Source organism: Dermacentor andersoni, chromosome 2 (assembly GCF_023375885.2).
Source record: "Dermacentor andersoni chromosome 2, qqDerAnde1_hic_scaffold, whole genome shotgun sequence".
Taxonomy (NCBI): Eukaryota; Metazoa; Arthropoda; class Arachnida; order Ixodida; family Ixodidae; genus Dermacentor; species Dermacentor andersoni.
The window spans coordinates 64,434,354-64,578,532 of NC_092815.1; the positions used below are offsets into that span (position 1 = coordinate 64,434,354).

The 144,179-nt window shown below is 46.1% G+C and overlaps 2 protein-coding genes across 3 annotated transcripts; one reads left to right on the forward strand and one right to left on the reverse strand.

Moving 5' to 3' along the window:
- Positions 1-18,373: 18,373 nt before the first annotated feature.
- Positions 18,374-49,530, reverse strand: LOC126542204 (beta-glucuronidase). Its single transcript, XM_050189160.3, has 9 exons — positions 49,274-49,530; positions 38,790-39,044; positions 37,210-37,325; positions 35,981-36,126; positions 33,836-34,026; positions 32,990-33,130; positions 28,466-28,638; positions 23,549-23,777; positions 18,374-19,601 (listed from the first exon to the last, which is right to left on the reverse strand). Exons 1-9 carry the CDS (start codon positions 49,472-49,474, stop codon positions 19,131-19,133), a joined length of 1,923 nt encoding a protein of 640 aa, XP_050045117.2. The 5' UTR covers positions 49,475-49,530; the 3' UTR covers positions 18,374-19,130.
- Positions 49,531-51,769: 2,239 nt separating this feature from the next.
- LOC126542208 (transmembrane ascorbate-dependent reductase CYB561) lies at positions 51,770-103,957 on the forward strand. Of its 2 annotated transcripts, none has more exons than XM_050189166.3 (5): positions 51,770-51,941; positions 53,529-53,752; positions 59,791-59,999; positions 74,913-75,067; positions 94,643-103,957. In XM_050189166.3, the coding sequence occupies exons 2-5, from the start codon at positions 53,533-53,535 to the stop codon at positions 94,815-94,817; spliced, it is 759 nt and encodes a 252-aa protein (XP_050045123.2). In that variant the 5' UTR covers positions 51,770-51,941; positions 53,529-53,532; the 3' UTR covers positions 94,818-103,957. The 2 variants fall into 2 exon arrangements, with proteins under 2 accessions (XP_050045123.2, XP_050045122.2); XM_050189165.3 differs by lacking the exon at positions 51,770-51,941 and adding an exon at positions 51,965-52,352.
- Positions 103,958-144,179: the final 40,222 nt, after the last annotated feature.

Consider the following 144,179-nt stretch of genomic DNA (forward strand, 5'->3'; position numbering starts at 1 on the left):
CTTTTACTTCAGGACTTTGATGGTAAAGTAAAACGATCCAACAAAACAATCCAACAGATGTTGTGCACCTTCAGATACGATATATACCTGTTGCAAAATCTACAAATCCACGAGCCTAAGTCAGGCTAGCAATTGCCTAGCATTGAACGCTTACCCTAAGAGATGACACTTTATGCTGCATGGCACTAACACTAATAATTTACCAACTTTCACTAAATAACTTTTTAATTATTGTCCTTGGGGGTAATTCTACAAATGCAAAATTGAAGTCATCCAGTACTCAGAGCGTCCCCTTTTGCTAGAAACTTTGTGCATAGAACCAGTTTCATGAAATGCGCACTGGAGGTGTCAAATGCGCTGCTGTTCAAGCTAAGAGTTTTACACACAGAGTGTTGTATAGTGCAGAAACATGTCTGAAACAGCAATGCATTCCGCTGTAAATATTGAGTACACTTTACCAGGGCAGATTCTATCGCAGCTAAATACCGCCACAGATACTCCGTAATGTAAATCTAAACAACAAAAGCAGGCACTAAGCACAGAGCAATATCACCCAGCGCGCATTTATCAGTCCCCACTGTTGGACATTCTCCGTACACAAACGCGAAAAGTTTACATTGCTCCGGGGGGGGGCATCGAAAGAGTGCGCGCGCAGCTATCTTTCGCGGCAGAAGCTTGCTTCGGACCAATGCCAAATTAAAGTGATGGTTTTATTTTGACAGCGAAGCTGTTAGGGATATACTTTTCCCACTATCCTGTCCGCGTTTAGAAAAAAAAAAATCTAAATAGTGCAATGCCGGGCCGACCCGCGGCGGAGGTGAGGCACGCGTTACGCACTCTCCATACGTAGGCCGATCGATGCCGAAGAATGTAGGGCAATGCCGGGCCGACCCGTGGTGGAGATGCAGTTCGCCATTAAAGGGGCCCACATTTATAGCTTAGCTGGTCATCTTTTTTCACAGAGTGGAAGTGCACTGAGCTTTTCTCATTAGAATGTATACGCGCGGTACAAACAGGTTCGTCGCAAAAAATAAATGCGAAATAAACGGACCGAGAAGCGACTCACTTGAAGAGAAAAGGCAAAAAAAAAAAAAAAAGAAGAACAACAACGACGCGTTCAAGCAAGTAAATGTACCACTTTTAAATGAGCCGAATTAGCAGTTAAGACGTCTCCACACACACACGCGCACACGAAAAGTCTACACAGAATCTTCTCTGGGATTTATCTGAATGATGCGTAAGCATTTCGTAGTACAGATGTGTTGTTTCGTGGTATGCTGGTGTGTTTCGTATAATTGCGAGAACGACCGCGAAAGAACCGTGAAACAGAGAAGCGTGGTTGCAACACCGAACTGTTAAGTGAGACCTGCACGTGGCGATCATGTAGAAAACGCGAGTAGAACCTATGTTCACATGGTATAGCCCGCAGCGAATGTGGACGTGAGATGAAATGACCAGGGAGAGCATATGAAGAAAATATATGCAAAATTTATTAGGTACACCGAACCATTATGAACTGGGATCAGTCTTGCTCCGTAGGCGGCTAAGACTGGCGCGGCCCTTATCTTGAAAGCGATCTGCGAAGGCGTCAGAGTGCGGCATGTAGTGAGAGCTCCGTGAGCGCTGTGTTCTCGCCGCTTCGCTGGCGTTGAAGCGAGAGGCAGCACGCAGGTGACTTCGCTCGCTACTGCGGGCGCTATGTTGAAAGCGATCGTCTTACGGCACGAACGGAGGGATGGTTTTTCCGTTGGGTAAGGATAAAAATGCTTACGCTTTGAAAACCATCAGATTTCAGTGCGCCCTTATCATCTATGAATACGCAACCGCCGTTGAACACTAGCTGCTCCCTAGAGGACGTGTTCGGATAGGTCTTCTTCTGCAGCTACGCAGTACTAAGTTCGCTTTATCAAATCTTCTGTGGCTTTTTTGATGACCGACGCTGGAATTCTATAGCAGACATCCGTTATCCTGCCTTGAGCTCATCTGACGTCCATCTTGATCAAGTAAACACGATCTTTCACCTAACCCCAAAGAAAGAAATCGAGTGGAGAGAGGTCAGGTGACCTAACCGGTGAATTTGCAGGCCTGTGCCTGCCAATCTATACTGCGGATATGAAAAGTCACATCCAGCCAGTTTCATGCTCGGCTGCTGCTGTCTGCTGGCACCCCATCTTGCTGATACCACAGAAGTGAAAGACGCGTGACAGCGGGACTTCGCTGAACAACTCATCCACCACTCTTTCAGGTATTTCGTCCACGTAACGCTCTCCAGCAAGTGTGTGATCAAGGAAGATGGGACCGATTATAGCACCGGCGTAAATTCCGCACCACACATTGAACGACCACTGGCACTGGTACCCAGTGTGGATTGGAGTCGCTCCAGTAGTGTGCATTATGCAAATTTACCTGGCTGTTCTGCAGAAATTGGCTTCCTCTGTGCACATGATGTTGCGCATAAAGTCCGGTGACTCACCGGCTTCTGTGAGGACCCAGTTCGAGAAATATGGACGATTCTGCAGGTCCCTATCTTCCAAGCATTGGTGCAGGATAAGGTGGTACGAGTGAAAGGCCGAATCATTTAGAATCCTCCAAACTGATGACTTGGAAATTGGTACCTGGGAGGCCACGTCTTGCACGCTATAACACGAGGGTTTGAGGCCATAAATACTAGAACATCCGTGCGTATACGTTAGTACTCAAAGATGGAGTCCTCCGCCTCTGTTTCTGGAAGCTGCCGGTTTGTCTCAAGTTTTCACAATTTCGGATGATAGTCGATGCGTTTGGTCTACTGCCCCACTTCCATGACTGACATATATTTGAGGCCTTCCTCTTGTTTCCATTTCCAGCTCCCAAGGCAAGAATCTTGTTTTCCTTCTGCTCAGTAGAGAAAGACATGGCGACTGGGGCGAAACAAAACGCACCTTTAAACATTTGCACTGACGTTGTCAATTCGCTTTTGTGGTGATTTATTTATTTATCACCTTATTTATCACTTTATACGCACAGCGCCATGAATGGCATTACAGTGGGGGGGGGATATAGTACTATGAAGGGGAAAGAATACAGGTGAATTGTCATGTGCATGAAACGTTGCGATAACACACACACACACATGAAAAGAAACACTGCAAGAATAAACCATAGGAATAGAAAGCAATAATTTTAGCATAAACATAAGCATACGTCACAGGGCCTAGTAATTACGTAGAAATTACAGTGCCTAGAATACATTCTTTGTATTCGATAGAATTCACTTTCGCTATAATTGCGTTGCCCACGTAAACGCCCTACTGGAGCAACAAGGACAAGTTATCATTCCCGGTGGTGGTGGCCACATCTCATGGTTGTTGGTTCCAATTCGAAATTGTCCGGGGGGAAAATGACATTAAATCTTACAGTTTTGCACCTTATTCTTTTAATTTTGTTGACATGGTCTCGTCGTAAAGAAACATAATCAGGGGGAAGTAAGTACGTTTCACACCGTGTACCTGTTCGAGAATGAAAAATGTTGTGCAGAAATTTCAGTCTTAGCATTTTTCTACGTTTAGCTAATCAAATCCAGCCAAGGTTCTCCTTAGCACGCGTTACACTGAAGTGTCTTGTGTAATTTCCGAAAACGTATCGAAATCCTAAATTTCGCACGCTTTCTATTCGCTGACTGTCATTTTTGAGCCAGGAATCCCACGCGGTACAGGCGTATTCAAGTGTGGACATAATATATGATGTGAACAATAGCTGTTTAATTTCGGAAGGAAAATAATCTTTAGGATTTTGTGGCAAAAAAAAGAAAGAAGAAATACACCCTCCGTGCACTTTTTCTGCGTTAAGACAACAGCTATCACAGCTTGTTTCCAGCTAACACCAAATGCGACGTGTTACTTCAGCCGGGGCGCGGCAGATAAGGAACTAGCTCGATCACGATGTTTTTTTTTTTATTTCCTTGATTTCGTTCTGGCTAACTCCGAGGGAGCTTGTCCGAGGGCGCTGCTTTATGATGCGAGCGGTAGCGTAGTTACGTGGTATTTTTCATATTTCGCGGGGTTTATTTATCAGTCAGAAAAATTAGTACGCAATTAGTACGTCGCTGAAAATACTGCAATGAGTCTGCAAAATACTGCAATTGGCTGTGCCTACAAATGCCTCATTGACAGTTTGATAATGAGGATAGTAAGTCTCGAGCTAGATAATTATTACAATTACCTAATTAAATATCAGTATGGAAAATAATATTACTGGCAGCTACAACACTGTACCGGAAACAAAGTGCACTAGGTTTTCTTCGAGTAACGCAATTGCCCTTTTTTTTAAAAATCTGGGTGCATGATAGTTAATTTGGACACCTGTATATATTTATGACCTCTGCGTGCAAGTGACGATGTTTCCATCCCTAATAAGTGTTGTAAATTATTAGAAAAGTATTTTCTTTTTCATGAGTCAATAGCACTGCTTACTGGAAAGAGAATCGATAGTGAGACACATATTATTCACCTTAATTTCACACGCCGCTCATAAAAGACTCTGCTGAAGGGGTCACCGAAGTGTGCAAGTTTTTTTCAGGGTCAAAAAAGCAGGCAAAGCAATTTGAAGCGGGGTGATCACCCCGCTTCAATGTATGTTCGAACATACAGCAACGTATTCATTCTCTAAGCATGGGCTACCCATACCTTTAGAAATAATTTTTATATGCTACCTCCTTCTCTTTCAAAACATATAATAAACTTTGTCCTATGTGTATATTTAAATGTACTGTGTATGTGCATGGTGTTTACAGTGAAAATATAAAACAATGCATGTTGAAGTGAGAAAATACGGATGAGGCAGCCGCCGCTAGTGCTTCTAAAGCGCTTGTTTTCCTATCGTCAGGAGTTGCAGAAATAAAGCGAAAGGATCAATTAAAAGCCGTGCAGGTCCGTGCCAATATTGATACAGTAAGCTATTAACCACAATAAAATTTTAACTGAAAAGGTCGAGGCAAGTCAAAAGAAACCTCAACTTATGCGGGTGACAAAATCTGGTAATGACATTTTAGGTACGCGCGCGTGTTCGTGCGTGCGCGCGCGTGTGGGTATGTGTGTGTGCTTGTTTGTGCGTGTGTGTGCGTGCGTGTGTGTCGGGCTCCGAAGTTTCTTATCCAAGTCGCTCTCCGATGCGCGTTGTCTGCTTGTTTCGCGAAAAGATGAAATCTTACATTGCTGTCTTTCCACCGCGATGACACGCATAATGGTACACAACGAGTGTTTCGACATCCGTATTTGTTTTTCTTTTTCGGGCTTGTGCGCAGCGGCATCACAACGATTTGAGAATTATATACGATGCATTCAGCGCATGTCATGATAGAAGGCCCTCTTTCGCTTCAAACTTGAACCTGGATAACCTGTTTCTCGACGCAGTCACTAGGGGGCGATCATTTAGTCGCCATTTATACAGCGAAGCTATTCATGGCATGCTTCCGTGCATATTTCATGTGCGTGTGCAAAAACTGTGGGCCGATCTCGAAGATGGCGCTTGGGATCTAAGCACAATGGCACATACCCCTGTGGACTCCGAGTAGTGGGCTCCGGGACTCGTAACGCGCCCTTGAACTACCCGTGTCACACTTGAGGCCCAAAGAAGTCCCAAGCACAAGGGTAAGAACAGAGGTTGTTGATTTAAAAAAATGTTTCTTACAAAATTTTCAAAAAGGACTGTTGTTTACATAAAGACATAAGACAAAGCACTAGAGTTTTAGTGTTCGTTTTGGGGCAAGCGTGAAGGTGTGGGTTCGTTTAGCGTTTGTTGAGTTTTGTTGGAACTATGTGGGCTGGCACAGAAGTGTGTGTCAGTGTAGTGTATGTCTGCCTAGTGAGTTTTATTTACTTGGCGGCGATGTGTGGCACATAGACATCGCGCGAGGCTGCGATCGTCTCGCTGACTGCAAGCTTTTTTGAACAGTCACAGGTACGATCGGATCTTAGCCCAAAAGGATGACTTGCGTCGGCCATGTCTACGTCCACACCGCCCTCTCTTTGTCGGCGTTCCAAGCGCTTGGGTGTCTAGTTTCCTTTCCTTCCGCTCTCCCGTGGTGGCGGTCCCGTCGAAACGTCAGACGTATCTAGTTATTGTGTTAGGTATTAATGTTAGTGTTGTTAGTAGTGTTAGTTATTGCGGAGTCTGACACTCCTACGATATCTAGCAGGACTGACATGAGCAGTCAAATGACAATACCGGAGATTCGGGCCGGTTATTGGTGCCTGCAATTTCCTTTATAAATAGTCCTTTATGGCCAGGCACCCAAATTAAACCCGCACACGTCTCAATTATCCAGGTACCAATGAACTAAACGTCCTATTTACACGAGAGTCGCGAGAAACACTTAGGGATGAGCACATGATAAGGAATCACGGCTGATGTAATTGATCGACTTGATTTGCGTAGAGCGAGCACCACTAATATGACTTCGGGCAGAAATATGGGCATAAAATATGGCAGCCTAAGAGAAAACATCAAATCAAGAATTGGGAAAAATATTCCTACACCTTACTGTTCTTCCCATTTCGGAGCATCTGTCGCAATTACGATATTTGTTTGAAGGCTTTGCAGATGATCTTGTAATAGACGGTGTATAATACTGTGGCGAGGCGGAGACAAGCACGAATGTTGTTTATGCAAGGCGAATGCTGAAGGCACCAGCTGACATTAGAACATGGCGGCCGAAGCGCCCCCGCAACAACAACACTTCGTCGTCATCGTCTCTTGTCTGCACGTCCTGTTCCGCATCGCGACTCTACGCCGCTGGGGTTGGAGCGCTGACCCGGCGCAAGCGATTATGGCCCGGCAAAGGCACGCACGTATACGGTTTCAGGCGGGAGACATGAACAACATCGGTTCTTGGCTGTACGGACGACAGGCCTGGCTCTTCGCGAGCCTTCTTATCAACAGTGATCTGCCAATAGACCGAGCCGAGGTCAGTCGATGAAAAATATTTCGCCCCATGTTGACAGTCAAGTGCATCAATACGATGTGGAGGTAGTTTTCTGTTATTAGGAGAAATGTAATCGAATTTAATATCGATGGTTACAGATCTGTCGGCAATCAGAAGTAGATTGCAGATGCGCACGCCCAAAGGGTCAAGTAATTGTTGCATGAATGTAATTCGCGGAGTATGTAATCGCGGCCAGTTGACACCAAGAAACAACGCAGGCTGCGAAATAAATATTGTTTGAAAACGTCGAAACGATGATTCATAAATTCTCAAGAACGTACGCGCTTTCAAAAGACGGAACCTGCAAGAAAAAAGGAGGAACTCAGGATTCTAGGTAAAGAACATTATTAGATTGCTTTTTTTTTCCGACACACTGAAATTTTACTTTTTAAGCTCCAACGTTCAAATTGTTAACTCCCTTTTTACACACCAAACTGAACCACCAGATTCATGGCAAATCCTTCACTGTGGGTATGCGCCACAGCAACTCGGGACAACAACAACAGAATTTGCAAAAAATTTAAGAAACCCTAGACGCAAGCTTAATGTTTCTCTTTCTAAGAGAATCAGAGACGGGAGTTGTAGGCTGGAGCTTCAGAGAAGAGCACGCAAGCCTATTCTAATAGAGGACGAACGTACATACGATATATCATTTGGTGTGTATCTATTCTCAATACTATTCGAAGATTGCTCAGCCTACGGAACTGTACGGGTCACATGATCTATGTGTGGGTGCCAGTTTAGAGAGGCGTAATAAATCATCCAAAGGTATTTAACAGACTCTACCTGTGGTATATCTTGAAGGTGGTAAGACAATGAGATGTGCACTGTGTCATGTATCGGGAAAACGAAAATGGCACACTTCCTGGCATTGAGTGAAAACTGATTAACGTTTACTCACTTCTCCAGGTTGCAAATTTAATTTTATAGTCGTCAATAGAGCGTATGAATGTCGGCTGCAGATGGCGAAAACGCAATATCGTCTGCATGAACACAAAGCTACTTCGTGACGGGGAATTGTGCTCATAAAAATATTACAAAGCACCGGGAAAAGGACTGAGCCTTGCGGTACTCCTCTCGTTTGTTTATGCCTAGAAGAAGAAAAGATGATTTTATAGCACTAGAATTCTCTTTCACCTAGAAACGAATGAATCCATGCTATTGTATACCCACGAACACCAAAGGATGTTAACCAATTTATCAAAACAGTGTGCTCTACGGTATCGTATGCTTTAGCGATATTGAGCGTCACTAAAGCAGCGTACGTATTTCTCATGACGTATCCCCGTCAGACCTGAAATTAAGCAACAGACAAGCAGTCGCGTGGAGACGACTGCAAACATATATGTATCCACACCCGGTGTGGCGAACCACATGTTCCCCGAGGCCAGAAGCGATAGGTGTAATCTTTGTGGGGCGAGAGGGACCCTCAACCACATAATATGGGAATGCCCGTACTCTCCCGGGGGGCGGGGGGGGACGCACAATATTGGTAGTAGAGACAGCTGGGAGACCCTGCTGCGCAGCTCGGACTCTGATCTTGTGGGGATGCGCGACTCTCACGCGTCCCCTGATATGTTGTTTTCCCGCATGGCTCGCGTGGCCTGGCGCCTGCGGCGGTCGGAATGGTTGAGGCGCAGTACGAGAGAGGGCGCGAGTATTGCGCTGCTAACGCCGCCGGCAGGCGGGGGGGTTACTTGGGCGCCGAAAGAGAAGGCACTTCCTCTTGGGTTCGAGACAGCAAGCAGTGCGGACGTGCCATGCCGCGCGTGCGCCGATCCATGCTTCTGTGAGGCCGTCTCACGTGGCCGCCTTTGAACGCGCCACCGTTCGCGTGACCGTACACGCGAATGACCAGGCGTTGGGATCCAGCATGGGGCGAACATATTCGCTCGTTATCCGGTCGCGGTGAGTCGGACTTCTAGATTTGTCGCGCGCCCATCGGCATGTTTTGTGGATAGCAACTCGGCTAGCTGGCATTGATCTATGAAAGGTGCAATAAATGCCCTTGTGATTGTTTGCACTACTGTGTTGTCGTTCCTTTGTCCCAAGAGCACGGGAGGAGAACACCACAATCTCCAGCTCCGGCTCGCCCAACTGGCTGAACAGGCTGCTGGGACTCAAGACCTCCCAGCTTGCACCTGAGGCGACGGCACCCGCCCCTGACCAGCGTGTCGGGGAGTGGGTAGATCACCTTATCCGTTGTACAATAAAGTTTATTCTATCTATCTTATGAGGTCGAGCGATTTGAATTATATGCGGCTTTCTGAATCGACGTGGGCATGCCAGATGGAGGAGTCGGCCCTTAAACCACTCTGACAGGTACTAAGAATTGAATTATCAACAACAAATTTCATGAAACGAAGGTGAGGAAGTTTCTCAATTAATTCAACTACGTTGGACGTAAGCGAACTCGGCCTAATGTTCTCCAAAGTATACCCTCGCTTTTGTTTCTTAATCACCATTGTCACTTTGGAAAGCTTCCATTGCAATGGAATCCACTAATGTTTAATTGCATAATTTGCCAGGTCTAACAGAACATTAGACGATTCCTGTAACAATATGTTTAACATTACACTTGTGACTCCGTCAGGACCAAAGGCTGTATTCAGAAAGCATAATGCAGTCTGATCTAGCTCAGACAGTGAAATTGACATGAAGCCATCCGAAGAGTTTATTGCAATATGAGTAGCCGGAAGACGGGCTGCAAATCAATTTTCTAAATCTCTGACAATCTCTTCTAGGGAGGCGCTCATTTCTTGCGCGGTCAAAACGATCGAGTCTAACGCTAAGGGCGTTGGTAGCACCTTCCTAGCACGAATTGCGAACAGAGCACGCTTGTTTTTAGAACGCAGCTCTGCGCCCGTGCTTGCGAACCTAGAGTGCAGCGGCAGACGAAAGACGGCGATAGCGAAGAGAGTGCGAGGAGGAAAGCGGAGGAGGAGGGTATAGCGAAAGCGTGAGAAGAAAAGCCCAGTGCCGCGCAAGGAGGGCTTTGCGGCGACGTTGGCTACGAGATGGCGCCGCGTCGTCTGTATGGAAACAAAGAGCTGCATGAGCGGAGGTCTGTCTGCGGCGGCTGCTGTGAATTGCGTCCACGCGACACCCACGCGCCGCCCCTCGCGATCTGCCGATTAGCGAGCCAGTCGCGCCACACATGGCTCCGAATGCAACGTGCCGCACGAGACAGCGTGTGCGCCCCAGACATTAGAGAGGTTTAGCTTGTCCCGTATTCCGGTAAAACGCATTAATGTTATTCTTCTTCGCTGCTGGTGTAAATTTTAGGCACTGGCGTAATCGTTTTGCTGCCAAAAATTTACACCCGCACCAAAGTAAAATACACTTGGTTACTGCAATATTAGCTGTTTCTGTCTGTTTGAGCACTGCGCCCCGGGTGGCTGCACCATGCAGACCACTCACGTTTACGCCTCCGCCTCAACTCCCATCCCCGTGCGTTTTACCGGAATACCGGACAAGCTAAACCTCCCTATTATACGCGAAACGAAAGCACTTTTACAGCTGCGCTCATATTTCGCATAGGGGAGTATCGTAATCGTCGGCGAATTTTTTTATTTTGACAGATAATCGTAATGCCTAACATAGTGAACATCATAGGCTCGGTTAACAGTACGCTTAAATACACCAGCACGAAACTGATAATTTTTCCAATTTGTCTGGCATTGATTACGGGAAAGCATTTTCCAAACGGCTTTTTTTTCGATAATGTTTCAGTTGAGCGTGTTTACGCTCAGCTAAGCAGCTAAGCGGAGCGGAAGCGCGAATGCGCAGGCGCATCAGAAAGGATTGGATTAGATGGAAAAATCAAGCGCGCTGGCTATCACGTGGCATTCCCCAAGACGGCACTTTATTTTCCATTGGATAAAATGGACCGGTAATGCATTACAAGCGCACGTCTAGATGCTTCATGGAGAAATAAGTTATATATATACATATATACGTTTTACTGCATAAGAGTGATCAATAGGTGTATTTATTTTCTTTCATTACCCTGAATTACGCTCCGCTACGCTAAACGTATAACTAAAACGTGAAAATCGCCCGCCGCTCCGCTGTGGCTTAGCGGGGCAGCTCAGAGCGGAGCGTACCGTAAAGACGCTCAACTAATAGACCACCAACGACAAGCGGTGCTTTTAGCCGGAGGGATGACAAATTCAGCGTGCTTTCGGGAACTCTGTAGGACCGAGTAACTCGTTGAATCGATTTCGTTGCCTTTGGTATCGACGAGTTTCGAAACGACTGAACGCAAGAAATCCTTCAATTTATGGTGGTTTACAAAGGTACACGCTTGGCATTCCGAAGATGATTTTTCACAAATGATTTCGAATGACACATGAGGATGATCATTCTTGGTTGCTGAGTCAACCGCTAACTACGACGAAACATTGAAGTCAGCGCTTCAAAATAATAAACCTAAGACCAAATGAAATGTACCTCTAGCAAGTTTTCCATGTCCTGTGTTCTGCCATGAAATGTGACTATCAATAGTTCACTCCTATAGTCGCTTACCACACAGTTCTGTTTTTAGGCCCCACGACAAGTGATGCGAAATGAAGTTTCCTGCAAGTAAAGTTTCCTTTCTGCAAGAAGCCACAGCACGATCAAGTTGGCTTGTACTTTGCACAACAGTGGCGAAATAAGCACCAACGATGATCTGCATTGTTTTCGTGATCTTCGTGTCCTCTTTAAATTTGAAATTCGATATATATGTCGAATTACTGCTGGAGAGTTGGGGAGGAAGCTAGCTATAATTACATGTGCGTTTCGTTCCCCGAACTGCAGCTAGTGAGATGTATAATCACTATTTTAGTTACAGTGTCGAGTTTTAGGGGCACTTTCTCTTTGCGCTGCCATCATGTTGATTCTGTAGCGTTTGTATCAAGTACAAAAGTAAGATGAATGTTCTCTAAACAAATATGTTGCTGCTCTACTTCGAATTTAAGACTTTGAACTGGTCTTCTTGGCATAAATGTGTTAGCATGTTTTTGTTGAGCGCACTAGTCTTCAAATCAACGGGAATGATTTGATTAATGTTATTTTGTCACTGTTTAATTCTACAAGCGGTAGCGATGTTTCCATGCTTCCTTTCGTCTTCAAAATTTAGACTGATGTTCTCCTTTGTACGACTAACTTTTCGCGTCATTATTATGCCTTACAGAAAATGTACGATAATGATTACTTTAATTAAATTGCATGAACTTCATTTATTGTGAAAAGATAAGTCATCTTCATAAGTGCAGCACTCTGTCTGTTTGTAATAGTTTCGCACTCCATACAGCGCATTTATCAGTTTAATATCGCATCTCTTAAGGCAACAAGATGAGTGCACATGTACTCAGTCGTTCTAACAATGGCATTGTGTTCTTCCCCTATAATACATCGAGAACCACCCTTTGTGATTTAAGGACTCAGCGCAGTAAATTATGGATGTATCTGAAGCGTGGTCGCCGTTACAGTTTTAATTCCCAGTATTCCTTACGAGCGGAAGAACCGACCAGAACAAATGAGTGGGATGCTCGACTGTTAACAAAATACCAGTATTTATGTTATGGTGGAAGTTTTGTGATAACAGTAATGCCATAAGACAAAAAAGAGACGAGCCCCCCCCCCCCCCCCCCCCACTTCTTGAGTGGTTGGATGCGCCACTGCGCCGAGGTGCAGTCGACGAGGACAGCGGTAATTTCGCGCAAGGCGCAGTTAAAGCAAAATTTGCGGTTCCACGCCTTTTCTCTATTAATTTATCTGTCCGCGAAACTTGGGACGAGGAAGACGTTTGGTTCAGCCTCGCGCCGTTTCGGTCGGGACAGAAGAAGAAGAAGACATGCAGTCATGGATGGCTGCACGGCGTGGGCGCTGCTCTGCCGAAGGTACAGCGTCGTGCTGGTGCAGCTCTGTGAGTCGTTGGGCCTGCTGGGAATCCTTCACGCTCCTGTGCATCGACTTTTCGCTTCTCTGGGCACGGACGGCTGCTGCGATATTGAGGCGCCAGTTCAAAAGTTGTACCTTCACTTGCCAAAGTACAGTTTTGCCACGAAAGGCGCGGCCGTATCCAAGGTGAACCGCGATCTAGTAGAAAGTTCGCGTGGACCAGGCACGTTGGGGGCTGACTTGCCGGATTTTCGAGGTGACATGCGTGCCTGGATGAGACGCAACAAGCGCGAGAAGCCACTTCGCACTCAAACCACTGCAGCCAGCGATGTGCGCCAAGGAGGTCCTGACGAAGACAGCGCAGGCTCGCGTTGCAGCGGCGTCGAGAAGGAAGCAACTTCAGCGGTCGACGAGCCGGTCGTCAGAACGTTCGTTAGTGACGAAGCAGCGAGAAGCCGCAGCCGACCATCCAGTCAGGATAGCAGTGATCCGCTCGGCAGCTTCCAGGTGCCTTCAACACGGAACGAACCGCCGGCCGCGGGAGCTGCGAGGAGCGAACCTTTAAGCGAACCTCGTGGCTCGGCATGTACGGAACACGAAGCATGCGTCATGTGGCCGAGTCCATTACTGCAAAGCACAGCGGAGTCGCCCGAGACGTCAGCGTCCGGCAGTGTTGACTTCCTCCCCTTCTTCGGTGTCCGCAACATACTGAACTTCAACAAGAAAGACAGCATGAAAAAACTGTTTCGCCCGAGAAGCAATGAAGATGTTTCGGAAAGTGAAACTGAAGCCATCGAGTTAGACGTTCTGAAATGGGAGACGTACGAATCGTCTCATGAAGCGCAAACATATAAAGGCCGCATCTCGATGCCCGGTGGTTCCCCCCAAAGGCCGCTTGGCGACGTTGACCAAACGGGGAAGACCTGCACCGCGTGTGACGTCACCACATATGAACCACCGGTTGATAGCTTCGCAGTAGAGATGGAGCTGGTGCGGCTGACAAATGAACTTTCGCCGCACTCGCTTGCGGATGACGAGGGAGACGAACACTCGGACGAAGACGAGGGCGTCAGAGACCGCGGCCTTTGGTCGACGCTGTTTGATGGCCGAACGCGAAGGTCATCCCTCGACGTAATGTCAGCAGACGAAATAGAGATAGATGAGAAGGTGGCTGCGTGGGACCCTTCGCAAGAGAACAGCTATGCTTTGCAATCTCCCGGTGAGCTAGAATTGTTCGACCTGGAAATCGCGGATCCCCGTGACAGCCAAGCATCGCAAAGGCCTGCCGAATTTCGAGCATGCATCGAGCATGCAGTGGATGATACGGTATCGCAAGCGTTCAAGAAGGCTTTGCCTGCAGCGACTGCGGGTCACGGGCTGTACGACGATCTGAATTGGATGACTGAGGAATCAGACAAGAGCGAAGACCAACCTACTCGGGGGATATTAGCAGAACGTCTCTGTAAAAGAGGTCCTAAGCAGAGGTTTGGCAGAATGTCGCCAAAAAGAATATCGCAAGTCGCGGCTGCTGTGACAGCAGTATCTTCCGTTGATCTGAAACCGCAGTCGAAATCGTGCGAGCGCCTTGAAACTCGCCACGTTAACTTTCTGCCGACTTTATGCGCGCCGAGCACCAGTAAAATGTGGTTTATTTGCGAAAAGCCAGACGACAGCCACTCACTGCAGGAAACCACGGAAGAGTTTTCTATTGGCTCCTGTTCACCCCCGTACTGCCCGAACGAAGAAAAGCAGCTCGAGCTCGTTGAATGCCCAGATGAGGCCGGAGCACTAGAAGTTCGGAGCTTAGACGCGCACAGCAAAGCCGAGTGTTTAGACGACGCCCCTGCTTCCGAGGCGTTGGTGGCTGTTTCGAGAAGCGGCGGCAGTGTTATTCCTCGAGCTAGTGGTTTTGTTCCCGACGTAGAAGGCGTAGCGAAAACTGAAGACGAGGTTTTGCTAGACCAGGCAGCTTTACGTGCGCCAAGCAAGAGACGAAAAAAGCGTCGCAAGCACTGCAAAAGGAAGAGTCGCCAAAAGAGGAGGCTGGCAAAGATAAAGAAGAAAGAACGGGAGGCGGCCGCCACACGGAAGGAGACGCACGTAGAGACCAAGGGCGAGAGCCCCGGGACCACAGCTGAGACCAGTGTGGTCTGCCAGCTGCTCCCTCGCACGCTCACCGAGCTTCCTTTAGAGTGGGGTCTGAGCTGTTCCTTGAGCGGCGTTGGGACCGGTCTGCGTGCCAGTGAGTTTCAGGACGATGAGGTGCACATTCAGGACACCGGCGATGTCACTATCTGCATTCGCACCTCAACGCGAACGAAGGCTGCCATGGTGTGGCCTTTCGGACCTCCTGCCGATTGACGGTCTCGTCGGACCAGGCGTCGGACAACTGTTCGTAGCACCTGACTGTGCTCTACACAGACGCATCTGCAGTTAGGCTGGACAATTCACACCTGTTGCGTGACCTTATTTGCTGACAGTAAAATGCTGCGAAAATTTGTCGAGACTACGGCGCAGCTATAAACTTTCGAGCTATTGTTCATTAGTACACTTGTCGAAGGACAATTTAGTTGCGCTTGTATAAATGTCTAGGGATATGCGCTGGATTTAGTTTTTAGCCTGCAAGGTATTTGTGAAAATTAACTGGTGACATTCTTCATCAAGCACACGTTTAACATGGTTTCTTGGCGTATATGGACTATTTTTAATTTTGGACGTTTGCGCGGTGGTATGACCTTCAGCCTAATCTGTACTAGACAAGAAAAGGTTGCTTTAGTAAAGCGTACCTTCACGCCACAAAAGTCGGCCTGTATTACCGAAAATGTTCTTATAAAACTGTGCTTATACATTCTAGTCAATCACTGTGTCGGACGCGGCAGACCAATGGCTAGCTGCACCTACGAATGAAAAAAAAAAGAGTGACTTCGGCCCTATAGTTGACATCAAGTAAAAAATTTATAGGCGACCCTAACCTTTGACTTAGGTGTCTCTTAATGGCACTCGCACCTCGGCGTTTGTGTTCTTTAGGTTAACTTCAGGCAAACGCAATGCACAAACCGAACTCGGAGGCAACTGTTTTTCATTAATTAGCCGGTTAAATATCCCGCCAACTTCTTGTGTGGGACATCATTAGTGACGCCATTACTTCCGCTTTCTACTTCCGGGTTTCCAGGAATATTGCCCAAGTCGTGCTCACGTGGCGGTTCTCTGAAGTCTACGATTCTGTGCTTTGGTGCGCGGTAACCAGCGATTTTTAATTCTAATCCAGACACTTCAGTAACATAACTTGTAAATAAACTTGTGGTCTATGCTCTGATATCATATCTATAATGAAGCTCATAAATTGTGTACTGTACTATATCTCTTTCTTTTTTTCTGATTTATTTTGAATTTTGTCCCCGGTCGTCTCAGTGACCTCTAATTTCAATGATTTCAGACACTTCAGTAACTCGGCTTGTAACTAAACATGCTCTGGTATAGCTATAATGAAACTCATCAATTTTGTACTCTACTACTGTTTTTCAATTTTTTTCTGATTTATCTTGAATTTCATCTCCGGTCTTCTCAGGAGGTGAACCGGAAGTGCTGCGCAAGAAACAAGAGTGTCACTCGATGCTCATGCTACTAAAAATCGTCAAGAAAGAACGCTCTTGCGATATACCTTGTGGGAATCAATCCTCTTGTCCATTCCCGCGCTTTTTCGCATAGGGAAATGCACGCGACATAACACACGGTTCCTAATACGCACGAAACGTCATACGAACTCTAGCAACAGGAGCCGCCACCACTGGTATCCAGGTGTCTGTCCGTCGCCACGCTTACGTAGACAGACAGAGAGAGTGAAAGCAAACCAGAAGTCGTAGATAGGTGACGTAGATGGGAAAGGAATGCGGCGGTTTTCTTTGGGGAATGTGATTGTGGCCAGGAAAAGACGCTACTTCGACAGCACTTGTAGGGAGCTCAGGCAACACCCTGCTCAGGCATGCCAGACTGGAAGACCACACCCTCCCCCGCTTGCTCTTGACCTGGGGAGGGGGCGAGATGAGGGAAGTCCGGCAGGTGTTGTTGTACGTCCTTTTATGCTAGTGTTCCTGTATATGCTCCCGCAGGGAGCAGAGTTGCGCATAACTTTTCCGGCGCCGCTCGCACCGCTATTGGCCGAGCGCGAAAAATGACGTCAAATGATCCGCGCCGCTGCGAAGCCAACTTTACGGGCGCATCGCCGACTCATGCGAACTCGTCGTTTCCGTCAGTACCATCGCCATTGCAATCAGTGGACCGTCGATCGTGCGTTCAGAGGAGCAGCTAGAAGCTCTTGCATCTTGAATCCTTTTCTACTTGCAGATTTGCTGCTACTAAATAGTAAGCACTACTAAATAGTCAGTACTACTAAATAGTAATAGTAAATAAAAGTAAGCTTTGCTTAAAATGTGCGCATGTCAACATTTGAAATGCGCTTAAATCTGTGTCTGCACCGCGTGTATCGAAAACGTGCAGCTGTCGTGAACGATGGTTAGTGATAAATGGCGCTCTGTTAACGGTCACTGACATAACTGCAGGCACGATAGCTCTCTTGGCGACGGTCATTAATCGGCTGGTTTCGGCAGCCCAAATGCGCTAAGTGTCCACCTTACGTGTGTGAAGTTCTAAACACTCTTTAAAACATTTCTTGCTTTCTGACCATGATAAGACAACTTCATATGCATGCTGAAAATCATTGCACCGCTTTTTGTGGCAACGTACTGCGCGTTTGCGAGCGAAAGTTGGAGCTGTTCGAGCCACGGGAGTATTTTATTTTGGGGAATCGAAGGCTGTCCTACCCCCTATTTGTACGTTCGTGTGTGTGTTTGTATATGCGTGTTTACATAGGTACATACAAAGTTTCGGTTGGTTGGAAGCCCACCCCCTCCGGCTGCACGAATGACTCGTTCGAGCGTAGCCTGTATTAAGAAGTGCCCTTTGCTAAGCGCCTGCGAACAATTGGCGCTTGTAGTTCGCGACCACTATAGAAAAAGGCGGAACACCGCACGGCATTTGGCTCCTGCGCGCGCGAGGAGTGGCTTCGCTGCAGAGCTGGATCACGGCGGCGGACCTATGCGCAACTCTGCTCCCTGCGGGAGCATATACAGGAACACTAAAGTCGGCTAGAGTCACTGGAAAAAATTCTAAAGTCGGCCGCAGGCGCCTATGGGAGTGTCCGCTCTTGTCGTATACTATGTATGTACTACATCAAACGGATGTTCCGTGGTCGCCTGTAGGCCGGTTCTACACGCGTACTGTTCTGCACCGTGCGCTGGCTATCGCAAAACTTTGGTTCCGTGATGCTTCACTTACCGTGGTAATTAAGAAGGCACCTCAGGCCGCAGTCAATGAATCAAAACGTGGTGTCAGAAATGACATTCTGGCTCCTCGCCGGCGCGCTGTCGTAGTGATGCGCTGCCGCCCGAAGTTTGTTCAATAAAGCACGACGATTCCTCAAGTGTGAATGTGTTTGTGCTCATAGACACCAAATGGATCGCAAATGGGTCGGTGTGTCGTACCTTTATCCAGTGCAGTGAGAATGCGTACATCTTTTTCGTATCGCCAGACGTCTAGCTCGCAAGACCATCTGAGAGCCCCAGGAAGCCAAACAGAGAAAAGCAAGTAGAAGGCAGCGATAAAGGTGACCTTTTTTTTAAAGAAAACGCAAGAACTGGGCAGCGGCCGGTACCTGGGGTTGATGAGAACAGTTCAGTTGGCTGGCCTTATAAGGCATGTTTATTTACATTAAAGCCGGTAAAAGCAGCCGATTCAACCTCACGGCCCAATTTGCGAAGTTCATTATGAACTTCCTTTAACGTGTCTTCGGCAAAGGTAATGCAATGAGACATCGCGATTGTTGGTATTGCTGCGGAGTGCGCGCATCAGAGCAACCCGGTCGCGGGCAGCGCGGCGTGGTTTCGCGAGAAATGTAAAACAAGAGAGGAGAGCTGGCCCGATAGGCGGAGCAACGCCGTGAGCAACGCCAATTTCCGGCTTCACTTTAGCTTCACAAAGAGTGACGTCAGGGCCTCTCCTTAGTTTCCTTCCTCCATGCTCCCAACGATCTCCAATTATCCCTATCTTTCGTTAGCTGATTCCAGCTTGCGCCTGGAAATTTTCTAATTTCATCACCGCACCTAATATTCTGCCCTCCTCGACTGCGCTTCCCTTCCCTCGGTGTTTGTACAGCCTAAAGAGTGCACACTTACAAACAACCCATGCCCGCGCATTGGTCGTTCCCACATAAACATATCCACATAATTTACGGTCGTCCGTCCGGAATACAGTAGGCATCCGAATCTGGTAGCGCCCTCTTGGCCAGTTTGTAATAGCGGCAGCGGATCACTTTTGCCGCAGCTTTAGGCTGGCGTTCCCTCGTCAGGATGCCCTTGCGGTTCCCGTAAACTCGGTTGTCCTTCTGCGTGGTCATGAAGTCGGCGAAGTTCCACACGTGCTCGCCGAAAAAGAAGCCGCTCTCGCGCAGCTGGTCGAATGCCCGGTGGAAGCAGCCGAGGGCCTCCGTCTGGAAGTCCTCGGTGAAGACGAACGACGGGTCGGCGTGGAGGCCGACGACAGAGCCTGCTCCGTACTCGCTTATCATGATGGGCTTGCGGTACCGCTCCCACATGTGTTTGTACTCGTCCAAGATCTGCGGCACGATGACCTCGGTCGAGCCGGTGTCACTGTACCAGGCCGGATAATTGTTGTGCATGATGACGTCCAAGTGGTCGCCCTGCAGCGCGTGGGAAGATTAATGGGTTTGTCCTTGAGTCTCGAACCAAAAACCTTGTCCTTGAACCAAAAAAAGACTACCTCTGTTTTTGGTGTTGCATGTGTAATGGTAAGTTACTAAATCAGCTGACTTCTTTTTTTTTGGTATTGTTTCTAAATAATAAAGAAAAACATCGTGATCCCTTATCTGCCGCGCTCCGGCTGAAGTAAGACGTTGCGTTTGTTAGTTGGAAATTAGCTGTGATATCTGTTTCTTAGCGTAGATAATGTACATGAGTGGTTACTTATTCCCCCAAAACCTATCACCACAAAAGCGAATTGACAACGTCAGTGCAAAGGTTTAAAGATGCGTTTTGTTTCGCCCCAGTCGCCATGTCTTTTCCTAATGAGCAGAAGGAAAACTTGATCCTTGCCTTGGGAGCTGCAAATGGAAACAAGAGGAAGGCCTCAAATACATGTCAGTCATGGAAGTGTGATGGTAGACCAAACGCATCGACTATCATCCAAAATTGTGAAAACTTGAGACAAGCCGGCAGCTTCTAGAAACAGCGGCGGAGGACTCCATCTTAGCCTAGCCTAGTCCTAGCCTACGCACGGATTCTCTAGCGTTTATGGCCTCAAACCCTCATGCTAGCGTGCGGGACGTGGATGCCCAGGTACCAATTTCCTAGTCATCAGTTTGAAGGATTCTAAATGACTCGGCCTTTCACCCGTATCACCTTAACCTGCACCAATTCTTGGAAGACAGGGACCTGCAGAATCGTCTATATTTCTCGAATGGGGTCCTCACAAAAGCCGGTGAGCCACCGGACTTTTTGAGCAGCGTCATGTGCACAGATGAAGCCAATTTTTGCAGAAACAGCCAGGTAAATTTGCATAATACACACTATTGGAGTGACTCCAATCCACGCTGGGCGCCACTGCCAGTGGTCATTCAAGTGTGGCGCGGAATTTACGCCGATGCTATAATCGGTCCCATCTTCTTCGATCACACACTTACTGGACAGCGTTACGTGGACGAAATACTTGGAGGAGTGGTGGATGAGTTTCTCAGCGAAGTCCCACTGTCACGTCTTTCACTTCTGTGGTATCAGCCAGCACACAGCAACAGCCGAGTACGAAACTGGCTGGATGCGACAATTCATATTCAATTACTGTAGTCAATTTACAGGCATGGGCCTGTAAATTGACCGGTTAGGTCACCTGACCTCTCTCCACTCGAGTTCTTTCTTTGAGGTTAGGTGAAAGATCGTGTTTACTTGATCAAGATGGTCGTCAGATGAGCTCAAGGCAAGGATAAAGGATGTCTGCCGTAGAATTCCAGCGTCGGTCATCAAGAAAGTCACAGAAGACGCGATAAAGCGGACTCACTACTGCGTAGCTGCAGAAGGAGACCTATTCGAACACGTCCTCTAGGCAGCAGCTGGTGTTTAACGGTGCTTACGAATTCATAGATAATAAGAGAACATTGAAATGTGATGTTTCTTTTTTTGTGCACACGTCCCGATTGGTAATTCAGCTCGTTTAGAAGTGGTACATTTACTTTCTTGAACGCATCGGTTTTGCGTTTTCTCTACACGTGGGTCGCTTCCCGGTCTGTTTTAGCTTCTTCTGGTTGCATTTTTTTGCCACGAGCCTGTCTTTTGCAGCAAGTACACAATCTCATGAAAATAAAACCGTCCTTTTAATTTGGCATTCTTCCGAAGCAAGCTTCTGACGTGGGATATATAGCTGCGCGCACACTCTTTCGATGGGGTGCGAGCACAGCCGGGATTTTGAAACATTATTCATATTACATTGCTTTTCGCGCTTCGGTCGCGTTATCAAGGAGATTTTGTTATCAATGTGATCAGTCTGCCTTGAGAGACGGATAATAAATGTGTCGTAGAAATGAGAGGAAGGAATAGCTGCGAAGCCACGAAATCTGCTGTTGGTGCTCTTTCTTTACCATTATCAAGGTGATGCGCTGCCACTTAGGCTTTTCGACAGGGAAAGCAGTTGCTTTCAGTCAGCCTATTTTGAGGGCACTGCTTTATGATGCGAGTGGGAGTGCAGTCACGTGGTATTTTTCATATTTCGTGGGGTTTCTTTACCAGCCGGAAAACATTGTAGACGGTTAGTACGCCGCTGAAAACACCGCACTTAGATGTCATTTAGGCGGGTCTACAAATGCCTAGTTGACACTGTGATAATCAGGACAATACTTTTTGAGTTAGATAATTCATTGCAATTACCTAATCAAATCTATGTAATTGGAGAATTACTGGCGGCTACTGCGCTGTACTGGGAACAATATGCATTAGATTTTCTTTGAGTAACGCAATTGCTCTTTCCTTAAGTCTTCGTGCGTGATAGTTAAGACACCCTGTATAATTCACTCAGTAACCGAAGTGAGGCTAGCCGGATTCTCGCGAAATCAGTATCAACAGCAGTCATGCGCAGCAGCACTTATTATACTCGGACTCGCAGTAAAGAAAGAGAGAGAGAGGCTGCAGTTTCTCCGGAAAGGCCAAGCAGTAATAGTGATAGCAAAGTATAAGACAATTACACAAAAGAAGATTACACCACCGAGAGACACCAGATTCGTGATCTAGCGAGACAACTCAGGCTGTGAAATTGAACTGTCTCTTACTATGAGGTCTTGTAAATACTCATATAAGGCCGTCACGTTCATTGAACACTTATTCGAGGTGACACGAAGTTTCTTCAAGCGCAATTGTTATTAAAGGTTATATATATATATATATATATATATATATATATATATATATATATATATATATATATATATATATATATATATATATATATATATAGGGTTCGGAAAGCTGGTCCACTCCCCTTCCGGAAAAATGAAAACTTTCCGTTTGTGCTCGGTTGAATTTTTTTATAGTATTGGCTGTCAGCTAAGTTGAGGAAGCAGCCCTTACATGGATGCGGCCCTTGCACGGATATCTACGGTGAGAATTTGCCTTCGTGTAATTACTTCGCTATCACTAATACTGCTTCGCCTTTCCGGCGACACTGCAGCCCCCTCTCTCTCTTTCTCTCTCGTTTTTTTTTCTTTTTCTGCGAGTCCGAGTATAAGCGCTGCTGCGCATGACTGGTATCGAACGTGATTTTGAGTGAGTCCGGCTTGCCCTCATTTCGGTTACTGAGTAAATTATATATGACATATGCATCCAAGTGGTGATGCCTCCATCCCTAATAAATGTTATAAATCATTAGAAGTGTTTTTCTTTCGTGTCGTTAGCATTGCGCACTGGAAAGAAGCAATACTGAGGCACATACAATGGACGTGTATTTCCCATGACGTTGATAAAAGAGCCTGCCGAAGGGGTCAGTAAAATATGCAAGTTTTTTTTAGGGTCAAAAAGCACGCAAAGCAATTTGAAGCGAGGTTAACATGCAGCAACATATTCATTCTCTAGGCATAGACTATCCGAATCATTAAATATAATTTTTTATTGGCTACCTCCTTCTCTTGAAAAAATATATAATAAATTTTTTACTATGTATATATTTAAATATATTGTGTTTGTGCATGGTGTTCACGGTGCAAATAAAAAAAAAATGTTGAAGTTAGAAAATATGGAAGAAGTAGCCGCCGCTAGTGCCTCTAATGCGCTTGTCCTCTTATTGCCAGGATTTTCAGAAGTAAAGCGAAATTATGATTAAAAGCTGTGCACTTACGCATTGACAATGATGCAGTAAGCTATTAGCCACGATAAAATTCAAAGTGAGAAGGTGGAGATAGCTCAAAAGAAACCTCAAATCATGTGGGTAACAGGACTCTGGTAATAACACTTCAGGGGGGTTGGAGGGGTAGGCTTCGGCATCGCCCCCACTTCCCTCCCTTCGGAAAACTTCAAAAAGGGCTCGGGCCACGGAGCCCCGCGTAGTCGGCGCTTATGGTGCCGACGGACGTCGTGCAAACTGTGTCCTCACCGCAAGGTCTTGATCGTAGTTCTTGTTGAGGGCCGCAGTAATGGGTCGCGTGGCATCCAGCTTGCGGACGTAGTCGGCGAGAATGGCGAAGTAGCGACCGGCCGGATGCACGTTGGAGCGCGGCTCGTTGGCCACTGACCAGAGGATGACCGAAGGTCGGTTCTTGTCGCGCTGCACCAGCTCCCTCATGCGCTCTTTGTGCTGCTCCAGCATGGCGTCGTCGAACGAGCTGTGCCAGAATAAATGAATGAGCGATTGATTGATTGATTTGTTGATCGATCGATCGATTGATCGATCGATTTATCTATTGATTGATTGATTGACTGACTGACTGACTGACTGACTGACTGACTGACTGACTGACTGACTGACTGACTGACTGACTGACTGACTGACTGACTGACTGACTGACTGAGTTTTGCTTGTGGCTGGAGCCCTCGCTGGGAAGGGAGGTAATGTCTGGTGAACCGCATCAACCGTATACCGGGTGTTTTATTTTAACGTTAACACAATGTTTAAAGATTGCCTGTCGCATTTATCACAAATCTAGTTATTGAGCTAGAACATCCGAAGAGGTATAGACTACTTACACTGGAAATCAATACGCATAGTTGGATAATTAGGAAAATTTCACTAATTAACTTTTCAAGTAGTTACATTAGCGCACATATTGCAAGACATGAATTAGAACCAGTGGTTTCAAAAGCACATCCATTTGTAACGAATTTTGAAACTAGCGCCAATTCTGAGATAAGCGCAACCAAGCTTGCCGTAAAAGATGAACTGTTGTTCCACTTACTTTTTTTAACAATACGTACGCCTTTTTATGCATTTTTACTGTTACTCGGAAAAAAGTTACAGAAACACTAATCCATTTCGTAGCAACCTTTCGGAACGCATATCTCGAAGCTGGTGTCATCCTCAGAATTCGTTCCAAGTGGATATGACTTTAGCTGTCACCGGCTACAATTCTTGAATTGCAACACGGGGCGTTAACTTAATTAGCTTAAAGTTAATTAGCACACCTTTGTTAATTAGTCAGCGATTTGCTTTCATCTCTTGTGCAAATAATCTGTGCCTCTGAGAGTATTGAAGTAGGTAAAGGCAAGGCGCAGAAGACCAGGACTTAGGAAGGAGAACACAAACGACAAGACGGGCGCCGTTTGTGTTCTCCTTCCTAAGTCCTGGTCTTCTGCGCCTTGCCTTTACCTACTTCAAGCATGAACCAACTAGCCCAAGCAAGAGTTTTACTCTGAGAGTAATCTAGCTTAAGAAGCAGAATTGTGCTACATGTCACGGGCGGCTTAAAAAAAAAGGCGCAGTATCGATTGCGATAGCAAATTAGTAGACATCTATACGAAGTAACAATAGTAGTTTTATCGGCCATATATTTACGCTTGTAAACATGGGCATACTAACTAAATTAGCAAGCATGGTGTCACGCTCGCACAAGCAAACATGAAGACTTCTCACTCGATGACTGCGAAAACTCGCTGTCAAAACAATGGAGCGAGGAAGCGCGGCAGCAGCAGTGAGTGAATTAACCTTCGTGCTGCGTCTCGCATCAACGCGAACTAAGCTGCGGAAACAGTGCGCGGCGAACTGTGTCCCTGTCGCGGATGGCTTTCAAGATACAGCGGCCCGGGTCGCCCGGACTATAACGCGCCTCCCTCTCCTTCCACTCCCAGAGTCTCGCGCGACGGAAGACGGCGCGCTTCCTCCCCGCTTCCCTCCCTTGCGTGCGTGAGATTGAACTGCGATGGCCAACTCATCCTCACACGCTTCCACTCGCACATAGAACATACGGCGTGCGGCGATAATTATATAGTATTTATATGGTATATATATAACAAATCAGTTACTCTTAATAAGCAACAAAGCTAAGATGCATATTGTATTATACAACCCAAAAGATCACATTACATTTCAAAAGTAAGCACCACAGACAACATGTCTAGGAATTATGTCTAGGAACTATTATGATACGTTTGATTATGAAAATACTGAGTGCGAACGGATACTACATACAATAAACAATGTGAAATGTAAATTGCGTTTCTCTTTATTGTGTATTCAGTCAAGTTTACAAAAATACGCTCTAATTCGTTTTCGAGTCAACGTACTTGCGATAACATTTTCTTTCCCAAATCTGTCTAACAATGAAGGCAGCGTGTGTCTTAGTGACTGCATCAGATAATTTGTGCGCCTGTATGGTACTAACCACCTGCCATTGCTGCGGGTACGCGCGTCACTTCTTTCGCATTCAAGTCGTGACGAATGTTTTAAAAAGGATCTACAATTTTCGGAGCCGAAGGAAAAAGATTACAGAAGCCGGTATTCATAAATGTTAGTTACTCGTATCATGTTATATTTATCCAAAAGTTGAGGAGTAGATTGGAAATAAGGTACATTCGCTACATGTCGAAGTGCTCGTTTTTGAAGTTTAAGTGCATGAAAATTACGTTTCGCGGCGGTAGACCACACAAGCGCACAATAATTCAGATGCGATTCAAACACGGCATAATATATCTGCAACTTTACTTTCTCCGGAAAAAAATGACGGCAACGGGATAATACACCGGCAGCAGACGACAATGATTTTATAAATATTTCCATGTAGTATGTCCAGTTCATATCTTCCGGAAACGTAACGCCCAATACTTTGTATTTCGTCAAGGGTTCAATGTACGCACCATCCAAGATAATTCTTGATTAAAATATGACAGCCTGCCTCTTGCCTTGAATAATATGGCCTTTGATTTCATCATCATCATCATCACCATCATCATCATCATCATCATCATCAGCCTGGTTACGCCCACTGCAGGGCAAAGGCCTCTCCCATGCTTCTCCAACTACCCCGGTCATGTACTAATTGTGGCCATGTTGTCCCTGCAAACTTCTTAATCTCATCCGCCCACCTAACTTTCTGCCGCCCTCTGCTACGCTTCCCTTCCCTTGTAATCCATTCCGTAACTCTCAATGACCATCGGTTATCTTCCCTCCTCATTACGTGTCCTGCCCATGCCCATTTATTTTTCTTGATTTCAACTAAGATATTATTAACTCGCGTTTGTTCCCTCACCCAATAAGCTCTTTTCTTATGCCTTAACGTTACACCTATCATTCTTCTTTCCATAGCTAGTTGCGTCGTCCTCAATTTAAGTAGAACCCTTTTCGTAAGCTTCCAGGTTTCTGCCCCGTACGTGAGTACTGGTAAGACACAGCTGTTATAAACTTTTCTCTTGAGGGATAATGGCAACCTGCTGTTCATGATCTGAGAATGCCTGCCAAACGCACCCCAGCCCATTCTTATTCCTCTGATTATTTCAGTCTCATTATCCGGATCCGCAGTCACTACCTGTCCTAAGTAGATGTATTCCCTTACCATTTCCAGTGCCTCACTACCTATCGTAAACTGCTGTTCTCTTCCGAGACTGTTAAACATTACTTTAGTTTTCTGCAGATTAATTTTTAGACCCACCCTTCGGCTTTGCCTCTCCAGGTCAGTGAGCATGCATTGCAGTTGGTCCCCTGAGTTACTAAGCAAGGCAATATCATCAGCGAATCTCAAGTTACTAAGGTATTCTCCATTAACTCTTATCCCCAATTCTTCCCAATCCAGGTCTCTGAATAGCTCCTGTAAACACGCTGTGAATAGCACTGGAGAGATCGTATCTCCCGTCCTGACGCCTTTCTTTATTGGGATTTTGTTGCTTTCTTTATGGAGGACTACGGTGGCTGTGGAGCCGCTATAGATATCTTTCAGTATTTTTGCATACGGCTCGTCTACACCCTGATTCCGCAATGCCTCCATGACTGCTGAGGTTTCGACCGAATCAAACGCTTTCTCGTAATCAATGAAAGCTATATATAAAGGTTGGTTATATTCCGCACATTTTTCTAAACGTGCGGAATACCCTTTGATTTGGAACTATTAATTGTTAGAGCGTTATTACGAGACCAACTAGACAAATTGCAAAGGATACCGCGAAATCTTTGTAACAGATCATGAAGATTATTGCCAGAGACAAACAGGCTCGTACCGTCAGCGTGTAGTACAATAGATGCGTCACTTACTAGTTGATCAATATAGTTTACATATATATTAAACAAAATCGGGCCCGAAACGCTACCCTGGGGCACCCTTGATCTAATTTCCCTATAGGAAGAGCGGCATTTTTTTGAAGCAACGCACTGCGTCCGCCCAGACAGATAAGATTGAAACAACTGACTTGCCCCGCCACGGGTACCAAATCCTTCTAGTTTACATATTAAAATTTTATGACTTAGACGATCAAGTGCTTTGCTAAAATCAATAAAAATACCCAACGTTAGCTTTCCCGCATCAATGTTATTAATTATTAGCTCTTTTCGACGTAAAAAGCTGTTTCGGTTGACCTGCCGGGGCGGAATCCGGGTTGACAATCAGAAAGAATGTCATTCTTCGCAAGAAATTTGTTAATACGTGCAAAAATGAACTTTTCTAACCCCTTACGAAATGCTGATAAAATGGAAATGGGCCTATAGTTCCCTAGGTCATTTCGGTTGCCACCTTTGATGGAGTGTATTTGGATGTATTGATTGTAATACATGGACGTATTAGCCGTTTTATCTCTAATCATTAGAGTAGGCACCACTGTCGTCAAGGGGAGCGCGGGCTTTTGCAAAATGTTCCGTCCCGGCTTCGTGTGAACGCTTGCTTACACTAAAAACACGGCCGCTCAACCACGACGCGCTTGCGTGTTTCGATCGAACGGTCGTGCTCAAAGTTTCCTCATCTGTTAAGGGGTCACATAGTTTGAAAAAAAAAGCGGTTATTATTGACCAAAATTAAATATAGGATGAAAGGATGTAGAGATCGATTATCACAAGGTTGTCAAGAGCCCAGAAAGAGGGCACGTAAAGCTCACGTACGAAAGTACCACAGCAGGCGCCTCGTCGATGACGGCGATGCCCTGGGCGTCCGCCTGGTCCATAATCTCCTCGGCGTACGGGTAGTGAGACGTGCGGAACGAGTTGGCGCCCAGCCAGTGGATCAAGTTGAAGTCTTTCACCACCAGCGCCATGTCGAGACCCTTGCCACGGATCTGCAGTGAACGCCGCAACTAATGGTATGTCACCTGCCCGCGGAGACCATGCCAATTTGCTCATGAATGTCATGTTTTCAAATAGCGTTGAAGCAAATGACGCATTCGGTAGGAGCGAAATATCGGTGAAATGGGGACTATTTCGTCTAGCAAACTGTTTCGATACTAAGAACGCATGCTTAACGTCTTAGTACGCTGGTTATTCAGCCACGTATTTAGATAATGTGTGTGTCTGTTCTTATGCTGTTATACGAAGGTCTGCTTCTAAGGGCAATGCGAAAGCGATGGTGCTGGCCCGTGAATTAAAGGCCAACTGCAACGAAATTTCACTTTGGCTTAACTTGGCAGCAAATGAATGGTATGCAGTACTGAAGCAATCTTGACAAATATGTATTGTGTAACTGCATAATGTTCTTCTTAGCAGAATTTAAATGGCACCTAAGAAGACGACATGTGCAGCTGGTGGTTAGTGGTTATGTCGCCGCCGAGATTTTTCAGCGCGCCACGGGTTGCAGCGGCCGGCGCCAAATCTCGGAGGCCATGCCGAGGAGTGGCGAATACATGGTCTACCTGGGCGACTTCACACGGTTTTGGAGTACGTGGGACCTGGGTATCTATCTGGCCTCTTGGTCAAAAAGAAATCGTCAACCAAGTGTCGACGCTAAAAGATGAGATCGACGTACGTTTTGGTTCAGATGATTCCGTGATTAACTGTTGATTATATATCTCCATTCTATCCTTGTCTGCCTGTCTTTAATGTTAATTATTCACTCATTTCCTTTCTCATTCATATTGTGTTTCACGCGCAATTAAGTCTGCCTTGTCTTGTTTAGCGTTGAAGCTTGGATGACCCTTTCTTAATAATAATAATATATGGGGTTTTACGTGCCAAAACCACTTTTTGATTATGAGGCACGCCGTAGTGGAGGGCTCCGGAAATTTCGACCACCTGGGGTTCTTTAACGTGCACCTAAATCTAAGTACACGGGTGTTTTCGCATTTCGCCCCCATCGAAATGCGGCCGCCGTGGCCGGGATTCGATCCCGCGACCTCGTGCTCAGCAGCCCAACACCATAGCCACTGAGCAACCACGGCGGGTGACCCTTTCTTGACCAAGAGGCTAGTTGGGCCAATCTCGAAGATAGTGGCCTATGCTTCAATATGGCTAATTTGCAACTATACAGCAAAATTAGGCCCGTAGCGTTAATTTTACCTACTGTGCGACTAATTATCGCTTCTTGTGGGCACCGGCGAAGGCGTCTTCCCGACAATTACCTCGCCCAAGCACTGCTTATCAGGGTGTCGATCCAAAACGTTTTTGGGTTCGGTTCGGGTTTAGGCTCGGGCTTCTGCATACTTTCCGGTTCGGTTCAGGTTCAGCTCCGGATGAAAACCTAACGGTTCCAACCGGTTCATACTGGTTCGAAATGGTTCTAAATTAAGGAAAATGAAATGTTTCAGAAAACAACGTTTTTCAGCCTCAACCGCGAATTTATTTGATTGAGAGATAATTTAGTTCTACGCTAACGTGGCACGGACCGATGTATCTTCGATGTTTTTAATATTGCAAAAGAAATTGCATATGCTGTGATTCCAGATGCGCTGGCGTACTGTGCTTTGTATTCGAAGGCCACAATGCTCTAGGCTAGAGCTGCACGAAAAGTGGGACGTAGACGTAGGGTGCCTCAATGGATGTGACCCTGGCGCTCGCGCTTAGGCACCCTAGTTGGAGAAGCGTTCCAATATTTTTTAACATCATTCGAGCTACGCAGTTCAAGAAACCAACCGGAGATAATAGTGTACCGTTTTGTCGTGGAGAAGTGAGGGTGCGCGGAAAATCGGCTTTTCGACTGCACAGAATATAAGCATACAGATTTATCGCTACCGTCTGAAGGCCAGAACAGCAGGGCAGATATGTGGATGAACAACAATCATAAAAACATGCTTTACTGGGGCTTTTTCTGTTACTGTGCTCTTAGGCATAATCAATGACTCTTCTACCTAAAAAAAATGATTCGCTCTATCCCGTGACCATGGAAGGAATGGGACACATAAGATGAATGGAGGAGTGGTACACCTGCCCCACATCTCCCTAATTTCGATAAGTGCCTTGGTCCTTTTTTTAACCGCAGGTTTACTCTCTATAATTAGTTGGCTACTTATTCTGGCATATATTAAAGCTTTTCTAAATCTTATTTTTATAACTCTATTACTACATGTAAGTACATACGTATACTACGGGATAAGCGAACTGACCCTGGAATAGCAGCAAAAAAGAGCGTGACAATTAAGGGAACATAGACGTTCAAGAGGCAGCCAGCACATCGAACGACAAGTCCTTTTTCTTGACATCAAATGAAACCAAGCTGGAGAGTGACCTAACTCTCCCTGACAGTGAGCCACAGTGACCGACTTTACAGAGTTCTCGCGGCAGGTTAAAAACATTGCTTTTGTAAGGTTGTGCTTGTACGGCTTTAGCAGGAAAATATCCATCAACATTTTTAAGGGCAAGAACAAGAGCACTGATAGCATAACTATAGTTAGGAAGGTCATGAAAGAAGGGTAGACACACTCTGTTTCTCTGCCCGTCCGGACGTATAGTCCAGCTTCAAGCAATGGCATTGTTACAAAACTGCCAGAGAAACAAATGGCAGAGGGAGCCAAACAACTGAGGTCCTTGTTTGTGTCCAATATTGACTTGCTTACGTGATGCCCCACTCCCTACCAACAAAAATTGTACAGCAGGACACATTTTATTGTTTGTAACTGCCGTTTCTGCAAACCACCCAGAACTGCCTAGAAGAAATAATTTTTTTCTTGTAGCCGAATGTCTGGTTTAATTTGAGATCAGTCCAATGTGCATTTATGTTGTAAATAGACAAAGCAAAACATTCAAACGTAAATACTGTCCTGTTCATTTCGCCTCTCCCATAAGGGCAGCCTTGGTTGCGCAAAAATTAACATAATAAGCATCAGAACTGTGTCAAGGTTATATGAAGTTATTTTAGTCTTCCTGTAGAGCGGGAACCGTTTGCCGACAACGGAAGTCTTTGAGCCATGGCAAACGTTTTCCCTCTGTCGTGCCCATTCAGCAGGACGACACGGCGTTCTAAAGCGTTTGTCGAACCTGTCCGGTGTGGTTCCTTCAGTAAGTTCCAGTTCGGGTTCGGTTCCAAGATGGCGAAAAAATAACGTATTGGCTCGGTTCGGGTTGAGCTGAAAATAACTGTTCAGCTCCGGTTTTATTTCACTTCCTCCTCGTTTCGACACCCTGCTTCTTAGTTCAAGCGAATTCGCTCAATTTCCCAAAAGTGTGCCATACGGCGGCTTTGCCTCAACATGTCTGTATTTACGGCGGTGCACCCTTTACAGGAATAGGATGCAATGTGGTTAGTTTTTGATTATTATTGTGCTGATTGAGCCCGTACCGTAAGTTTAACTTACTCTGCCACCAATTATCACTTTTTTTCTCTCCTTGAGACCTACGTTTCGATACCTTTAGCGACTTGCTACGATGCTCTGGAGGCGCGAAAAGGTCGTTTCTTTTTCTGGAAGTGGTTACAAGATACACAGATGCCAGATACGTCAAACCCGTGTCAAGTTAGTTAAAAAGACAGTGTCTTCAAAAACGGCCTTTGCACGCCTAAAGAGCTTCGTAGCGTTTCGGAAAAGGTATGAAAATGTTGATCTTAACGAGATTAGGTGCGAGAATTAATCGCAGAGCAGGTAAACTTAACGGCGTGGGCGTAATTAGCACCAATATAGTCGAAAATTAACCTATTGGACCATAGGCTGCACTATATCTGGAATCAGCCCACCAGGCCTTCTGGTCAAAAATAAAAATAAAAACGCATCACCCAAAGTCGAAGCGAAAAAAGGCAACATCGACGTACATGCGCGCAAGGAAAAGCGAATAAAGATACTTTACAAAAAACTAGATAAAGTAAGTTGAGAGTATGAAAAAAAATGTAAGGTCTGATAATGGAAAGGAGAAAACAATGCAAATAATGCAAAAATATCATGCGATTATGCAACACTGCATCAGCTTAATGCCCCGGCCAATTTCAGTGCGTCGATTTTGTTTGATGGGCCAGTTGTTTAACACGGCCACTCGTTTTCATCGAGTGGCCGTCCCTTTGGTATCCTTTCACGACACATCCACTCTTATTCCGAACGTAAAATTTTGTACTGAGGCTACTTTGTATGCCTACATTGTCTTAAACTATAGGGTCTTTAGGCAAGCCGAGGTTTCGTTTCGGTTACTTTAGTTACTTTAGCGCGCAACCATACTGTTGACTGCGCTGATGCTCGTTTTCTGAACATGACACCATGCACCGCTCCGGCTGCTCACATTCGAGTCCTCGTGCTTGCCGAAACCCATCAGGTAGAAGGGCCGCTCGTTGATGAGCAAACTTTCGTTGGTGACCCGCACGGTGCGGATGCCCACTTTCTGGTAGTAGACGTCGGTCGTGTCGCCCACCGTGGCTTCCACCTGCGCGGAAGAAATGACCCGATGTGAGTATGGTCGAGCTCACAATAGTGCGCGGTGACGAGCATAAAGTGTGGCGCTGGTGGAGACGAGGCGATGATGTATTGGCGGCTCTCGAGCGAAAACATGCTTTCAGAAATACTTATTTCAGGTATGATTTTCGACGGGGTTCGTTGGTGACAGCGGCCCAATTAACTGGCACCGAAGGGACTTCCAGTTTTCCGTCTGGATCGCTGTCCCAGTGGGTCGTAGTTAAGTTTCAGCTGAAGTTGTGCTCGCTTTGTGCTCGCTGAGGGGGATGACAATGATCTCAGGAAAATTATGATGACGACCAAGATTAGGAGGAGGGCCAGGTCGATGGCAACGACAGGCAAAATCGCGTGAAAGACGTTCAATTAACTAATTTCTTCACTGCATTAAAAAGTCATAAAATTCATCACTGCTAAGCCAAATCGGGTGCTATTGAACAGTGAAACAGCCTTTCCGATTTCTCCACTTTTATTCCACCGCGCCAGACGAGAGTAGCGCCTACAAAAATGGAGTTTGGGGAGCATGCTTCTTCATTAGATATGAAGGAATGCCAACCTACATAGACTATTCAATGGATTCCAAAATGAAAATAGGGTCTATTTTCTATTGTCGGGCCATCATGGCGAACCAGCTCACGTCGTGTACACGAGAAGGCGTGTCCTAAGCACGCTGTCTTACCCTGGCCGTGTAGAGGTATCCCGGCTCGCTGTGCATGCCCACGGGCCACCACAGCTTGGCGTCGCTCAGGGACAGCTGACCTGCGCAGCCTGCGGACGAAGCGGCAACATCGTTCCGATCGTCCAGCAGGGCCACGCGGCAGATGGACGTTCCGTTCTCGGTCTTCACGTCAACGCTGAAGTCCACCACAGCTGGAGTTGCGCAGTACGGGAAGATCAGTGTTTGCATAGTGTTGTTACACAGTCATCACGTCGTACTGTGGAGGAGGTTGTACAATGCTGTGAATCTATTATTATTATTATTATTGTTATTGCCATTATCATCATCATCATCATCATCATCATTAGTAGTAGTAGTAGTAGTAGTAGTAGTAGTAGTAGTTAACAAGTGTAGCAGTTTGGGTGGCTGTTCTGAAATCAGCGCGTGCAGCACATGCACGGCGCTGTATGCGTGTACTCGTATCAGAGTTTCCTTTCTTCGTCCCTGTCTAGTGCGAGTTACTCATAAAGGTTCTTCACTCAGAGAGTAAAGTGTGCATTAACTGACTCAGAAGCGGGCCATATCAGCCGCACCATTGCGGGGGATGAACAGCAGACATATGGACTCCTGAGAGAGAAAATATCAATGGCAGGTAAAAACATCGATCGCCCGAAAGGTCCCGCTACCTGCTGCTTGAGTGCTGCCAAATATTGCTTTTATTGTTCTACTTTGGTCTTTAGATTTGTCCTGTTGCTCTCCTTTCCTCTTTCCTTTTTCCTCCCCTCCTTCCTATCTTCCATTTCTGTGTTGCTGTCACCTCCCTTCAGAAGAGTAGGCAGGCGTTGTGCCCCTTCCGGTGGCAGTTGCCAGCCTGCTCCTCGCTTTCCCTTTCCTGATACCTGTGTATATGTGTATGTGTTCAAAACAAATAATAATAATAATAATAATAATAATTGATTTTATTGCGACAGAAATTATATGCACACTCCAAGCGCATTTCTGCCGTCACCGTGATGTCCGTATAAAGCACAAACGATAACATTGTCGCCGCGCTCCGTACGCTGTATGTGCGAGGGAAAACATCCGAGGGTCAGCCTACGATTGCTGCTCAATCTCGCGCTTGCGAGGGAGGATGGCGGAGCGGAAGCGCGCCGTCTTCTGCCGCACGCGAGGCACGAGGGATGCGAGGGAGTGGGGGGGGGGGGGGGGGGGGTGTTCTACTCCAGCGGTTGTAAAGGGGCTTTAGGCGGCTGCTGCTTAGGGCGCGCCCACGCGGACCTCCTCTTCAAAGCGATCTGCGATGTAGACAAAGTACGCGGAGTGCCGGTAGCTTCATATGCGCTGTGCTTTCGACGTTTAGTTCGTGTTGCAGCGAGAGACAGCACCAAGGCCAATTCGATCGCTGCTGCTGCCGCGTTTACTCACTCCAGTGTGTTGACAGTGAGTTTCCGTGGTCATCGAGCGAGATGTGCTCACGTTTACCTGTGCACACGTGACACCGTGCTTGTTAATTTAGTTAGTAAGGGAATGTTTGCAAAATGGTACGGCCGATTAAACTAATATGCTTACTTCTTATAGCTGTCTACTAATTTGATATCGCAATCGATGATTCGCCTTTCAGGCGAAACTTAGACTTTTTCTTTCTTTCTTTCACCCGCCGTGGTTGATCAGTGGCTATGGTGTTAGGCTGCTGAGCACGAGGTCGCGGGATCGAATCACGGCCACGGCGGCCGCATTTCGATGGGGGCGAAATGCGAAAACACCCGTGTACTTAGATTTGGGTGCACGTTAAAGAACCCCAGGTGGTCGAAATTTCAGGAGTCCTCCACTACGGCGCGCCTCATAGTCAGAAAGTGGTTGTGGCACGTAAAACCCCATAATTTTTTTTTTCTTTCCTTGCTTTTAGTTCACCTCTAAATTCCTCATATATGGGCAGCGTGCGTACCTGCAACATTGGCGCGCCCTTTCTTCGTCAAAAGCATACGGAAGACGCACAAATTTAACACTCTTTTGTCGCCGCGAGTGACAGCGAGAGAGCTTAGCATCAGCAGACAAGGAGAACACTGTCTGCCATGCACCACCTGCATAGTAAGAAGCGACACCTCTTACTATGATCTAGACATTAACAACGGCAACTGCACAACGCGTATGCAGGCATTCACTCACCGAGTTCATTCGTGGCCTTCTTGGTCACGAAGTGGACGTCATCTATGAAGTTACTCGGAGTGGTGTACAAAGCGACGCTCCTGTGGATGCCCGCGTAGTTGAAGAAGTCAAAAGGCACATCCAAGCGATAGTAGCCTTCGGGATACCTGGTAGTATATTGGCGATGTCGGTAGTAATTTCAGAGGCAACGCCAAGTGCAGTGCACCGATACAGGTGCCAAATTCACAAAGCTGTCAGCACATAAAGGGCATTCGTGATCTCTTGACACACACACACACACACACACACACACGCACGCACGCACGCACGCACGCACGCACGCACGCACACACATATACACACACGCACGCACGCACGCACCAGCTGCCCAGCCTATGGCAGATAGCACAATTCTAACCCTTGATGAGGCGCCATTACTTCTACGAGAAATCAAAATGCTCAATTGAATCATTAACGTAATTACTACAAATAACTTTTTAATTTTTTACGCCGCATATTTCAATCAACACGTTATAGCCGCTGAGTTTGCACGGCGTATCCATATGGAACGAATTCCCTGGACAGCACCAGTTCCGAGATATTAATTTTCAAAGTGTCCATGTCAATGTCAAAGCATCGGTGTTCTAGTTGCTTTTGTCTGCAATTCTTTCTTCAATTTTCTGCCTATAAAAATCACATACTTTTTAAAAAACGTGGGAAATACGAAGATTTCATGCATGCATGCGGCGCTCCTGCCAGTGCTAAAGTTAGTCAGGAACGTTGGCACTTTGCACATTCAACGTATACGGTGCTTCGATAGTCCCGCGTCGCGGCTATCGAGACGCCCTAATACGACGCATTCACAGGCGACCTCGTGTAACGTATATCCAAAACACGTACGCTTCCTCTGCAGCGAGGGCGTCAGCGGCTCCGAACGGCCGGTCAACCTATAGCGTGAGTGCGATGCGCTAAATGTATACAGTGTACTCTACGATACACTGTACTAGAAGGACGAGGCGACTCGCTGTAGTTGCGCATTTACGTGAACGCATGCTCTTGTTGCTCTTGTCTGGCCTGCTGTCGTAATGAACCGGTCGACGCGCGGGAAGGTTTTATGTGCGAAAAGTCTTCGTGATTTAGGCGCCACCTTATTTCGCATATAGTTATTTCACATATAGTAGTTGTTATATCTGTACAAGTACGAGTGCATGCTCAAGCGAAATCTTACAATAAACAAAGGTAAACCTTACCTGTTGGTGTTATTCGGTCGAAACAGTGTGCCCTGTGGAATGGTTGCCGCGGTGAGCGTGTTGTTCACCGCCACGGTCAGCAGGTTTTTACGTCCGTAGTGGAGGACTCCCGTCACCTGAGGAAATTTGTCATCGCAGTAAATAGTGACGAGAGATATTTAGCAGATGCAGTATTCCTCCTCCTCATATAGTGCTGCTCCTCACAGCTCTCATGCAGGGGCGAGCTCGTGTGGCAGTCATTAGCATAACAATAACGGCCAAACCACACTGTCTGCATGTATGCGCGTCTGTTTATGGAAAGGACAATTAGCCTCGACTCGAGACACGCACCGTCATCCACCACTTGGGCCTATCTCCACGGCCGACACTCACGAAACCGGGCAAGCCGTCCCCCGGCGAGCAAGTGCAAGTCTGCCGTACGTAAGGGGTGTCCCAGCTAACGCTATAACTGGGGCACACGGTATATTATGCATTATCCACGAGACAGGCGCACAGACCGGCTTTGGACAGAGCATGAGCTATCTTTTTCTCCGCATTCGCAGTCTCTGATTGGTGGGAGCGCAACCTGCAGCGCAGGGGCATATATCCTCACATTCACCAAATATTCGCTATGCACCGGGCATGTCTTTCAATTAAAAAGCAGAAGAAAGAAAAGAAAACGGACATATAGGGGTTTTCCGCGGGTCGTGTGCGAGCTTCTCGTGGTCAGAGGCGCATACGGTTCGGGCTTAGTTCACTAACTTCTGCCCTTCGTTGCTCGTCAACCGTTTCTCTCTGAGCTTTAGTTGACACCGCGGAACACGCTTGCTTAGGGTTCCCTATATAGCGCACATGCAAAATTTTTGCGCACGTTATATGGTGATGGACTCTTGTTCGCTTTCCGTACTGACCGATAAAGTTATGAAGGGTAGCATTTTGCTGCCGAGTAAATTTTGCACTCCAGCAGACGCTTTCTTGTATAAGTGCTGTGTATGCAGGCCGAATGTCCATGCGAAGGTGCGAAAATGCATTTTTACCTGGAATACGATTCCGTTTCAAGCGAAGGTGCGAATATATAAAAAAATTATATACGGGAAGGCTGTCCAGATAATAAAGAAGGAATAAATGCTGTCGCATTTAAGAGAGAGCTCTGTTTCGGGGCATCATACGCTTACAGCCGTGCTCGCTGATAATCGTCATTCGTAATGAGCTGCGCAAGATGTGTGCTGCGTATGGTGTTATTCACCATCCCGAACTTTAGAGATCCATAAACTCCAAACGCTAAACAGTGCATCATTACCCAAGCTTCTGAAACTCAACTATAGTATATATACTGGTATTGCCTGTAGGCCGCACTATCGTGTCTCGGCAGAGACGAAGGGGATTGATTAAGGCTTTGAACTATATAACGGGGAAGGTGATACGCCCTAAGAGAAAGCATCATTTTGAGCAACACAAGTTGCGAGAATAACGGATTGTTCCACATTCGACTCCATTTTAGAGAGTTGTGGCGGAAACAGACAACTTCCATCGAAACAGTCACTTCCAGAGAAGTGGCGGTGCAACGAGCTCTCTAATAGCGTGTACGCATTAAGGTTCACCTCTGCTGAGAAGGGCAGATGACCGCCCACGTGCGTCACCACAGGCGCCCCGTTCAGGTAGACGCGGGCCTCGTAGTGGACGCTGCCAAAGCGCAGAAACACGCGAAGTCCTCCGGGACCCCGCCGCGGCTCCCAGCGAGCGGGAGCGAAGAACTCCACGTCGTACCACACCCAGCCGACGAAGTCGCGCAGCGCCTTGCTCTGCGTCACGTCGTTGAAGCTGGACGGGACGGGCATCGGGATCACGGGCCCCGACTGCGACGAGCGAGAGAGCGCCGCTGATATACGTCTGTGCGCTGGGACGACCAAGAAGGAGGGAACACACATACCTAAGGCGCGACGTGTCACATGACGCGAGGCTTCGTGGAGTACGGGCAGACTATAGCTTACGTAAAGGGCATGCCGCCAAGGAAAACTGTGTGCTGGGGAAAGTTTGTTCAGGGCTCGGATATCGTGACGCTTAGGAAAGATCGAACGGAGGAGGTGATCCGGTACACCCCGCTTTTAATGAAGGTAGAATAAATAAATAAATAAATAAATAAATAAATAAATAAATAACGCTCCAAAAGATCTTCATATACTCAAGGAGGTTTGAAACCTCCTTGCATATATATACCGAAGAGGGTGCCTCAAGGGCCAAGTATAGCAAAAGAGGCGTATATACAGAGAGAAAGCCGAGCGTTGGATCAATTATTTATTTATTTATTTATTTATTTATTTATTTATTTATTTATTTATTTATTTATTTATTTATTTATTTTTTTATTCATTTATTTATTTATTTGTACATATGGTTATAGCGGCCAAACCGGCGTTAGTGCTGTTCACAATTTGAGAAACTGTTCATTCGTATAATAGTCGTTTGCCGCTGCCCACTTGTCTCCGCACGTGTTATTCGTACGGCGAGCTTTGTGAACACGGGCTCAGAGCTACGGAGGTGGTCTAGAAGAATGCGCGCAGACGGCGCTTACACCTCGGCTAATGCCACGATCGACAACGTACGAAGTTGGTCCGCATTCTTCAATCTGCCATGAGGCGCCTTTCCCACATGCAGAGGAAATCAGGTGCTTCCTAAATATCGGGCTTTGAAAGCTCCAAAGTTGATTACGGTGCAGGCATTGCGCGTTCTCACGTGACAGCCGCCTCGGCAATAGTGGTACAACCAACCTTTCGATAAGAAAAAGGACATTACCACGCGTGAAGTTGCATATGCGGAGAGCTGCTGTATAGCAATATACAGGGTGTTTCAGCAAACACTTTCAAAGATCTTTAAAAGTTGCTCGTGGCAGATATCACAACTATAGTTGATGAGCTGGTCTACTCGAAGCGGCGGACAATACTTGCACAAAAAAATTGAGATGCAAAATTGAATAATTAATAAAAATATCACTAATTAAGTTTTAACTAATTACATTGTGGCCCATATTGCAATTTACAAATTCTAGCCGTGGAGTTCGCAAGGCGGATCCACTTGGAACGAATTTTCAATATGTCCCCAGTTTCGAGATATAAATTCCCAAACTTTGCGGAGAAATGCATTGGCGTTCCAGTTAATTTGTTAACAAAACGTCGTTTAATTAAATGACGTTTTGTTAACAAATTAACTGTTAACAAATTAACTGAATTAATATTCATGCACTGAAGCACACAAGTAACTGGAACGCCAATTCATGTCGCCGCAAAGTTCGGGAATTTATATCTCGAAACTGGTGTCGTCCTTAGAATTCGTTCCAAGTGGATCCGCCTTGCGAAGTCCACTGCTAGAATTTGTAAATTGCAATATGGGTCATAAGATAATTAGCTAAAATGTTAATTCGTTAATTAGTCGGTTTTGCATTTCAATTTTTTGTACAAGTAGTGTCCGCCGTTTCGAGTAGACCGGCTCATAAACTAGAATTGAGCTATTTGCCACAGGCAACCTTTAAACATTTTTGAAAGTGTTCGCTGAAACACTGTATATTCGCGCCCATTCTACTTCATTTTTCTCGCTAGATTAAGAGGTAGCTTTATCGTACCTTGTGCGCGAGCGTAAGTGCTATGTTATTCGTTGCTCACAAGCCCGCCGTGCTCATGCGCCCCTTGCTTTCGTCGAGTTATCAATTTCCCGCCCCGCGAGCTCAACAGGCGCCCGCGATAAGGCAGCTTGGTCGTTCGCCGCGTCTGTAAACGGGTTCCTTGTACCAGATCGCATACATTAGTATCGAACCATATAGAGAAAGAAATTCTCGTACCTTGCAATAGATGCGCGAAATCGGTGCTTTGGTTGATTGATTCACGGGATTTAATCAGTTTAAGAAGAAGCTTTAGCTCGGGCCCAACACCGATGCCGCCTACTCAGATGCATGTAACACGCAGAAACAATTTTCTGCGATAACCCCTTGCCCGATTTTAACTAAATTTCTTGCATTTTTTTGAGAAAAAGTTAAATTCTAGTGACTGTTGGACGCCGAATTTTGATTTATGGCTTAAAATTTTTTAAATAATTTCCAAAATTTAGCGTGCTTGAAAAAGATAGGAAGCCGAAGTATACAAATTTGTAGCGCAGCACCACAAACAGATGCCGCAGTTCTGTAAACTGTATTCGTTATAGCATCCAAAGCGGGTAAATTTGATGCATCAATTTGCATCTTACCTGAATTCATTGCATTGTTCACAGGGGTTTGGCAAAAGTCCTACTCACGTTACAGGGTTATATTGGAGAGCCATGTATAATGCATAAATGAGTACAATACTTTCACTCCCCTTCCCTCTTCCCCAGTGCAGAGTAGCAGACTAGAGCGCACTAGCTCAGGTCTAACTCTCTGTCTTTCCTATCAATAAATTCTATTCATTCATAGTCCGCTTTAGATGTACCATTCATAGCGAGGGTCTCGAATCTGGCAGCCTTGATGTCATTAGGTAGCATACGAGGGTTTATTAGGCACGCGCCTGCTCAACTAAGGTCACGTGTTACGTGACGCCATCGGGCAGAGGATGATCCACATCCGCCCACCGTGACTCTGAGTGGCGCTGGCTAACACTCCTAGGGCCAGATCTACTAAAGACATAAATGCCCAATTAAGTGGACGAATTGATAGCCGTCGCCGTAGGACAATTGGTAGTGCAACGCACGCGTAATGCGCAGGTTGTGGGTTCGGCCTCCACCGGCGATACGTTATCTTCCTTTCCTTTATTTTTCTACCTTCTAATTTCAACCAGAGCTAATTTTCCCGATGCTTTCCTTGACTTCATTGTCTGTTGGCTTTAGCTGATTATTATGAACAATACACACCTTTTTTTTTTCTTTTTTTCTGGGGGTCGAGTCTGTTCAATAAACCGTTCACTTCCAATTTCCTCACCTGACACGTTGTATGTACTCTGACATACAAAGGTTTGTATAAGTATCAGACTAACATGGAGCACTAAAGATCACACAATGGCTACGCGTATTCGCATCTTTCAGCATGCTGCTGCTATTACGGTTCCGATTCGCTCCTTGGTGTTATTGTGCCCTACAGATACGATGGCAATTATCGGTGGAAATAGGGGAGACTTACTAAATAAAAGAAGAAAAGGTTTCACACTGCGTACGTCGACCCTGTTTTCCTTTGGGTTCGATTATTGTAAAGCTGAATTGTTCGGGGACTGGCACAAGTGGTACGTGTTATCCTGAAACCCTGATTACTGGCCCTTGAACCGGCTTCCTCACTAACACTTTGTTAGGCTGCCAGTTTTGCTTGTTTTCATATTAAAGTAGTGCCTTAATCCCTTACCCTCCCCCTTTTTTTTGTCACGTTGCTCTCTCACTCGCTGAATGATTGAATACACCAAGCCTTCAATGTATAAAGTTTATTTCCGTAAAGAACGGGTAAACTTATTTATCATTACACGAGTAATATGGATGCACACACAAAAAGCCTGCGTCGCATTGTCACGCGCTGTGTCTCGTGTATATATACGGGGCGATAATTTTGAAGATTTATGGAACGTTTAAAAATTGCCTGTGGCAGGTAGCCTAGTTTTTGTCTTAGAGCTGGATTATACGAAGAGGCGGTCACTAGTATAGCACGAGAAATCGAAACACATATTCAAATAATTAATAAAAATTCACTAGTTAACTTGCTAATTAATTAATGTACGGCTCATATTGCAATCTACGAATTGTAGCCGGTGAGCTTGCGAGACGTATCCTCTTGAAATTAATTTCCAAGGTCACACCAGTTTCGAGATATTTAGAATAGGGGCCCCAATATTTTGGGGCCCCAAAGAGCTTTGCGGGTGTTAGCGTTGGGGCACGCAGGAGTGAAGAGTTTTAGAGTAGGGCTTTGCGTTTGCAGATAGCGTCTTGCGCTGACAGCGCCACTACGGCGTCTAAGAAAAACGATTAAAAATAATTAAATAAAATATACCATCTTATGATATGAATAGTAATATTGACTTGCGTGTATTCGCGTTTAATTACAATTTAGAGGTTATTCTTCAAGCAGCAAACAATTAGTTGTGCTTAGTTTGGAGCAACAAAACCAACTTTACGTGCCTTCACCAGCCAAGCTTAGCCGTGCTAGGCCTACGAGCCATAAAATCCACACTCGAATTCGGAATCAGCGGCGTCTAATGAATCAATCTTCATAACACACGCTAGTTGAGAGAAAGCGATAACTGCAGTCACTTCTCCTAGCTTGCGAACTTCACGCATTACCGCGAATCGAACCCAGTTTGGTGCTAGGTTAGAGCCGTCGCTTCGATGGGTGCCGCCATGTTTGTTGACGCAAAGCTTTTGGGAACGCTATTTGAGCTCCCGCTAAATCGGTGAAATAGCGTTCCCAACGCAAAACCCAAACGCAGTTTGCGTCTCGCGCATGCGCAGTGGCTTCGACGCTATTTCTTTGGGGCCCCAAAACGTTTGGGGCCCCTATTCTAAAACTCTCTATTATTTCCCAAAGTGTGGGACGGAATACGTGGGCGTTCCGGTTACTGCTGTGCTTCAATGCACAGAGGAGGGTTTTGTTTAAAATATTTCGAGGACATCTAAGCACTCATTAGTTCTGAATGCGAAAGCATTAATGTCCAATTGAATGCTGCTGAGCCATCCTTCCAGTGTTGCGCTGCTAGTAACGTACCATAGCGGTAAGTGTTCCGAGCCAGCAAGCAGCAGCAGCTTTCGGCGCCAACGCCGAATGCCACCGACGCCCTGCGCGACAGACAGACCGAGGAAGCAGCAGCGGCCACCAAGGCCGGTAGGCCAACACCCTCTGTGGATTACGTTCGTGCCAGGATATGCCTAATAAGTGCTGCGTGCCCAATTCCTGCAGCAATTACAAATCGGGGCCGAAAAATCATGCGTTCATGTTTCCGCAAGATCAATGACAGAATATTGGGCGCCAATGCTAAGGCAAAGAAGTGAAGAGCTGGAATTCTGCGGAATAAAAGGCAGCTGTTTATTTGTAAATAGTTGCACGAATGTTTTGTATCTCCATTGCTAAACTCATTTGAGGTGTTGTACATATGTGGACTGCGGCACTGTATGTAAAATGTCTCGAAAGCGAAATTATTCATTTAGAGCCTAATCTAGACTGGAATAAATACATGTGTCCTGAATGTGAAGAAGGGCGCACCAGTGAACTTGTCATGAGATATGTGTTATGGTGCAGTGCTAACATTTTGTTGAATAACTGTTGTGGTCGCATCAACGGCAAACTCTTTGACGCCGACGATAAATCAAGGTAAAGAAGCTACTCTGAAGAAGAGGGCAGCACTGTGACTTTTCAATAAATGATGACAGGGATGCTTCCTGTCATCATTCATTGAAAAGTCACAGTGCTGCCCTCTTCTTCAGAGTAGCTTCTTTACCTCGATTTATCGTCGGCGTCAAAGAGTTTGCCGTTCATGCGACCACAAAAGTTGTTCAACAAAATTTTATCCCTGTCATCATTTACCCGAAATTCGTTCTCAATCCTAAGGATGAACCATTTCGTTTTTTATGGACGGGCTTTTTAATAATGCAGCGCGTAAATAGTTTTGCATAAATAAAATAATCTTGGAACAGCCGTAGCACAACTCCAAACTACAGCTGGGCAATTACAGAACCTTCTCAGGAGGGTCTCCAACCGACGGCACGGAGTTAAGGAGAAAGATGCCTGCAGACTAATGCCAAAAGAACCCCCCCCCCCCCCCCCCCCGAGAGAACTCTTTAGGCGAGCTCCTTCACACGAAGAGTGGGAGATGAAAACGAAAACTTCCAACCCGCAAGGCCAGATACGGTTGGCGGAATGGGCTGATAGCGTCGCGGCGAAGCAGACGCCACGCTAGCCCACACCGTTGGGGAAGAAAACTCCACTCAACCTTGACAATAAAAGTTTTCTACCCGCCGTGGTTGCTCAGTGGCTATGGTGTTGGGCTGCTGAGCACGAGGTCGCGGGATCGAATCCCGGCCACGGCGGCCGCATTTCGATGAAGGCGAAATGCGAAAACACTCGTGTGCTTAGATTTAGGTGCACGTTAAAGAACCCCAGGTGGTCGAAATTTCCGGAGTCCTCCACTACGGCGTGCCTCATAATCAGAAAGTAGTTTTGGCACGTAAAGCCCCATAATTTAATTTAATGAAAGTTCTCTCTCTCTCTGGAACACCCTCTGTTCTCTGCGGGCCATCTACTCAACTATGCCTAAAGAAACAATAACTGCGCTCTGGTTAACGTTGCCCATAAGGGCGATCCCTTCATTCAACCCGTATCCCCAAGCACGCCACCGGCCTCTTCTCCGTGACGTCACTCGCCGAGCGCTCAGGCCTTCTCTTGTCTAGGTGGTGTTGGGTAGGCGCGCGCAGCAGCCCAGCGAGGGTGAGAGAGATACGGAACGCGCGCCGGCTTCCGAGAGACGGCGGCACCCGCGCCACGTGACTGCCACGCCCATGACGACCCGCCTCGCCCCGCTGCCTCGGATAGCCGTATCTGCTCCGTCGATGCCCGCTGGTGACGTGACGTCACGGCGATGCCCTCTCCGCTCACGCAACACCTGGCGCGCAAGCGCAACAGCAGCTGTTCCGATTCGCCCCCCTCTGCTCCATTAAGGCGCACTCGTGACGTGGCGTCGCAGCGAATGGGAATGGATGGAATGGAATGGGAACTCTTTCCTATCAAAAAGTAAGTGAAACAACAGTGCGTTTTTACGACGAGTTTGATGGCGCAAATTTCCAAACTGGCGTCATTATGGAAATTCATTCCAAGTGGATACACCTTGCAAACTCACTGGTTACAATTCGGGAATTGCAATATATGCCGTAAAGTTATAAATTAATGAAGTCGAGAGTATGACGTAATCCTGTCTGTTCGGAAGGATGAATACTTAAAAGGAGGAGGTCCGGACACCAACCAAAATGGTTTAAATATATATTTACGTTACTGCTTCCCCACGGGAACAAGGCTGCCGTGAGGGAGCCGAAACGTGAATATATATTTTAAACCATCTTAGTTGGTGTCCGAACCTCTTCCTTTTAAGTAGTAATAAATTGAGAAGTTAATTAGATTTTTTGTTAATTTGTTGCATATGTGTTTCGAGTGGTCCTGCTAGTAATGTCCGCCTCTTCAAGTAATCCAGCCCAAGGGCAAGAATCATGCTACCTGCCACAAGCGATATTTAAATGTTCCGTAAAAATTCAAAATGTTCATCCTGTACACACTCTTCCATTTCTGTTTGCATGCTTAGGCAGGGCAGAACTTCAGCTTTAGCGCGGTGACCGGTTTTGAGAAAACTTATGTAGCCGTGTGTACGTTTACACGTTTCCGAAGATCGCGGATCCGCGCAGTCATTTTTCATGCCATCAGTGACGCTCATTTGCCAGACACATATACGATACTGGCCGAGATGTCTGCAGGCGATATTGAACGAAGCGATTCCTGGTATTTTTGAACTCTTCGTCTGTTTTAGGCCCTATCTGCTGGCGATAGCTGACGCGCGGCGCTTGACCGGTCGACCGAGGGCAATTTGGGCTGTGTAGCGATACGAAGCCTCACGTTCCCACTAATCGCCAGTCGTTGAACACCTCCCGACGGAGCTGTATATACCGAGGGTAGACCTCCGTTTGTCGAAAAGCCTTTTGGTCCGGACCCCCACCGAGGTGAATGTCAAACTTTCGTTTACTTTTTATTATTTTTTTTCTTTAGATGTAATTTGTGTTTTCACAGTTCGGGGGCGGTTTCGTCTATTGGTGGGTCAAATATAATGAGTTTCTGCCTCCACATGGCTACGAGGCATTTAGTTCTGGTAATTCCCACATGCAAATAGCGATCTCTGCGAAATGGGCACACCTTCTCTTGCGAACTCTTTCCTTCTTCATTTCTTATTTTCTGTTTAAACATGAAAAGCTTAAGGGGCCTGCAGAGCAAACCGACAGCGCAAGAATAGTTGCGCGCACGATCACGACTGCTTTCGCCCAAGCTCGAAAGCAGTTGCGGAAAAAAAAAAAAATGGGCCTCGAAATATCTTATTAATCTTAACAGGAACAACCTGTTGTATTGTTACGGAAAGATAGCGGTTACGGATAGCTGTTATGTTACGGATAGCGGTTGTGGTTAATAAATGACGGAAATGTATCAGACGTAGGCAAATATTCACCCTGGCTATTTTTCTCCCCGACATTGAAAAAAAGAACAAAACAAAAGGTCCAGTACAGATATGTATGTCAATCCTCGCGCTATACAGGCTGTTTCACGTAACTTGAACCAAGGATTAAAAAAAAAAGTGGTTAACCGCAACTGAATGAAACCAACGACATGATTTGCTGTCATGTGGCGTTCCTTAGGCTACTATTTATATTAAAGCGAAGTTTTCTTTGCTTCTTCCGTCGACTTTCCCACTGCTGATGCTGTCTGGCACATGGCGTCGGGGGGTTAGAGCGTCAAATATGTCAAGCGGACAAACTATGCAGGGCGTGCCGAAGCAGAGCCGCATTACTGAAAGCGCACTGCAGAGTCCACGCGACACTACGGAAGCGGTCGACCGTCAAATGAATACTTCTGTGTCCGCTGCGGTAGGTTTGCGCCTATATTGCATTGCTCGAGGTCGTGGATTTGACCGAGACAGCCGCATTTCGACAGGGGCGAAAGGAAAAACGCTCACGCACTTTGATTTAGGGATACGTTAAAGAACACCACGGTGCCAAAATTAATCCTTAGTGCGCCACTACGGCCTGCTTCATAATCCGATTATGGTTTTGGCACGTACAGCCCCATAATCGAGTTCAAGTTTAAAGGGGCCCTGAACCACCCCTCGGGCTTTATGAAATAACATAGTCCACGGGTAGCAAACGCTGTTGTGAACATCTCAACCAAGTTCTGCTGTCGTACGCGGTCCGTGGAGCTCGCAAGCGGAGCGCGAAGTCACATTTTTCTCAAACGCTCTCGTTTCAAAAACCCCATGCTCCTCACTCTTTTCTGTGTGCTCCATTTCGTCATAAAGCACACTCCAATACGCGGCTGCTATTGGTCGCTGCGCTCGGCTACAACGCGGCCGCCGCGACGTGCCGCCACGAGTCCAGTGGCAAAGCGCACTGCGGCTCTCTGGGGACAGCCGCTTTTGGCTTACGTTTAGCGCGGCATAGGCACCAAATCGGAAATTTGAACTGCGCGCCACGGTGACGTCTCCGCCGTAACCTTCGCAATGCAAGACATTGGAGGAGGAAGGGGAGCACAGCTGAGGCCGTGTTTGATTGCCGATAACTCCGCTTCTGCTGAACGCATTGAAGTACTTTTTGCGGCAAAGTGGTTCTGAAATAGCCTATCTTCACTGCAAATGTCTTTCTCCACTTGGATAAAAAGTGGTTCAGGGCCCCTTTAATACGTCTGCCACAATGCGTGCTCAACCCTCTCGGAGGTTATGAAATATGGCGCACAACGCCGCCTCTGTGTGCGCTGACAAACAGCAGTGGTGCACGTAAGGTAACGTTTACCATCAACTAACCACTCTCGTGTTACAGTAAACGTTGAAGAAATTAAGCTTTAGCCGTCAACAACACCGCTAATTATCGTCAATCAAAGCATCCAGCACGGAAAGCTTCGCTTACATTGATTCCCACAGTGCGTGGGATCTGCATAACTTTTTACGGTTATTTAGTTAACCAATATCAATTGCGCATTTTTTAAAACATTCGCTTTAGGGCCAAGTACGTTTTTTTACGTTGTAGAAGGCATTCGAAAACGACCGATCCAATTTTGTGTGGCAACGTACATTCTGCGTGGCGATCTTTTCCGGCGTTTTAATGCGTTGACATTAGAAGTATATGCCGACTGTGTCGAGGGAGTTATTCTGAACAACACTGGAATGTGATGAACGCGGTTTAAGTTATGGATCCGGGACCCTCAAAGAAGTGCGACGTAACGCTAATGCATTTATTTCGCATTTACCGCGAAATCGTCACTGAACGTTTCCCGCTTTGATACTCTTAATGCGAACGCATTAAAAGCAAAAGGCAGTGCTGAAGCGCGCACAGTCTCGCACATGTATATACGAACCGATGAGAGTGGTTGTTGGAACCATTTCTTCACGAAGCCCTCCTCGGGATCAGAACCGCTGGAAGCGCGGAAGTTCCACACCCCGTCGAGGAGCTTCACCTCCCGTGTCTCCGATTCGCGCGGGTACAGCGCCGAGGCAGCGCTGCTTGCGGCTAGCGTCGCGACCAACGCCAGCGCACGTCGAATGGCGTCCAGGCGCATCGTGGTCCTCTCGTCCAGCGACAGCGCAGCCGACTCGACTCTCTGCGAGCAAGCGAACCAACAGCTGAAACTCGAGAGCTCGTATCCAGTCTCGGGAGCCCTAGCTTATCGTCAACGCTGTCTTTCTCTCTCTCTTTCCTATCTTTCGTTCCAGATGTTCGGATAACCCGTTTCATTGGCTTCGGGAAGGCTGGAAAATTGCCGGCGTCGGCTTTCTTCCTCCTTTGCTTATATATATTTAAACAAGCTCGTGCCTTCTCCTGCGTTTGGGATCTTGCAGACAGCAGGTCGTGTCTGTGAATAAAGTTTGTACAATGCGTGCAGAGGGACTCACAGTGGCCCCAAGGCCGGCAAAGAATGCCGATACGCTGTCTTGTCTACTGCGTGCTTTTCGAGCATTTATAATATAAGCCAGCGCACGTGCGTTTTCTCTGTTGTTGCAAAAGCTTGACAGCGGCTTGAAATATCGAGGGCAGTACATTTCAGGCAACTAAAGCGAAAAAAAGGAAAGAAAAAGGCAAGAACACCAAAGAAGACCTAAACAGGGAGATTTGCAATAAAATGCTAACTTGGGCCGGTTGATACATGTCCGAAAAAAATAAATATAAATGAGTAACAGATGCATGGAAATACCTAGAAAAACATGTCTTGACCGTTTCATCCTAACACTGTAACGAGTAGTACTAATTGACGGTCTGGTAAAATAATTAGGTAGGTACGTAAACAGAGAAAAAGGAAGGCAAGGAAAATTGCTGCTGACCGCAGTAACTGTCTAGCGCAGTTAACTGACAGCTGAATCGCGGTCAGCAGTGGAGGAAGGGGGAGGGGGTTGAAAGGAAAGAGAATGAGAATAAAGGATAACTATTTACATAACATCGCCTTGTGAAGACAAAACAACGCAGCCTCTCTCTTCCCCCTCTTCGCGGAGTTTGTGTATAAGGAAATGCAGGCACTCTCGGAACTGACACGGACATCTCGCATATTAAAGAGCGGCGCACTTACACTATATATAGTGTTCTTACATTGCATGAAAATTTCACTCCTGTATTGCAATCGGCTTAGGTTTGATTAAAACAAAGAAAACAAATAAAGGAATAAGAAAGAAAACGCCATCTTTGTAGGCGCTTTAATTCCAGCGCAGCGATGGTGTTGTGCCGCTCTAAAGAAACGTCATGTCGGTCTATAGCTATAGGGTATTCTTCCAAATTATATTTTTGTTAATTTCGCAGTGATGTATAGGTTATCGGGGAAAAATTAAGGATGAAATGTATTAATTTTTTTTCGTGCCAGAACCCCAGTGCCGGTACGTCATTGCGAAGTCACAGATGCCAACTGACATACTTTCCCATCCAGAAGGACGGATAATCAGGCAAGTCGGTATACGTTCGATCATACTTGCAATAGGGCGACGAAAGACAAGGACAAAGAAAAAGGAGGGCACACAGCACGGCACCGTGTGGTGTGCCTTCCTTTTTCTTTCTCCTTATCTTTAGTCGCGCGCTGTTGCAGCCATGAGAATACTATCTCGTATTTGGGCCGTTGTCGCGCAGTTAAAGTTCTCGAACTTTGCCTAGTTGAGGCAAGATTGTATGCTGCAAACTGTCTTGCAGCGTATTTTCCTTTTCGCGTACTATGCAGTCTGGAACATTTCGCGGACATACAAAGAAAGAATAAAAAGGCTACCACATATGTATTATTTATTCAATGATTGCGTATCGCACTTGTAAAATGTAATGTTTTAGTCTGTTGTGAAGTTAATCTTATGGTACAGACAAAGACGCTTAAAAACTTGCATCTTCCCAGAACTGAAAGACAACGTCCGCGAAAGTGGTGCATTGTGCTTTTCAAGGCCGTGCAGTGCTAGGCATGTTAACTAACGTGAGTGCTAAATGACTGAAGCATCGTTTCTAGACAGCGCAATGCCCTGCTCAACGAACAAAAGAAAAATGCAACCATTGAAGGCGCTCACAGGACGAGGTACTAACGACTATGCACTCGAACAGACTGATCAAACACAGTGAAAAACACGGAAACGCCGGATGGCATGGATTCCATCGAAAGTCGTAAGGCTGTGGCAGTATTTAGATCTTCCGCGCCACCCACATTTTCACGTACTCTGAAAAATCGCGTGAAAATGCACAAGATCAGATGTTGTTTGAAAGCACAGAGAAAGCCTAATTTTGAAAAGCACCTGCAAGCGCGCGCAAACGTCGATACCGTGTCTTGTGGCTCCGCCTGACCTTAGGAGAAGCAACCACGTCTTTCTGCGGCCAAGTTTGGCGGCGCAGATCCACTGGAGCAAAACCAAAACAAAAAAGCGAACTGTGATCCCGCCTGTCGCAGTGGAGAAGCTGCTCAATCAATTGTTCTCTGTGGTTTAGTTTTTCTTCTAAGAGCGTATCTACCTCTTTCGAGTACAGTTCGCGTTATCGTCGCCGCTGGGAGCAGCAGCCGCATCCTACGCCCGGTATGATGTCAAACAATCGCGAGCAGTCGGTGCGAGCGCGAGCAGCCCCGTTTTCGCCCTCTCTCGTTCTGCAGCGCGCTACAGGTTTCGAAGCATATGGTTGATTCCGCGGCGTTTCACGCTAGCTGTACCACCTGTTCCGTCCCACCGGTAGCTTGTACACACCTCACGCAATCGTTCATATCGATCTTGGAACGCTGGCGTGTGTTCAGCTGAGCGTTGTGTGGCCGAGAGCGTCAGACCAGGGTGTTGAATGTCAAAGGTTTCATCTTGCAGTTCGGCAGTGTGTTCCTTTCGGACGCGCGAAACCTCGTGACAGCTGACATCTCCGCCGATGTCCAATCGGAGAGTGATTTCAAACTCTTGCGGTGCTGGAGACTGTGAATATGTACTGCTTCAGGACGCAACAATGTGGGCACAATTTTGATCGCTAATATTTTGACGTTTCGTTGATATGTTTTAAATGGACGCGTGTCGCGTTTTGTGAAAACGTATTTCTAAAGTAGCGCTTTACTTTGATGTAGGATTAATTTGCATTATGTTTGGTGAGCGGTTGCTATTTGCGCGCCTTTTATTACACTACGTGGTGATCGAGGTGCACGCAGTGTAGTTTATGCTGTTCCGGGACGACCTGCAATATTTTAGATTCCTTAATTGTTACACGACTTCCGAGCCGCGAGCGACATGGCGCGCATCAGTGTATCTGTTTTAGAAAAAAAAACATCAAAAGCATCCGTCTGTGCCCTATGATTATAGTATACTGTGTTGAAGGACAAGAAATATATTGCCTATAATGCACTATTTAAAGCACATTGTGAACGTAGCTAAAACTTCTTAAAGCATATTCGAAACATAACTCAAATCTCTTGTTTTGAATATACAGCCACAATATTGCAGATTTTTTAACCTGCTGAACATGAGACTGCTGTGGGGTTGTTGTATAGCAATATTCCCTATCGTGGCACTTGATTGAAACAAGACTGTTTGCATAATGGTTGCGAGTTCTTATGTACATAAAAACTGGCAACCAGTATGCAAACAGTCTTGTCTGAATCAAGTGCCACGACAGGAAAAACTGCGTGCCAACCAGCGATCACCTTAAACAGCGTTTTGAGTGCAGATGATGTGGTTGAGTAGTTCCCTCCCCTCCTCATATCATGTGTATTTGAATAATGTATTACAGCCAATGCATCTAGCTTATTTGTTTTGCTAGCACCTACTTCTGAACAAGGGAGGATAGCTGCGCAGTTCACTGATTTACTTGGGTTGTAAATTTTCGCTGTATGTATAGAAGAGTCACTCAGGTGTCGCCATGCATGTTAAGACAGGTTTTAAGTTTCTAAAGTTTGCAGCATCTACAGGTCTTAGCATAGGGAAATATGTCACAGCTATACAACTTCTTGCTTTTATTATGCTTGTCCAATGAAATGGAAGATAAACTTAAATGTGGGGGCAAGCTAAGGCATGAGTGGCCATTCATTTCTTCTGCATATTGCACATGCATTGTCTTGCATTCACTGCATATACAAGGCAATCTACAATCTGTAAGGCAAGCTACATCATTGTTCATTTGGAATATATCTGCAGGAAGATGGAACCATATGATCGTGATCTGAATGTCGGTCAGGACCTACGAGGGTTCACTCTTGGCTATGGACTGACCCAGCTGCTTGGACTGGGCTGTGTCCTCATGGTGGTGGTTTGGACGAGCCACTACTTCGGCGGCTTCTCTGGCCCCAGCAATCCCAAGACTGAGTTCAACTACCACCCAGTCTTCATGGTTCTGGGCATGATTTTTCTTTATGGGAATGGTGAGTGCTCCGCTACATGTGGGCTAGTGCAGGAACAGTTGTATTGAAGATCATCACTTTGTAGTATGCCCTACTTTTCTTTCTGGCTTTAGGAATTTCATATTAGGTTGTAATACAGAGTTTAGCTTGTCTGCAAGCTTTGTATTGTTTATGCATTACCAGGATACTGGAGCCGTGGATGGCAGTGTCAAAACTGGTAGTGACATCTTGTGATGCTTTGGCCAAGTACAATGCACTTCAATAACTTTGATGTTGCGTGAGTATTCTCTTTGAAGGAAAATCATAAAAAGGACTGCACATCAATGACTATGTCACTACCAGCGTCTACACCAGCAGTTAAGTAGAATATGGTAGGTCACTGCAGTATTAACTTTGTGTCCTGTCTGGTTTAACTCTGCGTCACGAGATGTCGCTACCAGCGCATCAAGCAGAGGCACGAATGCATGCTATTGTGGGGCGGATGTACCGGAAGAAGCTGGTGGAATGGTGACATTCGGGCAGCGTTGCAGGCACGACAGGCCGCCAATTGTGATCACTGTTGTGCAGTTAAAGCTGTTTATGCCGACATTTTTAAGGCAACTTGGAAAGAACATGTTCGCCAGAAACACCACATTCAGGCCACCACTCACCACAAGATGTCTGAGGCTGACCATAAAAAGCTCCTCAACATCAATAACAATGGGAGAAAGGTGGGAGCAAAATTCTGGGTATACATTGCTCCCTAGACAGCCAACTGGCAGAATTTATGATCCGTGACAAAGAGACAGGGGAGAGGATGCCAAATCTCTAACAGGCTTCATAGTGCAAAAAAGGGTAAGGCGTGCAGACACGGACACAAGAGAAGAGAAGTGGACAACACGAATGCCGGCGGAAGATACATATAGCAATTAAGGAAGCTGCAGAAGCAGGATTGTGCAGATGAGTAGGAGAACAAGGAAAAGAGCTTCAAGTACTAGAAATGAAGCTTAGAACGACAGAAAGCTGAGCTAGTTGGTAAGGATTCATAATGCAAAAAAGGGTAACGCGTACAGACACTGACACAAGAGAAGAGAAGTGGACAACACGAACGCCGTTAGAGTAGAATATGGTAGGTCACTGCAGTATTAACTTCGTGTCCTGTCTGGTTTAACTCCGCGTCACGAGATGTCGCTACCAGCACATCAAGTGGAGGCACAAACGCCTGATGCACTGCGGCTTGCGTCGTTCGTGTTGTCTACTTCTCTTCTCTTGTGTCCGTGTCTGCACGCCTTACCCTTTTTTGCATTATGAATCCTTACCAACTAGCTCAGCTTTCTGTCATTCTAAACTCTAACAGGCATTACTGACCACCCAGTTAGCTTACGGAATGCTACTAATATCAAGTGAAGATATTGGCCTGTCTACACGTATGGACGTAGAAGGAACTATAATGAATTATCAGGACTGGCAAATATCCCAAATGGCTGTTGAGAGGGTGATTGGTTGCATTAATGCACGCACGGCCGGTGCTCTGGATGGCATACCGGCGAGGGTCGTCAAGCACTTGGGGCCAGATTCAAGACAGCAGATGGGTAACATTTGAAGTGGAATTCTTGCTGGCGTTTACCTGCCACTAGAATGGCTCCAGAGCAAGGTCACCCTCATGTGCAAGAAAGGCGGAGACCCTGGATCGCTCTGAGATTATAGGCCGGCCGTAGTTACGTGTGTATCGTTCAGGGTTTTTGCCCAGGTCCTGAAGGCATGGATGGGAGCATGGGCAAACACCACCTCATGGAGCTACAAAACGGATTCTGCGTGGACCAACGGCTGGAAGATAACCTGTTTGTCCTGTGCCAGTGCAAAGAGATTGCAAGAAAGGAGTCAAGCCCTTTGCTATGCTGCTTCCTAGACATGGCGGAGGCCTATGATAAAATCCCACATCGAGAGCTACAGTACCTGCAAGATATTAATATGCCACATGCATGGACAACCGTTCTTTGCCGCCTATACAGGTGCAACAGGGTCGTTATGACTGTGTGCAGCGTCACATCACATGAGGTAGACGTGAAAAGAGAGTTATAGCAAGGATGCCCATTGTCCCCTCTGCTATATATGCTCTATGCAACACAGGTGGAGCGCGAGCTGCTGTAGTCGGGCCTGGGCTCTACCCTCGAATTCATCAGCGTAGGCTGTAGGCAAGTGTATTTGCCTTGTTTAGTTTTTGCAGATGACATTGCACTGCCGGCCGACAATGTTACACAAATGCAGACACATATTGACACCTGCGTGAACAAGATGGCATTACTTGGACTTGTATTCAACGCCAAAAAGTCTGCAGTGCTGTGCTCCTCAGGCTCCACTGAAGACATGGGAGCACTGATGCTTCCAGTAGGCCAGGTCATACAGCAGGTGACAGAATGTAGGTACTTGGGCATAGGCGTAGCCAGGAGGTGGTGTTTGGCAGCTCGAAACCCCCCGAAATTTTATGACCCCCTTCCCTTTCCCTCCTTTCCCACGGCACAGAAAGTTTCAGGAGGTGGGCTCAGAAAGAGCAACATGAATGAAAGGGAAAGCTTGGAAGTGAAAGCAAGTTGAAGGCCAGTGGCAGTCCAAAAAGAGGGGGGGGGGATGTTATGTGGGTGACCCCTCTCCCATGCACATGCACAAAACATCTTTGCCATCGCTTCAAGAACTAATACGCGAAAGGTGCATTCGCGTCAGCTAGTTTCCGATTGAGGAAAAAGCGACTAATACATTTGTGCTTATTGGAAGAAAGAAAGAAAGAAAGAAAGTAAGAATTTGCTGACTCCACTGGCAATGGCTGACACCTGAACATTGGCCAGAAAGGTGTATGGTGCAGTGAAGAGGGTACAAAATTGTAGAAAGCACATAGTGGGAGAAAGAAAGTTCAGAGGCCCTATTTACAATAACTACAGTATATACAAAAGTGAATATTAGGGAAGTTTGCTCTGCCATATTGACTATCATGCAGAAGACATGCGGCTAGTGGACATGAATAGGGCGTGCAGACAATTAAGACGAGTCCAGTTCAAAAGGTGAAAGCAGGTGGGCTATTGCATCTAGTAATATTCCATTAATCTTTTGGGGCCTTAGCTTTATTCGCCGCCTGTGTCGAGCCTTTTTCAAAGTGAACACACAAGTTAATCTGTGGCACTGCTCCCCTCAGGTGCGTGTGCCTATGACAGGCACATAGCAATTATGGGAGCAGAGAGAGAGAAAAGCTTTATTGAAGGGAAAATTGACAAGCATGCAAAAAGCTGTCTGAAGCAACTGCACATTTTTATTTGTTGAAAGTATGATGACTTTGTCATTCACTGGAGAATGACCAGCCTTTATTTTGTGCCTGTCACCCATTGGTTGCACACGACAAGTGCACCACTGATGAGATCATACGAAAATAGAGATGCGCAGCATGGCCTTGCTACTTGCAAGCATATCTGAGACGTGAACAAAGAGGTGGCGTAAAATATTTTTGTCAGCTGTAGAGGCCCCCCACCTCTTCTTGCGAGCTTGCGAAAAATGGGTGCAAGGAGCACGCCGTTTTCAGGTAGAAAAGTAGAAGAAAGGTGTTGGCTAGCGCCTGCTCGGGCCCCACTAAAAGCGCGCTTCTACCTCATTCTGGAGGCGGCACGAAGAGGTAGCCGCCGTAGCCATGATTTATTTAGGCCGGCCAGCCATAATGCAGTGGGATCTCGGGAGTGGCCGACACCACGACCGCTCAGGTTGAGTGTGCTGGCACACTCTATTCTCACGCTACCTGCACTTGAGCCCACCTTCTTCTTAGCCCGCTTTGAAGATGATAGTCGTGCCACTACATGTTAACTAGAATTGTTGAGGGGGGATCAGTGCTAAACATTACACAAACAAAAGGTGGGACAAATGCATGCTTAAAACTTGGGGGCACTGTTGCTCCCCACCAGGCCCTTATGTCATCAGTTTCTCATTTCTAGGACTTGACTGAATGGTCGACCATGTTGTGTGGAAGAAAAGCATTCCAAAAATATTGTGACTTGCTTGTCTAAGAAATACACAAGTCCCCGATCCTCCCTTTCTTCTTTTCTTTTTCTTGTCTCAAACTTTCATTATGTAAGTAAACTTGAGGAGAGTTTGCTGCTGGGATAGCTTATACATGTTGTTAATAAAGAAGACAGTGCAAAAAAACAGGACAGGACAGAAAGACCTACAGAATGCCAATTTGCACACGGCAAAATGTATGAGCGACAGTGGTACAGGGCCGAGAATCTAGGAAACAGCTACGACGAACAGGTGGGAGGGCACATAGATGAATGGCCGCAATGTCCACGCAGTGGCACTGCCTTGAAAAGGTAAACAGAAATATAGGAATGTTAGGGGCCACCACACCATTGAAGAACCCAGTGAATGTTGAAGAGGGTGACACTGACTGGCGAAAATAAATGCTTGAGGAAGGTATCGAGTAGGGGGAATGAATATGGAAAGAAGGGGGGGGGGGCGATGAGCATAAAAGGCATAAAAAATGAAGGTCGTAGGGAGAGCATCTCGTCACTGCCAGATCTATCAACACCAGACGGCCGTGGCCACTTGCCCAGCTGAGGTTCATCTACCCTGTCATAACACATGCTGCTTGCTGCTGATAGCCCATCTTAACAAAACCTCTCTGCAGTCTTCAGAATTAACAAAACCTCTCTGCAGTCTTCAGGATAGCCGGGTGTCGGGAGGCATGACACTTTCAAATCTCACAGAGCTGCTAGCCCTTATATTTTACTACAAACTATGGATGCCATAATTTTGACAGAGGCTTCTAACAAAGAAGGCAGCTCTGCTTCGGACTGTCTGCCTCATTGATTCCAGAGTGTGATTAAATAATACTATGTGTTGCACGATGAGGTCTACAATACCAAGATAGCAAATTCCCTCCGAACATCTCTTCAAACAAGTCAGACAGCAGGTCACCGAAAGTGAGTGAAACTTGCATCATATGATACTACCAAAGTCTTTACTCCAAGGTTCGTTCCTGCATTTTAAATGTAGAAGACTATAGCATGGGCACAGCACAGGAAGTGTGACTGAGCAATAGGAGACTTGAAAAATAGTTCCTACCTTCTTCCATATGTAGCCATAGCCGAACCACTCACTAGAAAAGCTGGTTGGAAAACAACCTGGGCTGCAACAAGTCTATTTTTGCTCTTTGGCTTTCTTTCCAGATCTTTTCTTTCTCCTTACTTTTTCTGTGTTAAGTAATGATTAAAGGAAACGCACATTCGTTTTTTCTTTCACGAAAAAATTGACGGTGGACTTTATTGGCCATTTGCAAAAATCCGAGTTTGCTGTCTTGCTCTGCTGTTTAGCGTTTTATTTATTTTATTTATTTCATGCATACTGCCAATCCCAATGGGGATTTTAACTTTTCTCCGCATACTCTATTCCTCCCTCTATGTGCGGTCTCTCAAGGGGAGGAGCGTGAGCTCAAAGGCTTTAGTATTTCTATAAAAGTATGTTTTCCTCATGTTCCCAACCCCACACGTAGCTATCGAAGCTGTTCAATGGTAAGAATACATACATTGTTCTGATAATCTGTGAATGAGAATATCGTGGTTGAAAAATGCATCTCTTGTGCATGCACAGGATAAATCTGCAAAGGGAAATCTACACCATTTCATCCACTTGCAGCTGCAAAGGGATATTTGCCCGGAGTCGATATATGGCAACAGCGTTGGCAGTGGCTGGTTGTTCACCTAAGCGTTCACATTACTCGGGTGTAACCATCGTGTGATTTTTGTTTGTTTGCTTGTTGTTGAAGACAGTATTTTTTTTTTTTTCAAGCTGTCAAACATAACGTTGCTTGTGCTGCTTGATAATGTGTTGTCTGGGCCTTTAGAAGTTCATATATATCTTTGAATTTTTTTTCACAATCACTGTTTCACCCCAGTTCACTGAACAACATTCTGTCCAGGCCTCAAAGCTGTTTGCAGATGTCATCATTCCCCTTTCGTTCTTATCCAGTATAAACATTATGATTACAACTTCCATTGCTCAAGAAAGTTGGAAGAGTGCATCCATGTTTTTTGACATGTGTGCAGGCATCCTGGTATACCGTGCACTGAGGAGTGAGCGCAAGTCACGCCTCAAGCTGCTGCATGGTGCCCTGCATGCCCTGGCTTTCCTGTCTTCAGTGGTGGCTCTGAAGACTGTCTTTGACTCACACAACCTGGCCAGTCCACCCATTCCCAACCTCTATTCACTGCACAGCTGGATGGGGCTACTCACTGTGATCCTCTTTTCTGCACAGGTAATGCACAAGTTGTTCTTTCCTCATTCTGCAGCTGCTGCCTGTTTTGCATAATTCCAAGTCAAACCTTGTTACAGGGCAGTCTACTTATAACGATACCACACATTGCAGCGCCTGTTGCAGCGCCCGTGAACTGTATATCATTTGTGTAAATCACCTTGTTATTCGTGTATTAATTATAGTTGTATTGTAATCAAGTTAAATTTTTTTTCTTAATCGTCTACCTTACGACAAAACAATTGGTGTGAAAAACGTGTTACACACTTGTTTCATCTTGTTCTGTGTATATCATCTTTGTTTTTTGCTCACCCTGCTTGAACTTCTTGTTCGCAGTATTGTATAAATAAAATAAATAAATAAATAACAATATATTGGTTATAACGATGAGCCGACTTCAGAGTACCAACTTAGGCATTAGGGATATGAGGAAAAACATATAGGACGATATGTTATTCACCACATATCAGTTATAATAATAGAAATTCTGTCTTTTCGATGGTATTTTTCATGTATAGTAATCGTGAAATTTGCTTTGCTAAGTTCCCGTTAACTGAGATAGGGCGAAAAGCTTGCCTACGCGAATTCGTATCTGCCGCCATTACCGAGCAGCATGTCCTGCCAGCGCGCCGATTGTGAAAGCTACGGAGAGCATTGCAAGTTGGCGCAGTGTGCCACAAGATGGCACCAGGTGCTTCGCATCCGCATCACCAGCGACCGTCCTGAGAAGAGACAGGGAAAGAAAAAAAAAAAGCCAAGGTGCGAATCGTGTCTGCGCTCCCTTTCTCGTGTCTCCTTTTCTTCCTCAGTGAGCGCAGAAATAAGCCGCGGAAGCAACGGTAGGTGCGCCGACAAAGCGCAAAGCTGTGTCGCTTGAGATGAAGCTGCAAATTTTGCAAGACTCTAAGTACGAGCTTGCACACTTGATTATATTGACAATTCTGAAAACCACGAGCGCCACAATCATGAAGGCTAGAACCAGTGACCATGACAATCAATGGAAAAGGTGGGCTTTGTGCCCTAGGGTGAAACCCCCATGTGTGAAACCAAGATGGTGGCAGCCGCTGGCATTACTGAACTCTGGGAACACGTTACTACTGGCGATAAAATAGGGGGCGCTTTGATGGAGGAGTTTGAGTGCAGATATTGCTGCCTCGTTCTGCAAAGTATCTCCAACGGTATGGTCATTGTCACGACAAATGGCACCATTGTGTGACGGAGGCGATGACAGCAGCCGCAGTGACGACGAGATTGACAAGGACCTGTCTTTGACAATGACCCAAGTGACACAAAGGGCACTGTCGCAAAGTGCACTGTCGTCGATAGAGTCACTCATTGATTTTGTGCACGCTAAATTATAGCCGCCAGTGTTTGCGCAGCCGCTGGACGCGATGCACACCGCGGTTGTGAACGTGAAACTTCCGCGAGAGCAAATGCAGATTTCTGACTATTTGAGTGTGCCTAACGCTTGACACGCTGTTTAGAGCCATAAATAAATGTTTCATTTTTCACAGCCTACTTTCTACATCAGTATTTTATAGTAAGTGGCAAATTTGGTTTCAGAGCTACGAAGGTGTGTTCAGCAGCTTTTTCTTCTCTTTTTCGATGGCAGTCCAGATATAGCAATGATCGATTATAACGATTGCATTTTTCGCTTTTCTTGATATTGTTATAAGTGAACTGCACTGTATTATAAAGTCACATCCATAACAAAAATATGTTCATTATATCTGATTTTTCCTTGTCATGAAAAATTCAGGAAATTTACACAGAATAAAAATGGGTTGGAGTGCATTTGGCAGGCATTACCAAGCCATGACATGTAGCTTACTCGCATCCTTGAAAAGGAAAGTGTACAATTATTGCATTCTACTGTTTCTAACATATTGGGCAGAAACTTGTAGGTTAACGAAGACAATTGAAAGCAAGTTAAAGCCCGTACATTGAGCGATGGATTGAAGAATGTTAGGCATAACATGTAGAGACAGGAAGAGAGTAGTGTGGATCAGTTAGCTAAGGGGGGTAGCCAGTATTCTAGTTGACATTAAGAGAAAGAAATGGAGCTGGGCAGGCCATGTAATGCGTGGCCATGTAATGCACTGCGCCCACAACCACTGGGCACAACCACTGGTCTAGTTGAGTCATGGATGGGTGCCAAGACAAGGGAAGTGTAGTTCAGGATGGCAGAGAATTGGGTAATGTGATTAAGTTAGGAAATATCCAGGCATAAAGTGGGGTCAGCTTACACAAGACAGGGGTAATTGGAGATCACAGTAAGAGGTTTTTGTCCTGCAGTGCACGTGCATTGGCTAGTATTGATAATGATGATGATATCCAATATGCTTTATAAGCATATAAGCATATTATATTCATTACACTCTGGTATCGGTGAAATGCATTTTAGACTTACTTCATTATGACCCATAATTATTTATACCCATTTTTCTCATATCAAAGTTTTACCGTATAATATGATAAACATAGGAAGGAACACAAGCTTCTGTTATATTTCCAGGACCATGGCTTTGCCAATAACTATACAATATGAATAAATTAATTGAATTCTTACTATCCCATCACTTTTGCACTAGTGTAAGAACACAAGGAGAGGGACTTGAACATGAAGAAACAGGAATGAACGAATGAAGTACTGACAACTGTCATTTATTGAAAAACTCAAGCCAGCATGAAGGGTGAAAGGGAGAAAAATGCATTTGGAATCGTGATCGTAGACTTTCATTTCATTTATTTCATTTCACTTAATGATTTTCTGAAAGTGCCCAAGAACAGCCTTATGACTTAATATTGGTGCACTTGTGTTACACACTAAAACCTAAAAACAAGACAGAATATCTCAAACAACAGGGGCACAAAATGCAAAAAAAAATTGAATTAATCAAAGACAGAAGTCAGATACTTATGAGCAAATAGTAGAGCTGAATATATCAAGATCATGATGCAAGGTATATTGTTGTGTTAGAAGACGTGTTGTAGTGTTGGAGGTGCAAGATGAATTCACATAAAAAATGCTAGGATTACGCAAGTTAGTGAGAGGCACTCAGAACATTGCAGCTGACAGTAACCACAGACAGGAGAGGTGGTTGTGAATTAATTTATACAAGAATAAGTAATAACGGTATTTCCACCTTATTTCTAAGGGTCTAATATTAAACATGCACACTAAACGGTCATAGGCATAAAATACACGGCATCCAAGAAATTTATTGTACAGGATATGAATGAAACAGTGCTGAACACATTCAATTTTTGCAACATTGGTCAAATTAATACAGTTCCATACAACAGAACTAAACTTTAACTTCGGGCGGACAAAAGAAGAATACAAGAGAATAAATCAGTTGGCATTCGTAAACTCTTTAGTCATTCTTGATATGAGGCCTAGCTTCCTGTAGGATGCATTAACGATGCTTGAAACATGGCCTTTGAAACTTAACCGCAAGTCAACCAATATTCCTAACTCGTGCGTACAGCTCATTCTTTTCAAAGGAATGCAATCAAGTGAGTATTCATATAGTAAAGTGTATATTTTGCGATTAAAGGAAACAACAAGTGTCTTAGTTGGATTACGAAGCACACCACTCCACAAGAGAATTCACATCTTCCTGTAATATTTCACAATCCTGCTCTGATTCTGTTTCACGGTAAAGTTTTGAGTAAAGCGAAATCAGCTTCTCACAAAGTCCAGCTTGCCGTGCTGGTTTCCAAGGAAGCACGATGTCACCAGGGTTAAAGTGCGCATTGCGGCGACAAGTGTCATGTATGCGTCGTTGCTTTTCTTGGTAAGTGGTCAGACACAGGCGTGCAATCTCACATGCCTCGGTAGTTCTAGATATGGCATCTCGGGCATATTCTGACATAGCATCGAGAAAGGCTTGGAGGATTGTGTCAAATGGTAGCATAGGGTCTCGTCCCTACAAGAGAAAAAATGGAGAGAAACCAGGAGAATTATGGTGGGACGTATTGTAGGTGAATGTAATTAACGCAGAGCGGTATCTCAGTCACGATGGTCAGTGGAGACTACATAGTGAGCATTTCTGTGATACTTCTGTTGAGCCGCTCTGCAAGGCCGTTGGTCTGAGGGTGATGTGCCGTTGTAAACTGGTGCTTTGTAGCGCAGGTGTGCAAGATGTCCTGGACAACCTGTGAGAGAAAGTAGTGGCCCCGGTCGGTAAGGAGTTGTTGGGTAGCGCTGTGGTGAAGTATCACTGGTTAAAGTGGGCATTGCGGCGACAAGCGTCATGTATGCGTCGTTGCTTTTCTTGGTAAGTGGTCAGACACAAGCGTGCAATCTCACATGCCTTGGTAGTTCTAGATATGGCATCTCGGGCATATTCTGACATTGTATCGAGAAAGGCTTGGAGGATTGTGTCAAATGGTGGCATAGGGTCTCGTCCCTACAAGCGAAAAAACAGAGAGAAACCAGGAGAATTATGGTGGGACGTATTGTAGGTGAATGTAATTAACGCAGAGCGGTATCTCAGTCACGATGGTCAGTGGAGACTACATAGTGAGCATTTCTGTGATACTTCTGTTGAGTCGCTCTGCAAGGCCGTTGGTCTGAGGGTGATGTGCCGTTGTAAACTGGTGCTTTGTAGCGTAGGTGTGCAAGATGTCCTGGACAACCTGTGAGAGAAAGTAGTGCCCCGGTCGGTAAGGAGTTGTTGGGTAGCGCTGTGGTGAAGTATCACTGCGTCGACAAGGAAGTTAGTGACGTCAGTTGCACAACTGGTAGGGAGTGCCTGCGTGATCGCGTACCGGATGGTGTAATCCATAGCAACTGCTATCCACTTGTTTTCACTAAGCAATAGAGGAAAAGGGCCGAGAAGATCAATACCAACTCGAAAGAACGGCGCAGATGGTATTTCAATGGGCTGAAGATGGCCAGCTGGTAGGGCTGCTGGTTTTTTGCGGTGCTGACAAGATTTACAGGAGGTGACGTAACGGCAAGTGGAACGCTAAATACCGGGCCAAAAGAAATGATGCTGAACACGGTCATATGTCTTTGAGACTTCCCAGATGACCAGTGGTTGGGACATCATGCAACTGTGCGAGCACAGTCTCACGCATATGCTTGGGAACAACCAGTAGCAGTTCAGGGCCTTCAGGATGCATGTTGTAACGGTACAATATGCCATCTTGCAGCATAAACATACGTGAAGAGGGGTAGTTGGCAGGTCCGTGAGTCTGAGAATGATGTCTCTCAGGTAAGGGTCGCGTCGTTGCTCATCGGCGATGTCACCAAACGCAGTAAGCGCAAGGACGCGGGTTGACTCGCCGGTCTCGGGCTGGTCTGGTGGGTCTACTGGATGACATGACACGCAATCAGCGCCCTCATGGAGTTGGCATGTCTTACACATCACTGTGTAAGAGTACTCTTGGAGCCTTAGAGCCCACTGACCGAGACATCCAGCTGAATATTTTAAATATGAAAGGCAGCATAGGGTGTAGTGATTGGTGATAACCGTGAAAGGCCGTCCATAGAGGCGGTGGCAAAATTTACCTACTGCCCAAAAGAGGGTCAGGCATTCACGTTGAGTGATCGAGTAATTGCGTTCGGCTGGTGACAGAAGACGGCTAGTGTACGCAATGACATGGTTGTAACTGTGGTGTCGTGCCAAAATGGTGCCGATACTGTGGCCGCTGGCGTCGGCGCGAACCTCCATGGGGAAGGCATGTCAAAGTGGCCGAGAATCGGTGCCGATGTGAGTCGTGTCGTCAGCTTAGCGAATGCACTAGCTAGGTCGGGACCCCAGACAAAAGTCACGTCTTTCTTAAGAAGTTCCGTTAGAGGGCGTGCAATGTCACGAAAATTTCTCACGAATCTGCAGAAGTAGTAGCAGAGGCTTACGAAGCTTTGAATGTCGTGTTGCGCAGGTGGGCACAGGGAAATCCTTGACTGCGCGAAATTTCTCCGGATTGGTGTGAACACCAGAAGAGTCGACGAGGTATCCAAGCACAGCAAGTTGCTGGCGGCCGAAGTGACATTGTGTCGAATTGAGCTGGAAGTCTCGCCTTGTGGATTACTGAAAGAACTGTTCAGAGACGCTCGAGGTGTGTGTCAAAAGTCTGCGAAAAGACAATAAGATCATCGAGGTAGCACAAGCAGATTCACCACTTTAAGCTTTGAAGGAGGGTGTCCATCATTTGTTTGAATGTGGTGGGAGCATTGCTTAGCTCGAATGGTATTACCTTAAGCTGATAGTGCCCTTCAGGTGTAATAAATGCCATCTTTTCACGATCCGTGTCATCAACTGCAATCTGCCAATACCCCGAACGAAGGGTCTGTGGAAGAAAAATACTTGGTATTACTGAGACAGTTAAGGGCGGCATGCATTCAAGGTAAGGGGTACACATGTTATTTTGTTACTTGGTTAAGATTCTTGTAGTCGATACAGAAGTGCCAGCTGTTGTCATTCTTTCTAACGAGCACAACAGAAGATGCCCATAGGCTTGAAGAAGGTTCAATGATTTCACGGTCAAGCATTTTGTCAACTTGCTTTTTGTATAACTTGGTGCTTAGCGGAGGAGACGCTATAAGGACGTCGGTGTATGGGTTTGGCATTGCCGGTGTGAATCCGATGCTTGACAACTGTTCTGTGGCCCAGTGGTCGGTCATAGAGATAAAATATGTCCTGGTGCGACATGAGCAGGCGCAGAAGCGCATGTACGTGTTCGGGCGGAAGGTCAGTCGCGTTCATCTTAATTATGTTATCTAACATCATAGGGTTTGAATCAATAGCAGCAGGAGGCGGTGCAGCAGGCTCAGTTAAGATGGAAACATGATAGTCTGAGGCTGGAGTTAGGGTTGCAAAAGAGATACTCCGGGATATCACTTGAGGGCATAGCCTAAAATTCACAATAGGGAGACATAGGCATTGCCCTTTTACTGATGACCTAGTGTGGGAACATGACATTCTGCGAACAGAGGATGGTAGCGTTGGGTGACACAATGTAATCGCCATCGTCCACAGGGGGATCAGGAGAGACGTCGATGTACGTCACAGCTAGATGTGGTAGATGAATGTAATCGGCGGAACCCAGCCGACTTGGTATAGAATCAGAAGGCTCAAAGGCATGAGGTAAGGCAAGCTGGATAACCCTTGCAGAGCAGTCAGTAAGAGCCAAATGTGCTGAGAGAAAATGAAGTCCTAAGATGATTGCATGTGGGCACTGATCCAATACGTAAGACAAAACTGAAGTGTGGCGTCCGGCAACAGTGACACGGGCGGTACACAACCCGGAAACAGCCGGGAGTCACACCATCGGCTACGCGGGCTACAGCGATCGGAGCAGGGGTAAGAACTTTCTTCAGACTAATACGGAGGTTTGAGTTCATGACTGATATGTGGGCACCGGTGTCAATGAGTGCAATGACAGGTATACCATCCATGTGTATGTTGACGAGGTTGTGATGTCCAAGTAGTGTGAGCTGAGGAATTTCGGGTCAGGTTGTCGTGTTGTCGGGTCAGGTGGTCAGCTGCGCCCATCAATATTCCGATGAGTGGTGGGAGTATGAGGGAGAGGGAGAGCGATGACACAGAGGTGAGCGGGGCAGGTGTCGGATGGCGAAGGGTAGTGGTTTGATCGTGCTGGCCATGATAGCAGAGTGCTGTCGTCGTCATTGTGTACCGGCACTTGGGAACTACCACCTACGTTGGATGTTTCGATAGTTTGGCCAAGGCTGCGAGTTCCAAGCACTGCGACACTGGCGGGAAATGTGTCCAATGCATCCACAACAGAAACGGATAGATAGGCCTGTCATCGGAAGTCCTCCATTCTGTGGAATTATGATAACGAGGACAAACAGTTGGGCTTCTGTATAGCTCAGATGCGGCGGGTGGGTGGTATTCAGGTGCGTTGACTGGGCAAAGCATCTGTAATCTTGCGTTTGCTAGTTCTTGACACACAACGGTTTGGATAAGGGAAATGGTTGCATGGGACTTGTCGGGGTTACGCACCTAAAGGGAACTGAGGAGGCAGCTTTAATCTCGAGGTGGATGATGCGCACAATATTGTCGGATGCAGTAGGAATGGGAGGAACGGGTGGGAGAAGGAGATCCTCGCAGGCAGACGTCGCAGCAGTGTTTGGAAGACATGTGAAGTTCGGAGTAACGCAGCAACTCTTTGCTTCTTCAAAGTGTCGGCATTCATTGATGACGTCTTGCACTGTGGATGAATTCTTAAAAAGCACATGTGTAAATGCGTCATCCGCGATACCTTTGAGAATATGCACAACCTTTTCCATTTTCGGCATCGTGTCATTGGCTTTGCGTCAAAGCGTGAGCACGTCCTGGATGTACGTCACATAGGACTCGGTGCGAGTTTGAGCTCGGCATGCAAGTTCTTTCTGTGCAGCACGACGGCGTCCAATGGGCTTGCCGAACAGATTGATGAGCTTTTGCTTACATACCTCCCAGATTGTAAGTTCCTGCTTGTTGTTCAGAAACTACACTTGTGCTGTGCCTGCCAGGTAAAATATGATGTGCACTAGCATTAGAGTCGGGTCCCAGTTGTTGCTAGTGCTCACCCATTCTTACAGTTAAAGCCTATCTTCGACGTCGGTGTTTTCAGAGCTGGTAAAGGTACCCGGGTCACGCGGTTGTGTGAAGACGACGGGGTGGTTGGTGGTGGATGGTTGAAGCACAGTTGGTGACATGCTTGAAGCATTCTCATCCCCGCCTTGTGCTGGCATTGTGGATGCCACCAAGGAGTGTCCGCTGCATAAATTTGTCTTGAAACTCAAAAAACCGCACTCTCCTCGAAAATTTTATGGGAAGAAAAGATGCTTGACAATATATTTACAAGATATATACAACGGGCAGAAGACAGGCGTACAAGATGGAGCCCATGTGCACAACTATCGGCGATTGTTGTCTTCGCCAGTCCTCTCATCATCGTTCGCTACTGCAGCGCCTCGTAGCAATATCGTGAGCGCATAAAAGGAGACATGAATAATGCAGACATTCTTCAAAGTTATTAACAAATATATTGAAAAATAATTGGCCTAAGATAGACACTTGAGGAACACCGGAAATTGATTCATAAGGCAAAGAGTGCTTAGCACCAACGCAAACATAATTTAACCGAGTTGACAGGTAGTCTTTAATCAGCATGCACAGGCTAGCACTAATGCCGTAACACAAGAGTTTTTGGATAAGAAGATCATGAGAAACAACATCAAATGCTTTTGACAAGTCAAAGTATTGTACGGTGTCTAGCTGTCTTTGGTTAGCAACAGCAGGTCCTGCAGCATCAAGAAAAGAAACAAGGTTTGTTTCCACAGGCCTACCATGAACAAAGCCACGTTGGTATATACTAATCTTATGCTTAAAGAAAACTGACAGAGGTGTAAACATAGCTATTTCAAACATTTTTGCAAACAGCAACAAGAGGGACAAGGGGCGATAATTTTTTGTGTCACTCATGCTGCCATTTTAATGAACTGGCACAACTATTGCATTCTTCCAACAAGAAGGAAAGGCACTTGTATGCAAAGCAAGATTAAAGATGTGTGTAAGGAGAGGAACAAAAATAGATGGACAGCCTTTGATAATAAAACTTGGTATGCGGTCGTAAGCAAGAGAATGCTTTGGTTTCAACTTACAGCCACTACTATATTGTGTTCTGTAAAACATGAAATGTTGAAATGGTCACTGAAGCTATGTGTACTGCCAGTCACCAGAGCTAGGAGCATACACGGTATTTAGGAAAACCGAGGAAAATTTTCCGCAAATGCATTGGCAATATTGTCACAGTGTCTAAGAATGCCATGAGATGGATAATTTATGACATTAATCTCAGCCCGCTTAGAACTGTAATCTTTTGCATTGGACCAGAAATGTTTTGGATCGCATTTTAGATGCTCTTCAACAAACTTAATGTATACATCACTGTCTCTACACGTTACGAATTTCACCTGGCTTTGCAAGACACTAAATTTTTCATACCACGCGGATGATTGTTTTCTTGAACTTCTTATGCTACCTTAGCTTTTTACAAAGTAGACCGTGTAATTCCTTAAAAAACCACGTAGGATAGCGAGCAGGATGAAATTCTTTGCAGGGAATGAAGGCTTCCAAAGCACATTTTGCATTACAGTGAAACCTCGTTAAACCGTAGTTGGCTGGAGCTCAGAAAAAGTACGTACTAAATGGTAGTACTGCTTAACCGAATTAGCATGAGATCGAGCATGAGATCGCCCACTTACCTGTCAAAAACGGAACTGAGAGAGATTGCGATGAAAGGGAAAAAAGACATGCAGTATTTAACTTCGCGCGACAAAAGTGTTATTTTCATTTGATGCCGCGGCGGCCTAGCAGTGACGACAGTGGCTTTGAACTTACTGAAGCTGTGAGCCAGCTTTTCAGCCTGCCCCCTCTCCTCGGCAAACACTCGCATGGCAGATTCCTCGCTGGCATTGCATATTCTTCGTGCACTGGCACGGTAGCATTGCAGAAGTCACGGCGCGCCCTTTTCATTGTGGGGTGCTGTTCTCATCGTGATGATTGCATTCATGAGGCTGACGTGACGCGCAGTTTCTGCCACTGTCAGTCCTGAATTGCCCATGCTTTCGCTTTCCGAGTTGTCCTCATCACGGTCGCCAGGTGACACTTCAGCAACAACAGACGCGACGATAGCGAAAAATCGAACCTCATCAAAAGCGTGGCAGTTTGGGCGAGTTGGTAGGCGACCTCGCTATCGTAGCCGACATGGTATTTCTTCGCGGTGCAGCGCTGCCGAGCAACTTCTTCACATTCCAAATGCCACACACCATAGTCAACAGTAGATTCTTGTCGCGTGCCAGCCCCAACTTCGTGTCATGTTCGATAGCACGAAGAATGTCTAATTTTTCTTCTATGCTGACCACCCGGTGTCTTTTTTTATCCGAGCTTCGGCATGACGAGAGTCCTTGCTTGCACGATGCCACAACACTCTCTGGTATGGCGCCAAAATGATGTTGATGTTGATGTGGCTTCACGCACAAACGCACAGGGCACTTGAAGGCTGTTGTTCCGATCTCTGAGGCTTGTTGCTCTGCCGGGCCGCCCGATAGAGACGACGCACTGCCATGTTTGCACGACCAAAAGGGGAAACACTAAGTTTTAACTGATACATACGCAGTAAGCTGGTACGGTTTATGCGGATACAAAACACATTATGTTCAATAGCCGTTGAGTCAGAGATTTGACTTTACTACTTTTAAAACGAAACTACTGTTTAAGCGGATACAGTTTAACGAGATTTTACTGTATCAGTAAGGATGCTAACTGCTTTGTTGATATCTGTTGATTCAGATCAGTTGGCATCATTCAAATAGTGGTAAAGACCTAGATAGTCACCGTTCGGAAAAACAAATAAGCGAAGAGGCTCGCCCAACCCATGAATCGCCTCTAGAAAAATTGCAAATTCGAGCAGAATGTGCCAATATGGTCAACAGGAACCAAATCGCTAACAGCAACAGAAAAATTAACAATGCAAGAATTAGTCAGAATTAGATCTAAAACATTGCCAGCAGAATTTAGAACCATGTTAAACTGCGTTAATCCAAGAAATTTTATAATAACAGTGCATCACAGCGAGGGGATGACGAAGACATGGATATCGTGCATGAAGAATTGTAAACAATAGACAGAACATTGAAATCACCAGCTACCAGGACATTGTTTTGCAACATCGACAACTTTAAATAAGTCACTTATATGCTCCGAAAACTGCATGTTACTCATGCTAGGAGGGAAGTAGGCTGTGCAAAGTAACAAATTCTTGCTGCTTTTAACAGGAATTTCAACCCACACAGTCTTTGGTGCAATCTCAAGGTCTGCACGCCTTATAACGCTAAGATTGTTCCGGACAGCAATTAGCACACCACCGCCATATTTAACATATGCATCATTCATGCGGTCACATCTATGAATTGTGTATTCTGGTGGAAAGTAATTCTTGGTCAGTAAGTCGTTGCAGAGCCAAGTTTCGGTTAAGTATATAACAAGGTATGAACACGCTAGCACGTCCTAATAGAAATTGGAGGATTTTGGGCATAGACTACAAACGTTTTGGTAAAAAACAGAGCGTCTACCAAGTTGATTTTTTCGAAGACATTCTCATTCACTGTGACATGGAAAGAAGCGTAACTCTCATGCTTCATTTTGAGCTTTTGTCAGTCAACATTGTTGCTATCAGCAACTTTTTTTCAGTGTAGCACAGATTTCATTGCATTTCATAGCACCTATTGTGTGCCTTTGTCTTCAAACATGTGATCACAAGTACAACTCCTTTTACCTTCGCTTTGCCTTTAAAATTAAATTACGGGTTCTTACGTGGCAAAACCACTGTGGGTTGCTGGAATAGTAGTGCCTGTGATTGGAGCATCTGCTGTGGGTTTTTGCCATAACTGTTGTGTACAATGTTTCATGCAAGTTTGAGAATCGGCATTGTTTTTGTTGTATGAACAAAGGGCTCTTGAAAAGGGCGCCTGTTATCTGTGGAGCTAGGGGTCTCAATTGCTGCTGTTCATTGCAGAGGCACCAGGAATGCGTTCAGGTTGCAGGCTTCCATTTATGCATTACTGCTTATGTGCAGCCAGCCTGCTTCTATGGAAGTGGACATGAAAGCTGTTTGCTTGGTGATGGATAATGGGGACATTGTATGGAGTTTTCGTAGGCCATTACTGGAGAAGTCCTGGGCTTGTATTCGCAAAACTTTCCTTATGCAAGTCCTCTCTGTAATAAGTCATTAACACTGTGGTCGTATCACCATGATCATTTGATAGCTATCATGAGTGACAACCATCTGTGGGGTCAATAACAAAATACTCTTACATAAGAGAAGTTTCGGGAACTGTAGCAGCTGTAGGCTGTATTGAGCTAGAGGTAGAGCTTGTGGGAAAGAAGGCCTAGCTGTCACTGTGCATAACCACAGTTGATTTTTGGTGCTTTGCTTAGAAGCAGTTAGGCAAGAGCCTTTTGACTGTGTATAGGCCGTTGAGATAGAGAAGTGGCAGGCAAGTTCCTTGAATTGTTTTCTGAAGGACTTGTTCAATGTGAGGTGTCAAGGGTAAGATAATGAGTGCCCAAGGACATGATTTTATGATTTAGACCAAGGGCAAGGTTTGTAGTGCAAAGACATTAATTGGCCCATAGTGTGACCCCGCTGTCATCAGAAAGCGGTGGCAGAAAAACGGCACACAAATTACGTCATTTTCATCTGCACTAAAGAAAAAAAGTCGCCATGGTGAGGATCTATCCTCCGCCCCACCGCCACTGCTACTGCTCCATAGCCGAGCGCACCAATCACTGCGCCACTGTTGCATTGCGTCGCCATTACAACAGGCGACAGTGATGAATATCTTCAAGGCTGTGCATGTGATTGGACTCTGCCTGGCGGGTGATTCACTTGATGGCGCATGATAGGAGAGGTGCCACTGTTGGTGCTATGGAGTCTTCATTGTCCGAAGTTGAATTGCTCGTGTCTACATCATCAGGCGAGACAGCAAAGCGTGGCTGGAGGCACCAGTTCACTGATGATGAAGTATGAGACTATCGCAGTGCAGCAAAACATGCAAAGTGAGCTGCTGCAGCAAGACAACATTCCCGTGCCACACAGTGCACGAAGTAAGGTACAAATCGACATACTACTCTGATCACAAGGCCACGCTACCGTCGATCAACTTGGACCTGCAGACACTATCGCTGGAGCCCATGGATAACGATGACGAATATAAGGTGCAATGCACTTCAGGTAGCCATCGAACAACAACTACGACATTCTGCCATAGTATGAGGTGAAATTTGCCTATGAACCTAATGAAGAAACATAGTGTCAACATCATGGTGCCACTCGTAAAGTACTGTTGTCGCTCGGCAAAGTGGTGTCATCATGCTGAAAAGTGGTGTCATCGAGAAAGAACAGTCAACACAATGTGCATGAAACACTTCTTTAATGACAACTCCACTAATAAACTCAGCTGAGAGCTCACAATATGGCTGGTTTATCGTGTTGCATTGTTGCGACCTCATAAGCAGCAATATTACACTCGGAAACATAACACAGCAGCACTAACCTCAGCAACGTTTCACCGCAACACTAAACTCAACAACATAATTCAGCGACATACTCAGCGACAAGTAATACTCTTGTATTTACACATATAAGAATAGCTTGGGTGCCCCGTAGTTTTTTTGGCCCCTTAAGACATTGAGGATCAAGAAATTCAGAGGCTTAGTGTGAAGGTATTGTAAGAAAGTCGAAAGGCTGAATTATCCAGCAACGTAAACTTTCTTGGGAGTAAGGTGGCTGCAATTAAGGCGTGTGTGGTGCTGCCGGTAAGAGAAATTTTGTCCAAGTTGACGGGAAGTGTTCACTTCTTGAAAACGAATCCTCTAGGTGCCTATCGGCAAGTGGAAAACGTGAAAGATCCGATAAGTACATAACAAGCAGCACTTGCCATGGGCTGTTCCAGTATAATACGTGCCGTTACGAGTAAGAAATGGAATTCTTCAGTGAAAGATGGAAAACCTTCACAATGCTACACAATTTCAAAGACATGCTTGACCCAGGCCTGTCACGACAGAATCGTTGCAGCGTGGGGTACGAGTTTAGACGACTAAGGAAATTGGTTCATAGCTGAAGCTGTAGAACTGTGCTTTGGGAACAGTGTGGGCCACTGTGGAATGTGCACCTGCAGGGCTGTATTAACACATGCTAGGCATGAATGCTTGCATTCTAGCTTGGCCAGCAAAAGAGGCTGGTCATGTGCTATTGTGATAAATATGTTTACTTATATTTTCTAACAGAAGTAAGCAACTGTGGTGTAGCTGTACATGGCTGCTTATAGCATATCACACTCGTCATGTTAAACAGAGTACATAGAAATGGTACCAATTTGTGCTATTGCAGCTACTGTGTGGATTCGTGGCTTTCCTGTTTCCTGGAGTGCGCCAGTGGTTGCGAGCTCAGTACCTGCCTCTGCATGTCTACTTCGGACTGGCAATTTTTGTGCTTGCTGTGGCCACTGCACTAATGGGGATCCTGGAGAAGCTCCTCTTCACGCTGTGAGTCTTGGTGGCACTTCGCTTTTCATGGTTTTGGGTCATCTGTGTTTTATGATGGCACAGATGGATCTAGTCTTACAGTCCATGTCACAAAACTGGAAATGTCACATTAACAGTCAGTTGCGAAACGCATGCCTTTTGAATATCGCCAAGCAAACACTTGTGAAAGTAGCTGTGACATTTCACAGCTCAGCACTGTATATTTCCGAAGACAAAAATATAGGTAGGGTTCGATGTTTTCAGTTTAAACCAAAAAGGAAAAGAAGATAAAAGTCGGCCGATTTATTTTGCCGAATTCAGTTTTAAGTGAAAGAAGTCAGTTTGTTCAACTGGTGGGTGCACGAGTAACTGAGTTACTTGAATGTTCCCGACCATTCTTGCGGACACATCGAGATGCCAGAGGGTGGGTCTCTTGTATTGTAAATTATTTAGAGAAAGGTTGAACTCGATTTTGATGCTATTGAAAAAGCTAAAATGGAGGGCGTACTTGTGTGCAGTGTCTACTCCTTCCTTGTGATATAGCTAGGAGAGAGAGAGAGAAAGAGAGAGAGTAAATTATAAATCAAAGGCAGGGAGGTTAACCAGGACTGAGCCCAGTTGGCTACCCTACACTGGGGAAAGGGAAAAGGGGACGGAAAGACAAGAAGAAGAGAAAGACCACTGGGGATATCGGATCGGTCACTCAGTCCAGATCACAGACGGTGACTCAATCCGGTAGCTTTCAAATATTGCAGCAGCGCTTTTGTGGCCTTTTGTAGCTGCGATATCCGAGGCCATGATCCCAAGATCTTGTTCATGGTGAATCGCTTTCCATCTAACTGATTTAGAGCTGGGCAGAGGTCATGTCTTTCATTTTCATAAGGCGGGCAGTAGCACAGTACATGTTCTATAATCTCCTCGACACTGCAGGCATTGCACTCGGCGCTGTCAGCCATTCCGATCAAACGCGAATGCGGTGGCCAAGCACAAGCAGCACAGCATTGTTTCCTTATTTTGCGGAAAGCCCAGGTAACAGCCGCTGTTGTGTAGATGGGTCGAGGGATTGCAATTGATGTTGGGTGAATTCAGGTATGTACCACATCTGCAATGTCATATGGTGCACTAGCTTGCTTAAGTGTTGGGTTGTGTCAGTCCGTGATAAAGGTACAGAAACAAGGGTTGCTCCTTCGTGTGCTTTCCTAGCAGCTTCGTCAGCGAGATCGTTGCCGGAGATACCACAATGACCTGGCAGCCATTGAAACATGGCGTCGTGTCCTTTCGTGATCATATTGCTACGGGATAGTATTTCCAATGATGAAGAGCCGAGCAGTAAGAAGATGACGACGACGATTGGAAGCTAGCGCGAGCTGTTGCCTCATGGCCAACTGTGGCGTATTGCCTTGTAAATATACTTGTAAATAGCTTTCGTCGGTGTCTTCCTACGTAACATATGTGGTGGAGGTGGACGTTCCCTGTACCTCGTCACGGAGCTTCGCAGTGGACGGTATGTCGAGCCTTCCTTCATGGCTACCGGCGACGACAACTCGACTCCGCCGGCTCCGACACCTGCTGCCACTTCGACGACCTACGTCACTCTCCCTGCTCCCCGTGATCCTGGCGTATTCTCGGGAAAAGATGGGGAAGATGTCAAAAACTGGATCAGCCAGTACGAACACGTCAGCCGCAATAACCGGTGGGACCCTACTATTATGCTCGCCAACGTAGTCTTTTACCTCGGTGGCACACCTCAAGTTTGGTATCGGACGCACGAAGATGAGCTGACCAGTTGGGATTCGCTTAAGCAAAAACTCCGAGACTTGTTCGGCAACCCCTACGGTCACCAACTTGCCGCGCAGAAGGCGCTTTCCGGTCGTGTGCAGACGTCAACGGAGCCCTACGTCACGTACATTCAGGACGTCTTGGCTCTGTGTTGCAAAGTTGACGCACACATGACTGAGTCCGAGAAGGTCTCCCACATCCTCAAAGGCATTGCCGATGACGCCTTCAACTTGCTCGTATTTAACAACGTGGTGACGGTGGATGCAGTTATAAAAGAGTGCCGCCGCCTGGAACTCGCTAAAAGCCGACGTATCGACCAACAGTTTGCCCGTCTGCCCAACACCCCAGCGACATCTTTCTGTGCCGATGCTCCTCGTCCCAACAACACTGGCGATGTTACCAGGATTGTCTGTCGTGAGATCGAGGCCGCCTATCCGGCTGCCTTCGACTCCAGCCCCTCCAGTGCACCTGCAGTCACTGTTTCCCTGGTCCAGGCGGTTGTCTGCCAGGAGTTCGCCAACATGGGTATTCACACCATCTGCTCGGCCCATTGCCCTGATAGCCACTCGGCTTCTTCGATTCCGCCCTGTCCCGCACCTTCTTACCCACCACGTTTCCGCAACCCCTCTGAATGGCGCACTGCAGATGACAAGCCAATTTGTTTTCACTGCCATCGAATTGGGCACATTTCTCGGCACTGTCACAGTCGCTGGAGTTCCCTGAACCAGTCTACATATACTGCCTACTCTCGCCCCCCAGGTGGCCTTTCTCGTCCCTATGCTGCCTGCTCAGATAATGCCGCCACCGATTCTCCTACGCCGAACTGCCCCTATTCTCGTTCGCCTTCGCCCCAACGACGACAATCTCGCTCCCCCCAGCCCCGTCGCTCCTATTCGCCGACTCCCTTCGGAAAACTAGACGATGCAGTGCCTCGAGGTGACGCTGCATTGCTCCCTACGCCGCCAAATCCTCTCCTGACATTGCCCACTCATCTGAACCTTCTTGACGTGCAAGTCGACGGTGTTCCTGTATCTGCTCTCATAGACACTGGGGCGCATTTGTCGGTAATGAGCGCTGACCTTCGTAAACCGGCTGAGGAAAATAATCACGCCCGCCACGACGCCTGTCGTCCGTGTCGCCGATGGTGGACCAGCCCCTGTAATTGGTATGTGTGCCCTCCGCGTCTCTTTCGCTGATCGCTCCACTACCGTGCTATTCACAGTCATCGCTCACTGTCCCCACGACATCATCCTTGGCTTAGACTTCCTCTCCGCACATTCTGCTCTCATCGATTGCTCCGCCAGTACTTTCCGCCTCGACCTGCCTGTTCTGGATCCCGCTGAACAACACCCTACTCGCCTCAGTTCCGTCGAATTTGTTCGCTTGCCGTCTTCGGCACTGACTTACGTTGACTTCGTGTCATCCCCACCAGTCCCCGACGGTCACTACATCGCGGCTCCAATGCAAGACGTCCTCCTTACACACGGGATCACAGTACCTCATACAGTTTTATCTATTACGGCGAATTGCGTCTGCCTGCCAGTGGTCAATTTTGGCTTGACGACACAAGTGCTGCCACGTGGGATGTCTCTGGCCCAACTTTGCTCATTCGAGGATCACTCTGTAGCATCGATTTCAGTAGACAACAATTCAGCCGATCCTCCTCTACCATCGCAGTCGGCAACTTGTACCATCGCCAACTTACAGAAAATGATTGCACCCGACATGCTGTTCGAACATGCTCGTGCGCTCTACCGCGTTCTGATTTCCTACCAAGATATTTTTTACTTCTAACGATCGTCCTTTAGCCCAAACAACAGCTGTTAAACATCGCATTAATACCGGCGATGCTCCTCCTATTCATCGCCGCCCGTATTGAGTATCACCGGCTGAGCGTCAAGTTATTCACACCGAAGTTCGCAAAATGCTTGCCAAGAACATTATTGAACCGTCATGTAGTCCATGGGCGTCACCTGTTGTACTGTAAAAAAGAAGGATGGCTCATGGTGCTTTTGCGTGGATTATCGGCACCTTAACAGGGTTACCAAAAAGGACGTGTATCCCCTACCTCGGATTGATGACGCCCTTGACTGCCTCCACGGTGCTCGCTATTTCTCCTCTATTGACCTTCGCTCCGGCTATTGGCAGATTGCCGTGGACGATCTCGACTGCGAGAAGACTGCCTTTGTAACACCCGACGGTCTTTATCAATTCAAAGTGATGCCGTTCGGTCTATGTAACGCTCCTGCCACTTTTGAACGCATGATGGACTCCCTTCTTCACGGTTTCAAATGGTCCACGTGCCTGTGCTACTTGGGCAACGTTATAGTATTCTCCCCAACATTCGCTACGCACCTCGAGCACCTCTTAGCAGTCCTGGACGTTTTTTGTCGAGCCGGTCTGCAACTCAACGCATCGAAGTGCCAATTCGGCCATCGCCAGATTACCGTCCTTGGACATCTCGTTGACGCGAACGGAGTGCAACTGGACCCAGGCAAGATCCATGCTGTTACGCATTTCCCTGTTCCAAAGTGTGTCAAGGATGTGCGCAGCTTCATCGGCCTTTGCTCGTACTTCCGCCGTTTCGAGAAAAATTTCGCGGCCATAGCACGACCACTAACCAAGCTTTTGAAGAAAGACGCCCCTTTCCAGTGGGGTGATAATGAGGCCTCTGCATTCTCGCTTCTAATCGACCTTCTCACAACGCCTCCCGTTCTGGCCCATTTCGATCCTTCTGCGCCTACCGAAGTCCGTACTGATGCCAGCGGTCACGGAATTGGCGCAGTACTGACGCAACGCCAGCGTGGCCACGACCGTGTTATCGCTTACGCCAGCAGGCTCCTCTCGCCCGCGGAGCGCAACTATTCCATCACTGAGTGTGAGTGTCTGGCCCTAGTTTGGGCGGTTGCGAAGTTCCGTCCATACTTATATGGCCGACCCTTTTCCGTTGTCACAGACCATCACGCGCTTTGCTGGTTATGCTCATTGAAAGACTCTACAGGAAGACTTGGTCGCTGGGCCTTACGCCTCCAAGAATATTCGTTCTCTGTAACCTACATATCCGGCCGACTACACAAGGATGCTGACTGCCTGTCTCGCTACCCGGTAGACGAACCTGATGACGCCGACAGTAGTACCGCCGACGGCATTTTCTCTGTGTCTGCCTTCGCTAACATCGCCGATGAGCAGTACCGAGACCTATCGCTGCGAGTATTCATCGAGCGTCTGCGCTCTACACCTACTGACACATCCGTTGGCCGATATGTCCTCCAGGGCGGCATTCTGTACCGAAGGAACTTCCTCCCTGATGGCCCTGATCTTCTTCTTGTCGTGCCAAAGCATCTACGACAGACCGTACTCTTCGAGATGCATGACGCACCCATTGTAGGACATCTTGGGGTAACCTGCACGTACGACCGCGTCCGCCGCCGCTTTTATTGGCCTGGTCTCGCTCGCTCCGTCCAATACTATGTTGCTGCCTGTGATCCCTGCCAGCGTCTGAAAACACCTCAGGTGCTACCTTCCGATCTCCAGCCGATCACCGTCCCTGTGGAACCGTTCTTTCGTGTTGGATTAGACCTCCTCGGTCCCTTTCCCACGTCATCCTCTGGGAACAAATGGGTAGCTGTCGCAACTGATTACGCCACCCGATACGCTATCACGCGGGCTCTCCCTACCAGTTGCGCCACTGACGTCACGGACTTTCTCTTGCGTGACATTATCTTAGTGCATGGCGCCCCGCGACAGCTGCTTACTGACCGTGGTCGTAACTTCCTCTCGAAAGTTATCGCCGACATTGTGCGTTCCTGCTCTATTCAACACAAGCTGACTACCTCATACCATCCTTCAAAAAATGGCCTGACAGAGCGGTTAAACCGTACTCTTACCAACATGCTGTCCAAGTACGTTTCGAAGTACCACCACGACTGGGACGTTGCCCTTCCTTACGTCACATTTGCTTATAATTCTTCCCGGCACGACACCGCTGGATTTTCTCCATTTTATCTACTCTATGGTCGCGAACCGACCTTGCCCCTTGACACGGTACTTCCTCCTGCTGCGATCTCAACAAGCGAGTATGCGCGCGACGCCATCGCCCTCGCCGACCATGCACGCCACCTTGCCCGTGCTCGACTGACGGACACGCAAACCACGCAGCAGCGTCAGTACAATGCCCGCCACCGTGACGTACAGTTTTCGCCTGGTGCACTCGTGCTCCTGTGGTCGCCCTCTCGTCATGTCGGACTTTCAGAAAAGCTCCTTTCGCGATACACAGGGCCCTACCACGTGCTGTGCCAGGTGACGCCTGTGACGTACGAAATTGCTCCTGTGAGCTCACCCTCATCGTCTACTCTGGCATCTAGTGATGTCGTGCACGTCAGCAGGCTCAAGACCTACTACACTGCTTGAGAGTCCGGCCTTTAGTCGCTCCAGGACGGCGCTTTAGCCGCCGGGGGTAGTGCTACGGGATAGTATTTCCAATGACGAAGAGCCGAGCAGTAAGAAGATGACGACGACGATTGGAAGCTAGCGCGGGCTGTTGCCTCTTGGCCAACTGCGGCGTATTGCCTTGTAAATATACTTGTAAATAGCTTTCGTCGATGGTGCTTGTCTATTATCTCCGACACAAATTGTTCACAGGACCCGTGACGACGGGCTGACATTGTAAGACATTCTAAAGCTGCCTTTGAGTTGCAGAATATTGCCTACTGATTAGCCAATTCATTGTTAATATTGCTACGGAACAGCCACCACAGTGTGGCTGCACTGAGGAGGACGAAGACGACGTGTGTGCCGGTTTTGATACAGCGTCGCCATTTTGGCCTCCGTGAGCTTACCTGTAAATAAATTGTAAATAGTATTCGGCTTCAGCTTCACGTAACATTAATTTGGTGGAGGTGGACATTCCCGTACCCGTCATAGAGCTTCGCAGCGGTCGCAACGGCGACAATGCAACTTCGGCTCCTGCTGGCGGCACTCCATCTGCGCAAGCGTCTCTGCCTGCAGCCCCGACCTACGTCGCCGTTTCCCCACCTCGGGATCCTGATGTTTTCAACGGAGTCAGCAGTCCTGATGTTGACGACTGGCTCCGCTTATACGAACGTGTCAGCACCAGTCACAGGTGGGATCCGACTGTTATGCTTGCCAACGTACTTTTCTACCTCGACGGAGCTCCATTGGCGTGGTTCCAGACTCACAAAGAGGAGATCTCGAGCTGGGATCTCTTCAAAGACAAGCTACGCGACCTTTTTGGCAATCTGTTTGGTCGACAAGTCAACGCCAAGAAAGCCCTTGCCACACCTGTGCAGACGTCGACCGAGTCCTATGTGTCGTACATTCTCGACGTGTTGGCCCTTTGTGCCAAGGCTGACCCGAACATGACTGAGGAGGATAAGGTTAATCACGTCCTCAAAGGCATTGCTGACGACGCCTTCAATTTACTGGTGTTTACGAACGTCACCAGCATCGATACCATCCTCAAGGAGTGCCGCCGTCTCGAGCATGCTAAAAGCCGCCGGGTATCCCAGCACATCACGCGACTTCCCAACACAGCTGCTACGTCATCCTGTGACGACCTCTTCCACCAGCCTTCGCAATGTGACAACTTGACCCGTATCATTCGTCGTGAGGTCGAAGCGGCACAACCGGCGGCCCCTTCATTCCCGTTACCTGAACATTCTCCGGTGACAATCTCCTTGATCCAGGCCGTCGTCCGTCAAGAGTTGTCCAACGTCAGCGTGCAATCCATTCGTCCCGTACGCTCGGAACCTTTGTCTCCACGCACGTCCCCACCGCGCTCTTCTTACTCCTCTTATGGACAGTGCAACCCCTCAGAATGGCGAACCGTGGAGGACAAGCCGATTTGTTTTAACTGCCGACGCATTGGACATGTCACTCGCCACTGCCGCAGCCGCTGGACTTCTCCGACGCGCTATTATCCTGATTACCCCCCTCGCCCCTATAGCGCATCCTTTTCCTTCGCCCCTTCTATGCCCACTCCATCATCTGACCTTGCAGCACCTTTGCCACGACCCCGCTACTCCCGCTCGCCTTCTCCCTCCCGCCGCCAATCTCGCTCGCCCCCTTCACGCCGTGCTCCTTCATATACATCAACGGCACTTCGGAGGGCAACAAGCTCCGAACCGGTCGATGTTGTCACATGAGAAATTTTGTATTGGATGCTTATTGATCGTGATGGTATAACTACTGCGCTTGTGGAGCTGGTCTGAGTGGAAGAGCCATACGTATATATGTGGACTTGGTCAAAATAGAAAGTGTGCAAACAACCCAGAGCTGCTTGCTTCAAGGCCAAGGTAGGCGGGTCAGTCTTCTTTCTTATCCCTGGAACCCTGGAGTTAGGAGAGTTCTTGCAGTGGTAGGCTGAGGAGGATAGAGGCTACCACAGTGATGTTACTAATGTACTAGGCCTCGTGGATGAAGACTTTCTGGATGAAGAAAAAGTAACGACCGAAATTTTGTTTGCTGCACAGTGTGCTGCTCAGATTTTCTGACATGATCTGTGCTTGCCAAGTATGACTGCTTTGAACAAATTTGTTGCCATGCTGACTTGACACCAAGCTGCAACTTTGGTTGCCGACTGTCGATGAAGCGGTGCCTGTTAAGCCTAGTGGCCTAGACATTACGGCCGTGACAAAAATTTATCGACAGCCAGCAGAGTAGCCGGCAGCAAATCACATGCATGGCTGACGGCCATAGTAATGAAAATGAGGCCGTTGTAGTGGAGCCTGTAGACAAATTGGCTCACTGAACTGCTGAACCGAACATTGATAGATATGTTGGCACTTGTATATAGCTTCCATCTCCCATGACTGGGACAGCACCTTGCTTTATGTGGAGAAGTGAGCTAAAAATTGAACTTTCCTAATCTTAATTTTCACTTGTTTTATTATTTATGAACATCTTACTTTCGTGCAGTAAAATATCAACATAGGCATGACAAGTAAGTGAAAAGCTCATCTGAGTCACGGTGACTCAAGTAATTGCATATTCGAAATAAATTTTGCCTATTTTTGAGTGACTGTCCCACTACCATTTGCAGAAGGTAGCATCAGCCCTCTTCTCTTTACATGTGGGAATTAAATAAAGTTCATATTATTCTGTGCTCCTATTTACACCACGGAAGCAAGGAGAGCAGGTGCCTTCTTCCTCTCTTGCATTGCGGGGATCCAGACGGCTTTTCCGCCGGTAGCGCAGCTCCCTTGCAAACTAGTCGCAAACGTGCACTGTCACATGGCTGTAGAGCCCCGCACCCACTGCAATGAACAAAACATAAAGGCAGGGCAATCGAAATCGATGCAGCCTGTGAGTGCCAGAGATAAGAAGACTGCAAACCGCGACGAAGGAAGGACCTCATGTAAACATCTTGCTCCTATCCTTTGTCATGCCCTGCCTTTGTTCACCGTATGACCCCGACAAATGCCTCGCGAGTTGCGGCTGCGGCAGCTGAAGAGCAGCTTTCCCTGGGTTGCAGCCGTCTCCGTGCTCCACCCTGTTGCGTACTCCAGGGTAGCGTATTGTACTGCTCCTGAGTTGTAGCGGTGCCTGCCTATCGAAGCTCGACCGACGTTACTTATTGGGTAGTGTGGTGTTGTCGGCGAGCTGCAGGCATCCAATAGACCATGGCGACCAAGCAAGGGCGAGACGATTTCTAGTGCGAAACTTGCATGGTTTATTCAAAGGTAGATGAAAGAAAATGAGAACAGCACGAAGTGATTAAAAGTACATTTCGGAGCCCCTTAAATAGGCTCTCTACAATCGTGGGCAGGATCTTGCTACCGTCGACGTCACGTGACCGGCACAGAAAGAGGGCCCCTCCTCCTCTCGTTATACCGAGCCTGGTGCAAGGAAGAGGACGTCCTGCCTCCTGGAATTGTAGACGCCTGTCTGCCTCTTCTGCGCATTGCGGGTTCGTGGAAGTTCTCCTCTAGGTCCAATTCGAGGAAAGGGTCTCTCTAAACTAAACTTGCACACCCACACACACATACACACACAAAAGAGGCCTGTACACTGCGGGGCTTCCAGCAGACACTCGAAATGGTCATGGCGAATTAGAAAGTCACGCTTCATTTCGACGAGGCAGGGTGAGATGGTCGGTTGAAATTCCTTTCAACACGTGGTGCCAGACGCCAACCCTAACAGCATCTCCGGCGAGGCAGAAAGATCTCGACATGTAGGGGCCAGCAGCCGCTGTACAAGGGATCGGAATTTCGGTAGCAGAATTCCCCTTAGAGGTGACGAACCCTAAGTTCGTAGCAGGTAGATTCCTGGGAGTGGTCATCAGTCCTCGTGGCGCTCTTGTGACTTTTCTCCCTGGTCCGGTCTGGTGAAATTGGTCTTGCAAGCAGGTCTCGCAACTTTTCGTCTCCTGCGTGGGCAAGCAATCACCCCAGAACAGTGCCGGACCCACAACCACAAAGCAGCGAGCACAAGGCCACCCTCCTCCAAGACACACCAGGCTTTAAAAAAAAGAAAACCCGCTACACCTTTCCCATTCCTTACGCGCGTCCCTCCCCCCTGAACACTAAAAACAGCCATTTCTTGAAAGCGTTAAGACGTGGTTATTAAAATCAGCTAACAATCGGCTACACTTTGGAAAAACGTACGAACGAACGTACAAATGCCACGGAAACCCGGGTGAGCCTGAGGCTTTCGTTACTCTAGGGGCAATGACTCAAACCGTCGGCATTGCCGTTAAGCTTACCCTTCTTGTAGCGACTATCAGAGCTGTACTGTTGAAGAGCCAAGCTCCAGCGCAAAAGACGACCGTTTTTCGTAGACCTGGACTGCAGCCATGTGAGGGGCAGTGGTCAGTCTCTATGGTGAATCTTGAACCAGCGATATAGCAAGCTAGCTTCTGCACCGCCCATACTACACAGGCGCATTCTTTTTCTGATGCACTGTATGCTTCCTCATGAACTGAAAGCTTTCTACTGGCGTACAGTAGAGGGTGTTCGTTCTCGTCATCTCTCTTTTGACAGAGCGCCACCCCCATACCCCTGTCGCTGGCATCACACTGAAGAATGAATGGCTTAGAGTAGTCGGGCGCGTTCAACACTGGCTGACTCGTTAGTGCGTTCTTCAGCATACTAAAAGCCTTTTCTTTTGCGTCATCCCGCTTTACCATTCGTGGTTCTGTTTTTCTGAGAGCATCCGTTAAAGAACTCGCAGTCTCGGAATACCGCGGGATATATCTTTGGTAATAACCCGCCAAGCCAAGGAATGATCCAATGTCCCACTTGGTGCGTGATTGTTGGAAGTTGTCTATTGCAGTCAGTTTAACCTCGGAAGGCCGACGATGACCTTGCCCTATTACATGACCTAGATAAGCTACCTCCGCACACCCTAATTGGCATTTGGGAGCCTTAACAGTTAAGTTAGCCTCTCGTAGACGACACAGCACGGTTCGCAGGTGTTGCATATGGTCGGCCCATGATGAAGAAAAGATTGTTATGTCATCGAGATACGGAAGTGCAAAGTCCTCCATTCCTCGTAGCACCTTGTCCATAAGGCTAGAGAAGCAATATGGCGCATTCTTCAATCCAAAGCTCAGGACTTTCGGACGAAAGGTTCCCATCGGGGAAATAAACGCCACAAGCCTGCTTGCCCTCTCGGTCAATGGAACCTGCCAATACCCAATGACTAAATCGAGCGTAGAGATGAAATTAGCACTGCTCACTTTCTCAAGCCTTTCCTCGATATGTGGTATTGGATAAGTCTGGTCCTTCGTGATTAAATTGAGCCTGCGATAGTCGATACATGGTCGCGGCTCCTTTCCTGGGACCTCAACTAAGATAAGAGGCGAGGTATAATCACTCTCTCCTGGCTCCATTACACCTAGCTCTAACATCATGTTTATTTCAGCGGCCATGACTTCACGTTGATGAGGTGAAACGCGATAAGCTTTCGAACGAATGGGGTTTGATGAGGTTAACTCAATATCGTGAACGATCGCAGTGGTCCTGCTTGGTGTGTCTGAAAATACGTCTTTAAATTCAAACACGAGTTCCCGCAGTTCGGCCCTTTGATTGGGATTCAACTCCGCCTGTTCTACTAACTTGTCAATGGTCTCGTGAATGTCTTTTGCCTCCGTCACTGCTGTTAACTCTGGAAAAGTCGACAGGCATTTCCTCAGGTTGGTTAAGGGACATGCTTACAATGGCTTCCCTCTGCCGGTAGGGTTTAAGTAGATTGCTATGGTACACTTGTGGTGTCCTTCATTTTCCCGGTACCGTGATTACGTAGTTTATTTCAGATAATTTCTTAATTATGTCAACCGGTCCTTCCCATTGAACCTCCAGTTTGTTTTTCAACGAGGGTTTCAGGATCATTACCTTTTCCCCCACTTCAAAGCGTCGCGTGCGAGCCGTCCTGTTATAGTAATGCTTAGCATTGCTTTGTGCCTTACGCATTTCCTGCCCTGCTCATTCCTGAGAAGTGTGCAGACGGTCCAACAGCTCTAGCACGTATGCCACAACCGAAGGATTGTCTGCCCGGCCTTCCCAAGCTTCTTGAACAATGCGGAGAGGGGAGCGAAGGCAGCGTCCGTAAACGAGCTGTGAAGGTGAAAAACCTGTTGATTCGTGCGGTGCAGTTCGAAGCGCGAACATTGCTGCAGGCAAGCAACTCTCCCAATCGGCTTTGTGCTCATAACAAAGGGCTTGCAAAAGCCGTTTCACGACTGAGTGGACTTTCTCTACCGCGTTTGACTGCGGGTGGTACACTGAGCTATGGATAATTTTAATACCGCACCTTTCCAACAACGTCGAGGTCAGTGCGCTCGTAAAGATGGATCCTTGATCTGACTGGATTTCTGCAGGAAACCCTACTCTCGCGAAGATAAAAGCGCATTGACGATCTCCACCGAGCTTAGTTATTTGAGAGGCACTGCCTAGGGAAGTTTCGTTGCGGGGCATAATGCAGTAAGAATATGTCGATAGCCAGACTGCGTTGCGGGAAGTGGTCCCACTGTGTCTATTATGAGCCCGCGAAGTGGCACCATTATAATGGGAACAAGTCTCATTGGCGCTTTAGCCTTATCTCCGGGCTTGCCTATGCGTTGACATGTGTCGCAGCTTCTTACAAATGCTTCTACTTCTCGAAAGCAGCTGGGCCAGTAAAATTCCTGCAATAAGCGGTCCTTTGTTTTACGAATGCCCAGATGCCCTGTCCAAAAGCCCCTGTGAACCAGGTGCAGGAGCTGCTCACAAGAGGGATGCGACACCACGAGTTGGTTGAATTGCACTCCCTTTCGACAGGTGTACTTTCTATAGAGGACGCCTGCCCTCTTGAGGAACTTCACGTTCTGTTTGGCCACACCTTCTTTAGCGTCTGGCCTTAGGTTACGCAGGGTGGAATCTTTTTCCTGCTCAGCAATCAATGTGGCAGGGCTTACATTCAATAACCTTTGTCTGCATTCTGCCTCGTGAGACATTTCAGGCTCTGCTGCTTTCCTGACCTCTTCATTAGCGTGGGTACTTTCCGCATTATCCCCTATAGGGCTGTCCTATTTGGTGCTGGTTGACGAATCCTCCATCAAACCAGTTTTCTCCACCACTGGACATTCGTACACTGCCTTGGCCGCGAGCTCCCTTGCCTTGGAACGAGTTAGGGCTTGCACTATCCCTTCACTAAACCCGATTCCCCTGCGTCGCAGCAAATCCTCTGATTTGTTAGAAAATAAACATGGATACTGAGGTGGGAGATGTGCCGAGACGGCAGCCTCAGTGTCCAGTACTCCAAAAGGGCCTTCGATCCGAATCTTGGCCACAGGGAGATAAACAGTGGAGGTTTCCACGGCTTGCCTTATCCAAGCACATTCTCCCGTGAACTGGCCTTCCTCTACATACGACGGATGCACCATGTCCATTGTGGTTGCCGAGTCGTGAAGCACTCTACACGGTTTGCCATTTACCATGAGGTCTCGAATGTACGGTTCTAGCAATTTCAGATTTTCCTCGTTACTAGTTAGTGACATCAACACAAGTTTGGGATTTTTGCATCCCACGGAGATATGCCCTGTTTGCTGGCAGTTATAGCAAACTATTGGTTTCTTGGCCTCGAAAGCCTTTTTCTTTTGCCTCTCTGCCCTCTGTTCGGGTGACTCCTCCCTTCCTTTGCTGTTCTCGTCACTACTTTTCACTAAATCTGATCTTTCCTTTGATTTATACTGATTCGACTTTGACCATTGCTCTGGCTTGTCGGGTCTGTATTTAGTCACCTCCTTCTTAGAAGCTTCGTTACCTTTGAACGCACGGTGGGTTACATATTCCTCAGCGAGATTGGCCGCTCTCGTGATAGTGTGTACGCCTGGCCTATCCTGAACCCAATGCTTGATGTTTACTGGCAGCCGGCGGCATAACTGTTCTAAAGCAATGCACTGCATTGTCTTTTCGGCGTCGCCGAGTGCACCCTCTTCTCTGAGCCATTCCTTCAGGTTTACCTCTAAGGTGTATGCAAATTCTTAGTATGACTCGCTTTTGGTCTTCTCGACTTCCCTGAATTTTCGCCTGAATGCTTCTGCTGATAACCTATACTTTTTAAGCAGATTCGCTTTGACTTCATCGAAGTCCTCTGCTTCTTCTTTCTCCATGCGGGCAATGATATCAGCTACCTCACGTGGCAGTAACGTAAGCAAGCGTTGCGGCCACGTATTTCTCACAAATTTTGCCTTCTCACACGTGTGCTCGAACTGTACCAGAAAAAGACCTATGTCCCCTCCTACGGCGTAGGGTGCCATCAAGTCTGTCATTCTGCGCTCGCTTTCACATGTCTCTGGGCTAGGTCTTTCAGAATTTTGGGCTTTCAGAAGCTCAATCTCTAGGCGCTTCATTTCGAGTGCGTCGCATGCAACACGGTCGCGCTCTTCTTTTTCCTCTAGGCGCTTACGCTCTTCTTCTTTCTCTGCAATGCTATCTAGGCATTCCTTCAGTTCATCATCGTCTGCCCCGATCGCTTCGATCGCCTCTATGATCTCCGGCTTTCTCTTTGATTCGGCACTTTGGAGGCCCAATTCTTTGGCCAAGCTCAACAATTCCGGCTTCTTTAGTGCCTTCAAGTTCATGGCTGCCCTTAGTGCTGCTAACTGTTCACTCTATAACAACTTTGACATACTCAAACTTCCGTGAACGGTTAAAGAAAATCACTGCACTGTACTTTCCAAAAAAAAAAAAAAATATGTAACGGCAAGTGATATCTTAGTGAAGAAAAGCTGTGCACTCACCATATGCAGTCATGAATCCAGACACCTTCCTTCCGAACGTTGTCACCAGGATGAAGAGGCTACGATCTCGTAGTTGTCGTCCAAGTTGGAGTTTCCAGGGTTCCGTATCTCAATCGCTGCCAGTCAGTTTGTTGCGTACTCCAGGGTAGCGTTTTGTACTGCTGCCGAGAAGTAGCGACGCCTGCCTATCGAAGCTCGACTGACGTTACTTATTGGGTAGCGTGGCATTGTCGCCGGGCTGCAGGCATCTGGTAGACCATGGCAACCAAGCAAGGGCGAGACGATTTCTAATGCGAAACTTGCACGGTTTATTCAAAGGTTGGTGAAAATTGAAGAGAAGAGAATGAAGTGATGAAAAGTACATTTCGGAGCCCCTTAAATAGGCTCTCTACAATAGGGGGTGGGATCTTGCTTCCGTCGACGTCACATGACCGGCACAGAAAGAGGGCCTCTCCTCCTCAGGTTATACCGAGCCTGCTGCAAGGAAGAGGTCGTCCCGCCTCCTGGAATTGTAGACGCCTGTCTGTCTCTTCTGTGCATTGCGGGTTCGTGGAAGTTCTCCTCTAGGTCCAATTCTGTAAACTCGCGCGCGCACACACACACACACACACACGCGCACACACACACGCACGCACAAAAGAGACCTGTACACTGCGGGGCTTCTGTCACACACTCGAAATGGCCATGGCGAAATAGGAAGTCACGCTTCATTTTGAAGAGGCCTGGTGAGACATGGTCGGTTGAAATTCCTTTCAACACGTGGTGCCAGATGCCAACCCTAACAGTCCTGACCAGACCTGTTGAGAAATTTGAGGCACTCTAAATGCATGAGTGAGACATCTTGGTTGACGAGAGTGTGCTTCATTTCATAGGCAGGCTTTCTTAGAAACAACGCATGCCACTGAAGCACACTTGTTTCGGGGTCAAGTTTTTTTGTTTTCTCCAAAGCTTTCTGTGGATACATTAGGAATTTTTTTATGTACGTGGGGAAAGGCTTTTCTGGAAAAGACAAGTTGTTCTGGCATTTGCTTGACATGACTATTAACCCTTTCTATGTCGCTGACGTACCAGTGCATTTTCGTATTTCTGTCCCGCCATGTTGCTTTTGACATTCCTTTTATCAGAGAGGAATGTGAGGACCACACCAAGAGAGTATTTGCGATTGTTCATGCCATTTCTTTATTTCTGCAATTTCAAAAATAGACTATTGTGTTCATGTTTTAATCTCTGACAAAAAAACCCTGATGCCAGGGGTGCGTCACCTCTGGAAAAAACCTGACACTGAAAGGGTTAGTAACACATTTGTATTGTATGACACGAGCGTAAATTCTGTCAGTCATCTGGAGTTTAGACTGATGTTGGTGGAGACAATAATACAGGTTAGCTATGGCAGCGTGGGCCCATGGAAGAGGGGCAAGGTTTCCGACCACTTTTTGACGAAGCTTTTGGCACAACATTTCCTAGACAAATTGCCGCCTACCAAACAAAGATAGATGAGCATCTGTGTAATTTGCACAAGGAATGAGTCATTTTGGAAGGTAATAAGGATGTGGTGGCTTGATTGTCATGTAGGCTTGTGTGCAGTACCATATTTTTGTGTTTTACTCCAGAAAGAATTTCTAGAAGTTGATAAGCTACTAAACAGTTTGGAGGATGCTTAAACTTTTTCATTACGAGTGGAACGCGATAGCATTCAAAGATCCCTAACTACTTCTCACACTTCCAGGCAACTGCAGCTTACGTAACCGTAATGTTTACTGGGAAACGCTGGTGGCGAATGCTATGCACGAAGGCAAGCTATCTGGTAGAAATGCGGCCTCTTGCATGGGCTGATCTTGTGTTCTTGTTTCAAATTTTTAATATTTCAGTCTGAGAAGATTTAACACAGAAGGCATGCACTGTTGCTGTTTTGTTTCATGACATTTGTTTGGAGGCTTTCATTCTCAAAATTCAAAAAAATTGTGTAACGAACTTTCTTCCATTTGCTTAATTCAATTAATAAGTATGTGCAATTTCTCCTATGCCATCCTTGGTGTCTTTGTTTGTTGGCTTCTTATGATATGACTAACCAAAATATGGCCCACAATTTTCTTTCTTCTCATTTGTAAAGAATGTAACACAAGGTATGAGCAACTTTAGTGATAGAAGATGAACTTTAGTGCTGTATGGAATATGTACAGCAATTTTCGCTCATGGGACACCGACACCGGATTTCCTGTGACACGGGGCCTATAGCGTTAAACGCTATAGCATTAAAGCATTCATTCTCTCTCAGAAACCTTCGGTGCTTGGTTTCAAAGTATTTTGTGTATTGCATTCGAGCATGTCATTTGTAATCGGCGATGCATGGGGTGAAGGGCCTGCATACGCAGGGAAGCCCAATTTCATTACTGTGTGGAGTTTTTTTTTCTAAAAGAGCTTGCATTTTTGACACAAGTTTTATGCTTGGCCCTGCTTTATGCAACCAATAGAATTGTTTGTGTGCAAAAAGGGTTCTGTCTTTTTTTCGTCTTTGACTGAGCATGATTGAGTTAGGACACTTTTTGAAGGCAGAATATGTGAGCTGGCAAGGAGCTTCGACGGATGGTTGTTTTTGCATTGGTAGGTAGGTTTCCAATTTGGAGAGAAGCCGCATGAGCACTGGTTTGTTACAGCAAGCTGCAGACATTGGCAGTACATGAGCGAAGGCAACAGATTTTGCCCCACAACTCTCACCACAGTGCATGAACATGCAACTGCATGTTTTTTTTTTTTCGGCTCTGAGAATGGCTTATGGTTTTATATTATTTCCCTTTTCTTGCCTGCACTGAACCTATTCCATAGTTTTAGTGTCGTGTGTCTGCTGTTCATTGATTGCTACTGCAAAAACTGAATATGACACTGCCTCAGTAAAGAACTCTGAAGTGCTTATAGTGCTAATGCATAGCAGTGTTCTGTGTTCAGTTTTTCTGCATGAGCTGCGGTTGTGAAATCCTTTTTATGTGCACCCATTTTCATGCTGCCTCTCGGCAGTGCTTTGCAGCATTTCTCACCACATTTTGCTAAAGGTGTACGGAAGCCTTTTAAGCTGCTGTGCTTTTGTTTGTAATTGGTAGCTCAAGCATTGTGCCCAAATATTTTTTTTTTAAGGGCACTTCCCTCAAGGTGTCAAAACACTCATAATTGTTTGGGGCATTTGACAGCAGTTAACCAGTTTTGAATAAGCATGGCTTCCTCATCATACTAGCAGTGAATTGCAGCTTTAAAACTGCTTCAGAGCAGCTTGGAGTACTTTATCCTGACTGAAATAGATGCTTTCACTTTTCTACTTTCAATAATCACTGAAATACAGGCAACTTTGGGGAGGGCCTGGTTCTAGCATATTTGCATTATCAAGCCCGTAGCCTCACCTGGCCTTCTTAGCACTTTGTTGTTTTAAAACACCGACTCAACAAAAGTGTTGCCAAGTCTATTATGGTTTGGTGTGTTCCCATAAATGCTCCTGCCTGGCGTAGTGTTGTGCAGAGGTCAGAAGTCTTGAGAACCTGTTTTATCTGCAAAATCAACTCTTCAAGCTACATCAGTAAATATTCCTATGTCCCTTATGATCAGAAATAATCTCAGTAGTTTAATTTTGGGCGTAGCTGCTACCGATAGAATATTTTGTCTTATTAGAGCACAGCTCCTAGGCACGCAATCCTGTGGCGAGAGTCGGTATTGTTCTACGGCGTAACTGAGCATATGAGCAAAGCGAATAATGAGAGCGAACATGGATCGCAGTGGGGGATGAAAAAATTAGCAAGAGTCAAGAGGCGGGAAGAGGAAAGTAGAAATGAGGAAAGTGGAACCACGAGGTGGAAAGTGGAGGAGGGTATGGCGAAAGCATGAGAAGAAAAGCGTAGTGCCACGCAAGATTTGTAATGACTGCAACAAGATGGCGCCAGAGGAGCGTGCTGTCGTCTGTTCGCCAATGGCATGCGGCAAGCGTGTTGCATGATACCATATGTGGAAACAATGCACTGCATGAGTGGAGGTCTGTCTACAATAGCTGCTGTCAATCGCACCCACGTGTCATGCTATTGTTGTGATCTCCCGATTTGCAATCAGTTTACAACGTGCCGCACGAGAGAGATTGTCCGCACCAGCCATAATATTGTAAAATGAAAACATGTATATAGCTGCGCTCAAATTTTGCATTAGGAAGTATGGTAATCATCTGTGAATTTTTATCAGTAAAATGCAAGTACTGACACTAAATGTAATTTTAGACAGGATATGTCTCTGGTGGCTGTGTCTACAAAATTTTCATGTGAATGGGACAGTGTGCTATGTAGAAAACTTATGTGTGTTCCCATTGTAACACTTGGGCAGTTAGCTCTCCTTTGAATTATCATTGCACCAGTGACAATTAATATACACAAAAAAGGTAATGAATCTTTCAGTAATTTACGCTTGTTCATGCCGTACACAATTTTATAGTAAGCACATTAGAGGTATACCTTGCTTAGCAGTTATGTTTGACGGTGAAGCCATCTCCTTACTGTGTCTGTTTATATGAATGAGCTGACTACATCTGTGCTGCTCTCTCCTGTGTGCAGGAAAGCAAACTACCAAATGCTGCCTGGAGAGGCTGTGCTGGGCCACATGATAGCGGTGTGCATGGTGGGCTTTGCCGCCATGGTGGTGTACCTGACAACTCGAACATCATACCGTCGAACGCCTTTGCCAGAGGAGGCGACCCTGCCTTTGCAAGCGCACACACCCACTGATTGATGACAGAACTGAACCTAAGACCCGGCTATTGCTTTGAGAACTGCCCCCTTTGATCTGATTTAGTATAGAAGTAGCTTTCACGCTAACAATACCGATCTCTGAACACATTGCAAGAATAGCAAAATGTCTTGGGCTCTAATTGACTGGCCTGATAGTTTTGGTTTTGATCTCTCCTGTTCTTTTCAGAAGTCCTCATAACATTTATTTTTATTGCTCATGGATATCTGTATATGTCTAAAGAAACTAGAAAATAAGATGTTTTTCTTTTTATTTCTGCGGCAGATGATATAATAAGAAGCCCTCAGGCTTCTTCTGAGGAGTTTGTGTATTCAAGATTGTGAGGAGGGTTCTTTCAAAAGCCATTCCCTTGTGGATTTTCACTTGTGCCCTTCTGTTATTTTGGACACTTTTTTGCTTATACCTACATTTTGCCATGAACTCGTTATAGGTGTTCCTGTTCTGTGGCTTTCTGAATGTTTGATGAATATGCTATTTAGCTGGAAAGTCTTTTAATGTTTACTTTTCTGAGCCACAAAGGATTCTTGCTTGAGAGTTTTCTTGTAAGATTAACCAGGATGTCATCAAAGAAATAGGTAAAATAAAATAAATATAGGTTCCATCATGCTGCATGATGAAATTGTATCTAGTAGAAGGGATGCATGGAAACAAATACAATAAATAAATAAATTTTTAAAAAAAGAGGCGCTATTGGGGTCACCCTAGGGGTCAGGTGTGTGCAAGCTAACTGGTGAAGTTCAAATTATCCAGTGGAGGCCAATTTTATGATCGAAATAACGAAAGTTAGGGCCCATAGAAATGCCTGAGTGCTGGCAGAGACCTTTGGTCAAGATTGAGTTAAGTGAAAAATCGAATTAATTGGAGTTGAATTAATGGAAGTCTACTGTATAATTTTTAAAACTGAGGAGGATATCATTGCAGCTCTGAGTATGTAGCCAAATTAAGTTATTCTGTAAGATCATGAGGCAGCTTTTGTTCATACCTTACTTGGAAGGTAGGTTCTGTGCTTTGTTTTGTTTGATAAGTACCATGCCCACACCACTACTACTGTACATCAACAAAGCATAACATAGCACTGATTCTTGGTGTTGACTGTTTGTTTAGACTTTGATTTGAATCGTTGTGATGTTTTCAAGTTGATTTGAGTTGGTCTCATACATGGGGTTAAGTTGGAGATCTTGGATAACGCTTTACAGCACTTGTCAGTAAATATTCAGTAGAGCGTCTACACCACTTCTGGAGAATTTCTCCTATATTTTTCTGATTTAGGAAGGTTGTGGTGTGCTGTGGAAGTTGAAGAATTTGCTACTCTTTCTTTGGTAAGTTGTACTTTAACATTTGCTGACAATATGCCGTGTTATTTTTATGCTTGTGAATGTTTGAGAAAAGGCCCTTTTGTGTTTCTAGGGCTACATTGTTTCGGTGATTTCATTATTGTTCAGTGTACTTCTTCCTTTATGTTTATTATTTATCCCGTGAACTTTTTTTCTTTCTGTGGATTCAACACAGTGTACTTACACCAGCTAGGCGCATTATTCGTTGTGATTTAGAGCTACTTGGTGAAGCTCGCATGTTTACCTTTGATGTGTGGGCCATAAAGTCAGTTTTCTCCAGCAAGTTGTTCCTTTTCTTTTTGATTCAAAAGTTTGTCCTGCAGCACAAAACATGTGAATCATGCATGTTATATGGCATGCATAATTTGTTGCCTTCTTTGAAGTGCAACAGAGCTCTATGGTGTGGGCCATGGTTCACTGAACACTTTTAGCTATCTGCCTGAAGCATGCATGAACAGGTCACTGTCAGCATTTACTCGACTCAGAATGTTTCTTGTACGAAGCTACAAGATCGCTGCCTGAAGAATGTGCTCGCGGATTTCGAAAGATTGCCCCGACATATTTTGATTCCTATTTTTGCTGTCACTCTGTTCATGTCACAGTGTGGCCCAAGCCACAGTAAGGGCAGCATCTTGTAATGATTCTTTTCTTTCATTTTCTTTTCTTCTGCTGTACTGAGTGGCCTATCCCAGTGCAAATTAGCTTGATGGCATGTGCATGCAGGTGAACACAGTGCTCGGTGGTCAGTACTGGCAAAAATAGCATGCTGTTAGGGAATGTGTGAGGCAAAAGCAAAGGGAGAGAGGGATTGTTGGAAAGAGAATCATTACGAAATCTCACCTCGACATGCTTACAGTAAGGTTGTCATACAGTGGAATAGGCCATAAGTGTTAAGCTGCCATAAGTATCTCCGGAGATGTGTGCAGTTGTACAGAGTAAAAAATTTGCAATATTGTTTTTCATTTGAAATGAATTGTATTTGTTCTTTTTAAGGCTAGCTAAGTAAACAGTACTTGCTTTAGTGGGTAGAAAATTATTTTTTCCTAAACTGGCCCTTGCTGCTTTCCGTTTTTATTTCGTTCCTTGTGCAATGAAAGACAACTCCTGAAGTGGGAAATGCACAGCTCTTGTACTTATTCTGGTGTTAGGAAACACGTACAGAAAATTGCTTGCAATTATTTTTTTTTCCTTAGCTGACTTTAGGGGGCTCCCTTGTGGTGGCAAGACTTCATTAACAGCGCAATGATAAATTATAAACAGGATGTTCTTTGTACATTGTGCATGCTTAGTTGTCTATCAACATTGTATTGAAAGCCCTTGAGTTTCCTATCTTTCTTGCTTATTCTTTTGGGGGGAAGGGGCTGGAATTGTTGATGATCTATACGGAGGTAAATCACATTGGGGGCAGACACTGTGCAAGAGATGGACTTCGGTGTTTATCCTCTGGGACTTCATATAACTTCTTTATTTGTTTACGTTTAGCAAGGCAAATCAGTCTTATTACCTTGAAGTTGTATTTATGGCACAGGCACTTCAGTCATTCCTATTTGTTCTTTGTTACTGAGTTACAACCTGCTTTCTTTTATTACTTTTTTTTTCTATGCTATAAAGCTGTTCTTTTCTGAATTGCAGTTCTTCAGAATTATTTGCAGCATTTCATGTTTGCTTACAGCTATTGATCATTATAATTTTGTGGCCTACAGCTTTTGTTTTGTGGTCTTGAAACATTTAGCTACTTACTGTTGTCATAGCCATTGCATGTAGTGCTGGTCTGACACATTTTGTGATTGCATCTTTCTCTGCATTCTTTTCCTGTCATTTGTTTTATGAGATCTGTTTTGGTTTGTTTGTTTTGACTTAAGTTTCATGTAATACAAGTATTATCTTTATCAAAGTCATGCTTTAAATGATAAATCTTTTAAGCCTGAAGATTAGGTGCATTACATGTGTATTTTACTTTCAGTTCCCTGTATGTGAAAAAAGGGCCACCACTTTTATAGAAGAGTATTTCTGTTTTGAAGAACAACTGGATCAGAGTAACGATTGTGTCTGAAATTGCTTTGCTGATTTAGTGAGCCCTAATTTTACGTGGTCTGTCTTTATGTAATATATATGATGGGTCTTATCTTTTCTATATTAGATAACAGCTTTGTTGATTAGGATAATGCTTGTAATTGTAGCAAATGTATGCTTTTATTCCATAATCTTAAGATGTAGCATATTGGATATGTATTTGTTTATTTTACCTTTTAGCTATTTGTATACAAAAGAAAAGGCGTACCTCTTATGTTGCATTCTATAGCATGCATCACAATAATAGCCTTGTGGGGTACTTGCTTTGTGCTTTGTTTAGTTGGAATTTCATACATGTATTTGCTGCATCATGTGATGCATACCAGTATTTTTAAAATGAAATTGTTTGTTCTTTGCTTGGTGAAATGAAAACATTCTTTTACCATTGTGTGGCCTCAGTGTAGTCTTGTTAATCGTAGTGTATGAGGGCTGCCACGGAAATGCTGCATTAATGTGCCGTAAAAGCATTGCAGATCTTCGTGATATGTGTATGCATACATGTTGTTTCTATCTCTATTGTCAATGGAGCCTAATGTTTGTACTAATATGCTGTGATGTGCCATAATGGTTGAAAACATATCTTGTCTTCTATGCGGAATTTAGTCTAGTCATAGTGAATGTAGCTTATCTGTTACTGCTGCTGCTATTCAGAGAGTCTTTTTATAGATATTTCTATATGGTGTTGTACTACTGTGCAAAATAAGTGTAGCCGCTGTTGTAGTGACATCATGATGGTAAGAAAAACATAAGTGCTGTCATTGACTTGACATGAAGGCGACTCGTAATGATGAATTTGTATAGAGCTTGTGTTTATTCAACAAGTGTGATTTTCAACTTCAACAACAGTAGTTGTTACTATGTTTCATGTCTTCTTTTAAATTCCAGATCGCCCAAAGATTTTTCTTCTAATTTTGCTCCTTTATGGTCTTTCCCAGTCAATGAACCTTGAATTTTCACGTATTATGCTAGGATTTGGAAGTCTTGTATGCAAGCTGCGTTTTAAGGACCAGAAAGCTTTTGACGTCGCCCTGTCTTTATGTTATTTCTGTTCATCTTTCTGCCTTGATTCTCAAAATGTGGCCTTATTGCACTGTTCTTTTTTTGTTTTGCATTTTGAAGAATACAAACATTCGCATCTTACTTTGATGCCGATCTTCTTCATGATAGTTTATATTATCACTACATATCAGTTTGCATTGTATATGGTTATACCAGGGTTTGCGTGGGGTTGTTGGAGTTATTTTTAGACTGCCTGTGAAAGTAAACAGAGTATCAGCTGCTGAATGTTAAATCAGTTATGAAAGGCTGATGTGGCTCCCAAATGTGTTAAGGGTAAGCATAGATTGAAAGTACATCTTGCTTGAGTGGCTACCTTACAGAGATAATCGATAGCGGTATCAGATGAATATGGAAATGCTTGACAAAGGCCTCCTGACATTGAAGCAGACACTGGGCTCATGACTTAGTCCATCGACATAGTGCAAAACACTTTGTCTTGCTTTTATATATTGACTCAATAAGCCTTCTCCCAAAACTATGACCTACCCACTTCATCTTATCAAGAATGCTACTTTTTGTATTACAAGATTCATAAGATTATCTGCCTTCATCACCTAGGACACTTGCTCTGCCAATACGATTAGAAGAACTGCCACTTTTTCTTTTATTTATTTTCTTTTCTTCTGCCAACATTCTTCTAGGGCTTTTGTTTCCCTTGGTTCCATTCCGTGCAGAGTAGCATATGTCAGCGAATGTACACTTGCTAAACGCTGTGCTTTTCAATAAAAAGCAATCTTTTCCTCTAGGTTAGGATAGTGCAGTGCTGTGCTTACACTGTTTCAATATGCAAGTGTCTTGCATATTGTTGCTTTGTGTACATTCATGAAGCAATTTCCTTCCATAATCATGAACAAACTAGCGCCTCGAGATGTCCTTAAGTGGACCACCCCCCAATGTTATGTTGGTGTTGCGTCATTGAGTATGTTGACATGATTGACCACATTAATGCTGAAACTTCTACTAAATGTCTCTGAAGCATTTTGCTGGATGGTATGCCAAGTGAAGGTGAAAACACCATTGAATGTCATTTACAGAGGATGACACGCACATTGCACAGTGGACTCGTTTGAAGTTTATCATGTGGTGGTTAAGCCAGTATGAGCCCTTTAATGGTAATGAGCCTAGTTTTTGTAGAGTGTCTGTGTGGGGTTTTCATTGGAAAGGTGACATATCAGAACAAGTTGAAATAGACTTTTGTAAATGTTTGATAGCATGTACTGAATCTGGCTAGGAGGAGGTCCTCTGAGCTTTCAGCACTTTTGCTTGTATACACAAACACTGCTCACATTTTGACCTTGCTGCTCCTCTCCTTTCTCATATTGGAAGTAATTTGTGTGGCAACGCTGTAAATTTTATGTCACACGTTCAGAATGCTATTCATTTAAATAGGCCTTTTTGTGTGTAGTATGTGATGCACATTTGTCTCATGTTTTGCTATCCTTATTTCAGCACTGTTTACAACTCTTATCATAGGACCTAGAAGGAGGCTTTTATTGTAAATTCATACCTACAGTTGGCTTTTGTCGAGAGCTGGCTTTTGTCGAACGTGGAGCCTGAGTCACGTGTGATAATACTTCGAGAGGAAATTCATTTCACGTTGCACGAAAGCTCAGGAGGTAGAGGCAACATGAATAAGTCAAAACACTGGTGTTAACTTTTTATCCACTATACATGAGTGTCCCAACTAACTTGTGCCAAAATTTAAAAATATGTTAGTGCCATGTAGCTGGACAGAACCAAGGTAATGTTGTTTGCTGTCGCTTGAAGCAAGTCAAACTTTTTTCTATTTTGCCTTTCACATTCGTGATTATTAATTCATTAACTTCTCAAATATTCTAATGAGCAAAATTGTCAATCAGGAAACCGTAGGCAATCGTGATGATTTCCTGATACATCTTTCTGTTTCTCAGTACATGCTGCACAAAAGCAGTTCCCAAGCGTTAAAAAAAGCCCACAAAACACGAAAGAGTGCCACGTGATCAGTTGTGCGGCCCCTTTGGTGTGCTTTTGTGGGCTTTTCTTGTCCTTATCAAGCTGCAATCTCACTGAAACGCTGTCCACTTGCAGCTGCTGGGTGCAGCATATGGGCTGATTGCACTGGCACAAAAGTGCCGATCACCTTGTCTAAAGTTACGATTAATATGCTGTGACCACATTGATGTGTCACTGACAGCGTCTTAGATGAGAAAAAAAAAAGAAAAGAGGAGGGATCCCCGCTTACCACTGCCACGTGAGGCCTGAATAAAGTAGCAGCGAGCAGCCGAGCACGTGCGTGCGAGTGGTGTTAGAAAGAATGGCAAACGATGAGCTGAGAGCGCCGCCTCACACCATCTATGGCTCGGCTAGCAAGATTCCGCCGGTCAAAGAGTGTTTGCAAGGGATGCTGCCTACACTGCTCCGTTGCCTTTTTCCTAGTATTTTCGAAGTGGAGATTTAGAGATATCCGGAGTGCAATGAAAAAATGTTTCGAGATAGGCGGAAAACTGGTTGAAAGCATGGCCAGAAAGAAAAGTCGACTGAACCGATATATAAAAATATCACAGTTAACAAAGGTTGACTGTACGTGCGACACAGCTCAACGCAGTATGGTTTAAAAAGCCAGTCCACCTAATGTGCACTGCATACAAATATGGAAAGGGGACACCTGATTTGCATTCCAGACAGTTAAATGCCACTGCTTTCTGCAGCTAAACGAAGTTCATTTTATCAGGGTCTTGAGTGTGAGGTCTGCTTCACAGTCAGCAGCAAAATATAGACTTATTTAAGCTGCTACAAGTGGTCATTGTCTGAACACCAGTTAAGTGTTCTCTTTCATCTTGGTGACTTTCCTGTACGTTTCCAGCGGAGTGCACTTTCGTTGTAACGAATGCGGAGGGGGACAAAGCAAGAAAATACTTTCTTTCGGAAAGTGCAATGTGCTGCTCGGATTTTTATCTTCTCTATGAATGTGTTACATGCCTGTTATATAAATCTTCACACTCTAGCAGAAAGTACAATTTTGCCGTGTGGAACTTGAATAATGTTGTCTTGCAACAGGGCCTTCATCTGTTGGCAAAGTTTTTCGAAGCTAGGTTTTCTCTTAAATGTGTGTAGTACAGTTGTCTGTTCTTGTCCCCATCTTGTTTCAGTGCCAGCACAAACACGAACAAGTTGAGAGAAGTAACAGTGTGTGTTTGTGTTTCCATGCCAGCCAGTCTGCGTGTGACATTATCCGTTGTAAGACTTGGATGTGGTGTTTTGTGGTCAAAAACTGGTTTAGCCTGACAACACTTGTGTTGCAGTCAGGTTGCTTTGCATAATGCATTATGCTATCCGGTACAGGACTTACACATGAAAGGCATGGCAGGACAAGCACTTGCCCTGTGTTCCTTTAATATTACCTATCTGTGCTGAATGAATACCACATTATGACTTTACAAATGTTGTATTGAAAGTAATGCAAAAATGGGCATAACTTTTCTATTAACTGATCCAGGAAGTTCAAATTACACATGGCTAGAATATTTCTTCGTGTGTACAGTAGCAGTAGTAAAATGAGACGCCCGCTATGAACTCAATGCATTTGGGCCAGATATATATATATTTTTTTTTGGTGGCCACCACTGTGCAACTCCTTCCGCCTACTCTGTGTCATCCAGTCATTGCAGCAAGAACTTCATTTCCCTAAAGCTGAAGTGGAATGGCTACAAATCTGACCTGCTCGGTCAGTACGAAACAATTATTCTGTCAAAATTGGCGCTGGACAGCTGCAGCCACTAGCCATCTTTTTAACATGACATAAAAAGACAAAATAGAGCCAATTTCCAGGAACTATTTTCACACCTAGTCTGTGTCCAGCTTTTCTGTGGGGGCTGTACAGCAATCCACTTGTGCAAAAATCACGTACGTGTCCCTTGGTCATTGACAGTTCAGCTAGTTGACTGCCTCCCACCTTGTTGACTTTTTCTACATACGCCTTTCCTCTTATATATTATTTATCTGTTCAGCGCTATTGCATATGACATTGACTTGACCATGATGATTCTGCAGTTTTCTGCGGGTGTCAAGTATACGGCACCTTTTTTCGTCAAAAACTTCATGAGAAAGCATTGCTTTTGCTTTGCTGAGACCCGAGCTTGTCTGTGATGTAGAAAAAGATCGAACCATTTGCGTATTAGAAAGATGACGAGCCACTTTGATCACGTTCATAATTAAATGGCTGACGCCAATTATGCCCGCTTTCGCATTATACTTGAGGTTAACAGCCGCATTGGACGGCTGGCTACGTAACCATGACATATCACAATGTCAAGCAAACAAAAGTCATTTATATTTTCCTGTTTGTATTTCAGTTTAGGTTGTTGGCTTACTTTTATTCCTTTCCAATCTTGACTTGCTGATATGATCCGAAAGCCAGCTATTGTGAGATTGTGTTTGTGTACACCAGCATTTAGCTCCTCGTTGTCGTGATACACGCTGTTGCCAATTGCTGTTGTAAGATTGCATGGCCTATGCAGTGGATGTCGCTCACATCACTGATGTTGCTTTAGTTGTTGATTTTGGCGAGTAAGCTGTTGATGCAAGGCTGGTTGTACGGTGCCGTTGTCTTTCTGGATGTGTCTTTTTTGTGAACTTGCTGTCTGTAATGTGCAAAATAAAAACAAATGGGCAACTCAGGATTCGCCTGCATATCTTATCTTGTGCGGCGTAGTCCGCTGAGGCTTTACCTCGGGCCTACTGCAATTCTCAATGCTCGAGAAAAAAAAAGCAACATTTAACGGACTTGAATGAAGATCGTTGCATTTAAGAGGAAAATCTCAATTCTACCAAACGTAGGAAACAGGGTTTTAATGTAGGGCATCATAGGTAAAAAAATTGTAGGAAATCGGTAAGCTAAAATAAATGCTTACACACTCGCAACCCTGCACCAAGGTTCAGCATATATCACAGTCCTGTAAACTGCATCTGTTGTAGCATCTGAAGCATCGTCGAGTTCAGAGCAGAACTTTTCCATATTGCCACACATTATTCCACAAGTGTTGCTCACCTGTGAAATAGCTATTCTGTGGTTGTGTACATGGCATACTTGCAACGTCTTTGCGTTTAGCCTTCTTCCACATGAATCCTTGGGATATCCACCCCTTTGAATTCCTCTAAATTGCGTGGATGCTTTAGGTCGCATCACCAATTCATGCTGTACACCGCCATACGCATCCATATCTTCCGCAACTACATCTGTTCATGACCGCATGCACACCTAATATCACAATATTTCTCTTTTCAGGTAGAGTGCTAGCTGCGACAGGATTTCTTCGTAGCGGTTAAGTCACAGGAAATTCTGGTTGATCACGTGATCGGCCCTTTCAGACCGCAGAACTTGGAAAAATTATGCATACTTGACGTCATGCCGTTAGCATTTGTATATGCGCCGCTCTTCAGTGTCAAGATTTGCATTATTTATAGCGTAAAAACTTAAAATATGTTCAGTGGTGAATGATCTTCAGATTCGTGCGTTCGCTTTCTGGCTATGTGGCAGCATACATGCGTATCTTCACGGGGAAGACCAAATATCGTCGCCTCTACCTGGCTGCTCGTTCCGCAGTGTAACCAAATGAGATTTTTTCTATACTGTTATGCTGTTGTCTCGTTGCTTAGAGTAGGCAGACTGCTCCGCATGGCATTACCACCGAGTATGAGTTAGACATTGGTGGGATTTGCATAGAAAAGTATGGGCTCGTGCATAGCCTTATATATAGGAGAGGATGGCTCGTGCTTCAAGCAGGTGAGAAGCAAGTACTGTGGGTGAAGTCGCTGATTTCGTTTCCCCTTTACCAGCGTATTAGGTATGCGTTTGTATTTCAGATAGCCCGAGCCTTGCTGTTTTTCTGGCAACTTTTGGGGCTTGCTGAAAACATGCTTACGGTACGACGTATACTGTCCGTTTGTTACAAGTATAATTGTTTTCCTCAGCCGCATTCGGCTCATCTGCTGCTTGGAACTGGCTACTTGGCCGCACGGTGATTTTCCACTCGATGTTTCGTAAAAATGAGGAGAGTCGGTCACTGCTTGAGAAGACAATAAATGATGTTGAAAGTTGCGATGCCCGCGTCTTCGCAGAAGCTCTTTAGTCAAATATATATTTCCCTCTTATGGCTCTTTAGCTATCTCGCCACTCCGTTAGGATAAACCCCCTTACACTTCGTAAAGTAGCGACACTCTCTTCCTCCGCCTTCATTCCTCCTCGTTTCTCCCTCTTTCACGCTCCCTCCTGGACCGCGCCGCCGCCTACACCGCTCGAGCGTAGCGACGGCGCCAAATGCGCTCCGCGCCACTCCGTAGACGCTTCTCGAACGAAAATGGCGCTGAAGCACGGCGCGAGTGCCTACGGTATGCTATTAGGGCAATAGCGACGCGGCGTCGGCCTCGGCGAGAGCGCGCGAGGAGGAGGCAACATCCTTCAAAGGGGGCTGCTACTTTACAAAGTTGGGTTTTACGTTAGGAGAGATGATGACTTCACCGCATTGCGCCTCTATGTGTGGCTGTGCAGCCTTTACAGGCGCAAAACGTTCTTTTCTTTTTTTTTTTTTTCTTCCCACGCACGCGGACCGAAGCAACTAAAATATGAGCGAACTTGTGCTCGAAGCGTAGCCAAAGCTGAGAGTCTTGCGCCAGGCAATATTACAATGACACAGCCTTTAAGTCTGGTCGAGCCATTTTCATGGCCAATTGCCAGCTTCAACGGCAGAAAATCTGAGGATGACTGCTTAGCTCATGAGCGCCATAGGTAGACAATATCCTCTGTTTCTGTAAGGAAAGGATAACAAACCAAACGAACGCATTAGTTCACTATTGCTGTGTACCGCATTTAGCTTACCTTCTTGAAGACCAACCGATAAAGATATATCCCTTTAGAATACTGTCAGCGTAATTTTCGACGTAATTGAAGCACGCCAATAACTTTCGAGTCACGAATAGCCCACGTTCCACGTTAAAAAGCAAATTTGTCGCTGACGTGCTGCAAAGCTGCAATAAACTCTCAAAACGAAATGAAGCTATTGCTGACCCGTTAAATGCTTTTCAAGCACCCGTCGCGACTTTCTCTGCCATCACAGTGAAATGAGTTCGGTCTTAGCCGTGCAGACAATGCACAAGTATTTCATGCGGCAATAGCGATCGTCTGCCATCCACAAAAGCCGCAGATTCACCGGATTGCACTGCTCTGACAGCGACGGTTGCGGCTGCGCCAGGGCGACGTAGCAATTGCAATCACTAAAATGTAAAATGCTTTTGTGTTGTTCATGAGGCAATTTTGGCAGCAGCCACGTATCATTTAACATTTAACATCTGCAAACAAATGTTAAAGCTGTTTCTCCGCGTCATCAAATTGAGTACATGTGTCATAAACGCGGCATTCTATCTACCACCCACTTTTTCTGTGTCCAGCTTACTACTCCGCAGCGTCGCTACAGGTGATATTTACGGCAATGAGCCACATTAATAGTTGTGCGAAAACTTTCCACATGTGCCGTTGTCATCCGGGCTTTACTTGTTACAACCGAGTTCAAGGGGATCCATAAAGCGTCGTATACGGCAGCGGAGCTTGTCATTGTGCGTTATTCTGTTTATTGCAATCTGTAAGAACAACCTCGACAGTGAGTCGTGTTTTGTCAGTTTGCAGTCAGCCCTACATTGCAACTCATTAGCAATTAATATCGGAGATAAGAAAAGGTCACCATCAAGATCTCTCTAATGGGCATGGCATCACCTTGCAGTGACTGCCCGGTCACTGAGAAACCTTTGGTAACGACTTTGTTGCTGGCGTTGGCCGATCAGCCCATAAAGGAACCCGAACAGTTTTCCTATCTTTATCGAGAACAGACGCTGCGAGGGGTTGTTATGGTCTGATTGATCAGTGGCGAAGTGGGTCTCTTTACGCCGTGTAACTCCGCAAATCATGCAAGAGAGATGCCAAGGCGTAATATGCAAATACCTATTTTATTTACATACACGTATGTGCACGAGAACGTAAATCAGTCAAAAGAAAATTGCACTTTAGTAGAGTCCGTATCTGGCTTTTCAGGCTTTAGAGATTCCTTAGGTCTCTATACGGACCTGACCGTCTCGCGCATTGTCCAATCAAGTAGCCCCTTTTCTCCTCGGGCACTCTTACAACATGTCTTCGTGCCCTCGTAGGAGTTTGCCCTACGCTGTTGGCCACGCACAAGAACACGCGGGCACCCTCACTCAAGCGCAGTTCCTCTCTCTCTTTCCGGCAAATGTTCAAGGAAGAAGGCGAGGCAAGGTTGTTGAAGCACCCGGCCATACCGTCATCGCTGTGTTATCGGTTTCGGGACACATCACTTGTCAAATTCAAGTTTGAGAGGTTTCAGCAATTAATTACATTGGACAACATCTTTAACGCCGTTGGAAACACATCTCGATTAGTTTTACTTGGCTACGCTGCTACAGGAGCGCACTTTCTTTTTTTTTCTTGCAGAGCACTGACCCACCCGTAGAAGGGATGTGAGATTTTACGGTTGTCGCAGCACGCTTTCTAATAGTTGCACTATGTTTTGCCCCTTATTGTCCCGTTGGCACCGTTATGTCGCTATGTTTACCGTTCTGTCGGATGTCGTGTTAGTACTGTTTTTTTATCTTTAATACTGTATAACACTCTGGCCTTGTTAACTACACGACTGGATTGAAAATACTCTGTGTGATTAATTCCTTATTGTTATATTATCTTTTTTACTAGTGATTCGTCAATTAATTGACTATTTTCCGCCTCAGTTGCAGTTACGGTTGTGTTATGTAAACTACTACTGTTTTATGTGTCATCATGTATTTTCTACGTACTGCCCCCCCCCCTCCCCCCCACTCAGTGCTTCAATTTGAGGCCTGTAAGGTATTTTCAAATAAATAAATAAATAAATAAATAAATAAATAAATAAATAAATAAATAAATAAATAAATAAATACGCGCCGCGAAGAGGGCCAGAACGGGAGCTGAACCAAGAAGGGCATTTGGGACGGTAATCGCGGTCGCGCTGACGACGGTCGGGCGATGACCGTAGTGCAGTAATGGTCTCAGCAAGTTCGCCAATCATTTTCTGCCGATCTTCGAGGTGCGCCAGCGGAACGGTCGTTGTAGCCACGGTACCTCTTGCTGAATAGTCGGCGATGTGGTCGACCAGCTCTGCAAGATTGTCGAGGGACATATCTTCTGGTGCGAAAGCCAAGGCGATCACCGAATTCTGCGGCAGACGCTGAAGGAACAGTTCACGCAGCCGCGGACTGTTTACGTCCAGCCTGCAGTCACTGAGGTGCAGCCGCATACGACGTAGAAGCTCTGACGGTCGACGGTCACCGAGCTCCTCTTCGTTGAGAAGCTACTGTAGGCGTCTGCGCACATGCACAGACGTGCATTGTAGCAGCGTCGTTTTGACGTGGTCATAGGGGGTGGTGTCGTGGGGTGCATCCACAACATCTTGGAACTCCTCAACCACCTCTGTAGGTAGTGCTGAGACAGCGTGGAGGAACCTGGCACGCTTCAAGGTGACGCTCTGACTGTTGAAGATGGCCTCCGTATGAGTAAACCAGGCTGCAGGATGTTGTGGCCAAAAGGGTGGCGGGTGAATCTGCACCGTGGCGAGGCCTCGTTCGTGGCCTCGTCCATGACGTCATGCTCGCCGTACAATCACGTGCGGGTCACCACCGAGGTTAGGTCCACTACAACAATGTGTGAGTGAGCGAGTGCAGTTAAGGCCTGAGAACCGTTCGGACCGATGTCAGGAGCCGAATAAAACTCTTGTTTGTTTGTTTGTCTGTCTGTTTGTTTGTTTGCCTTTACGAGTGGCTCATACACACTATAGCGGGTTGGCCAAGAATCGGGTGACTCCCAAGAAAAGATTACACGAATCTAAAAAGAATCGCTATTGAAAAATTTGTATAGCTGAAAGAATGAGGTCGCATAAAAATTAAGAATTTAGCAAGGGAATTGTCCTGATTCAATTATACATCTCACAACAGCTGAACCAACATCCCCATGACAGTGTCCCTGAGAAGAGGCTCCGAAAGATAGAATATCAGGAATCGTTATATTCAATCCAGCACCATGAAATTGCCTTTCTAAAGTATGTTTTCTTAATGATGAAAGACGGCGACATGAGAGAAAGAAGTATTCCATTGTGTCATGCTTACCACAGTAAGAGCACAAGGAGGAGAGCGCAAGACCAGATCGATGCAGATAATAGTTTACCGTAAGCATTCGACACCTCAACTTTGTAAAGAGGACTTCAATTTCTCTATTACGTCAGAAGTTTCTGCCAGAATAGAAAAACTGAAGTCCAAGTTTCTACTCCAAGGAAATAGGAGATGTCGGTAATCAGCTAAATTTGTTAATGATAGGTTCACAGAGTCTTGCATGACTGCAAGCCTCCTGAACCTAGCTGCAGTTATGAAAGCTGATACAGGATGGATCGGATTAATTGGACCACCAAGGGCCGCTTTCGCGAAGCTGTCTGCTAATTTATTAATAACTAACCCTTGTGACCAGACACTCATACCAATATAATTAGTGTTAAGTGAGAGGGTATTATATAATGAAATGTACGTGATATATGTGAGCCACTATTTGCAATGAGAGCTGAACATAAAGATGAAGAATTCGTTACTACTACAGTTTCCTAGACCGAGGAGTTCACTTTTCGTAAAGCCAATGCAACCGCCAGAAACTCATCTAAAATACCGGTATGTAGTCAGGAAGTCTTAAAGAGAACGACCAGTCTAAAACGGAAGAGAAAATTCGAGTTCACGATTTTACTTCTGATTGCGAGGCGTCTGTCGCTATGACGGCGTTTATTTTTAGCTCCAATAAGTGATTTTGTAACAGCCCATTTAATATATCGTAAGAAAGATGTTTCGCGTTGTTTGGATATATGTCGTCAGATATAATCTGGAGATTATCTCTCTCACTGCCAATAGTAGAGACCTCACATAATCGTACATCTAAGGGACCAATAATTGCCTGAACGAAGACGACGTGAGAAGCGTGGAACCGAGGCCAGGAAGATTGAAAAAGATATTACAGGCTGAAATATAAAAATGATTTGTAAGTGTATAGGATATTTAAGAGCCTTTTTTTTATTCTTGTTCTTCTGACCTCACGGCTAGCAGCACGAGGCACATCCGCTGGAGTGTGCCATACGCCTATAAAGGCGGCCGAAGAGGATGACGATGGCTGCTAGGCCTCTATAGTGTCTCGAACTGTTTCTTTTATTTATTCAATCATATTACCACCCGATTCGTGGCCTATCCCCCATAGTGAGTTTGTGCCATTGATTGAGGCTTCTTCATCATCATCATCTTCAACTGTCTTCACAGACTCGATACTTCGTTGCAACTGCGACTGTCGTCACATCTTTCACTTTGCTTTGCAAATTTACTGTGGCGCCTCTTCTACCCTAAGGGCGGCTTTTAGAAAGACTAATTCCTCATCAGAATCGCATACCAATGAACGTGCGACTCGTGCACCTATAAAGGGGCATTCAAACACTGCTTGCGTTTTTGTCCTCGTTAAGATGTCGAGCGCGACCTTATTCGGGCTGTGCGAAACCTGCTGAATTCTAGACCATTTCCGTGAACAAAAGGGGAGCGTGGTCTTGTACGTCGCAGGCTCACAATACTCACGCATGCGTTGTTACAAATTCTGAAACCGACTAGTCTCAGTAACCCTCTGTAGGAGTGACTGGCGCTCATCTTCCTTTCTCTCTTCCTCCTTCCTTTTGATCTCTTTAACCCCTTCTGTGTAAGGCAGCAAACCAAACACGCGGCTTGCTGACTCCTCCTCCTCCTCCTCCTCCTCCTCCTCCTCTCACTTTCTTTTCTTTACGTTCTCTGTTTCAAGCAACTCAGAAATTACGTCTGTTGTTAAAATTTAGCGCACGGGCTAAAGCGTGCCAATCTATGCCTAGGTCGAGCCGTCTGCTGCACTACTCTACTCTCGACGCAGCGGCACCGTTTCGTGGAGGGGGCGCCACGGTACGTCCTCGAGGCCAATACGCTGCGTCCGCGCGTAATGAAGGGCGCGAGGGGAATAACAACGCCAAAGTTTCGGCCTCCGGCTGAGCCGACGTCCGGACGCGAGGAATCCGACTGACCGCCTTCCTTATTTGGGAACGACCCTCGCCTTTTTGTTCTTTTTCTCGCGGAAGGCTGTTCCGCTAGTTGCGTGCATTCTTCACGTCGCGTTCGACACGATGCGTGGAGCTTAGGAGACGGAGACGATGTATACACGTAGTGGTCCTGTGTTTCTTGCTCTTGCATCAACTGAACGCTCACTATGTGTAACTCCGCACACACTGTTTATCAGACTCTCGTTGCTAATGATGAGTTACAAAGTAGGAGTCCTTCTTAGTTATACCATCCTTGCATCGTCTATGGTCACTTTTAACCTTGTGGCTCTTGTTCCTTTCTCTGTTTAAAATAAAACGCACATGCAATTTATTCCGTTTCACTTGTGCTGACATGACGAAGTCAGCACTATCCGAAGGAGTAGACTTGTGACAGATACATTAAAGGGGAATTTAACTGTTCTTCTGCACGTCTTACTGCGCGTTATTAGTTGTCACTAGGCGGTGAACCACCTTATGCGTGTAGCCAACCTGAGAAATTAATGCGCAAAAAAAAAAGACTTAATTGTAGAAGTTAAGGACGAATTAAAAACACAAGACAAAGCAATGAAGAAGTTGCCTATAATTAAAATTTGGTGTGTGTCAGGTCGTTCGTTTTCGCGCCGCTTTGTTAACATTTCGCTTCATTTATTGAGGCGCTGCACTCGAACAGGTAATTGCGTTGCGGCATTCTGCATGCCCTCCCTTAATGTGTCATGGTCTGGCCGCCTGGATCGCGTAGTTTCGTCTAGAACAGTAGATAGTACCGCAGTTGCCGCAGCCTTGCGAAAACTACGCGCGTATTCCGCACGTGACATCGTGGGGATGACGGAATCAAAGTCAGTGTTACAACGATTATACCGTGGTCTACCTCGAGAAAAGTTTACAAGACAATATCTGGCACTGATTTAAGCTCTAATGAGCAAGGAATTTAACGTAAAATTTCATAGGATACCGTTCCACGTATGAATTGAAGGAAATGAAAAAGCTGACACTCTTGCACGCCTAGCACGGACATTTGTCTCAAAAGCAAGAGCGCCAAACATTTTTTCAGAACCCTAAGGATGCCTGCCGCATTCACTTTAGGGCGACTCACCAGACTCCACACCAAGCTTGTGCGGCCCATGGACTTACTCGCGAAGAAGCAACACTGTTGTACCGCATCAGAAACGATTCCGCGTTATTCCAGCTTGGTTATTCAAGACTGGACGATGCGCTTCCCCGCTCTGGGCCTTCTATGGTGATACCGGCAGCATTGAACACTTCATTTGGCTATGCTGGCAGTTCGACACAGAAAGAAAAGCGATGGTCGACAGCCTGCAAGAGAATGGTCTTTCGCACAGGACTTTGAAGACGTCGTTTTCCCCGGAGGGCTCGCGGCAATCTGGAAGAGAGTTCAACGGCTGCTGATTGCCTTCATGCGAGACACGAGGCTCTTCGACACCTAGTGACACACATAGTGGCACTCATAGGAGGCTCAGGCGGAACAATTTTCGGCTATGTATTCCAGGCTAACGCCGCCACCGCAACAACCACAACCACCACCACCACCGCCACCACCACCACCACCACCACCACCACCACCACCACCACCACCTCCACCACCACCTCCACCACCACCACCACCACCACCACCACCACCACCACCACCACCAGACTGCGTGCACAGACAGTGTTCCCTCTATCCCTCTTTCTCTTTCTGTTCCCCCTTTCCCTTCCCCCAGTGCAGGGTAGGAAACCGGACGCTCGTCTGGTTGACCTCCCTGCCTTTCCTCTCTTTGCTATCTCTCTGTCACCACCACCAGACGCTCGAGTCGGAGAAATAAAATGGGAGCCAACTAAGTTGACTGGCCAAATTAAATGTTAGGGTTTTACACGCCAAAACATCGCAAGATCATGAGACACGCCGCAGTAAGGGTCTCCGGGTTAATTTTGTCTACCTGGGGGCTTTTTAAGAGCACCCAATGCACTGTACACGGGCGTTCTTGCATTTCGCCCCATTGAAATGCGGCCTCCGGGGCTGGGATTTGATCCCGCTTCGTCGGGCTTAACAGCGTAACGCCAAAGCCACTGCGCGCCCACGGCGGGTAAAGTTCACCGCCTAACGTACATCCAACAAATACCGGAGGCTTGTTCTTCCTTGATTCGTACTTCAGTTTGTGACGTTGCGTATCGATCTCTGCGGCTATCTACATGTATAATCCTGCTTCTGTTTCCTGAACGTGCGCCAACCAGCCCTAAGCGGCAGTCACGCGTTGATCTTGATCAATGACGATCATTTTACTCGAGAGCTTAGGCAACGCCGAAAGTTGGATTAGTTGAAAACGTGGACCTCGTTTAACATTTCTGGCGCTTTTAAGGAAGAAGAGGAAGGGTATACAGAGCAAGTTGTTGCGGTACAGGGTTGCCAGGTCGACGTCTCCCCCGCTTCCCGATATCGAGCATGTCGCGTCTTGAGCGTACTGCATGCAACATTTAAAGCAGCAATTGTGTCCAGGAAACAAGGGAACGGCCGCGAGGGGAGTTTCTTTCCCTACGGCCGGGTAGGCACTTCACAACCCTTGCAGGAGGACGCGCTCTCGGGAAGCGCGGCGTGCCTCTTTCCCTCGCCTCCGACGCCGCCATGCGTGGTGGCTCGGAGGCGCACGGGGACCCAATGAGCCGGTCGGCAAACAAGAGCGGCTTTTGCTAATTGGACGGCCGCTCTCGTTCAGCGCTCGGCCTGTGCGCGGCGTGATTCCGCTCGCCGCCGCCGCACCTGCTTCCATCCTGCCGGCGGCGGCGGCTGCTGCTGCTTCCTGTTAGCATCCTCGGCCGCCTTCTTTCCGATCGGTTTGCTATTCTCCCTTTTTTACTGGCTCTTGGACGGAACAGGAAGAGAAGTAAGCTGAAGAACAAAACAAAAAAAGTAAAGTGAGGAGGAATGACAGCTGAAGCGCCGGAACCGGCTGTTTGCGTTCCTTGTTTCCCAGTCCGACGAGAATGATTCCGCTCATATATAGCGCCACGCGCGCGAGCGCCAGTCTGCAGCCCTCGTGCGGCACCCGCGCTCCGTGAGCATGCCGACAATAAGCGGACGTCATAACGGCCGACGAGGGAGGAAGTTCGCTTGTTTACCTCGTTATAGACAATGAAACGGCCTCGCTTTTTCTCCCCCTGTCGACGACGATCATTGGCTGGCGCTAGCTTGATGAGAGGCTTTGGTCGCGTGCGTACCGAATGTGTTTGATCATGATTCTTTCTTGTTCTGTTCTATCATTTTTTTTCTTTCCTTCTTATAGGAGCGGTGGTGTACTTGTGCCAGCTTCTCGCTGATGAATCCGCACGGACCAAGCAGCGTTGTCTGCCTCATTATTGGTATACTAAACAACTGCAGCCAACCAAGCCTAGCTGCAGTAGCGTTGCAACGGTTGAAGTGAAACAAAACAGAAACTGATTAGGCCTTTTCTTTTTGTTCGCGTTTTCTTCAGAGCGAAAGCGAATTCGGACAATGCATCAACTTATACAGAGCCAACCACGAGGTCGAAAAGCCCTCATTCAAGCTCGCCCATACCGCGATGGTCCTGAGTGCAGAAGCGAGTTACTATGGGGAATAAACATGCTCAACGATTGCGGGATCTCGGGGGCGTTAAGCAAACAACCATGGTTCAGCTAGATATTAATTAGGGATTACAGAAAGTTTTGAAAACTTCTAAGCGCAATAATTCTTAAGGGACGATATATAAGAAAAAGAAGATAAGTAGTTTAGGTGCGTACTCAAGAGGCTCTTGTAGAGTCTGCAAGGGACTGCAAAGGCAACGAAGCGAGGCGAAACAAGGGTATACATGTATACCGATCACCTGCCAAATCGGTGCCTTGATAAAGTTGAAGGACCCAGAGAGATAAACTTTAACGAAAGGGAGAAATATGAGAGCCTAGCCAAACGTATGGCGTGCTATTGGAAGTGATTAAAATGCATAGTGAAAAATAAAATAAAAATAAGGAAATAGAAAAATGTGGAAAATAAAGAATACAACATAAAACACTGAAAACGCACTAATGCGCGAAGTAACGATTACGATTAAAAAGAAAGACTCGGTAACAAAAGACACGCACGAAACGTAAGAATGTTGCGCCGACAGCTGCAACGCTCTTCCTGTCTTTCGCTTCGTGCCATTCTAGCGGTTTCTTTCCTTTGTGGCGGGGAAGGAATTCAGTCAAAGTTTTTGCGAGCTCGCGAGCGACACTCCGGGGCACCAGATTTCTCCTCCTTCTCCGTGCCGAAGTTCTTCCGCTAACAACAGACCGAACAGGCAGCTTCGCATGCAACGCCGCTGTCCGAACACTGAAAGTGGACACACGTGAAGAGGGTGTCCACTTCGGTCGGCGCCGACGACAGAGGAATGCGAAGCGAGCAAGTCGCGGCGGTCAGCGAAGGCTAAAACTTCTTCATCGAGGTACACACTCCTAAACCGCCGCCAACAATCCTCCCCGTCGCCGTCTTGCAAGAGAGGCAGCCACGGACGCCGGTTCAATCCCTTCGCGTTGCCTTCGAGACTTGGAAGGGAGGCCGTGCCGGCGAGCAAGTCTTTTCGCTAATTAAGAAGGTGGGGGGAGCTCCCGCTTCCCGTGGCGGGGCACCACTCCGCTTAAGTGTCTTGTCCTCGGGGGGAAAAAGTTGAGGAGCTAGTGACCCCGCCAGGGGCGCCTGTTAGTGGTCACTGCTTGAAAAGGGTATACAGTGCGGTCTGTTTCCCCGCCGCCCTCTAACCCGTTCGTTCGGGGTTCAAACTCTCGCGAATTCCCCAAGTGCTTGACCGGGTCTGATTGACCGCACGCGCGCGCACTGGACCTGAACTATGCCCCGAGCAAAACGAAGGCGCCAGCGCCGGCGCTTCGCTCTTAACCCTGATCACTGTCTCAGGCACCACGTGGACGCACGCACGCACGCACGCACGAACCTGGCGATGGGATTGTTGTACGACATGTCATGTGCGTGACCCAGAGTCATGTAGTAAGGCTTCGGCACTGCCCTTGGCCGAATCATTGTTCTTCTTCGGCTAGACAAAGCGTAGATTTGCGGTAATACAGATAAAGGCATTATTGTTTTCAGCGCAGTGTCTGCCACCGTTCAGATATGAAAAATAAGGTCTGCCGTAATGTGAGGTTAGTTAACGTAACGCCGCACATTATTAAAGTATGCTTCCGTTCGCAGTCATTCGCGTTACATGGTTCTAACAGTTTCCCAAATAAAATTGAGTAGTAATGAAAATATTAAAAACAGTGACATCAATGTATTTAATCTTTTATGCTGTACACCGTTACAACTACTGATATTATACGCAGGGGTAAATAAGCACCGACTTCCCCCTAAAAAACATAACGCCTCTCGCATGTATTGTGAGCGTAGCTACCGCTATATATATAAGTATTTTACATCGAACTTATTTTAAGCGATATAATTAGGTCATTTGGACCACATCGCAAGCGCCGCATCGAAACATCCTCGCACTCTCTTTGCCGTATGCAAAAAAAAAAAATAAAAAAAAATATGAACTAGATTCTGGCGTTTTACGTACCAAAACCATGATATGATTACGAGGCACGCTGTAGTGGGGGACTCCGGATTAATTCTGACTGCCTGGGGTTCTTTACCGAGCACCCTATGTATGGCACATGGGCGTCTATTGCATTTCGCCCATATCGAAATGCGGCCACTGTGGCCGGGATTCCACACCGCGCCGTGAGGCTTAACAGCACAATGCCAAAGCCACCATACACCACCAAGCGGGTGTAACCGGCCAATGGCAATGTGAACACTTCGCAAACCAGCAAGCTTGGCGTGCTCATACCAGTGCATCCAGGCCTAACTACGTTGCACAATATATGCTTGAACTTATGGCAGACTAAATTCTAAGTTTCACATCTGTAGAACGCTTAGCGATAATCTCAGTATTCATCTCAATCTCGTAACCGGTTCATTGTCAACAAAAGATCTGTACAAATCCCAAAACGCCAAGTTTAGTCTTTTGGCATTGGTCCGCGGTCTCTTGTATTAATGCGCCCACAGTTGCATTATTATGCCCGTCTGCGCATAGCCACGTAAACTAAACACTTAATAAGACGATTTCGTTGAATAGATTGAAGTCTGTCGCAAGGCTAACGACTACCTGCTACTGAAGTAAAGCGCCCGAGCTATCACGTTTTAACGTGATAGCGTTAAGAGCCCCATGTCGCAGAAAATCCGGCATTGGAATCGGCGTTTCGAACCGCTCATACCAAGGCCCTCCATGTGGCGCAAGGAAGTTACTGAACTAATTGAATTTTTCAAGCTAAAATACATAGAACAATCGTAAACTACGACTTACACACAACCTACAGACATGATAGCGTCGGATTGTAGTTTGAATATATGAGAAAACATAAATCTGTTACGCGAAAACTCGAAGAAACCCCCTTTCCAGAGTTTCTAAAATTCATAGACCGGCCACGACGTCCGCCATTCGCGCGCGCCGGCACGCGACTATCTCGGAAGCCACGGAGCGGTGTGCCTGTTTCCTTGAAACACTTCCAAATGGTGCTCGCTTACGCCGAATGATGGCCCATGCAAGAGGCCGCGTTTCTGCCAGAAAGCCTGCCTTCGTGCATAGCGTTCGCCGCGAGCGTTTCCCGGTAAACATTACGGTTACATGCGCTGCAGTTGTCGGGAAGCATAAGAAGCAGTCAGGGATCTTTGGATACTATCGCGTTCCCCTCTTGAAGGCGAAGCTTAAGCGTCCTCCATTTTTTTCTCTCTATAAGCCTCGTTTGAACCGAATGTAAACCAAGTTGAGCTTCTTTAGGCACACTTAGGACTTCTTACTGAGAACGAGCTGAGGGGCTGGAGTGTTTGCAAGGAAGAGACATATGTTACAAAAAGATTGACAGTTACTTTAGCGTACGCTAAAGCGAATGAAGGCGAAAGCCTGCATGCTCACGAGACATTAATTAAATTGCTTGACATTTCCATTAGAATGCGTTGCTTCTTATTACTTGCTTTCCTCCACAAAAGGTGGTGGGTTCGAGTGCCCTAATTCACTCTATCTTAATTAACTGTGCCTTAACTTCGCCTTAAAAATGTCGTGGGTACGACTCCCACCCAAGGTCGTGGGTTCGAACATCAATGGTGGCATCATAAATTTTCGTGCCGTTGAATTTTGGTCCCAACAAAGGTTGAGGGTTCGACTCCAACCAAAGGTCGTTGGTTCGAGTGCCTTAATTAACATCAGGTCGTGGGTTAGGCTCCCACCCATGGTCGTGTGTTCGATCATCAATGGTGGCACCATCAATTTTGCTGCCATTGAATTTTGGTCCCACCAAAGGTCGTGGGTTCAAGTGCCTTGATTAACTATATCTTAATTAACTGTACCTTAATTAACTTCCGCGGATTCGAGTGCCGTAATTACCTCTATATTACTGTGCCTTAATTAACTTAGTCTTAGCAGCAAATGAAGTCGATCAAGCAAAAATGATCTCAGAGCGACAAATCTTTTGATGAAATAACAAAACGACTAAGATGGAAGAAGACTGCTCCGCACTTGTCGCGGCAAAAAATTTCGACGAGCTCAAGACGCTCGCCGAACAGAGCGCAAATAAGATTGCGTGTATTCAGGCTAGACTTGACGATTCCGAAGACAGGGCGGGAAGATCAAATCTCGTCTTCTTTGGTTTGAAAGACACTGAAAACGAAACTTGGGCTGCGTCCAAAACCCTAGTGATTCAGCATTGCACTGCACAACAGCCGTATTGAAAATTTAGACATAGATAGAGCCCACAGATTAGGTCGCTTTATTAGTAACAGAAATAGACCTATGATTGTTAAATTCGCCCATTTTAGTGTAAGAGAGCGCGTGTTGTCATGAGCTAAAAAACTAAAACTAAATGGAACTGAATACCGGATCTCGTAAGACTATTTTCATAACACGCTAACTGCTAGAAGGCACCTAGTTCAGTTTGCCAAAGCACCACAGAGACCCTTCAAACTGCGACACCACAAATTACTAATTGGAAGTACAACTTACACATACGACCATAGTTCTGATAAGGTAGTGGCTCGATCACCGGGTTCCTAGCATCCAACCCTCCCTATAACCTCCCAATAACCGTCCCAACAACTACCTTTCATTTCTTTACACCAATATCAGCAGTATTCTTCCCAAACTTGATACCCTCCAAAGCCTGCTCAGTACAACGTCATCGAACGTCACCGTTCTTTCTGAAACTTGGCTTAACACATCCATTAAAAATGCGGAAATTCCTGCACATTTCCCAAATTTTCAACACGGCACTGAAGCGACTCAACAATAAACAGAAAAGGCTTTACCGCGCTGCTGGGCATTCCGACTCTGAGTGTGCATGACATAAATAGTACACGGCTGAAAAAACGTACCTATCACTTGCTAGTCAAACAAAACGCTATTTTTTTACTACTTTACCAAACATTCTGCGAAATAACCCTAAACAATTCCAGAATACTGCAAATCCAAAGCGTTTGCAATCACTTGTACTGTGTGGCGAGCAAAATAAGCCTATTCCTGATCACGAAATCTCCGAAGTACTTAATCACGTATTTTCCTCCGTGTTTACTAATGAAGCCAAAGGTGAACTTCCTGAATTCCCATATTCAAATTACCATGCCATGCCTACAATCACCTTTAGTTCTGATGGCATCAGGAAATGTGTTGATGCCTTGAAGCTGCCGTCTTCACCTGGCATCGATGGTATTAATTCCAAAGTCTTAACATATACAAAATATATAACTAGCGAGATCTTACGTTATATTTTTCAGTCTTTGTCACCAGGAATGGTGTCGGATGACTCGAAAGTAGGTAAGGTTATACCAGTCCCCAAAAAAGGTCCTTCATCATTATGTAGCAGTTACCGCCCAATTTATCTAACCAGCGTCTGTTCGAAATTAATGGAACATGTACTTTACTCTCACACTGCTACATTCCTAACTTCTGTCGATTTCGTCCACCCAAACCAACATGGCTTCCGCAAATGTCTAGCTTGTAATAGCCAATTAGCTCTATTTATAAATGACACAAGCTGTAACCTTGACCAATACATCCCAGTTGATGCCCTCTTTTTATATTTCGAAAGGGCGTTTGACAAAGTTCCCCATCGATGGCTTCTCCTGAAACTGTCTCGCTTGCACCTTAATCCTCTTGTTTTAGACTGGATGCGTAATTTCTTAACTAACGGAAAACAGTTTGTGTATACTAACAACCACTCCTCCTCTAAAAGCTCCGTTCTTTCTGGAGTACCCAAGGCACAGTCATTGGGCCCCTTCTCTTCCTTATGCTTATTGATGATTCATCTGCTAAACTTTCTAACACTCGCCTTTTTGCTGACGATTGTGTCATATCGCCCAATTCTTACTAGTACCGACAACCGCACATTGAAAGATGATCTTGACAAAGTTACCACTTGGTGCGACATATAGCTAATGTCACTGAACACTACGAAGACTTTACTAGTACCTTTTCATCGGCGGAAGCATCACCATACTCCGAAATACGTTCTCTTCAACTCGGAAATACCATCTGTGAAGTCCTGCAAGTACCTTGGCCTTACACTTTCAAGTAAACTTTCCTGGTCGTTTCATATTACGAACATCACTAACGAAGCCAATCGCACGCTTGGTTACTTTCGCCGCAACTTGCATTTCGTACCCCCATCCTTAAAAATACTAACTTATCTAACTTTTGTCAGACCTAAACTAGAATACGCATGCTCTGTGTGTCTCAGTTAAAACTAAAAGCAGGAATTTCCAATCTAGACATAAGGCGTCATGTTTTTAGACTGTGCCTTTACCAACAATTTTATCATTCTGCTCCCAGTACCTAAGCCATCATTCCAGCACATCGTCAATCTTGCCGATTATGTCACGAAAAATCTGTGTACCCACCTCCTGCCCAAACCACTGCGCACCTTCATTCCTTTTTTGTGAAGACTGCGTGGGATTGGAATGACCTCTCCGCCGACGCCGGGCACCATTCCAATCCACATCATCTCAAAGCTACCATTGAATCCACATTTCACTGAAGTGATCACCCATCCCTCACGTAATACCCCACACCGGGGCCTTTGAGGTAATTATGATAATAGTAATAAAAATGTGGGTTCGACCATCTGTGGTGGCGCCATTGAATTTTGGTCCCACCAAAGATTGAGGTTTCGACTCCCACCAAAGGTCATGGGTTCATGTACCTTAATTTGCCTTACCATCGCTTTCGACAACCTACAAAAAAGCGGTCTCACGCACAGGACTTTTGAAGATGTTGTTTTCCCCGGAGGGCCCGTGGCATTCAGAAAGAGAGCGCAACGACTGCTGATAGCCTTCCTGCAAGACACGGGGCTCATCGACACCTGGTGACACACCCCTGATCTCAACTCGAAGGAGGATCAGGCGGAACAATTGCCGGCTATGTATGCTAGGCTAACCCCGCCTGCTTCAACATCACCACCACCACCACCACCACCTTAATTTGCCTTAAGGCCCAGGCCCTTTCATTAACATGAAAGGGCCTGGGTTCGACTCCCACAAATGGTCATGTGTTCGTGTCTCACCCATGGTCTTGGGTGGCATCATCAATTTTGGTGCCATTGAATTTTGGTGCCATAACGCCGGACGGACAATTTTTCGATAATGCTGGACAACGAATTTCTCGACCCTTGGAGCAGTTAAGGCTTTCGCCTTAATATATTCGTGGTACCGGTGCATTTCCTCATCAAGACGTTCGATTACATCGACTTTAATACCGTCGGCGTTTCGTCCAAATAAAGAACAAGTAAACAATACAGCTGATGGCTCGTTTCTCTTATTATTCACCAAAGGTCTGTGGGACGCAGTAACAGAAAATAATAAAAAAAAGAAATGATTTTTATCATTTCAGGTTTCTTATTGGGCGCGGAAATCTCAATTCGTAGATATATTAGCACTTCGCCATTCTAGCCACGGCAGCTGGGATTGAAACCTCATTTTCTGCAGTCAGCATCGGGGAGACACCTCATCAACGCATGGGCATCAAGGCAAGCTATCGATCATCGAACTCATACACATTTTTTCTTCAACGGCTTGTGGCTATTCGCTCACGTAAGGATTGTCGTCTGCGCATACTCATGTTTTCATCAAAGATCATCAAGTTGGCTGATGAGGAGCTACCCACAGCAAGAGACAGCTGATGATGATGATGATGATGATGAATCCTCAACAAATGGCACAAACCCACTGTGGGGGATAGGCCACGAATCGGGTGGTAATATGATTCAATAAATAAAATAAATTGGATAATAAATAAATAACACAGGAAAAAAAAATAATCCAAGATGCAAAATGAAATGTTAATACATGAAATAAAGTATTGATCAATACTGTAGTAAGCCTTGCGGTGATAAGAATGGTTAAAAAAAAAAAAAAAGAGAGAGAGAGAAAGGTGGATGCACTTAAACTTGAGTAAGGTAAATTATGGATAATAATAGTAAAACTTAAAATGTGAATTTGTGCCTTTACTTTTTGAATTTTCCAAACTAAAGTAAAGATCAATCAATTCTTGAAACTAAGAACTGTTAACAAGGCATTCTTTTTGTGCCACATAGAAAATCATAAATGGCTAGGCATACGTTCCTGTGGCTATAGCCCAATACTGTTGCTCCAAGAGAGAGAATAGTAGTGCTGTTTAAAGGCAATCCTAAATTTTGAAGAGGGATTTCTAGACATAGTTTTCGTTGAACAGAAAATCGCCGACAAGATAATAAAAAATGATCTATAGATTCCGGTTCATTGCAGAGGTAGCATAGAGGGGATACCGCCAGACTACACCTGTGCAAGTAAAAGTTAAGTGTTGGAATACGGCAACGCAGCCTAGTAAAGGAAACTTCGAATTTACGGTTAGGACACCAATTCCGGTTCCAAGAATAATTTAGGTGCAAAAAATCTGTACATTTTGCCAATGACAGGGCTTTTTTGTCTTCGGTCAAAGAAAATTGTCTATATCTGGCTGCAGTGACGTGCGCCGTTGCCGGCAGCACAGAGAGCACAGGGCCTGTTAAAGCAGCTCGGGCCAAGGAATCGGCTATTTCATTAATTTGAATGTCTCGGTGGCCTGGGACCCATACCATATGAACTAAACTTAAATGAGGCGGAGCTAATGAATAAAACGTGTTCAATGTTGTCGATTTTGTAGACGCAGTAAGTGCACTGCATACAGATAGAGAATCTGTGACGATAATCACTCTTGTAGTATCAACGGGTAATTTCCTCAAGGCAAGAACTATTGCCAGAAGTTCGGCATGAAAAATTGATGTGTAATCTGGTAGGCGAAGTGAAAAAGACCAATCGAGGGATGGTGAGTAGATACCCACGCCTGCCTTCTCTTCACACGAAGAAGCATCAGTCGCTATTACATTTATTTTGAAACGGGCCAAATATTCTTGTAAACGATCATTCAAATATGTTGTGGGCAGAAATTTTGCTTTTACCACTTAGGAACGCTAACTCTAACATCGTCTTTATCACAGGAATCTTCATCACAGGAATCAGGAAACGACGACGAAGTTGGGCATCGTGATGATGAAAAAAGTAGAAAAGCTTGTATTCACTTCATTGGTGCTTGGATGTGACTACCATCTGAGTCTCGAACGGTTCTTATTAACACGTCGGTCAGCACGGCCTTAAATAACCTCTGACGATCCTGTGGTCGTCGCCGTCTTCTTCCGCAGCTTGTCTTTCCCTTTGCCCTATTTGGTGTCAGCTCGCGGAAAAGGGTGACGTCCATCTTGACCTTCGGTTTCTACTTCTATCCTTTTGTGTAAACTCGTGGAACGCGGTGGCGTTGATTTGGAGAAGAGGACAATTATGTTGACGTTCGTTTGAATGCTTCTCACGCCTGACAGGTCGATCATAACAGCGCATAGTAGTAAATGACTTCGTTTTTGAGCGAAACGGATGACAACAAAGGGAATGCAGGGCTTTCTCCACCTATGTATATATTTCCCTTGTGGTCGTATGTTTCGAGCAAAAATCGAATTATTAACAAGTATCGTGAGCACAAGAAAATTAACTGACGAATAATTTCGAAGCGCCTATTGTGGCTGGAGCATAACGTGAGAGTTTGGTTGCAGCCATTTCAACGTCATTGAATAACAGAGGTCGCGACAGACAATTTCAGCGTAGTTCAGCTTGGTTCGTCAGGCAATCACAATGTCTCTACAGTTTTTGGGCGCTGGTGAAGCATGCAACCGGACATATAGCAACGGCAAAAGAAACGATCGAATATGGCCGATAGCGGCAGAGAACCACGAATATGCTATCTGTCATTATAAGTGATCTAGCTCTCGTGAAGCGCTAAGCCACATACGCAAGCACGCGAGCACGAAAATTGGACCAAGGAAAGAAAGACGTCGATGCGAGTAAGTGCAATACAGATGATTGCGGCTTTTATAATTAGGTCTTGCGCAACACCGACCAAGGTCGTCCAAGACAATTTAAGGTTTGCGTAATGTGGCAAGTATAATGCGAACCGAGAGCTTCCATTAGCTTGCACATACGAGGAGAGCCTGTCCACTTTTTTAAGCGTTACTTCAATCAAACTCTCACTGTTATGCGTCAAAGTTATTCCTAATTAATTAAGTAATTCATTAAATATCGCTCCAGTTTACTGGCACTTGCTCGCAGGGAGAGGCGAACGTGAAGAGTTTGGAATGACTAGCGTGCACGTTCGCGTCCACGAATGCCGTTTATCACTGACGGCAGATGGGCGTCCATGCTGCGCAAGTTTTAGAAAAGTCTATCGGCAAAAGAGATAAAAAAATATACAGGGTTGATCACGTAACGTGTGTCAAACCTGAAAAATATACAAATGCCACGTAGCTGGACCGAACCAAGGTAATGTTGTTTGCCGTCGCTTGGAGATACTGATATTATTTTTTGCCATTTCGCCGCGCGACTGGCCGCTCGAGGCACTTTGCATGTATTCGCGGGAAAAACACTTTTGTATGGCACGTATATTGAGTAACAGAAAGTTGTATCGGGAGTGGCTCATGTCGCTCTACAATTTTCTCATAGACACTTTTCATCGAATTATAATAATGGAGAAGTTTATTAATTAGCGCTAATTAATAAGTTAATAGTTAGGGCTAATCTAATTAGCCGGAATGCAAGAAATAATCTGAGTATCTCCAAGAGACGACAAACAACATTACCTTGGTTCGGTCCAGTTACGTGGCATTTGCATATTTTTAAAGTTTGGCTCAAGTTAGGTGAAACACCCTGTTTGCTATAGCATATGCGGATTCCACGCACTGTAGGAATCAATGTTTTGCGAAGCATTTTGCGGGTAGCTGGCCATCTAGCCTCGTTTGGGGTTGCCCAAGGTGTTACCAGTTGGCACAAAGTGTCAGTGCAAGGCAAGCAACTGTTTAAGGCAGAGAGTTGGGTTAGTTGGAATTTAGACGAAGACATATGTTCCAGCGCGTAGGAAAAATTTCTCCAGTAAGAATGACATGTTCTAGCGCCTAAGATATGTGCTATTATCTTAACTCCACAGAACCAAAAAAGGCGCCAGCGTATACCACTACTTAATCTTGCTTTGCTAAGGACCAACACAAATCTTGTTTATGGCGTACGGTGTTTACTACAGGACATGTTCCAGTGCGTGCAGATGAAAATGAAGCGCATTCCTCGCTTGTCGCTTGTTTCGCATGTCTTGAGCGTTCCCCAAGACAGCCTCTGAAGTTGTAAAGCGTGTGCAAAGTATTCTGAATTGCATCTCTGCGGCCCACCTCAGGCTACACTGGAAGCACCACGCAGTGAATGACACTAGCGCCACTGCGTCACTTCTTGAATACGGGACTCCAGGGTCAGCTGGTATGAGTCACTGTGTACAGCACCCGCCGCACGATCGGCACCGAGATTGCCGGCTATGCCACGGCGGATGGGTCGCCACTGTAACGCTGCATTGCGGCTTAACCTGCGATCTGTCTCACGTAAGCAGTTAATGTTTGTAACTAGCTAGCTGGCCTTGTAGACGTGGTGACCTTCGGCATTGCGAAGTCGCTTGCGAATCGCCGAACATCATCTACTTGGTGCTTCAAAATTTAAGTGAAGGCTGTCCCCAAAGTGGACAGCCTTGTATATACATGTGGTAGATACGGCAAACAACTCTGCAGATATCAAATACATGTCAGCTAAGAATAAACTTGGAGATTTCTTGGATGAAACGGCATGCCTGACAGGCGGGATCAGAGTAAACGCGAATGACGCGTTAAAGAGGAAGCGCCCACCTGCACGTTGCTTTCAACGAGAACATAAAAAAAAAAAGAAAATGAATGAGAGTTGACCAATTCTTCTTTATTTATCGCAACATTCGACATGTTCTACATGTTCGACTTGTCATTACCAAGCGTTTCGACAGTGCTACAAAGTTCGGTTAACAAAGTATCTAAACCTCATTCCGATCAATAACAAGCTCCAACTACGATAATGAAGTTTGACATAGTTGCTTCTAGAGACCGCTGATTCTCGCGATGTAGTTTCGATTATGAGTTGCTGGTGTGGTGTTGCCGCAATGCTCTGAATCGATCGGGTGCTAACGCCGCACATTCTCATTTTATAGGTTTGAACGCACTCGCAAGAAAAGAATTTCGGACGTGAAAGGCGGGCCTCGACGAAAGCGTACTGTCATGCCGGAACGAATTGCGAGCGGGAACTAACAATTGGAACACGATTTAAGCTTACTGCTTGAAGCTGCGGTGCACGCAACGGAGCGCTGAGTGCTATGGCCAAAGAGCTAAACGTCCGTGGGTCACTACTGTCACTACCACACGCTATGGCGAGTATGGAAAGGAAAATGCGCCTCTCGCTTTGTTTTTTTTTTCGCGCTCAATTATGGTGGTATAGTTCATGGATTACCGGTGTCCAATGGTTGTGTCCTAGAATGTTCTAGGTTAATGATTACGCTGTGTGTAGCGCAGGTGTCTTGTCATTTTTCAGTTCCTTGTAATATGTCGTACCAGCAACGCCGACTCTCGATCACGCCATCGTGTCTAGAACGCGCTCCTGCATGATGGCCAATGAAGGCAGCTGCCAAAGCATTAGGCGACTAGGAAAGCGAGAGGAGAGAAGGCATTTCCTAAATGTAGCCGTGCATGGTCGCACTCGGCAGGTTTCGTATATCGCGCGTTATCGCCAATGTCGTCAGCCTACTCCGGAGCACTCAGCTAGTGCGTTCTAGGCAAGTTGCTTGACCTCCGTACTTCCGTGGACCGCACGAAAGCGTGGGCTTTTAATGCACGCCCGTAGGCGTGATAACATCAAAATTGAATAACGTGCTATAGAGGAAGCACCTACCCGCACGTTGCTTTCGTTGGTAACATCAAAAGAAAAAAAGTTGAAGGAAAGCTTACCGGTACTTATTTATTTATCGCAACGTACGGTCAATAACTCCGACCGGCGTGGCGAAACGGTTCTCCAGGTATAAAGTCGACCACCTAAAAGCCTTCGTAGTGTCGTCTGTGATTATCGTGGCTTCATTTCTGGCCGCCACTTTGTTTCGCCGCTGACCCTTTGCCGAGTTCGTAATTGCATGGGGCCACGTCGTGCGATAGCTTTTTGGCGTGCTTAGCTTTCCAGAAAGTGTTCTGATCGGATGTTTTCGTCCAGCGAAAACGGGGCAATTTTATTTTGATATTTTGCACGACGCATGTTGCCCGACTGACGCCGTTGCTATAGAGCTACTGCTACAACAGGTTGCACAAGGCATGTGGCGTTATCCGAACACTGTGTGCGCAATTATGCCCTTTCAATAGCTACGTTATATCGGGAGACGGAGTAAAACAAAACAAATAAAACAACAAGAAACAAAAAGGGAAAACCTCCTTGAGACGCAAGCACGTAAGAAAACACATGAGACGAAAACCGTTGCGATGTCGGGAAACAGATGCTAACTGTTCCATGAGCCGCTGCACAATGTTTTGTTATATCGGAGAACGAATACGTTCATTCGTCGGCAAGAGTGGTCACCGCTGACAGGTTGAGACCTTATGCAGATGCTAATAACGATGTGATCCGCCTTTAATTTGCGCATATGGCTTACGTTCCCTTGCTTTTCTTCTCAACTTTGCTATTTACTTAGTAGACTTAGAAGGAATTCTGAGGCCTCACACGGCGGATACAAAGAACCATATTTTTATCGGCTCCTTGAACGTCCCCGAGTCCGCGCGCTATCTTCTCGGTTCAACGTGGAACACCGCAGCAGGACGACTACGTTTTGGTGCATCGCTACGAGCAGAGAACACCAAGGTAGGAAACAGCAGGCTGCGCGCTGCGCGACACGTATACGAAAGAACGTACGCAGGCTTCAGTGACCAGGTGATGCCATTTAGTCCTCGGAGCTATAGTTTCCCCAGGGACCGCCATCTGTGTAGCCTTCAAGTACGAACCCAACGCCTTTTATGTACTAAGCTCTCTAAACCCTTGCAAATTACCGTTCTTTTTTCGTTAGCGCAACATTCTTGCCCCGCGAGTCGGGTAGTTACGTCCTTATGTGCGATTTTCGTATAGCACGATGAAAGCAGATGAGCATGCCGTAGATCCATCTGAAAGAGATGCGCGCACTCAAAGGTTATAGCCATCCGGCGCGGCTCTTAAGCTTTCATGAGCGGTCACGAGAATTCCAGGAATAACGACGGAAATCCGTTCTCCATGTTTCAGAACTTTGGGAAGGCTTATCCTTGAAGGGAACGCCATCGCAATGCTAGTGTGTAAGAACTGCTTTAGGTACTTCTTATTCTTTAGAGCGCAAGAACTGTTTCTCAATGGCTGGCTCATTCGCGATCCTGTTCGCAACATCTGCAATAACAGGTATCCGTGTTTAGCGTGCGCTCAGACCACGATGCGCGTTTGTCTTCTTATTTCATCACCGTCGGCATGCCATGGTAGATTCAGCGGTAAAAGCATGTATGTGGGGATGGATGGATGGATGGATGGATGGATGGATGGATGGATGGATGGATGGATGGATGGATGGATGGATGGATGGATGGATGGATGGATGGATGAATGGATGCGGATGGATGGATGGATGGATGGATGGATGGATGGATGGATGGATGGATGGACGGACGGACGGACGGACGGACGGACGGACGTGCTTTAAAGCTGGGAAGCGTGTAGCCTTCAGCTGGCTTCCTGCCACCCGTAGATGCGCGCAGCGCCATTGTTCTTTCCACGTTGAAGCTGAACATACCTCTGCAAGCACCGAGCTTTCAGCAGTGCACAGCACGCGGCCCGCCCGACAGAGGCCGGGGGGCGCGCAGCTCGTGGTCCGCTTGTTGCGCCGTCGGTTTTAATCTCGTTTCTGCCGAGAGGCGCGGTGCACGAGCGGCGCGGGACGCAGTGTGCCTCAGCCGCCGCGACCCGGAGAGTCGTCTCTAATTAAATTAGAGCCCTCGTAATCGGGAATCCAGAAGCGAAAGACGCACGTACACCCGTGGGAAACGGACGGGAAAGAGCGCTCGGGGCCCGCTCGCGGAACGTTCCGCTGCCGGCGCCTCCTCCGCTGAACCCGTGCGCGTTCCGCTGGGTATTGTTCCTTTGTTTCGCACAACTGCTCACGCGTGCGAAGCGGGAGGACAAGGGGTAAAGGGCACAGCGCTTGCCGTGCTCGCATGGAACGTCTATTTCGAGCTGGTCTCGAACGGGACGCCCTGTGCACCGCATACGTGTCGCACAGTCCTTATTCGCATTTTGAACCTCGCTTAATACTCGTTGTCTCTCACTCATCTTCTTTTTTTCCCCCTATATTTCTTTCCCTTCTATTCTTCCTGGCGTGTCACTTTTCTGCGGCCGCGACATACAGCGCTTTTCTGACGGGTAAATTTTCCCCACGGCAAATAGCTTTGTGCTCGGCACGTGTGGGACGTAACGGGATCATAATCGACCTGGAAGCAGCGACGTGATTCGCAGACTTCGCAGCGTGAAAAGTCAGTCGGTTTCGAAAGGTCAGAGGCAAACGAGGGTACAAGAATCATGCTGTAAAATGCAATGCAGCGTGCAATTCTGCGTCTTTGTACTTATATGATTTTTCAGAGATGCACAGAAGTATAAACGGAAAGGTTAAGGATTGCAATATTCATTTACGCAGATTGTGTTCCGTTTATTCCACACAAACGCTTTAGCACATCCTCACAACCCCGTCACCACTGCAGAGATGACATCGACATGAGTTACACTGTAAAAATGCTTACACCCTTAGGGGTGTTTGCTTGCCACATGGGTAACACCCCCACCGTTAAGGCCTTAAAAAACAGGTTTAAGGGGCAAGATCATATTGTTGGTGGGAACCAATGAGTAAATCTTGTTTACTGACTTTTTCTTGCAAGTAAAAATGATGAAAGCTGTGCCAGGCGACATAAAAAGTGCAATAAATAAAGTTTCATATCTATCCCTGTGAAATTCTCCAGTCAGATGTTTCTATGCGCCCAAGGCTGTCAGTATGATTAGATAGTTTTCAACTACGTCTTTTGTCATCGCCCATATAATTTGAGCTCCGTCGTCGTCCTTTATAAATTTGTGCAAGGCCCTAACGGTAGATGTGCTACGCATGTAACAAACAAACACCTTTAAGGGTGTAAACATTTTTACAGCGTAGACAATAATTAAGGTCAAGCCAAGAGTGGCGAGTCGTATACGCCTTATTCCACTCGCAGGCCTGCAAATTGTGACAGATTAACTCCCCAATCAAAGCCTCAGTCAAGCTAGTTTACATAAAAAGTTGGTTGCACAATCGCCAGCATTTTTTTCTTAACCATAAAATTATACTAGGAACCAATATTATTTTTTTCATAGACAGTGTATTAGAACACGCTTCATTTTTATTTTCGAGTGTGTTGTAACTCATCGCTCCTATATAATATTTCTGCGCAACTTCAAACAATATTTTCTTTATTCCTGGTGTTCTCATGCACATGTAGCGCTACATGTTATATTTGGTATTTAGAAGCATTTATACTCTGCCGGTTACTCCTCACCTCAACCCGTCTGTCTCAGTTCTACGCCTTTTTATTTTGCCTGTGTTTGGCAGTCGTACGCGAACACCAACGCTAATTAGGGTTTTCTTTTCCTTCTTCTCGGCTGAATAATATCGAAAAGGGTCCACACGAAGGCGCTGAAGTACAGACACATCGCTGAACACACACCATGCGTATACGAACGGGCTTGAACATCGACGGCGAGGCGAATAAGCCGGAGCTGGAAGAACGGACGACCATAACGTTAGTGACCGCAGTCCAATAGGGGCACGATTGAACGCCCATGAACGGTGGTCAGCGCGTCGCGCCTCATCCCCACTGTGAATATTCCTCTCACTCAAGACGTCGGGTAAACGTCCACAAGACGTTTCCCCATAACGCTCGTAATACTCTTCCTCTTCTCTTAAGACGACCCACACACATACATCCGATGAAATAATCGACGTGGTGCTATCCTTCGGGGCTCTCGCAGGTCTGAGAGGTGGGCAGCGATCTATGTATTTGAGCGGCCGCCCACTCAAAGGCGCGCGCTTAACCTGCAGAACATCAGCGCTCGGCGCAAGAGAATGAATAAAAAGGGCCTCGAACTCGTTAAAGACGCGCACGCTCGCTCGACGCCCTGCCATTTCTTCCGAGCTGCGGCAGCCGATGAATGAAGGGGGAGGTCGCGGGGACGATTACAATGGCGATTACTCTGCGCAGCACTGGCGCGCGCCAGCGCTCTCATCACCATCGACCACGACGGTGAACGGCGGTTGTGCTGCTCGTCAAGCGAGGCAGGGAAGAAAACAATAAAAACAAAAAGAGCCTCGTGATCCCGCTTCCCTTTTAATGCAAGTATGGGACGCGCCGATGGGAGCGATATAGTGCCCGTGAGAAAGTTTGTATCGCTTATACACTGCGCCCAAGCCCCGCTGCTACCACCATCCCAATCTTGTCGGCTCGACAATTTTTCTCTCTTCCTCCCTCTTTAACGACCGATCGAACCGACGACGAGATGGAGTACGACGTGCATACCGAGGGTTGCACGGGAGCGAGCCGGCTACGCGTTTCGGGAATTATACATATATAAATATATACTCCGGCGATCCTCCCTCCGAGTCTCTTCCATTCCCTTTGATATAGCTTGTTTCTTCTTAACGCCGGTGCGTGGTATAGTATGCGCCAGTAAACGGGTATTGAGCCTAAGGGCTTGTGGACAGGAGTGCTTCATTATGTAAAACCTCGTTTACTTTAACAAATCGACGAATTGCTTTAAGCCTTGTAGCGCTATTCAGTGCCCCCTCTGCCTGTTGGCAGCTGACCGATACCTGGTTGTGAGTGCTATACGTCGCCGCCGTATCGGGGTTCTCTTCGGTATATAGTAGATAACGGCAGTGCGTCCGCTGGCCATTAGCAGCCGCAAAAAAAGAAAAAAAAAAGAAAAAAGAAAGAAGAAATGAAGAACCACGAAGCGAAATTATATAAGGTGTTTTATCCTTTTCGCTCTTACAGTTTCTTGCTTGTTTGAATACAATCTCACTATATCGGACGCAGCATTTAATCTTATGATAGCGACGACCGATATCGCCACCATGCATTTGTTCGCATTCCGGGGAAATATATGTCGAATATCAAAAGGAAGAAACAAGAACAATGCGTTATGAAGAAATTGTTCAGGCCGATACAAATTATGTGAGTGCGTGAGAGGCACGCAGTATCGGGCGACCGCCCAATGGTCATATTCATCCTAGGAAAAGGTTTATATGCGGCTATCTGGAAGGACATTTTACTATTACGTATCTATACGTATATAGTTCGTATTCCGCAGGGGAAGAAGAAGAGAATAAAGAAGTGCACTGCTGGTAGGCAGATTTATATCCTCTCAAAGAACTTACGGGATTTTGCTTCGGTCGTGCGTCACCTTTAATTAGAGGAAGCTTTAGCTCGAGTGCTCCTATCTAAATACATGTAAAAGGAGAATTCGTTTTTCTCGGCAACCACTGCACCAAATTTGACGAGGTTTGTTGCATTTAAAACACAAACTTAAGATCTAGTGACTGTTGGTTTCAATTTTTGAGTTAGGTTGTCAATTTTTTATTAAAAATTGGCAAAAATCGAAAATTTTCAGAAAACGAAACTATCAAGTTTACAACTCTGTTACTCAGCCACTGAAAATGATAATACAATTCTGTGAATTGCATCTAATAGTACATCTAAAGCGGACAAAATTGGTATGTTACACATGAATATAAAAAATTTTAATCATAGGGAAATACAACTTTTGCAAAACCGTTGCAACCAACGTAACAAATTCACGTAACATGTAAAATGACATACTGAATTTGTCCGCTTTGAATGATCTAATGGATGCCGTTTACAGAACCGCGATATCAATTCTTGATGCAGAGCTATGAATTTGTAAACTTCGTGCTTCTATTTTTTTCAAAAGGTCAAATATTTGAAAATCGTCTTAAGAAAATTCAAGCCCTAAATCTAAATTCCGCTTCCAACAGCCACTAGAATTTAACTTTCTTTTTGAAATGCAACAAATTTCATCAAAAACGGTCCAGGGGTTATCTCATAAAAACGTTTTTGCGTTTTACATGTATTTGAATAGGCCGCGTCGGAGTTGGGCCCGAGCTAAAGCTTCCTCTTAAACTCTCAGCGTTCTCTCATCTGACGCTCAGCGTTCGGCGAGCTCAGAATAGGGCTACTAAGTAGTGCGCTTCGGCGCAGACGGACACCAAGAAGAACGTGATGTTGACCACAGCGCCGCCTGTCAACCCACGCCGTATTCAGCCCATCCCGAAACACTGGCCTGACCATGCGACCCACCAAACGCTCTCCCTAAACAATGATACTAGCTACCGTTCTCCAGTTATATCTAGGTCACTGAGGAAATCGACGTGCTTTGATGAGTGGCGTTTTCTTCGCTTGGCACGTTCCATCTGAGACAAAATTCCGCGGGGCAGTAAAGAAATAACGTAAGCACGCTACTGTTGCTAACGTTGGTTCATTCCGTATGTCGACGGGACTGCCGATCCGTTGGCCTCCCGTTAATGATGGGCCTGTGTTTCAGCGTCGGATCCTTTACTTATCCCGCTCCGCTGAAGCGATATACGTGACCTCTGCAAGCCTTTCTTGAGCCGGCCTTCATGAACAGGCTTCCCCTGGATGTGCTTGCTTGTGGGGCCTTTTCTGGCCCTTTGTCTCCTGTTCCTTTTCCTGCCCTGCAAGGCTGCCCAACCCATTCTTTCGTCTGGCAAACCTTGATTAATACCGAACTGCAACGTCGGCTGACAGATTGTTTCGCGAAACGACCGAGCAGGCGCTCCCGTCGACCCAGTCGCCGCAGAGAATGGGGTCTAGCTGCTGTATACGGAGAAAAGTCAGCCGACCATGAAGCGGTTCGTAAACGACAAATCTGCCCCCCTTTCCTTCCCTTCCCATTTTTTTTTTCTGTGGCTGACCCTTGCCACATTTTTACTGCACTCGTTTCTTCTTCCTCCTTCGTATTATCGCAAAGTTATAGAAATTTGATTTTGCTGCCCCTCTCGGTATTTATTATTACGGTTAAGGTTTTTCTGTTACGAACAAAGTGAACACTTCTTTAGGACCAGGCTGAGTTGCGAAACACCAGATAGTATTAGTCGTCTAGGAAAGCGAGTTGCCCTTTATTTCTTCGCTCACTTCATCAAAGGAAACGCAAGGTCGCAGAACACGCACAAGAGAGCGAGACATCGCTACTCTTTTCATAACGGGACATTTTCTCGAGAATTTTTCGTCTATACGAGACATTACCAGGTTTCTTTTAGGCATGTGCATGTACCATGAACTGTTTCACTCTCCACCAGTTCTGCGCCTGTGTACACGTCTTGCCGTCGCTTCTGTACTCGTATAAACGGCCTTGTCCCGCTTTTCTGCAGACTTCACGATCGTCGCAATACTCATTCCGGAGAAAAAAAAAAGAAAGAAGAAAAGAATGCGGTATAGGGGCAGACGTGACGCTAATCATCTTTTTTTTCCTGTTTCTTCTTTTTTGTACGCTCTCTAACGTATTTCGTGCCTGGTTTGAAAAAGTGAGCCCACATGCATTTGTTCTTTTTTTTTTCTTTACTCCGCTGTTCGTCAGCGCACTGCGCCGCTGCTCCGACATACAGTTAGGCTTGATTGGTTCTCGTTCCACCGCGTCTTGGCGACAAATTGGGGGACCTCGGTAACGACGCTTCCATCTGGGAACAAGTGAAACCCCCCTCCCCCCTTTATTTCAGACACCACCATTCTACGCCTCACCTTATCCCTTACACTTTTTACGACTGCCTGCGCGAAATCATTGTTTATTTCTAGCACTCCGGTTCCAAGGTCCGATGTCGTTATTTCTTTGGGTTCTTAGCGTATGGGTTGAGCGTCTAAGTCGGCAAAAAAAAAAAAAAAGAGGAAGACCTCGTGCCCGTCTTTTCAATTCAATACAGCATGGCGTCCTCTGCTCTCGGTCAGAGATTGAGAACTGAGCGGGAGATGAACGCACTTCACTGGGCCGCCGTCTCCCCACTTGGTGTGAGGGCTCTCTGGGGAGCTTGAGGGGTCCATTGGAAGGACCGTGGACACCGGTGTCGAAGATGGGATAAAGCCGTCGCTTTCCTTTGGCCCAGGCGATACGGACGAGAAATTTGGCTGTAGTCAGCCCTACCACGCTTTCTCGCGGAGAGGAAGACAGACGGCCCGAGGCCTTCGGTTTGTTTCCGGCTCTTGCGAAGGCGCGCGTCCTGCAGGGATTGGCCCACGCGTTGTTTCAAAGCGAAATTAAATGAACAAGCTCGGATGGAAGGGACAGCAAACCGTACTGTGCGTCTCCTTCAGTGTGCCACGGTGCCACGAAAATTGGACTGTCATTACATTTACGGTAACGGAGCCGTTATGCTGGGATGTCTGGCCTGTCAAGCGTCGTCATCGAAGAACGACCACGGATTGTCGATCTCAACGATCCATTATCCTAATGTTTGAAGTATAACGACAAAATGTATGCGGGGCGATCGGTTCACTCTGGTTTTTCGTGTAATAGCGTTAGGAATAGCTTTTTCGTGAAAATCTCGTTTTCGTCGTGGCCGGACGAGTTTAAGGAGACGACTTTAATACGAGGCGTGTAGAGCTCCAGCATTTTGTTCGAGTTCGAGTATATTTGTATACAGCGCGTCAAAACTATCATGCACCAAGATTTAAAGATATGCAAATGTCACGTGGCTGAACAGAAATAAGGTAATGTTGCTTACCGTCGCTTGGAGATACTCGGGTAATTTTTTGCATTCTGCCTAATTACATAATTATTAGAAATAATTAATAAACGTCTCGAATATTATAATTAGATAAGAAGTGTCAAATGTTTTTCCGAGCTTGAAAGAAGCCCGCGAATAAACGCATAATTGCAACGCGACTGGCCGCTCGAGGCGCTTTGGGTGTATTCGCGGGGTTGTTTCGCGCTCGGAAAAACACTTTTATGTAGCACGTATTGAGCAACACAAAGCTCTATTGGGAGTTTTGCTTGTTGCTCTACAATTATCTCATTGACGCTTTTTATCTAATTATAATATTTGAGAAGCTGACTAATTAATCAAGACTAATTATTCAAGTATCATCATCAGCCTGGTTACGCCCACTGCAGGGCAAATGCCTCTCCCATACTTCTCCAACAACCCCGGTCATGTACTAATTGTGGCCATGTCGTCCCTGCAAACTTCTTAATCTCATCCGCCCACCTAACTTTCTGCCGCCCCTTGCTACGCTTCCCTTCCCTTGGAATCCAGTCCGTAACCCTTAATGACCATCGGTTATCTTCCCTCCTCATTAAATGTCCTGCCCATGCCCATTTCTTTTTCTTGATTTCAACTAAGGTGTCATTAACTCGCGTTTGTTCCCTCACCCAATCTGCTCTTTTCTTATCCCTTAACGTTACACCTATCATTCTTCTTTCCATAGCTCGTTGCGTCGTCATCAATTTGAGTAGAGCCCTTTTCGTAAGCCTCCAGGTTTCTGCCCCGTAGGTGAGTACTGGTAAGACACAGCTATTATACACTTTTCTCTTGAGGGATAATGGCAACCTACTGTTCATGATCTGAGAATGCCTGCCAAACGCACCTCAGCCCATTGTTATTCTTCTGATTATTTCCGTCTCATGATCCGGATCCGCCGTCACTACCTGCCCTAAGTAGATGTATTCCCTTACCACTTCCAGTGCCTCGCTACCTATTGTAAATTGCTGTTCTCTTCCGAGACTGTTAAACATTACTTTAGTTTTCTGCAGATAAATTTTTAGACCCACTCTTCTGCTTTGCCTCTCCAGGTCAGTGAGCATGCATTGCAATTGGTCCCCTGAGTTACTAAGCAAGGCAATATCATCCGCGAATCGCAAGTTACTAAGGTATTCTCCATTAACTTTTATCCCCAATTCTTTCCTATCCAGGTCTCTGAATACCTCCTGTAAACACGCTGTGAATAGCATTGGAGAGATCGTATCTCCCTACCTGACGCCTTTCTTTATTGGGATTTTGTTGCTTTCTTTATCGAGGACTACGGTGGCTGTGGAGCCGCTATAGATATCTTTCAGTATTTTTACATATGGCTTGTCTACACCCTGGTTCCGTAATGCCTCCATGACTGCTGAGGTTTCGACAGAATCAAACGCTTTCTCATAATCAATGAAAGCTATATATAAGGGTTGGTTATATTCTACACATTTCTCTATCACCTGATTGATAGTGTGAATATGGTCTATTGTTGAGTAGCCTTTACGGAATCCTGCCTGGTCCTTTGCTTGAAAGAAGTCTAAGGTGTTCCTGATTCTATCTGCGATTACCTTAGTAAATAGTTTGTCGGCAACTGACAGTAAGCTGATCAGTCTATAATTTTTCAAGTCTTTGGCGTCCCCTTTCTTATGGATACGGATTATGTTAGCGTTTTTCCAAGATTCCGGTACGCTCGAAGTCCTGAGACATTGCGTATACAGGGTGGCCAGTTTCTCTAGAACAATCTGCCCACCATCCTTCAACAAATCTGCTGTTACCTGATCCTCGCCAGCTGCCTTCCCCCTTTGCATAGCTCCCAAGGCTTTCTTTACTTCTTCCGGTGTTACCTGTGGGATTTCGAATTCCTCTAGACTACTTTCTTTTCCATTATCGTCGTGGGTGCCACTGGTACTGTATAAATCTCTATAGAAGTCCTCAGCCACTTGAACGATCTCATCCATATTAGTAATGATATTGCCGGCTTTGTCTCTTAACGCATGCATCTGATTCTTGCCAATTCCTAGTTTCTTCTTCACTGCTTTTAGGCTTCCTCCGTTCTTTAGAGCATGTTCAATTCTATCTATATTATACTTCCTTATGTCAGCTGTCTTACGCTTGTTGATTAACTTCGAAAATTCTGCCAGTTCTATTCTAGCTGTAGGGTTAGCGGCTTTCATACATTGGCGTTTCTTGACCAGATCTTTCGTCTCCTGCGATAGTTTACTGGTATCCTGCCTAACGGAGTAACCACCGACTTCAATTGCACACTCCTTAATGATGCCTACAAGATTGTCGTTCATTGCTTCAACACTAAGGTCCTCTTCCTGAGTTAAAGCCGAATACCTGTTCTGTAGCTTGATCTGGAATTCCTCTATTTTCCCTCTTACCGCTAACTCATTGATCGGCTTCTTATGTACCAGTTTCTTCCGTTCTTTCCTCAGGTATAGGCTAATTCGAGTTCTTACCATCCTGTGGTCACTGCAGCGCACCTTGCCGAGCACGTCCACATCTTGTATGATGCCAGGGTTAGCGCAGAGTATGAAGTCTATTTCATTTCTAGTCTCGCCGTTCGGGCTCCTCCACGTCCACTTTCGACTATCCCTCTTGCGGAAGAAGGTATTCATTATCCGCATATTATTCTGTTCCGCAAACTCTACTAATAACTCTCCCCTGCTATTCCTAGTGCCTATGCCCTATTCCCCCACTGCCTTGTCTCCAGCCTGCTTCTTGCCTACCTTGGCATTAAAGTCGCCCATTAGTATAGTGTATTTTGTTTTCGCTCTACCCATCGCCAATTCCACGTCTTCATAGAAGCTTTCGACTTCCTGGTCATCATGACTGGATGTAGGGGCGTAGACCTGTACAACCTTCATTTTGTACCTCTTATTAAGTTTCACAAGACCTGCCATCTTCTTGTTAATGCTATAGAATTCCTGTATGTTACCAGCTATATTCTTATTAATCAGGAATCCGACTCCTAGTTTTCGTGTCTCCGCTAAGCCCCGGTAGCACAGGACGTGCCCGCTTTTTAGCACTACATATGCTTCCTTTGGCCTCCTAACTTCACTGAGCCCTATTATATTCCATTTACTGCCCTCTAATTCCTCCAATAGCACTGCTAGACTCGCCTCACTAGATAACGTTCTAGCGTTCTAGTGTTCAAGATACTAGATATTCAAGTATGCGGAATGCAAAAGGTAATCTGAAAATTTCCAAGTGACGGCAAACAAGATTAATTTGGTTATGTCCAGCTACGTGGCATTGGAACACACTTAAATCTTGGTGCGCGATAGTTGAGACACCCTGTATATGGTCACGTATCATAACCGTCCGCCACTTATCGCCACCGCACTAGCTCTACCATTGCTACAACTTTGTCGTCGTACAAGAACTGACCACCGCATCACGAACGGGTCGCGAATCACAACCGCTTGTGACGACATATATATATAGTCCAGTTGTAGTGATGGTAAAGAATCAGACAGTGCAAAACTGCGTTAATAATCCGTTTATTGGGAGAGCTGGTGCGCAGAGAAAAATTAACACTCGAATTGCAATGATAGTGGCAAGCACAGTCGTTGGAAGTCGAATCTGATCTCCGCTCGCTATTTACCAACGTATCAGAGTAAGGTATATCTTGACATTATCACGTGAGTGATACCGACTCACAATTTCGACCTCCTGCGAGGACAGGTGTCCACTTTTTCTCACGCATGAAGCAGTTGAGTTGCCAATTTCAGCCCATATTTTTTTCCTGTTTCAGGCTATCCTGTCCTGTCAGACTGCGAAAAATTTGACTGCACTTCTGTTCTAAGAAGTGTAGCTCACCGCAACTCGTGGCCAGAGTGATACACCTCCTTGCGTTCGTGTAACTGTCGCGGAGTCTGTCTTGCATTGAGATTGAAGAGGCTTCTGAAGCCGTTAGAGTTTCTACAGCGCAGATTCATGATAACGACAACGACGACGTCGACGACGACGATGATGATTGTAGTTTTTGCCGGAAGCCGATAAAAACGGCTATCGCCGGGCCACCACGAGGCCACATCAACCGCAGCAACAATCGTAGTGAGTACGTATCGTTGTCTACAAAGTATTGGCAGATAGCAGCAATCCTGGATATGTATGTCAAAGTCCGTTTCCTTTAGCCTTGGAGACCACTCAGGGGATCATGAATTACTGGACAATTCACTGCCTTTCTATCGGAGGTTTGTTTCTCAGGGAAACCTCCGCTGCGCCCTTTAGTAAAAAAAATAAAAAAATCATTTCTTCGTCGGGGCACACGCACATTAATCCTACCATGTGTCTGCTCCCTTCTCCGTAGTCTTTCTCGGATGGAGGGAGTCTTCCATTATAACAAGGAACGCGTACTTTCTGTTTTCTTTGTAGAGTTGTGAGTGCTTTTGTGAACTTGCACACATTCTGCAATACATCGAGGTCTCTAGCCTTCGAGTGCATTTCAAGAAACCGATCACACCATGGCTAGCTTATCAACCGGAGAAAGATATGTTTTGAAACCGTGCATGAGGACCATTCTGGAGTATTGTCCTATGGACTTCCGGTAGCTCTACGTCTCCAAGCACCGTGACTTTTCTTTCTGGCTGGGGGGCTTCTTATTCCACAGCTCAGAACCTAATAACGAACTAATAATAATAACGAACCTAATAATGAACTGTCCAAAATGTGCTGCTCTAGCTTCCACAGCGGACATTCGCAATGTATTGTGGCTCTGCCCATAGGAACGAGGGATACTCGAGAAAGTATACTAGCTGCCAAGCTACGAACGGATCAAACAGACAAATATAGGCGTTCGCTCATGGACGATAAGTTAGCTAAGCCACTACAGCAATTTTTCCACGAAAAAAGCCTTCACGTTTTTATTTAAATAAATGTCTATGCCGCAGAGGTAGCTTTAAGAAAAAGCAAAACCGTCCATTCTTATAACCCTTATTTGAATGGTGCACAATACGTCTCCTCTGGCTTCACTATCAGTAGGTGCCGTTGGTTCTCATCGTGCCCTGAAGAAACTGTGCGCGCCATTACAAGACAATCAACTGTCCTTTGAGCGCGAAAAAGTGTACACATTGCCGAAAACGACGAAGGCTTTTCTGTACGAAAGTGGATGAGATTACCACCCGGTTCGTGGCCTATGCGCAACAGTGGGTTTGTGCCAATAATTGAGGCATCATCATCATCATCATAATCAAATGCGCCAGCGGTTTGGAAACAAGACAAGATGAATAATATGCTTTTTATCTCTTATTTAAACTGTGGAGAATAGTCCCTAATTACATTTGTGCTTAATCCTGCACGTTCACGTAGTGAGGTGCAAGGTATCGCTATCCGCTAGGCTGAAGTCGGATGAAAGCGCAAGCACGCGCGGCAGCGCGAGATACTGCCGCAAAGCCTAGCAGCGTCATGTATCGCAGTGCAAGTGCGGCACAGTTCCTAGGGACTGGGGCGCCAACGCACCTATACGGGGCGCCGGATCGCTTGACGCTCGGCGTTTCAGATCAAGACCGGTTCCTGGCCGAGCTGGACAAGGACCTCGATTCCTGCGAGATTGGCACGAGAGGTGACCGCAGGGAGCTCCTGTCTGCTGAAAAGCGTTCGCTGCTGGAAGAGAGCGCCGGCATCTTTGTCAGCCTGGGTGCGCTCGCGGTCGCCATGGTGTTTGTCACGGTCGTGCTTTGGCTTCGCTCCTATATCGACACCGGCATCGAGGGCCAAGGTTTTCTTGCCCAGGATGAAAGTGCAAACAGCTCTCTCAGCCAAGACGCTGCATTACCACAACAGCGTCCCGCTATGCTGAGTGCGAGAGCCCCTGCTCTAGCGGGAAGAGTCGAAGACGAGTTCGCGCGATACAAACCTTATCGGCGACACGCCTACCTGACGGGTGCTAGGTCGTTCTGCCTTCTCAACGAGGCCAGCCTTGCCCGATCGCGACGCGACGTGACGTACGACTTGCATCTATTTCCTTACCACCTGTGCACAGACGCCGCCTACTGCTGCGCGTCGCTTGGCGACTCTGGAGTTCATCAACCTGGCAAGTGGCAATTCCGCGCGTTCTCTCTCGTCAAGAGGCGCAACCCTTACGTCAAACTGTGGCTGTTCGTCGAATTCCGTGACGTGCAGGTTATCGAAAAACTGACCCGTGCCGGACCTGCGATGCACCGGAACCTCTCATCCCGCGTGGTCGGTCTGCTTCAGGCGAACGGCTACGAAGCGGTCGCATTTTCCTGGAAGCCGACGCCCTGGGCAGACCCCAATGGCCTGAGCCGCTTCCTGAGGCTTACAAAGAAGGTGCTGAGTGAAGCGGGCCTGGAGCTGGCTATTACAGTCGACGCGCCCGAAGTCCGAGGTGGTGTTCCGCAGTTCCTGCGTCTTCTGGAAGCCCTCGACGACAGCGCCGTGATAGTCAAGCCTCCGCCACTCACCTCGGGAAAGCGCGACGTGCGCCCTTTCTCCGAGACGTTCCTCCTCTACGACCAGGGCGTCGTGGATTCGCTAGTGGACCTTGGGGACAAAGTTCGCGAGCACGGCCTGTCGCGCAAGATTCCCACGAGGTGGCAAGTTTGCTTCCTGGTGTCGCTGGCGGGCACGGCGCTCATTCTGGCCGACGCGAACAACGGAAGCTTGGGAGCATCGGCGGTCGGGCCCTGGACTGGCGGCAGCGCCGCTGACGGCTGGGTCTCCGTCGACGATGTGTGTCGACGCTCGTGGACCACGACCCGTGCAGTGCGGTACGCCACGGTGGCGCAGTCCGGAATCTTCTGGACGGCGACGCACAGCGTGGAGACGCTGGCCGCCCTGCTGGCCGCCCTCACCAATCGGACGAGAGGCACCAGACACTGCATGGGGGTCGCGGACCCAGAGTGGGACGACGTTGCCGGAGTGTGCTCGCACACTCGCGTGAATTTTCCGCTGACGACGGCTGTCTTCGACGCCGCCACGTCAGGGGCCCGACACCAAGGTCACTGAACCTTGTTAGCAATAGGACAACGGCTCCATTATTTCAGTTTTTCTTCCTATATGTACGACGTTTCTTTAATATTCGCGTACTCAAAGAGTCTAATTTGCTTATTTTGCGCGATAAGTATAGCTTTATGTGCGACATTCACATCATTTTTCTGTAGGGCCTTCCAGGTTAATGCACCCTAAGGTGCCACCTGTTTGTGAGAAAAAAAGAAAGAAAAGCAATGAAAGCCCAGTGAACAAGTGGCTAACTGCGATGAGAAAAGGCAGATGTCTGCCTAGGCGTCTGCGTCAATAGATCAATAATAAAAAACAAATACGCTTATGGCGCTGAACTCTCTACAGATACCTTGTTTTCGATGGCACTGTAGTTTTATACGCTTACGTGCCGATGTGCTCTGATCACTATATTTGATAGGTCCTGTTTGGTTATGTACGTGCATGTCT

Excerpts from the sequence above, each read along its gene's own strand:
- LOC126542204 (XM_050189160.3), bottom strand. The coding sequence starts at position 49,474 with ATGCGCCTGGACGCCATTCGACGTGCGCTGGCGTTGGTCGCGACGCTA. Across the intron at positions 33,131-33,835 it reads GATACCTCTACACGGCCAGG|GTGGAAGCCACGGTGGGCGA; the intron begins GTAAGACAGCGT and ends TCTTCCGCGCAG. Across the intron at positions 23,778-28,465 it reads GCGCCTGCTGTGGTACTTTC|CTCGTTCGACGACGCCATGC; the intron begins GTACGTGAGCTT and ends ATTCTGGCACAG.
- LOC126542208 (XM_050189165.3), top strand. The coding sequence starts at position 52,276 with ATGTCCAATCGGAGAGTGATTTCAAACTCTTGCGGTGCTGGAGACTGT. Across the intron at positions 53,753-59,790 it reads GATTTTTCTTTATGGGAATG|GCATCCTGGTATACCGTGCA; the intron begins GTGAGTGCTCCG and ends ACATGTGTGCAG. Across the intron at positions 75,068-94,642 it reads GAGAAGCTCCTCTTCACGCT|GAAAGCAAACTACCAAATGC; the intron begins GTGAGTCTTGGT and ends TCCTGTGTGCAG.